The sequence below is a fragment of the Rhopalosiphum maidis genome, chromosome 1, assembly GCF_003676215.2.
Source record: "Rhopalosiphum maidis isolate BTI-1 chromosome 1, ASM367621v3, whole genome shotgun sequence".
Taxonomy (NCBI): Eukaryota; Metazoa; Arthropoda; class Insecta; order Hemiptera; family Aphididae; genus Rhopalosiphum; species Rhopalosiphum maidis.
In genome coordinates, this window is record NC_040877.1 from 74,371,672 (window position 1) to 74,506,365 (window position 134,694).

The 134,694-nt window shown below is 28.7% G+C and overlaps 4 protein-coding genes across 10 annotated transcripts; 1 reads left to right on the forward strand and 3 right to left on the reverse strand.

The window, feature by feature from the left end:
- Positions 1-1,164: 1,164 nt before the first annotated feature.
- LOC113559730 (transcriptional enhancer factor TEF-1) lies at positions 1,165-77,291 on the forward strand. Of its 5 annotated transcripts, none has more exons than XM_026965474.1 (12): positions 1,343-1,476; positions 14,357-14,411; positions 35,363-35,495; positions 59,004-59,309; positions 74,754-74,884; positions 75,123-75,281; positions 75,424-75,461; positions 75,532-75,718; positions 75,779-75,841; positions 75,911-76,077; positions 76,154-76,388; positions 76,477-76,616. In XM_026965474.1, the coding sequence occupies exons 3-12, from the start codon at positions 35,456-35,458 to the stop codon at positions 76,588-76,590; spliced, it is 1,440 nt and encodes a 479-aa protein (XP_026821275.1). In that variant the 5' UTR covers positions 1,343-1,476; positions 14,357-14,411; positions 35,363-35,455; the 3' UTR covers positions 76,591-76,616. The 5 variants fall into 5 exon arrangements, with proteins under 5 accessions (XP_026821292.1, XP_026821275.1, XP_026821281.1 ...); XM_026965480.1 differs by lacking the exon at positions 1,343-1,476 and adding an exon at positions 1,910-2,252 and having other exon boundaries at positions 76,477-77,291; XM_026965491.1 differs by lacking the exon at positions 35,363-35,495 and having other exon boundaries at positions 1,165-1,476.
- A 1,427-nt stretch (positions 77,292-78,718) lies between these two features.
- Positions 78,719-85,072, reverse strand: LOC113548613 (esterase FE4-like). 3 transcript variants are annotated; one of them, XM_026949580.1, is made up of 11 exons: positions 84,886-85,072; positions 82,075-82,215; positions 81,813-81,950; positions 81,569-81,719; positions 81,274-81,459; positions 80,976-81,163; positions 80,073-80,235; positions 79,535-79,689; positions 79,294-79,459; positions 79,066-79,198; positions 78,719-78,978 (listed from the first exon to the last, which is right to left on the reverse strand). In XM_026949580.1, exons 1-11 carry the CDS (start codon positions 84,973-84,975, stop codon positions 78,804-78,806), a joined length of 1,686 nt encoding a protein of 561 aa, XP_026805381.1. In that variant the 5' UTR covers positions 84,976-85,072; the 3' UTR covers positions 78,719-78,803. The 3 variants fall into 3 exon arrangements, with proteins under 3 accessions (XP_026805381.1, XP_026805380.1, XP_026805382.1); XM_026949579.1 differs by lacking the exon at positions 84,886-85,072 and adding an exon at positions 82,829-83,245; XM_026949581.1 differs by lacking the exon at positions 84,886-85,072 and having other exon boundaries at positions 81,813-81,975; positions 82,075-82,207.
- Positions 85,073-88,353: 3,281 nt separating this feature from the next.
- On the reverse strand, positions 88,354-90,877 carry LOC113548615. Its single transcript, XM_026949582.1, has 5 exons — positions 90,697-90,877; positions 89,433-90,037; positions 88,911-89,358; positions 88,647-88,820; positions 88,354-88,513 (listed from the first exon to the last, which is right to left on the reverse strand). Exons 2-5 carry the CDS (start codon positions 90,024-90,026, stop codon positions 88,470-88,472), a joined length of 1,260 nt encoding a protein of 419 aa, XP_026805383.1. The 5' UTR covers positions 90,027-90,037; positions 90,697-90,877; the 3' UTR covers positions 88,354-88,469.
- Positions 90,878-92,579: 1,702 nt separating this feature from the next.
- On the reverse strand, positions 92,580-99,410 carry LOC113548616 (esterase FE4-like). The gene is given in 12 exon segments (XM_026949583.1): positions 92,580-92,847; positions 92,972-93,104; positions 93,451-93,619; positions 93,823-93,983; positions 94,094-94,256; positions 96,162-96,349; positions 96,795-96,980; positions 97,652-97,806; positions 97,883-97,902; positions 97,904-98,032; positions 98,964-99,115; positions 99,179-99,410. Coding segments are annotated over 12 exon segments (1,698 nt in total). The 5' UTR covers positions 99,258-99,410; the 3' UTR covers positions 92,580-92,684.
- Positions 99,411-134,694: the final 35,284 nt, after the last annotated feature.

Here is a 134,694-nt window from a genome sequence, read left to right on the forward strand (position 1 = left end):
TTATTTTAAAAAGTACTGAAAATGTCTTCTGACTCTTCTAAGTACAGTCTAGCTCCAAATTATTACCAGAAACCTCCTCTCTGAGTATTTTTTCTATTAGAAAAAGTACACATAATTGTAAGATCAATAAATTTATCGCGGTTAGGAAGACAAACAAAATTTAACTGTTGATAGTTACGATTCAAATACTTTACGTGATTTTTTAACAATGTGAAGTTTAAATAGTGTATTATTCGATTTATTTAATTAAATGCAGATAATGTTATGTACATTTGAAGTTAAATTTGTATTATTTTATCATTGCACATATTACATATACTTATTATGTACCTAATTGATGTACATAATTAAAATATAAACAGAATAATGTGATAATCATCTTGTACATTCGAATTGCGAACACAATTTTGTAGGGGCACAATCTATATTTTTGTAATTATTAAGATTTAAGACTAGTCTGTTCGTCCAGTTACAGCGTGTATACGAAATTGCCTAGACGTTTGCTCCTTGTAATTGTTTTACTGACGATTGTAATCCAATGAAGGGTATAACAAAAACAATTATTTATGTTAGTTATTTATTATTATTTTGTTTCCGAGTATTTTTTGGTGGATAAAAATAATTTGAACCCTCGAAGGTATAGAGCAAAATATGCTTCCGTGTTCTGTAAACGACGATTTGCCGTCACAAACCAACTATCATTAGATAGATGTTTACACAATATGAGTGAAAAACCTTCGTTGTAGAGATAACTAGGAAAAATTCGTGAAATTGCCGTCGTCTAGCAGACTGTTTGAAAATGTGCATTCGGTCGACGAGATGTGCACCAATAACATTACAGGTATTTTGGCGTTTCGCAGCAGAGTTTGCGGCTCCGCCGCGTTTGTGGCGGGATAAGAACGACGGCGGGAACGCCGCAGTGTTGCCAGTAGTTGGCCGCCAAAATACCGGCGGGCGGCCGTCCGCACTGGCCGATTCCAGGGGCAGGCACACAGTGTCGTCAGCGTGCGGTGGGGGTATATAACACTATAAGCTGCGGTGACCGTTGGACCCGCACTCCCACTGCTGCCACCCCCACCACGGGCTTGATGCGTCACGCGATGCGCGCGCCGCTCCGGTACGTTGTCCGGATTCTTTTCGCCATTCTTGGCATTCCACAAACAGAGCGCGGCTTCGTGTTTACTAGTTGAATACTGTGCGTAAAAATTGGACGTCCGCACACACCAGGTCGGGGCCAACGACACACGCACGCACGCACCAACTTACGCACGCACGCACGCCATACGATCACACTCACGTACGGTTTTTTTTTTTTTTTTTTTTTTGACGCGATTTAACGACGTATTTATTAATATTAATATTATTATAATCGTACAATAATTATTTATTTACAATTATAATATTATATTACAATTAAATACACGAGACGACAACCACCACGACTACTAGTACCATCACCACCATCACCGGTACGGGGTAAGTGTGTTGTTTTTTTATTTTAAATTAATTTTTTTTTTTTTTAAATTTGCCGCCTTTTGGGACTTGTAATGTTGTTTTTAATGAAACACAGCCCCGGGATCATGGCGCACAGCTATAACGGTGATTCGAGTGTAACCAGCCGTGGGTTTCACCCTGAACTAAAGCAGATAGGGATTGCGCTGAAACAGACCGACGACCGTGCCGGGAAATAATTGTTTCGATTGATTACTTATCTTTTAAACGATTAAAGAAGTGCGTGCGCTATTGGTCGGAGTCTCTCAATTTTCGTATTTTTCATAACGGTCGCTCGGAGGACGTGTGCTATATTACAGTATTCATCGCGGCGCGTGTCGTAATAACAATAATAATAATTCTGCCGCCGCCGCCGGCACCCGTCGCCGCCTCCGTAACCGCCACCGCCGCCGCCGTCTCGGGAACAGCCGCGCGGCAGTCTCCGTCCGTTCGCCACCGTCTTATCATCATCGCTGTGCCCGCCTTTTCCGTAGTCGCCGCCGCCGCCTCTTCCGTCTCGTCGACGACAAGTGTGTGTGTGTAGTACGCGTTTTTACGTTGATTGCCGTGTGCGATTTTTTTCGCCGTCTCGTCGTCCGTCCCGACAAACAATATTTTCGCTGTCCGTGTGTGATAAACCGTTGTCGAGGATATCCGTCTGTGGTGGCTTATCGGAAGAGTCGGAAAAAGAAGAAAGAATTCCAATTTTCCCGTGGCTAAGACTCACTTACCCGCAAAGGACACGCATTGCCGTCGTCCAGGTAAGAGCTGGAAAGCGCCCCGTGATTTCATAAAATAACGGTCATCGCGCGCCAAAACAACGCCGCTACCACCCACCCACCCATCCGTGCGCCGACCCTCTAATTTGGTGTCGTGTGTATTCGCGTCGTCGTCAACGGTTTATTATTAATATTATTTTTATTGCTGTTGCAAGTCATGTGATACGACATTTGTGTTTATTCGTTTTTCAAAGGTTTTTCGGAGGCCTTTGACGGGTCCGTCAATTGCCGACGAGTAGTTTTTTATACATTTTTTTTTTCGTAGGAAGAAATAGAGGAACGATAAGCGATTCGCTTTTATTATAACCGTCTCCTGTATGTTCGGTTATTGGACCGCGAGCGTTTACCAGGAAAAAGCATGATCCTTAGCGATAGTGTTTACGCGCCTGAAAAAAAATCTTATGGTTTTATACGTGTAAGACACGTCTCCTGCCTGTAGTATTTTGGTTGTGTAGTTGTGTTTATTCTGTTGTAGATATTCGTGAGGGATATTTCAGCGTAGCATCGCGACCCGTGTCGTTGAATTTTAATAATGTCCTTCCCATTGACTATACGTCAAACGCACAGTGATATTATGAATGTAAATATATTATATATATTATATTATGGCATGGTAATCGCGCGTTCAACAGTTCGATAAATGGTTTAAGTCGTCAGCAAATTTCATTGCGTTAGGAATTTATTTCAGTTTTTTATTCCTATTTTAAGTAGAAAAAAAAACTGCCTATCAATAATATTGGTCAACCATCGTCGAATACACTTTTTAATTTTTATACATCTCATAACTTAATCAAACAGAACATTTTATTTGCTTTTCCCTTTTAAATTTTCTGCATTTTACACTGTAGGATAGTAGGTTGCTGGTACTACCTATTGGAATTAAATTCACATGCTCCATAAAATATATATTATAATAATATAATAGCGAGGATAATATAGTAATTATTGTGCGTTGCGGCGTTGGTAGTAAGTTGCTGTTTGTCACGACAACCGTTCGCCGTTATATATTTTTTTTATTAATTTTTGACAAATTTTTTCTACAGCTGGATAACTTAAGTATCGATTTTATATCTACCTTATTATTATGTAATTCAATTATATACGATCCAGTACTTATATTTTTAATTGATACTATGACGTTTTTATATATAGAGCTAGTAAATGATTGATTATTATTTAAGTTTTAAATACATCGTTGTATAAGTTTGATCAATTTTATTCATTGTATCCATAATTTTTTAAGAATGACGTTTTAAATTTGGTGTTGAATTATCTACTGTTGAATAATGTATTGCCTTATTCTATTCACTTTTAATTATTGTTGTTGCTTGCTTTTCGTTGCAACGTTAATTTTCAAATGCTGTTAAATTAGGTATAAAATATTACTGCAAAACTATTTGATAATTTTACCATTTTAGTATAATATGTATGATATATTTATAATACCTTCAATTTATTATTATTATACAATGAATGTTTTAATTTTAATAAATGTCCATAACCTAAACCATGATATATTGACTTGGCAGTTATAACGCTAGTATCTTTATTTTTTTTATCATAAACTTACCAAAGACGGTTTTATACTTCTATTATACTATAATCTAAGGTTAGAAATTAATACTTTTGTAAAAAATAAGTAAACAACGATAATTATAATAATTGTTGATAGTTATCGAAAACGATTTGTGAATAGTAAATCAGAACTAAGTAGCAATCAATTGAACATTTTTTTTTTTTGGCTGATTAAATAATCTAAGCATTTTATTTTATTTGATAAATAATTTCTGTTTTTCGAATTATCTTGTAATTATTATTATTTTTTTAAATATACTTTCCATGATATGGCATTAGTATTCACTCTGAAGAAGTTTTATTGTGAACAGAAATTTAGTTAATGACTAATAAATTCAACTCTATACTAAACGACTGTTTTGACAGGCGTAGTCATTAGTTGTGTTTGCTACACGCGTGTAAAAAGATTAAATTAAATAAAGTTGATTAATTTCACTAGTTTGTTAATTTCGGATTTGTTGAAAAACATCTGACAGTCACACCGAGTATTGTGATGACTGACTACTAGTTAAGCAACTACAATCTATTTGTTCATTTATTTATATGTTTTAGCTATCCGACAAATTTAAACAAATTCAAAGTACGATATTTAATATTATTAATTTCGAAAAGATTAATTTCTTTACTTTTCATCGTCGAATCATCAGTATATCAAAGATAATATCAATATTCATTCGATTATTCTAATTCTAACTATTGGTTTTATGTTTTTGTTCTTATAACATATTATTATTCAGAGGTATGACTAAATAATTACCTCACTAATTACTACTGTGCACTATCAGGCATAATGAAGTTGACAATTTTCAAAATAAAGTTTATTAAGAAATAATTACTGCTGGTAGGTTGTCTTAAATATTTGACGATTTATCAAATGATTATTATTCAGTGATACGGTTTTAATTATGAAAATTTTAATATTGAACTTTCGTTGATAATTGAATTAATATTTTTAATTTGCTTACAGCCTTAAAATATGATGGATGAATAAAAAAAATGTTTACTCGATTGTTGGATTTATTTGTAATTGTTTTCTTCCAACTTTTCAAGATATTTTAAAATCTGTAGTTTTAGTTACAAAATAAACTTAAAATATCCATATTTTCTCCGGTTTTTAGGCTGACTAATAAATTAATTGTCTTCGAACGTATCTCTTTTAGATTTTAATCATATGATTATAATAAAGATACCATATTATTTTACTATAATTATATTATTAATTTTCTTTTTCCAATAATAAAAATTAAAAGTATATCGACACTTGTATAATAAACCTACAAATTCAATATAATATATCCTGTAAGAGATATTGTATAATGGGTTTAACAGGAAGCAACTTAAAGTATATTGTATTCATGCAATCTCGAGTTCTGGACGCGTATTTTATTTATCTTCACATGATTAATTGTCTTTTTTTTATGTGTTTCGACCAAACCTTACTTTCGCATGACTACCATACGTACTAGACTTTTAAGATGGTTTATTAAGGGTGTGTTTTTATTATCTTGACTATAACTCAGAAAACCTTGAATTAAGTTAACTTTGAATCAAATCGTTGTGGTTTAAAGTGAATTTTGTCATGATTTTTTATATTTAAAGAAATTATACAGGTTACTTACCGGTTTATATTTATCATAATGGTATAACAGTTAGATAAACACGTACCTATATTATAACATATATTTTCGACTGAATAATTATAAAATGTTGGGGGGTTTCAATTGCAAATTTTTTTGTTACTATTTCCATTATTATTCTTATTTTTATTATTTTTCTCGTGACGTATTGTTGTAATATTTTTTTAGATTGTGTATTTTATCGCCACCAACGCATTATGGTTTATGATTATAAAATTGCAAAAAAGCTTTGTACAAATTAATTACATAATAGTTAGTTGTTGTTACTTTGTAAAAGTATGTAGGAAATCAGTTTTTGACATTGATTTTTAATTAAATATTTATATTATATAGTAGGTAAATGTCAAAAATCAATACAATATACATTTTTATGTAGTGTTTAGGGATTTTAGGTTTAAGAAAGACAATATTCCTGTAACATTGTATTTGAAATTTTATACAATATAGTATATTTTAACTTAAGAGTTATAAACGTTTTGACCCAGGGTTTTTTTTGTCAAACAATAGACAATCAACGAATTTAAATATATATATTTTTTTTTGAAATTGTGGTAACTTTTGAGTTTATTTGACGAAAATTGTAGTCGATTTTCAAACTTAATCATTTAAGTTTTTTATTGTAGTGAACAATAATTGAAACATTTAAAAGGAAGATTCAATTTGAAGTTATATTATTATCTTATTTTATAAGTTTTTCGTTTTATCTTCAGTTTTTAACTCCCCCGTCGATTATACATTCTAAGTTTTTGACGAATCGTTTTACTGAGAATATATTTCATAACTTAAATCTGCCTACACACTAAAATCGCGAATCAATTATCACTCGTACCCTGTAGTCGCCGGTAACGTGTCGACCGAATCATGCGGTGTTCGACGACTGCTGGTTCTACTTTTAAAAAAAAAACTTTTTGTTAGGTTTATTATTTCATATTTTGTATAATATATTGTATGTATAACTGTAAGTACAAATAAAACAAAATTGCTTACTGGTAGTATATTATAACATTATTTATAATATTATGTGTATAAAATATATTCCGAACACACACTTAGTTGTAAATATAACATGGTTACGTCACAAAAATTTACGAAAATTCGTTTGTACTCTTATAATAATAATATTATATTTTATATTGTATAATAACGAAGCTAAAACCCTACAGTGTTCACACATGCGTATAGTTTTCGACCGTATATGTACGATGAGAACGCGTTTCGATGTGACGACTGACGAAGGTGCATGTCGGCGTCATCAGGTTTTTTTACTGTTATTATTATTATATTATTTTAATTAAAAACCCTATGGATATTTGTAAATGCGTCGAAATGTACGACAGTGGCATGCAATCTGGGTTATTGTCGCGTTCGTCCTCCGCAAACTTGAGAGTATTTTTCATATAGTTATTTTTTTAGTTAAGAAGATTTATTAACGTACGACATTGCAACTTTGATTTCTGCCGAATCTATTTTATGTTGTTAGTTTAAAAATTTACATATATTATCAGATTTAAAGGGAAGAATGCAATCTTAGTCATCATCTCGTAGAGTTTTATTGATATTATAATCTTAATGTGAGATGATAATTTTAAAGTTTTATTATTTTACTTATTCATAGCTTAAAAATAATAATATCAATAAAAGTCTATGAGATATCCTAGATCGTGTATTTTTATCTTTAAATTTGATAATCGGTTAGATAATAATTATCTTTTTAATATAAAAGTTATCTTAATGAAGCAAAATTGATATATTGTACATTTTTAATACAGATAACACATGTGAGTATAGCATCCTTATTCTGTTAAAAAAAACGAATCTTTATTTGTATCAAATATCTTTACAAGATACACAAATTGTACATTACGATGATACAGATTACAACGCGGCAATAAATGTATTAATAGATTCCTATATACGGATGTATATGGAGGTAGGTTAGGTAGTCTTGAAAATATTTGGGTAGTCGAGATAACACAGAAGTACCAAAAAAAATATCTAAGTACAATTAACGAATTTCAAAAGTTGCAAAATACAAATTACATATTATCTTAGATACAGTTCTTCTCTGTATGTACCTATATTGGCAGGCGTACAATATCCTTTTTTTGCTTTTTTACAGTTTTTTATGCGTGTGCCAAATCTCTCTCAAGTCCGCCTGTTTTTATTTTACATAACCTAATTTATTACTGACATACGGTCTAATTAACATAACACCTAGGACACCCAGTATGAAATTGGCACTCTATTGATATCTATTTAGTTAGTGTTTGGTAAACGTAGTTTTTATGATTTAGTGTTTCCAATTCAATTACTCGCATCGTAATTATCTATAACTATTGTATATAGTATTGTAATTAGATAACTATTATTATAAAGCGACGCCAAATTAATTTGGTAAAAAAATGTATCGATTATAATATTATAGTATTATTGGATATGACTAATAAGCAAACATAAAATTAAAACTCAATATCATGAATTTCTCAGAATACTATGTAAACACCAACCAAGTGTTCTAGACTAGTGTTTCCCAACTTCTTTTACTCGCGGAACCTTTGTAGAAGCTTGAACCTTTTGTGGAACCCCATATAATTTTTGGAGCTATTCTGTGTTAGAATTATAATTAAAATCGAAAATATTATTAATTAATTTAAATTTTTCCAAATTTCTCACGGAACCCTTGGCACCGGCTGACGGAATCCTTAGGTTCCGTGGAACACCAGTTGGGAAACACTGTTCTAGACTAACGATGCGTGTTGATAAAATTAGTTTTACAAAGTACGGTCAATATAATACTATGTAATACGATTGTACGTGTGGTGTGCAAAAATAGCTGTTATTATTGTTGTACATAGATACATACTACTTACCTCTATTCATCTATTATTTTCACCGCAATTTTATTCTTTTATATACTGCTAAGTTCAAGATTCCTAACTGTGGAACGTAATATATAATATGCATTATCAGCACAATATGCTCATATCCAAGATTTAGATAATAATAATTAAACGTGTTTATTCAATATGTGTTATTACTTAATCACAAATATTACGATATCGTTCAGTCGAAGCCTAATACATAGAATATATAGATAAACAGTCACAATTTGGTTATCGTGCTTAAAAAAAAGTTATTTTTCGATAACCACCTATTATTGGTTATTTTACCTTTTTATTAATCTAATTTAGGCATCATATCAACAATAATATTTAATATGTATATATTATCTGTATCTATTTGTAAAAAAAAATATTAATTTGATGATTTAATAAAACTTATCGACTAATCATGGATAACTAAATCATGAGTCATGACCATATTTTGCTATTTTTAAATATTTCATTATTGATTCATTAAATGTTTGTTGATTGTTTATTATTACCGTACATGTAATTTATTTTATTCAGTTCAAAAATGTGTATTCTTCAAGCTCACCTATTTAAATACGTAAATAAATACATAGGTTTATCGGTCGGTTTTTTCACTTGTACATAATTTGAATCGCGTCAATCGAAACATACTTATTATTATACATTTATACTATCCAGTGCGCATTTTTTAAGTTGAACTGTGGTTTATAGAATATATTATTTTGCGTAAAGTTCAGAGTGGAGAAAGAAAATATTTCCCTTTATACACGGAACCTGGATTGTTTTTTCTATTTATTTACATTATTTAATTTAAAAATCGTTTAAAAAAAAGCCAAAGAAAAGCCATTTGGTAGGTATTTTTAATGCAACAGTATGGGCGCCTGGCAGGAAGACGAGGATAAAACTCAAGTCTGTCGTTGTTAAAAGGTTACAAAATACTCGCCGATAAACTTCGAAAATGTGTATAATAATATTGTGTGAATTGTGTATCGGAGTGTGTGCGCACACACTATATATGGGTATACTATTCCCCTGATTTCAAATAACTTCCAATGACCCCGATAACCCAATTATTGCTCAATACGTAGTATTTTACTCGGATTCTACGTGCATTTGAATGTACCGAGTGGTGCTTCTAAACAGAACAATAAAACCTCGCCATTTTTCGTTCGATAGGCATTTTTTTTCGGATCAATTAATCCGTACTACTTAATCTGCTGGCTACGGATTTATATATTTTTTTTATTATAGGCACGTATTTTTTTTATGATATAAAGCCGCAAAATTTTTTGTACCGGAACACGATATCATTATTTTCGACAGCCGGATGTATGCACTTTAAAGCTGTTGCATATGCTTATTATTTATACGCGTTTTTATCTTTTAAATACCTTACTTACCTACTTGTTACTTGTATAATTGAATCGTTCTTATTGCACTCGTTTTATTGACAGAAAAAAAACAAAACTTCACAAACGGAAAACAATATTCAATAATTATATTATTTCATACGCTATTTACAGTGTTTATTATTTTTTTTATCTATACTCTGTCAAGCGCAGGATCTTGTGCATCCCCATGTTTCAACCCTGCCATCGTGATCAATTTTCCTTTATGGGAGGATGGATGCGCAAAAAACCATTTTTTGTCGATCATGATGTTTTCTTTTGCTGGACAAACTCAAAATTTAAGTTTATTAAATTTTAAATATTATTTTAACTATTCGTTTTTTTATAACTACGCTATGTATAAACGTAATATAATAATAGACTCAATATAATTTCAATGGACCCACAACTCACAAGTTGTTTTAAATTTCTCTTCTAGACCTGTTATTATTAATATATAAAAAAGTTTTTCGAATATGCTGAATTCTTAATTTGATCTTAATGTAACTAGGTTTCAGTTGTAATTTTTATATACTTAAACTTAATTATTTGTAACGATGTTTTCTTTTTATTTATATATTATATAGTTGTAATTTGAACCGTTATTAATTTAGATATTGGAAGCTAATAAAATAATAATAATAATAATAATAGACATTAAAAACGCTAACCACAGACGAATATTTTCTTTTTTTATATATTTTTATGTAATTTTACTCTTGAATACGATAGTTTAACCGAACGGTCAAAAATATATTATTTTAAAAATCATGTAAAATAAAATATATTTTATAATGCCAATATTTAAATATTATTCATTAATTGGTTTTTTATCTAAATATAACCAATGATTGTTTGTAACACAGTTGTGTGTACTGTGTTAAGATTTCAGTGTGTTGCAAAAGTAAGTCGATCGTCGTACTGTGGAAGTCGTACAAAGTATAGGTTTTTTTACTTATTACTGTCTATACTTTATAGCATAGATTAGGGGTTGTGTAATTTCGCTATTTAAGAATAACTGTTGTAGGCTTGTGCCAGACGTGGTATGTATCGTATCGATTACAATTAAGTATTAACTTCCTCATAAAAAAATTACATATTATGAACCTTGTACAATTAATATATTTTTTTATGTTTTTTTTTAAAAAAAATTATTCATAAATTATTGGCGCTTCGACTTTGAGCACTGCAGTATTTTAGAACAATAGAACAATGTTTTTATGTCGGGAAAAAAAACTACATGACATGTCTTCGTTTGTCGCAGATGACAAAACGCAAATATTCTTTTTATATTTTTATATATTATACAATACGCGAGTATATCGACGCGAATAATTTGTTCTCACACTAGTATCTTGGCTATGTTGGCAAAGTCTCACGGTGATGATAAAATAAAATGCACCGTGAGTTGTACACGTTGCATGCGTGGCGCATCGTCGTCGTGATCCATTGCGACGTCGGATTTAAAATTAACAACCTCTGCCGGGCGGTGATCATAATACAGTAGACGCCGCTTATAAGACTCACTTTGAGACCAGCACAAAGTAAGTCTTATAACCGAATGAATCTTATAGGCGAAGTGGAAAAAAAAAATTAATGCGTATTTATAAATTTTATTTTTCTACATATTTTGCTTTAATTTTAGTACTTTAACACATATTACATATTACATACTTATTATTGAATAAATTTAATAATCCTGATAAAAAAAAAAACTAAAATTATAATAGGTAAATATTACGTATAAAAATATTATAAAAATTATAAAGAATGTATGTATAATGTATTTATTTATTTTGAAAAATTATTTTTGAAAAAAATTCGTAATTTTAGTTTGTTTTTTATTTTGTTCTAATATTCCAAAAATATAATAACGATAATCGTTGCGATAAATGTGAACTTTTATCTGCGATAAAAATTTTTATACGTTATAAGGTACCAACAGAAACTAGAAATAATCAACACGAATATTATTTAATTTTTCAATACCAATTTATTTCTAAATTATAACCAAAAAAGTTTATTTTCTACTATTTATTTTACGAAATTTGAGTCTTATAAGACAAACCGAAGTGTTGAGTCTTATAACCGATTTTTTTTTAATGTATTTTGATACGTCCTGTCCGTTCCAGACGATTTTGAGTCTAATAAACGACTGAACCTTATATTCGTGAGTCTTATTAGCGGCGTCTACTGTATTATAGTTCTGGTCGTATGTGATCATTTTAACTTATAGGGGGGGACCGCATAATATTAAGTAGGTATATAAAATTATAGTATAATTGTTATTATATACTATTGTGCATATGACGAATGCTGCGAACAGGTGTCGGACGTACCACGCATTCGTATTGTAATAATGAACATAATATAATTATGTTAATAATAATATTATGTTCTGCGATCCGTGATTAAAAAATCCATTTCTTCCGCAACCAAATATTATACATAGCAAATGTATCGTAAACGGAGAACTTAAGGTATGCGATAACGATGATCAGTTTTACTATTTCGTGTATAACTGTAATACTGTTCTTTTCAGTATTCGTCGTACCTTTATTATGTATTATTTTAATGTGAGATAATGTTGTTTTTTGTCCTTTTTCCGCATCGCCAAAAACCCTGATACATCTGTCTGATATTTTTGAATTTTTCTTTTATAATCATTTTGAATCGAATCGCTAATACATTATAATAATAATAAAAATAAAAAACTAGCTAAGACAGCGAGAAATATTTATCACTTTAATTATATTATAAAACAATTTATACAAATACATGTGTTCCGTACGTATTACTGTCACGTCGAAAATGTCAATTATTTTGCGCCAAACGGAATAATAATTAATATCGTGTATACGCGAAATGCAGATCGTCGATTAACATTTCCATTGCGTAGTATGTGCGTTTCCTATGGTCGATTAATTTATTTTAAGTACGTTAACAATATAAAAAAATAGTCAGATTCCTTAAAATTCAAAACCACAATTTACAGTTTATACTTTTAATAAGTCTTAGTTAAGTACCAGTTAATCTAATACTTTATTAGTCACCAGTCATCACTCATAATATGTATCATAATTTGTAATAATACTGCAGCAGATGTTTAAATAAACACGTATCATGCTTTAAAACGCTTTACAGTTATAATAAAAGTATACAACGTATAGGTATAATATGGTAATAATAACTGTGCAAATATTATACGTGTAATCTACATCATAATATGGAAATACAACAAAGAAAAAGATGCCTATATTTCAATTTATTTTTTATTATCACTTAATAATAATAATAATAATATAGTTGCTAGCATAGATATACAATATTTTCTGATATATTTTTTTTTCTAAAGAAGTATGATAGTATATAGTATCTAGTATCTACCTTATTGACAATGGGATGTTTCACAAAAGTGTTGGTTTTTCATCATATAAAATTTAACAATTTAATTTTCATATAGTTGACACGCACCTATTTTTTGAATAATATAAACGTCGTTATACTTGTGATCCTTTATATTTATTATGCAGCTCTATTTTAATATTATAATATTATTTAATAATATGAGAACTTTAAAAATGATCCATGTATTATCTTTATATATTTTTGAAAACGTTAATTTATTTTGTATTTATGGTTTGTGTTGGAAGGTGTAGTCTATACGGTATAATAGCGGAAGCTTTTATACTTACAATTTAATTAAATTCATTCGGTAGTACTATAGGTACGCTATTACTTCTGGATTTCGGATATTGGTAAAGTTTGGTTACTTTATATTGTTAAACATTCGGAAATGAATACGAAAATCAATTTCATATCAGGTTATTTTAATAATACATTTTTTATATACTATTTTTGGTTATTAAAAGTGATAATAACCTTCCATTTGTATTACTGTATATTAATAAATGTAAATTTTAATTTATTATCCTGTATTATAATAAGCTACTTTAAGTCGGCATAAGTAATATTGTTGCCTTGATGGGTAAGAACAATATTTTGATTGTTTTATTTTATTTTATTTTTATTTTATGTTAAAAATCCTGATAACAGTTAAAAATGTATTTAATAATAATACTGATTGGTGTTTTTATTTTCGCCGTCCTTTTAAACGTGTAAAAAGAAACTATAAAACCTATATATATATAATACATGTGTATGTATAAATCAGTTGAAAACGTGTGTGCGACTGAGACAGATCCAAAAAGCCTTCTGATCATTAGCATTGCGTCTGCTAAAATGCGATTCGCTTACTAATAATATCTTTATGGTCGGTTGCCAACAATCGAGGCAACGATGATCCCCTTGCGGTCTAGCAGAACGGTAGTTGAAAACGTTTCGTAAACATTTAATTTCGCGGGGTTTTTTTCATAAAATAATATAATAGAGTTTGTAAAACAAGTTTTACATCGTAAAACATCATTATTTAGAACTGACATCTAAAAATCGAAGTGATTCACTCATTGTCCACCCATTACAACTGTATTATAAATTATTTTCAGTTATACGCTGTGTATAATATATTATATTTTATTGTATGTATTATACTTACCTAATATTGTGATTAATACGTTTGTAATTAATTTTACCATTTTTTATTTTGTTACTAGGTCTGATATTCAACTGTCGAAATTGCTCCTTACCATATGATGGGAGTAACTGAAGGTGAGTCTTTTTTTGAATATCCATTATTATTTATTTACGATTACTACCAGTTAAAACAAAAAAACGAGCGAAACCCGTTACGATGATAGTATAATATGATTTGTCTCATGTGATTAGAAAATAAAAAACTTAAATGTATATTAACAGTATTCAGAATGATATTAAAAATTATTACCTATAACGACTATAAAACATAAATACATATATTATCATATTATGATGGTAATAGCTGTTTATTATGTATATACTGTATACACAAGATCAATAATTAATAAGTTATATATAATTGTATTAAGAACTTTCATCTTGTGATAACTCGAACCTGATTGTTATTATTGCTTTAGTATAAAAAAATGCTTGAACGTCATAAAATATATGTCCGATAATTATTTTTTGTATTAAAGTTCGTCAGTAAACGGTCAGTTGTTTGGTATAATAAATTAATAATTGTTGTAGCATGGTTTCGATATACGCTTATTAGGTGTGTATATAAACGTACTGTATAGAGAAATTCGAAATAAAAATTAATAAAACGAAGGGCCTAATTCACTTTAAAACATTTAGCTCTTCGTCACATGCATTGTTTCCACCCCGTTTGTCGAACAATACATAAAAAAACGTTAAACTTTCCCCACGTCATGCTTATATATATATATATATATATATATCTGATTGTTTTTTACCACCCTCTCAATGCCAAGTATATATTTCTCGCCCGAAATCTCATATCCTACGATCGATTGAGCAAAATATGTGTAGTGTGTGTGATTCGGGTATCCACTATTACAAATAACTCTCTATATCCGTCGACCGTCCCTTCGTTTATGATAAATCGTTAATATATTTTAACAGCAATAGATTGTCTCGTCCCCTTTTCACAATAATGAGATTGGCAATTTGTCGTGGCTAAAAATTTGTTTTTCCACCCGACCTAACCAGAAATAGAAATCTTCCTACGTTCTTCAGTATACACTATATATATAATGCGTTTATACAGTATAATATAATGCTATTATTATGTGTGTATGCATTAAACGTGACGTGTGACGTCATTAACCAAATCAATAACATCGTGAGCACTGCAATCGTAATGACAGCTATTAGCAATGTGTTATGATAATAATTACTATGAGAGTATTGAAAATTTGAAGTGTACGAGAAAATAATAAGGTGAAGGGCAAACAACAAATTGTGTTTAAATATTTATTTAGTCTTTTTATTGGATCAAAATTAAACAAAACGATAGTTTCGAGACTACAATTATTTTTAATCATTCAATACTAGAATTTTTATGATAACTTATATTTTTCAATGTCTGATACAAAATAATTGGTACACGTTTTTAGGTATATTGGAACTATTCAGTAATGATAGTTGGTGTATGTGGTAAAAAAAAATTATTGCGGTTTTAAAAAGTTTTTTTTTTATCTGTTAGTATGATTTTTAAATTGAATTCTAAGCTATCCGTTAAATACAATGATATGATTATGTTTTGTTAAATGATTCGCTTGTACTAATTTTTTTTTCATGTAATAATTGTCTTCAGTAATATATCTTTGCAGCAAGTTGTTGCTATATCGAAACGATTTTATTTTCTATGATGCAAAAACGAAAATGCGTTATAATTTTGACCCTCTGCAAAAATCGCTGACAAGCGTCCGCGCTGTATACGGCGGGTTTCGTTTATAGCCATCTGCCGCTTGGTACTTTGTTATTTTTATTACTGGTAAATTGCAAAACAAAAAATCAGATTTATCATCTTATTAATGGATTGAAATTCTCCAAACGTATAAAATGAAAGCTCTTTTTTTTATAGTCTGCCGGTGTATATGACTATATGAGTATGGTTTTTCATTTTAACAACCGGGTTTTTTTTAGTACTATGCTCGTATATATGTAGTATAATATTATGTACAAATATATATACACATAAAATACTGAAAATAATTATATTCCAAATACCTGTAACGACATTGCGTGGCTATATGATCATTAGGCATATTTTTATAAATATTTTCAATTTTAATTGCAATCTATAATATTGTTTCCAATCGCGGAATTCGCCATTAAAACAGCCAGATTCGAGAACATGCCGAATGCCTTATGATATTATATAAACGCTTTTGAACTCTAGTTCCCACCGAATTATTCAGTTGTATGTACGATCTAGGGATTTCTATGTACATGAATAAATGTCAATTAATAATTAAATTATGAAATAGAATAATAATTGTAGTATTGTGCATTTTCGTATAAGTATTATATAGTGATTAGTACCTAATTATTATAGTAAATAATTAATATTCGAGTTGTATGGATAACATTTCCAACCGGAATCGTCTATATAATTGACAAAAAATAATTTCGAATTTTATGCTTTAGTACACTAATCGTTGTTATTATCCACACATAATAACGGGTTATTCATTGTCGTTAATTAGGGCTTGGTGCTGTCAATTTTTTTTTTTTTAATAGATTATAAATAATGGTCGGTTATATTGATTTTAATTGTTTTCACTACGCCTCTGCCACCGTTTCATATCTTCGTTGTCATGTGACCACATTAAATTAACTTGAGTTTAAAAAGTAAAAAATGATAATTTTTTTACAAACGCACGTAATCAGCTGAACATAAAAAAGAATAAGTTTTTAATATTACCTAAATAAAATGTATATTAAATGCGTTGTGGAAAAGACGAGTTTTGCCCCCGACATTTGATTGTTACTAATTATTACACATACATTTCATTGTGTAAAGTCGATTGATTATTTCTTGTACCAATATGGTAATCTTAAGTGTTGTAATTTTTTATCTTTGTCTCCATACAATAAAATCGCGTTAAACGTCACTGTATAATATGCGTGGATTGAAACTCAATTACAATTTATTATAATTATTATAAATATATGATCAATAATCAGATTGTTGTATTTTTTGACCAGTTCGAATTTTATAACGAATAATAATATGATACATCTGACCACGCTGAGCAAAGCTCACTATACAATTACTGTGAATATAGTAGATTCGTTTATGATAGGTATTATATGTTATTTACGATTTTAAAAAACTCCTTGTATTCATATTATTGTGTCTTGTTCGGGAACATACTTTTGTACTTATATTTCATTACAAATTTTAATTATACAAATATTTTTTCCCACGTTTTGTTGTTGTTTTTCATTCATCGATATTCCTTTAAAGAATTAGTCAAATATGTCGCCGCTGATGCTACTGTGTATCAATAACAAAAACAACTTGCTCTACTGACAAAAATACAGGTTAATGATCACAGGGGGATTTTTTTCAACTTCAAGGCGGGGCATTAATGAAGAAATAACAAAAAATTAAAATAAAATTACAACAAAGACAATAGGAAACGTGAAGACAATGAACTTGGTGATTTGTTTAACAACTTCCGAACAACATCACATGATGTGAGGAGTGTACATAAATCCCATCGGCTTACGTACACGCGCACGATAAATATTGTGTATATTGTATAATATATATATATATATATATTATACTGTCAATAATAATAGTAATAATAATAATAAACAAAACGTACTGGCTGTATACAGCAATAATAATCGTTATAACGTATGATTATACGGAATTTGTCGCGTGGACATGTCGAGAATTAACAAATAATAACAAAGAATGGGTGGGGGACGTCGTGTTGGAGTCCATATTTCTAGTTCTACACATACACACACGCGCGCGCTATTGTAATTTCAAATTATATCTCGTACCATCCGATCGGACGGGAATTTTAAATTTCATATTTCGGTCTGAACACATAGACAAACACACACGCGCACACGTATAGACTCGCGCGTACTCGTCACATTATATAATAGTAATAAATAATAATATGAACGTATACCTACGTACATCATCGCCATCGAGTGAGAAGTACATACTTGTAGCTTTACGGGGTACGATAGTCGTATATACTCGGACCATTCTCATCTAAATACCGTTCGAGTGCTACCCTGAATTTCCAAACTAAAACGAATTTATACCGCCCAAAACACTACGACGAGCGCGAGGGGCTCTTGAGTGTGTTCGAGTAGTACGCATGTATTGTATAATATATACCCGATCTCCTCTCCCGCATGAACAGTCTGCAGTCCTTGTTTCCACCAATGTCCGTCGCTACGTTCTGGCAAATAACAATAAAAATAATCGTGTTATTATATAATACGATTTTGAAAAAAAATGTGTTCAACAAGATGTGATTGTATGTCAAAGAAACATAATCAGATTATATTTTCACTAAATTACCGAAATCTTATTATGGTAATAATTTCCATTATCTATTATTAATGATGTGATAATACGTGTGATATACAGGATGATTCTTTAAAAAGTAAACACTTATATTCTCGAAAAGTTTTAATGTTTTTGAAAATATTTTTATTTGATAACTTGAAACAATTGATGCTATAATAAAATAAAATTTTAGGAAACAAATTATATTTTTACTAATTATAATTGTTATCATTTTTTAAGTATTACTTTGATGAATGACATCATAAATGTTTATTAAAAAGCTTCAAAGAAGACTATTTTGTTGAGAATTTATATTCATTAATCGTATCGATTTTCGAGTACCTAAGACATTTAGTTAATCAATTATTGTACTACTGGAGTGACACAGAGGTACCTCACGTCCCCACAAAATGTTGATCTACCAGTTTATATCTGTATTTACACCTTTTATTTTAAAAGGTAATATTTATAAATATTTACAACAGTTGTAAGTTATAATTATTAACCACTCGTTTAATATTTTAAATTAAAATTCTCAGTTTAATTTAAAATTTTTGTCGTTATTCATCATTCATAATAGCTGAAACTTACAAATTTGTAACGATTTAAAATTATTAAAAAAATTTGTTTGAAATGACTTCTAAGTCAAAATTATCAAAAAATAAAAATTATTAAAGACATTTACATTTTTTGACGTAACGAGTGTTTACATTTACCAAAATCACATTGTAATATACATATACCCAAAAACAGTGATATGTCGGCATCTAAATAAAATTATTTATCGACATAATAATATAGATTTTATGTCTGTATTGTAAAGCCACTACCGTGATAGTGTGTTAAAAATTAATTTTATTCCTAACGATTCACTTGACACCGGTGTAGATATCAACAAGCGGTGAGGGTTTTTATCGTTCTTATTTTCCGTTTAATCGTCGTGTATCATAATAAAATTCTTTATTACTTTGATAAATTACCGATTAGTTTTTTTTTCTAATTTTGTTAAACAGTTTGGACAACCGTTTGTGTAACGTATAGTGTGTAATCAGGTTATTTTAAAATCTTTTTTTTTTTTTAATGGGCTTATTAAGTAGCTGCTATTAATTATTATTTAAGTCTAATCCTGATTACTGATTAGAGAACATTATTATTTATTATTTAGAATTCGTATTATAATCTTTAAACAATAAAAGTATAACAATCATAATATGCCGGGATAAAAATTGAGTGAACTGCTAATAATATTATAGTATGGTTTGTGTGCACCATAATAATCATGTTTTTTTTATTCGTTAATAAAAGATTACAAGCACTTACATTATAGTTTTCGGCTTAACCCGTGACCATTGCATATATATATATATATATATAAGATAAAAGACCGAATATAACGCGCCCGCGCGTATAAAGGAAATCTCTACCGTCTCCACTGAGTCCACCGCGGGTAAAGAGTGACGAGGAACACGTAAAAAGTTTCCGAACTCAATCTCAAGTTTCCACGTATATATAATTCAATGAAAGTTTTAAGCGCAGGGTAGTTCGGCTGTTTAAAATATCGTTTTTTAATGGGCAAAAGTTTTTCCACGCGCGGATGATATCTGTTAGTTTTTTTTTGGATTTCGTATATAACCCATTAAGCGTCCCAGGGTCAACCCGGATGATTGATGCAGCCTACAAACGTAGTCGGTGACTGTCACTAATGTTTAGATACGGCGTGTAAAATAATAAAAATAAAAAAAAATATATATCCAATTTAAATCCGTTAAACTCTCGCCAGTTTGGTGTCGAATGACAAAAGCAGTTTTGATCGCTCTCAATTAGCTTAGGTATACATTCGATTATTATTATTATTATCATCATTATTATCATCTTTAATTCGATACTTTTTTTTCGCGACCGCGTGTGACTGCTGTTTCGTTTCGCGTTTCCATAAAAACGGGTTTCCACGCGGATCAGTGCGAATAACCCGCGACATTTAGTTTTTGTCATTTTTTCCTCCCTTTTATTTATTTTTTATTTACGATCACTCGGGCTTAACGATCTGTAAACTCCGGTTTGTCGGGTACGATAATCTCTTCTCGTTTTTTCTCTCTCTCTTTAAACACACACAGACAATCTAGTTCTCCTACCCGTTTGCCTCTTCCACTCGCTTTATTTTTTTCCCGGGAAATCGATGAACTTACGCGCTTTTATACGTATATAAAAAATAAATAAAATGGGAATTCATCCGACCGCGTTTTCCGGACGACAAAATTGCTTGTAATTGTTTACTATTGTAAACTTATTAGCAATGAATATATATTTATTTTATCCTTCTACGCGCGTTGTGTTTAGGCACTCCTGTTGTTAGGACTTCTAGTCACGATTTATTTTAATTGCATTATAAATCCGAAGACTTCTCGGCTCATGATTATTTATGTATATTTATATATATTTTTTCTTTTTTAAGATTTTGTGGTCTGCCGGCTTTCTCGGTTCCTCGTTACCCGGCGTTTCGGGATTACGGTACCTATTAATAAAATGTTATCAAAGATGGTTTATCCAGATTTAGAGGCGATTTCTCGCGTTATATTCTTTTCCACCATTTATACGTTATACGTATACTAATATATACTAATATGTTATATTATTTAAACACCGAATAAAAACCTTTACCTAGTATACGTGTATAATGTTATATTTATATATAAGTAACAAAAATACAAACATTGAATTTTAAATTTTTAAGCGTTATGTAATGCGATTTTTCTGTCACTGGTCACGAATCTATTTTACTCAATTCGTTAAAACCTCGGTTAAAACTGAAACTTATTTATTATAGCGATGATGATGATGTCCGCATTTATTTTTATATTGTCATTACATTGTTTATTTCGTTATTCGGCGTGATTTTTAATGGTGGTTTAGCTACCCGATTATGATTTAAAAGTTAAATCTTTTTTGTGTACAAAAGAATCACTATATATAATATAATACGCCATATAGATTTATAGCGTAACAAGTTATTATTTTTATAGTGTGTTTGTGTGTGTATGTGTGTGTACAACAGGTGTAATTGACAAAGGGATACAAAGAATCACCAACCATTATTAATCATTTCGATGAAGTCGTTGCTAAAAATGGTTATTTGTTATTTCTTTAACATCATTATGAAAGTGAATATTATTTTTTATGCCTGACTATGACTTTATTTCTTTTTCTGTGAAAACATTTTCATTTTTCATTATCAGATTTCGTGAAATAATAACATTGTTTCAAACGAATAAGCGCAGGAAGAATTATTCGTGTAACAAACATTTACATAAATTAATTACAGAGACTTTTGTTGTGCATACAATAATATTGTAGTAGTGTAGTACATATTATTCCTGACAATATTAATTTTATGATATCATAACATAATATCTTGTATAATACCATATATTTTACCTATGCTATAATAATATAATATTTTCTAAAAGCAACTCACTCGCAATTGAATCATGCACGTAGAAAAGATTTTACCGTAAATTATATATTTACATCTTAAAACTGAATGTTAAAAATTCAAAGACTCAAGAAATAAACAATTAGAAGAGTATTAAAATCATGATATCCGATCAAATATTAATAGCATTAACTTCCTAAATGAAACCGAACTATTTAACGTAACTTAATCTAAGCTAAATTTATTCTGTAAACATTATTTACATATAATTTAAATTAATAGCTTTAGAATCTTAGATTCAGATGTTATAAAAATCAATAATATATATATATTGATGCGTCTAGCCTGAATACGCGTCGGTGGGGAACTTTTTATAAATATTATTGAATCATTAGATAATTTCGGAGCATGTAAAAAAAATGTTATTGTTATTTTCTTTTAATAACAATTAAAAAAACTAACTTGGCCGTCAGCCGTATAATATTATAATCGTATGTGTGATACGCATATGTTTTTTTCTTTTTTCTCGGTCCATCCGACCCGACCGGTTTGTCGTGAAGACTCGTTCCGGACTGGAACCGGCAATTAAATCCAAAGAGAGCACTGTTTGATTTTTTTTCTTCTCTTCGAGATGTAGATGGATGTTTTTGTACGCGTGCATTTATAGTGTGCGTTTAGATCGCGTGACCCGCAGTCTGCCAAAGAAACTGCCGTTGGACTCAAACTATGACTCATGTGGGTTACCATCAAGAGGCTACTATAAGGTCTGGCCCGAATTAACCTCAATTCTCGTTGATTGAATCCCATTATAAAAACGTACAGTAGAAATCGAAATACGTACGCGGGACCGGCTATATCATTTGTAAATTATTATAATATAATCTCCGAACGCGAGCAGCTGTTAATTTTTGGATGCTCGATCGATGTAATTTTTGTTCGCATTCATCGTAAACCATACGTGATTTTAGAAAACAAAATCGTTTTGTCGCAAATGTCAAATATAGTACAGCTCTGAAGAACAATATATGATTGCAATCTAAGAATTAAGCACGTTTTTCCGTCGCACTGGAAATAATTATTACAACACTGATAAAGGAGATTGTTGTTTTATTATAGGTACGAAAAGTGCATGCACAAATATTTTACAATCGACTTTATAAGAAGCTTAACAGTTCTTCGCAAAGTTAAGAACGTTTCATTGTATTTGTATGTATAGATGATATTGGTACTTGCGCAGTCTTCTGGCTCTCAATTACAACACCAACATACCTAATCATACTATCGTATTTTGTTTAGAATTTCTCAAGTATACCATTGTCTGCACCGTTTAAAATATTCTAATATAATGACACGCGAGTGGTGTTTAAAAATTCCAAAATTTTCTAAACGACTTGTCATTGTCGTCGCGTTAATTATATTTTCGGGGAAACGGAAATTAACGAAGTCAGATTAATTCCATCGTCCGACGATGACGAAACGACACTGCAGGTACTGAAATGACAAATGTATAATACACGCGTATATAAAACTACATATACAAAATCTGAGTTTATGTATTTAACATCCTAGTATAATAATCATAATCAATGTGTCACAAAAATAATGGATATTTACGGTCGTATCTTTGCTAGTCAGTAGTCACGAAAGACCAAATCGTCGTAGTCTGAAATTGTATATCATTCATAATTCGTATACTATGCTATAAAGAGGAAACGAATAATTCGACTACCATGACGTGTGTGCACTCGTATAATAATAATTATAATAATAATTAATGTTAATATTATTTACGCACCCTCGCCGACGCCCCGCGCGACAACGAAGATTACGGAGATAATCCTGCGATTCCTGCGCGCAAAGACGCAGCGACAGCGACGACAAGAAAGAGGAGCCACACCATTAATACCGCCGCCGCGTGTGTATTCATATAGAAGCCGTTTAAAGCCCCGTGCGGATCGATAGCGTTTTACAACAAAAGACCTCTTCCGCTCGCCGTCGTCGTCGTCCCGTCTCGTCCCGCCGTCGTCCGCGCTCTGGTGTGCGCGCCGCACCGCTGCTCGCGTGGTGGTCGGTGAGTGAGTCCCACGTACGGCGATCGGGGAGTGCGAAGGAGAGTGGTGTGAGGCGAACGGAATCCCGAGTAAACGGCGGACCCGGTGCCCGCCCGGGGGTAGTTGTTGATGGGCGGTAAGGTGGTCGCCTAAAGGGATTGCCCGTCCGTCCGACGATGCGGAAAAACGGGAACGCATTGGGTACGCAGAGTACTCTCTCGTTCTATCTCTCTTTTTCTCTGCGTGTGCGTGCCCGCCTCTGTATTTCTCCGCCCGATATCCCGTTTTCTCTTTTGCCGCTCTCCATCGTCTCTCTCTTATTCTCTTTCTCTTCGCCGTCTCGTCTCAAAGGGTATTTGCACGTAGTGTGTGCATGTGTCTGTGTGTGTGTGTGTATGTACAGTTTAAGAGTGTAAAGTTGGCTCGTCCCACCACCTGCGCCTCTTCCTCGTCGGCGTGGAAAGACTGTGCAATGTAGAAGGACTGTACGGCGGCGACACTTTTCCGACAGTAAAACCATCGGACCGTGTTTATCAAAGGCCATATAAGCGCTTTAATACCACCGTGCCTCCCGAGTTAAAGCGGACGGTCAGTGACAGCAGACAAAGCATATACGACGGCGGCGCGTTACCATGACGATAAAAGGACCCCGGAAATGTCCAGCGATTATTATTATTATTATTATAGCGAGAGAGAAATTGAGAGAGACAATTGGTGAGAGGGTGCTCTGACAGACGAAGAGGAAAGGACCGTCGTTGTCGTGTCCGAAATAGGACGAAAAAATATATAAATAACGTAAATACACCGTTTATGTGTGTGGGAAGTCGAATGTTTACAGCGGGGAATAACGCCAGCGCTCGCGTCCCTCCCGATGCCATCGTCATACGGTGGGCGGAGAGTCGCGCGTCGTCCGTTCCATTCTTCCTTAGGGGTTACATGCAGTCGACTGTTTGTTCTTATCCAACGAACGATATTATCAATAGTAGTACGACGACATCATTGGTGTCGTCCGTCTCAGCTCACATTTCTGTACGATTAATTATTGTCGCGTCGTTATATTAATTTTCGCCGCGGCTATAACCGGCAGTTTTTCAACGATCATCGCCAATGTTTTTACACGAGAAATAATCATATAATGTCTACCGAGTGGGTGCTCCTTTATATTATATACATTGTACAAACATAATATTATATACAATAATAACGGATTCAACCAGGACTAGTTTCGATTTATAGAATCCTTTTATGGATTTATAAGTATGTTTAGTTGTAGTAATGTGGTATATATACAGTCTACACTTATCTTCAACGACTGTGAACATACTCGCGTGCCGTCGTAATATAATATTATCATGATTTTCGTTCATCAAAGATCGGCGAGAGTCATTCTTTATTGTTACCATTCAAAAATCATTGTATGACAAACAAATTATAACTGTGTAATAACAGAGATCATCAAAAAGTTAACATTTTATTCGCGCGAGTGCTTTCTACCCGATCGTCGATTATCACCCTTTTGAGATCAAAAGACCTTAGTCGTTTTTTTTATAATTTTTATTGCATTGTTGGTCAAATAAAAAGCACCTGTAAGATAGGTAGAGAAGTAATAATCATGTAATACACTTACGTGGTGTCATGCCATTTTTCTTAAGACCGTGGTGTGATCGTTATCAAAATATTGTACACTTATAGCATTGATTTTCAATGTTGGCCACGAGTTATAATTGTGTGTGAAAATTGATCCTATAGCGAAAAAACGAAGACTTATTTATTATATTGGAACTTAAAAATTCGCAAAATGTATTTTTTAAATTATATTAATCTGGATATGATATGGATAATATTGATATATATATATATATATATATATATATATATATATATAGAAATATAGATAATTTCATTGGTATATAGTATTTTACTAGGAAAAGTATTTCGTTTGAAAAGTATTTAGTCCATTATGTATGCATTTGGAAATTAAATCGTTGGCAAATATTATTTTGGAATCGTATTTTATTGAAATGTATTTTGTCGAGATAGTATCTATAAACACATGTGAAATATTTTGAATGAATATAAGTTTCTGAGAAAATACGATTCCAGTAAAATATATTTCAGTATATTACAGTTCCAATAACATAATATATTTACAAACGAACTCATGTTTTCAAAGTAACGAATGATTCAATAAAAATATGGGTATGAACGAGTAATTTTCAAAGTGTATGCGTACCCATCGATAATAGATTAAAATATTCAAACGCAACATAATTAGTAATACATTTTAATAATATCGTGTTCACCATGTCTACTGTATAATATGATTATAATACGTTAGAAAGTTCGATATAGTCAAAATACACACATACGTATGCGCGTGCGTATAACATCAAGAGTAATTTCTGATCGGATCCTATAGCTGGTATAAATATCCTTATGACTTCGACATAATTTAATAATTTTTTTGCTGGTAGAGTTAACTCGAATACGATAATTTGGTCAGTAGTATGCACCATGTGCACAGTATTATCATAATAGATATACAAAATAATGTCACGCGGAAGCGGTGTTAAATGGGTTAAAGCGTTAATATCGTAAATATCTGGAATATTTCCATGTAATATGGGCTATTGGTGGACCATAAAGAAAATATATATGAAAAAAAACAGCATCATAAATATAACTGCTTCTTTGGACCAAGGTCTCGGCGTGAAGCTTTCCTCTATACGGCGTGCAGTCTTCATCAAAACGCCTTCAAGTACACATATACACAATATATTTAAAATACTACAGAAACTTAACTGCGGTTTTATATAGAACGTCCTTGAGTATTTTTTCTAATATATTTTTTATTGGCAAAGCGGTCAATTATTGTGCGCCGGACCGTGTAATTCTTTTCACTGTATGCGAAGGAATCGTGACTTGGCCACTTTGAGTGGCCGTTTTCGCTTTACTGTTGGTTATTTAACGTGGTGTATATATTATGTATAAAACTATAAATACATAAGGAAACCAGCGAACAGATATTGTTTTAATATACACCAATATACATGGGCAGTCAAGCTACCGTTTATGTTCGCAAATAGTATAATATACACTACCGTTAATGTGATACTATAGTATATATACACTAAGTATATAGGTAACTATCTAAAAAAATTCATTAAAGTTGTAGATGTTAAAATAAATGTTGTCTTCTTCTCTCGCGATGTAATAACTGTGTATTTTATACACCATTGTATATCTATTAAAATTTCATTATGATATCCAACGCACTGAATAAAAACGAAAAGTCAAACACTTAATGTAGCCGAATGTCGACGGGCATGTCTTCTCTGGTCCTCGGTATAGTACAATATAATTTATTTTATATATATATAATATAATATATTATCATTTTGTTCACAGCGTCGAGGGAGCGTTGTTTTAGAACTAATGGGACTTAAAATTTCGCACTTGACTACGGTTTTCGTAATTATATAACATAATGCATATGTTTATATATACCAGTAAAAACCCGTACATCCCTTGTATTATATATAATATTGCGTCTTCGCAGTCGAAAAGAATGATGACGTGCCGAATTTATGAATGGGCGTCGCCCGCACCCCAATAACCGTTTTGCTCTTTAAAACCACTCCTCACGTTTCGAGGTGTAAAACCACGATTTCTTCCCTCTTTCTTTCTTTCTTTTTTTCTTTTCTTTGAAAGACCCGTATAATTTTTTAATATTTATGAAATAAAGAGGAGCTCTTTGTGCATTGGTCTTATTTTTCGTATATTTTCGAGGAGGATAAACATAATTTTTATGCTGGAGCACAGTGTAATCAAGTAATTATTATTACGTTGAAAATAACGTTCTGTTTAATGCGGTCCCTAATCAAATTATATAATTTTTTATTTTTACCACACGAAACTTTAATAATATACATCAACATCAGTATTACTTGAAATTCCATTTATTTATTTCTCATTCTTATTATTTATAGGGTTGTCATAACGCCGTATTAAAAATAAAAATGATATACAAAATATAATTGTTTATCAAGGACAAATAAAAAAATAACTTTTAACACGATAGCTACATAATATTATATAATTTAAAAAAAATGTAAAGTAATACAAACAATTTCAAATTATACCTATACACGTTTTTATATTTTCACATAAAAATGTCCTTCGCTCAAATACGCGCGATAAAATCTATTAACTGCATTATTATTATTATTATTATTATTATTAATATTTGTGTGTGTTAGAAATGTTTGTTGCCGGTCGTTATTTGTATAATAAACATTGTTTTAACCTTACATTGATTAAAAGTCAACGCCCAGCGCTATACGCTACCCGCAGCAGTTGCAATACTACCCGCGTGCTTGTGCGGCGGTCGTCGGTAATCGTACATATTATACACTATTATTATGTACACACATTATATTAATCCCAAGAGATCTAATTGTATTATTTTCTACGGCTTTTATTTCGTTTTTGGTGGATTTTCGGTCCTCTTGCGATTTTCCAGCAACATAATATGATAAATACATACATATACAAAATTACGAACATAGTCATCGATATTAGGCACTATATATAGCTATGTACTGCGTGTATATTGTACAACTCTGCACGAATTGTGTTTTAAAATTTAAAATACCTCAAATATATTATGTACGTGTAGTAATAAAAACTCGTACGATATAGTTTAATACCTATATATATATATATATATACGTACGTATGTTATTAGTCTCGTATTATAATATAATGTGTTAGCAACTAATAACGAATGAAAATAAAATGCATTAAATATCACGTCGCTGCGTGTGTCGTATAATCGCAGTAGTAATACCGAAGACGTCATAATTCCTGTGTATAACCTATATATTATATTATTATTATGTGCAGATCGTGTGGGCTCCGCGCTCGGTATCCAATGACTGTTGTTCAGGTATTTGCCTCTTATCGGTGACATGTATTTTCGCGTTGTTTTATTACGTTATATATATATATATATATATACATACAATATATAATATAAAATATCATAGGCCTCTGTGTACCATAGCAGAGTGCTGTTATAACGATCGACACCATTCGTTTTCGTATCGCACTCGCCGCCGCAAGTAAAACTTCGTGTCGTGTTCTGTCGTGCGGCAGCGGGGATTTTCGGGAAGTCCGTCGTCTGTCATTGTAGTTTTTCACGTAAAAGCTCGTTAAAATATAAATTATTCTTTCTATAATTATGGTTATATTATTGTTGTGGTCCGAACAGTTTTTGTATACCTATAATATTATTTATTTTTTATTTTTGTAAATCGACGTCAGCTCGTACTTAATAAGTGTTATTATACACATTTTAAACGTCGATTTTATATAGATATTTTATATCATACATGTTCATATAAAATGCGTCGTGTTCCAACGCTACCACAGAAATAATATTATCTTTATAACGACGTTTTCGTTCCGCTACAATATTCGACTGTTTCTTATTCTATACTTACTATTATACATTGCTATCGAGTGCGGTAAATTGTTTATTGTTAAAAATTATAATGACTTTTTACATTGGAATATGTTGTAAGAACGTTCGTTTTGAAATTAAATTTTAATTTGATCGTCGCCGTCGCCACCTGATTTCATAATTTCCGTATACACTTGTCAAGAACTGTATACAATATTGTAGTATTTACCGTTGTGATATGTGCGAGATCAAAACGACTCCATTGTTTAATCGTTTCAAAGAGTCGACTTATTCGAGGCCGGCCGTTCATTATTGGCGGATAAAATAGTGAAAATTTTTTTTTTTTAATCATGTGCCCGCAAAACCGATTGAAGAGAAATCAATACAGAGGCGGCGACGGTTCATATATGCACTTATAATGGAGACAAGGAGAGACTATTATTACATTTTGTAAATCCCGTTCAAGGTCAAACCGATCCAGTTTTTTCGGCGCCACCATAGTATTATATAGTATTATGGACGTCGATGACGATGACATAGGATACGAATTACTGAGAACATTACAAGTAAAACACGCGTTATTATTATTATTACTATTGCTTAACTGTTAAAACCAAAAGTACTCAAAACCTCAAAATGATATACTTATTATAGTAGTGAATAATAATAGGTATAATATGGGTAATGATAATATTTCACTTAAAATACTGAATATTATATTATTAATATCATCCTTTTCGATGAGAAAACGTCTATCTTATTATTATTAATCGTAAGTCTGCAGTCGGCTGTGCGTACAAATATTTATTTTCCCACCGTGTAATATTACACTTGCGCATAGCAAGTAGAGCCGCAGCTAATATGTATTATAATAATATCACGCGTTCACTCATAATAAATATATAGCCATATAGGTGCGTAATGTATAGTGTATAATATAAGGTATACCCTATTATAATATAAAATATATATTATATTATGGTAATAATAAAATATGTACAATAGTATAATATTACGTTTGGCGCCTACATAATCGCGTGTGTTTTCCACAATCAATCTCTATGTTATAAATAATAATATTGTATATGATTTTGTTCTGTTTTTCAATTTCTTTTTTGCGTATACATAATATAATATAAAACAATATCATTATAATAATATTATTATTATATAGACGGCTTGAACAGATAACGCGGTGTTATTCTTTGTTTTTTTATTTGGTCGAATTACAGCGCTATGCGAAGAGTTTGGTCAAACGGAGGATACGTCTATAAAGTTAATTTATATATTATACACTCGTCTACTTCTATAAAATGTACATTGAGTGTATTTGATTTTAAAAAGCTCTATGATAATCATAGGTATTATTTACATTATATTTGTGCAGCCGTACCGCGATTTTTTTCTGCTCCCCTTCCCACACCAGTGTTTGGAATTTCGTCGTCGGGAAGTAGAAATTATGAGGAGTCATTCATTGATTAATTGATTAATTAATCATTCAAACGTGATAAAACTCCACAGGTAAATCGAACGTATTCCATTTCTGTACCTTTGTATATTATATTATATTATATACATAATACATTTGTGTTACCCCTTTAGGATACTTTTATTTTTTCCAATATGTCGAAACTTCTATAATTCTTTATAGCTACAGGTGACAGGTCGTCTAGACTCTGTAGAGAAATATTTTCACTGAAGTGTACAATTTCGCAATCGTAAACGTTGATGCGGTATTGTAATTTGTTTCCTAAACAAATCGATTATCGTCAAATTACATACAGGTATATATACTCAGATGCGTCTGCCGTATATAATTAAATTTTTGTACGATAAAATTATTTTGGATAGGTTTGCGATTTAAACCATTAAACTACATAATAATATTGTACGATCGACGCTACGGAGTTTCAGTAATATTATATATATACCTATATATATATAATAATATAACTTAAAGACTTGTGGTAAAGCCGTTATTTTTTTTCTTTAGTTGTTTAATGAAATCGTATTATTAAAGTCGAAGAAAAAAATGGATGTCACGTATAATCCTAATTGTTTTAACGAGCTGTATTAATGATCTTTTTTACTCGACTAACCTAGGCCTTGATCACAGTTCGATTACATCGAACGGTAAATCGATGACAGTATTATACACTATTATCCATGATATTGCTACAGGGTCTAATACTTGTAATATATATACATAGCGATATGCTGATATGACAATATGTCTATAATACTGATTATGGATAATCGACAATATGATATTAAGTGCTAATAAAAATATAAGCTTATATGCGAAAATGCTATTACCTCTATAGTAATATTATTATTTACCTATAACCTATATGTTAACAATATCATATAGCCGCGATTGTGCTCTTTGTCACATGAGGCAACGATGATTGCATATCAATTAAACTTCAATAGACTCGTTTGTGTTGTGCAGTGTCTGTGTATAAATCACTATATATATATATATATGGGCTTACATATCAGTCATAATAATATCGCGATAATGTTAATAAATATTTTTTTTTATAGTAAATGTCTTCTATGCTTACATATTATATTGTATGTGTAAAAAAAAGTTAGTGTAAGAAAAAAAATGATGACGTTGACTGTTGAATAAAGAAAATTGTGTTAAAAATATTGTATCATAAATTCGTTTAAAAAATGAAATCTGATCAAATGCAAATGAAGGCTATTAGCTCTTAAAATTTTAAACCATTCATACAGGTAATATAAAATATAAATAGATTAGTCAATTTAGCAAAAAGTTCTAATAAAAAACATTGTAAAAAGTAATATAGTTGGTATAATATACTTTATTACTTTATAGATATACTCAATAGTCTATGAAATTAAAATTAAATCAATTAAATCAATTATTTTTCTTCTATTATGATTAACGGATATTAAAAAATTTAATACACCAAATTTGTCCTAGACTTTTTTTTGCTACTCGATTCTCTTACACCTTTCATAAAGCCAATTTTGCTTAATCCACAAGAATATTTAATTTTTAAATATTTGGATACTTATGGACGAATTCCATAATAAATAATGTTAGTTAGGTATGACAGATTTACTTCACAAAAGTATGGGCTACCAGCATTTTACATTGTAACACTTAACTAGTTTTATCGAATTATAAAAAAAGTAAAATACAAAGTACAACTTAACCATAATGAATATTTTAGTACCTTTTTTCCGTAAATCATATTAGGTCTATGAAGTGTACAACATATATGATATATGTATCATTTATAAACACTATATAAAAAAACAATGGATCAAAATATTTATTTTTTAATTTCAAACCATGATTAAAGCTTAAAAAATCCGGCGATAGTTAAAAATATGTATGATATATATATATATACATATATAATTATAGCTTTTCGCTTTTCGCTTTTCCCCCTTTATAATCACAGTAACTTTTAATAATGCGTGTGGTTGTTTATTATATATTTTTTTATTTTGGCAAGTTTTTAATATTATTTAATAAAGTCGTGTTTTTCTGGATGCTACAGCAATAACGATGAGATTTATTTTTTCTAATTAAAATTTATAACGCATTCACGGGTATATTATAAATTATAATATTATTTATCGATTAGTAAAAGGTAAAAGGGGATAAACGATAATTAAGGGTTAAATGGCAAGGGTAGTAAATGGGATGGCCGACAGCTTAAGCTTCTGTACCCCTACACACATCAAGTATTCCTCTGACCATTGTCCATTATTAAGAATGAAAAGTATTTAATTTTTAATTTTGGGGACAAGCAACGTACACACATTTTGATTTTACTTTCCTAAAAAGGTATAGAGAACTACTGCTTGGTACCTTTTGCCTTTTAACAGTCAATTTTCTATATGGTGGTGATAGCGTCATACAAATTTGTAATCTATTTGGTAAGACAGACAATATATTATATAAATGTGTGTTTATAATATATACCGAATAAACGGCTATAAATTTATAACGATAATTTAATAAAATGTTAAACCGGTTTTATACGAATAATGCGGTAAATACTTGCAGTGTAAGTATATAGTATACAGCTAAAAGTATTCGTAGTATTTTTGCCGTCGCCTCAATGGCGATCGGCAGAATGCAGTTTTTGTTTCATCCGATGACAATAATCTTGTTGTCGTTCCAGGGGAAAAGACTCAGAATGGAGGTTTTTTTCGTTTCATTATTATTATTTTTTTTCTTCATTCGAGTAGGTCGAGAAATGAAAATTATTGCGTCCTTATTATTTAACACACATCTAAGAATAGTTGTGCGTTTGAGCAATAGCAGCGGCAGAGTATAAAAAATATTTTAAAAAAAATGCCGTCTCGTCTGGAAGCTAATCGCCAGCTCGTTTCTATACGAGAACCGTGTGAACCCATAAATTTCACGTTGGCCGACAAATGTAATCCCATTGTTGTTTTGACCAGTTGAATATGTGAATTTGTTAAAAAAAAAATTCAGTGCTATATTATTAATATCAACGATATCGTTTATAGAGCCGCCAACAGTGTTTATTTTACATGAATCGTACAGTTCTTTAATAATTGTACATATCACAAGCGATTTTTTAATAACCCGTGACGACAGTGATAATAGATAAAATTATATTTTACCAAATAAAAATGTTGAATAGTCGTAATACCTGACCTTTCTACATTTGAGTAGGTAGTTGCTTTGTTAGAAAACCAGAGAAAACATTGTTATTATTATTAAACATTAATTGTTAAGTAAATAATTTTTGAAGAAGAAAAAATTACGGTTTAATAAATACAAAATAAACCCTTTGTGTTCAAAGACACAAGAATAACGCACAAAAAAAAAAAATCGTTATATAGAATAATGTTCTTTGTACAATTATTTTAATTTCTTTATAATTTTCGTGTCAGTTAAATCTTTTCTTTTTTTCATTCTACTACTTATAATATAATAAAGTAGTTTTCGTCTAAAAGCCGATTACTTAGTATAATATTATATTTTTAAGGTATTAGGTTTTCTTATAAAGAGTATGGCGGGTAGCTTATTTTACACAGCACAAATATAACATAGCAATAATAATAATACGATTTTCATTTTTCTATAGTTCAATTTTGATATTTCGAGAATCGAGAGCAACATTTTGTTTTTATTAAGTTGCTGCACAGTGCCTCAGTAAAGATATTTCCACGGTTAAACTGTGGTCAAAAAAAAACTATTATATAATACACAGGGTCTATTTTTTTTTTGCATAACCATTTATCGTGTACCTGCACATTTTTTTAGTAAATCTATATTAAAAATTACACATAGCAATAGGTGTATGTAAAATAAATAAATTATAATATTCCTTATCATAATTTTCTGAAACTTATTACTTTACTTATTTATACCTGTTTAACTTAAATACTAAGACATTTAATTACAAAAGGTGGAATTCACGAATATTAATATAACAAACAGACCTTTTTAATTTTTTATGAAGGAGCACTTCATAAAAAACGAGCAGTTGGACTTCATGATGTATACAATATACATAATATGTACCTATTTTAGTTTGGTTTTTTTTAGATAAAACTCGTGCGTTTTAGTTTTTTGATTATTTTTCTCTTCTCTTTGTTTTTATTTGTCATAAAACTTTCGTGTTCTACTTTTATTCACGTTTTTGTTTTATTTTTCATTTTTTTTTTTTTTTTTTTTTTTTATGTTTTCGTTTGGCCTCATCTCAGCCCGTTCGTAGCATCCAGCTAAATCGTCACGCGTTTACCAACGGCGTAATACAAGTACAAAAAGGGTTATATGTACATGAGCCAGCTTCTCAGATGTACCCGTTGTCGGAGGAAGATAGCATGACGTCCCCAGGTATGTTTTGAAATAGAAAAAAAGAATATAGTCTTAGGAGATATAATATTTAGGAACTTGGTTTATACACGCGTTCTCATAACATGTATAATAATAATACATATTTATATATAATATTTTGTGCAGACAGCACATGATTGGACACGTTGTAAGGTCAACACATTCGACTTCTTACGTCCAATGACCTCGTCCGCATCATCATCATCATCATCATTATCATCATTGATATTATTGTTACGAATATGACACAGGCTCGTTTTGCCGTGTAAAATATCGCATACGCGTATTATACGTTATGCAGTCAAATATTATGTCGTGCGTGTGACAATTCTCGTTATTTTCGGTTCGACGACGCAACAATATATTTATATATCTAATCCATATTATCTTAGAGGTATACATTTTGTGATTAGTTATATGTACGTATCTGCGCGGTGTCTTATTGCAATTTTTGCACATTACATAATAATATATAATATATATTATACATTATAATAAGCGCAGTGGAATAATTGTGTTGGTGATTGTATTTTTAACGCGATATGCATCATATTTTAACTTTGATTATTGTATTATATGAGGGACCGCCCCTATGTGTAAAGGTATAATGATTGCACTTACATCCATTCTTTTAGTTTGCATACAACCGCAAAATAGTCAAGTTTAAAATACATAATGATGTACATACTTTGGATCATGGGCCAGACTGCATTCTGCTGCGAACATAAAAACAGTATATACACGTATATCACACAATATTATAATATTGTGTATTTTAATGTTTACGCAAAACGCCAAATAAAAAAGATTAAATACGGTTTAAGATTTATCGAATCCCGCGATGATTCATTGCCCAACCTCCGTATTTGCATATTACACATAAAATACAATTGTAAATTGTTAAATATAATATATTATATTGTACTTATAGTTGGGTATGAACATTATATGTGTAGATACACTATTCGTATGCCGGCACGATGTTTGAATTTTTATTTGCTCTTAAAATTAAAAGTTATTTTTCAAATTTCAAACAATTTCGGATACATACGCATAACACCAACACAAATTTATTATTTTTTTTTTTTAGAAAATAATGTTTAATGAAAAAAACTACTGTTATGTTATAAATATTATCGCGATATATTATTATATTCGTCGTAGGTACAACAAACGAATTCAACTTTTGAATATTCGTTTTTTTATTTGTCTCTGAGCGGAGCAATGAATGTATTTTATTTTGAAGTATGTATGCACATAGCACATACCTTTCTGTAATAAACATTTTCGTACAGTACAAGTACCTATATATTAATAATAAAATACAAAATTATTATTATAATATTCATCATTGGTTCATTTCACTTTTTGTCGAGAACGCGTTGTTTTCATCAAGTAATAATTATTTTATAGCGTTTACTGCGTGCACATTAACGTCGTTACTATATTATGATGAGTATTTAAAATATTAATATTAATAATATACATTATGCCTAAACAGAAAATTTTTTCCGTCGAAATGCGGTCGAATATAATTTTTAAAGACATCACATTTAATATGTTATACATCAACGGGGTGCAGGGTTATATGCGTTTGTCCATGATGCTCTGTAAGGATGAAAACGTGTTATTAATTTTAAATCGAAAAAAACGATTATCGCATCACGGCGGGATAAAATTTTGTGACTAAAAATAATTTTTTTTCTTCATCGCACAAAAATGGAACGTTCACCGTAGTCGTAGCCGATCTGCTGTGCCTTTTAGATTACAACTATATGATATTATTTTTATTATTATATAGTAACCGTGTACATCAGTTAACAATGATCACCCATGTATTTCTTAAATACACGTACCTCCTATGTGGCTATGTACAATATAATGTTATATTATTTATATTATTTTCGCTCTTTTAACAAACGGCGGCCGTCTATAAACACGTACGTGGTCTCGGTTCGGAGGAGCCCCGTCGAACCCGTCATCGTAAGGTTATGAGTTTATAATATATTACACGTATATAATATGATGACGATGGGGCCATGGCACGGCTGGTAGAGGTGCAGGTGCGCACGATGAATCACACCGTATAGAGTCGCCCAGAATTGTATAGGTTATGATTGCGCTTGCAGCACGCACACTCATTTATACACAGAAAGACGTATTTCTTGGAACGGGCCGGGCGTGTTCAATGGGGGACCTTATAATATACTATAACGATACGATAAATGTATAATGCACACATGCATAGACAAACACACATCTCGACACGTTGTTGTCCATTGATATCGGCTTAGCGCCGTCCCTAATTTTATATTAAAAAGGTCTTCGGCACACGGAGAAACGAAAATCGTCTCGAAATCCGAATTTACACTTTATGCAATAAAATAATACCTACAGTATTGTATTCTGCCCATAATCGTTTTCCGTTTCGGCGTGCTCGATAATGCACCGCCACGGGCAACGCTGTGCAGGTCACTATATTATTATTATTATTTATGATAGATTATTATTCTATTCGCGAGAGCAAAATAAGCAGACCCATAAATAATATTTAAGAAACACCTATAATAGGTATAGGTGAGTGGGTAGATGATGATGGTGCGTCTGGTATAGATTAGGTCAGTAAATTGTAACAAAAAATGAGTTCAACATAACCAATATCGTTGTCGTCGAGGACTTCAGATGTGGTGAAACAACGATTCGTTTTGATCACGACATAATAGGTATTATTGGTCAAACGAAAAGAAACATAATATTATACAAGAACGTTTACATTTTTATGCACTGGATAATAAAATATAATGTACAGCGATATAAAAATATTACTTATTCGTGGTTGTGCAGTTCGAAATCTGTATAAAGAATAGTAACTAACTACTCTGAACCATATTGTTTTGGGCAATCGTCGAGTTTTCTGACTATACGTGTAATCGTTACGAGTTAGTTTCTTGTTGGAAATTTGTAGTAATACTTACCAAATTGTCTAAACATATATAGTGAATCATGTAATATTTTCCACGAATTGACCTTTTTTTTTCTAGTTCTTGTTTCATAATTTGAACAGATACTTATTTTTAAGGGGGGTGTCATATCTCTCTGACAACTCCCTGCGTACGCCACTGTGTTCATATTTTTTGAATAGATAATAATATTTGATGTGAACAAATGTATTCAAATTATTGCGGATTGAATAATACGGTCACTGCAGTAGAAGTCTGATTATTGTTTCGCGGAACGCGTCCTTCCTCCGTGTTAAGGGATTTGAAAGGTAACGTAATATAATACAACGTGAAACGCGATCGAATCCTGGTAAATACATTACATCTATTGATCTGTTATACATATATAAACGATGAGAGACGTGCGCCACACGCTTCATTAACCGTATTCGTCATTTCCTGGAAAACGGTAACAAACAACCACCAACCCCGCACCAACAAGTCGATTTCGGTCCAATTTCAGGCATTTTAAAATATACATTATTATCGGAACGTCCTGTACTGCGTATTGCGGTTGTAGCGGAGTGTATAGTGATGTAAATAATAGTGTATTACACATATATAGGTCTGTGTACGGCGTGTGTAGTGTGGTTAACATTTTCGGTGATACGCCGCTGCCACGCCTCGGTGTCCGTCCGATGAATGGATGGAGACGTTTTTACGACCGTGTAAACAAGAGACCGTTTTTCATGCCGTCCATTTGTCGCGCAGTTCTCGGGCAGGTAGGCATACGAAATGACGTGTCAAAACGGATCTCGTATACGACGTGTACTATAACGATCACGATGATGACAATATAATAATAATAATAATAATAATTATAATAATAAAAATAGTTATTATTACCATTCCACTATAGTATGGTTCGTCTGACCAAGGGACGAACCGACGTGGCTGTGGCAACGACTGCGACCGGTACATGTGGCAACGTCGCGAGTTACAAGTTACCTGAAAAAAAAAACACCGCCGATCCATTGTGGACGCCAAACCGGTTTTCGTTCCGGACGACACCTGTACACCGCCTACATTTCGTATTTTACACACACACATACTCGTACTCGTACACACACTCACGCGTGCGACAACAAAACGTAAATTAAAATATATACGTATAGTATCCTTTTGCTTTCTCACGATCTCGGGACAACACACACGACGGTGAAGAGTTGACGACAGTCCGTACGAATACAGTCTCTACGAGTTCGGTACCTGCGGGGTTGTTAACATGCAGTATAATGTCGAGTGCGTCGTTGTGTGATTTTTATTACTCGTTGTCGTTGATCGATCGAAAAATCACGTCGAGGAAATCATAACTAATGTGATAAACGGTCGCGATTAGAGTTATAGCGAGTGAGTTCGGCTATGCCGATGTCGTCAAGAAAGCTCGCGGATTTGTTTAAATTATTTTCCGGTAACATTTCCGCCATTCTCGATTTCTGAACGTTTTTTCCGTGCTCACCTCGCGAAGACGTAGGCGATACGTGCCTTGTTCAATCGTCGACTATATATGCGTGTCGATGTATCGAGACTATATAGGAAGAGAATATATTATTAATATCGTTATATTGTTGTTATTATTATTATTATAATCAATATAATCACTTTAGTCCGTCTCATCGTTGGCGGTTGTCTCTAGCTAGGGCACTACGGGGAATGAATAATAAGCATACAATATTATTATCATCCCGAGAGAATAGTGGACAAACTGGTTTGACGAACAGCATCGTCAGCGGCACTGTAGCTTGTTTATCATTGTTGCCCGACGCATATATCGCGCACGCGCATGTGCGTGTGTGTTCAGACCAGAGGGACGTTATCGAGAGGAAGCAATATTATTATTATTGTTATCATTTTGTTTTTTTTAGCATTTCTAGGATTGGATATCTTGTTTAAGCGTCTTTGCAGCTGGTCGGTTAAAAATACTGAAGGTTTCGCCGCATACGACCGTATTCAAATCTACGATCACCTTCCGTCGCCCCGCGCTTATTATATATATATATATATATATATATATACAATAATAATAATATGAACGAAAGAAAGAATAGACGTACTGCATACAGAATGAATGGCTATTGTGTGTGTGTATATGTATACAAATCATGTAAATGTGCTATTGCCAACGAAGTTAGGTTAATGTATGAGGCGTGGTTGTATTTAAACGTTGTATATACAGAGTGATTCATGACTGCTATTAAGTTTAAGATAATATATGTGTAGTACTTGTAATAAAAAAAATCTTTGCAAGATAAATACTAAAATATTGTTGACAACATTAAATAGATCCATAGTTATAATATGATATTATGAGTTACTTATTTATAAGTATTAATATATATATATTATACAGATCAAAAGTCAATACCATTTAAATTTAGATAGAAAATAGGTGAATTGGTGAAACTTACTATCACCCCGTTAATTATATGATATTAATAATTTATATCGTATTATTTTACTTTATTGCATTTTAATTATTAAAATGCAATACAGTAAAATAAATATAATATATGTGGGTTAATAAGTAGCAAATCATCACGTATAGTGTATTAAACTACATTGCATCGTTAAGTTTTTCTTTCTATTGCGCACGACGTGCTACTTGGACGTATTTCAGTAAACCACTTTATTGCAGATAAAATAGCATAAAATATATATTATATAATAATTATTAGAATATATAATTTTGATTTTAATGTAAACTGTAGGAATTACAGCCAGAGTCTATAAATTCGTCTTAAAACGCGTTCGCTCGTGAATGTTTTGTATTTATATTTTATATAAATTAATAATTATCTTATTATATACCTATGGTCACACTTGATATACTTGTAGATACTGCGGTGTTTTCGACTTTGGCGGGGGCTTTATTTCTCAGTCTAATAATATGATACGATTAACGTGTGTCGTATTACAACAGTATATAGAATAAATAATAATAGACGCGCTTGTAAAAAGATTACGAAATTAAGAATTTAATTCTCGACAACACGATGAACAGTAATTTCACTTCCGAATGCGATGGCAAAATGTCATTGTATATTGTTCCGGAAATTAAACTCAATAATACATATACATACATACAAACATATATATATTATGTATCTCGAGTATTTTCTCTTCGAGTACACATATACATAATATTATAATATTATGTTGAACTTGTTGCGAACGTCGTTTTATGTGTTTGTTTATTAAAACTGTGCCAGCGGTGGTCGGATTGCAGCGACACCGTACGTATAACGGTCTGCGAAGAGGAAGGCGGCCCGCACGAATTCAAGAGACCGTGTAGTAGCTTTGGCTGGTTCTCCGCGGGGCGTAACCGTATATATGTATATTATATTGTAATATATATGTATACAACACACATTATGTAAATTTTACGCATTATATTCCGAAGCCGTGTCTTCGGCGCACGCACTGGTTTTGATAAATTCGAATTGAGGCAGAGCGGAGCGGTAGTAACAGCTATAGGCATATATTATAATATAGTGGTGTTGTAATCGTATGCAAATCGGAATGCCAATTTAGGTATTAATAGCGATTATTATGTAGGTCGCACTAATCGAGAGGGACTTGAGACCCGTGAGTGATTATAATATGTAGACGTTTCTTATTTTTATATAGGTACCTGCAGCTCACACTTTCAGCATCTTCCACACGTGGTGAGATATACTACGGTTAAAAGCTTCCGTCGGCCGCCATCTTATTCTTCGTCGTATACATAATACATTATCATTATTATCATATTGTTACTGTGTTGTTGTTGTTATTTTAGGTCCTTGTTTAAAATGTACGTATACGTACTCTGATGGCGAAAGGTGGTGGTGGTCCATAAGTAGGCATTACACATAATTTTAAGATGCATATAATAATATTAATTTCAACTCGCGTACAATTATGTATATAATATTATATACTTTATAGGTAGTATTACGTTTCTAACCAGTTCCCATTTCCTCTTCGACCCAAACCCTGGTTTCGACAATTTATTTTGATGATTATCGAGGGAACAACCAGTTCACGTATACGGTACTTACCCTTTATAATTTCAGATGTTTATCGCCTATACTATCCTTAACGACGATTTTTTGTTGGAAGGAAAATGCTTCGACCCTTAAATAGTATTATGATATTAATTTGAACCACGTTCGTTATATTTTTAATATTCTTATTTATCAAATTTGAAATAATGTGTCGATCTGTTGAAATTCGATTTTTATTTTTATTATTAACGCGTCATTTTACTAATATAATATATACAAGTGTATATTTTTAGTTAATAAAAATTATGATATTCGCATAACAAATGCAAATCACAATAATATTGTAATGATAATGATTATGTTACTGAAATATACAACAGCTCACACACACACACACGCACATATATATATATAGTATTCAGTTTGATCACTTTGGTATATTGTAAATTTAATATTTGTATTTGTTTTTTACTCAAAACGTTAATATTTTTCTCGTATGATTAATAAATCTTGGACGATTTGTGTTTCATATACATACAAAACATTTTTTCAGCTTCTTGTTTCGTTAATGTAAGCTTTTTCTCGAGTGCCAAAAACAATGATTGTAATATTTTTGGTCTTCCCCTAGCCTCTTGATATGTTTAAATGTTTTAATGTGTGCGTGTGTAATACATTGTGGGTCTGCTGCTCCGTCTTCCCGCTGGTCAAGTTAATTATACGATTTGGCACACGTTCTCCTCGTTGTTGGCTCCGATCCTCCCGGAGTGACGACTTTTTGCCGAAACTATTTTCATTCGCCGCCCTCGCCGTTCATTCATGGCGTCATCACGTATAGTCTCATCGTTTTTTCCCTCGGTCATTTTTGGCTGAAACATTATAATATGTGTAATTTTTAAATTTTTATTATTATTTCGTTCGTGGTTTTTATATTTTTCATTCAAGGCAAAGTACGCACGACACGCCTACTCTTGTATCCGAACGACTTTTATTTTTATACTATTATAATATCAGGCGTTAACATAAGATTTTGTATTCCGTATAATAGTTATTACTTATTATATAAGTACTGTAGCGTACGCTCGAAATATGATAACAATTTAAAAAATTAAAACAAATATTTACGCGCATGCGGCAATCATCTAACATTATTATTTATAATATTAAACATACATTTATCATTTATCAATATCCGTTCGCGATATATTGTTCGTTTATATAGCTCTCGATTATATAGTGCGTCAATTATAAATCATGTTTTTGCGTGCGTGTATATAATATAGATGTACGAAATCGAGCTATACCCTTGTTATTATTCTATGAATCGTAATTGTAATTTTCCAGTAATAATATGTATCTGTATATACCTGTAATATAATATTATTAATCAATACAATTTGTTCTGGTGTGTCTTGAAATAATTATTGCAATGCACGTACGTACACATTTTAGTTATAAACACGATTTAGAAGTGTTACAATTTCAAAGTTTTATAATAGGTAGTAAAAGTTTAAAATTTACATCCAAGCTATCTTCAATAAATTTTAAAATTATATTTAAACTTTATTGAATAAATTTTATAAACATTATCACTCCTATCTACCTTGATATTTTGTTTAAGGTTTGAAATATATTTTGCTCTATATGGTTTCGATATTTTATTTTCAATAAAAAGGTGTATACCTATACTAATTATTAGGTTTTTAAATTTCTAATGAAAAACAATATGGGAAAATAGCTGATTAATTTGTAAAGCCTAATTCTATTATTGACCGTCGATCTGTTGATTTTAATATTATGCATATACAGTATATACATTATACACAGTTATTAATAATAAAAGGTATAATAAATAATAAATATGTACATATTTGTTGTAGTAGGTGAGTCGTTCTAGTACTCCCGTAAATCTTTTTAGATGACTCGCTCGTTTAATAATTTGTTATTGTGTTCTATGTTCATATTTCTTTGTAATATTAACCCCATATACGACACGACCTTATCAATACGAAATTATTTTTATTATGTACCTAAGTAATATGTTGTATATGAGTATTTCGTACATTATATGTATTTACTTAATATATTTTATAATTTTTATTTATTTATTATATGCGGTATACGGTATACCGTGATTTTGGGTTAACAATTTAAGTGTTCTATTAGAAAAAGTTGCCTGGGTATGCACATATAATAATGAGTAGGTCGATATAATATTATATATTATTATTTATTTATGTTTTTTAACGTTAGAACAGTAGGCATAAAGATAATCATTATCTTCATCATAATCGTCATCCATTTAATATTGCTCATACGAGTACGACGGTTGACGCTAGCCGCTCGTCACGAATTTGTTTTGAATTAATTTAATTAAATTTAGCGCGTTTAATAAATTATATAATACTATCATCGTTTCAGACCGACCTCAAAACACGATCTCCTCGCTGGTTTTCGAAACTCGTGTCTAAATACGATATAATAATTAAATAATATTATATAGTATATATTATATACAGAGTGATTTATCTGAAATCATACTTAAAATTTAATGTTTATAATGGTTATACACAAATATAAAATAGATGTAATATTAATTACACAACTTCCAATTTTTAAAAATTATAAAATACCTATTGCTAGATAATTAATTTTAATACCCTAGACCTTGTTATCATGGTACTATCAGTACACAAAAATTATTTAATTAACTCATAAATCTTTCATTTGAATTTCGATTTGGATGCATTACCTTTTTTATACTTTGCTAAAGGTGTTAGAGAAAATTTAGAAAAATTTAGTTAGTGCCATACTGACATAAATGGTATAAAAATGTATACGTTTTTAAAAGCCTAGTTTTTATAAGTATACCTATTTAAAATTTTTAAAAATTATAATTTCAATGATTTTAATGTTAAATAAAATAACGGTAGCGAGCATGCATGATGAATCGCCCTGTATATCATATTTTATTACTATACCCGTTCCTTAAAACTCACACTCGTTTTAAAACTTATTGTCATAATTTCCTTAGGACATTTACGCGTTTCTGTTTATTCGGATTAGTAATAACATCTGCAGGTCGTTAAGGCACACCATATATAGCCGCCTGTTTTATATATTAACGTGTGTTCAATTAAATGGAAATTATCATTAGCACAATTGGTCAGTATAGGTACATAATGTACTAGAGTCTAGAGTACCTAAATTTCCTGAATATAATATGTACAGCCATTTATGCATAGGTAGGTTGCGTACGTGTCGTGCAGTGTGTTTGTCGAAAATCTCTTTTCTTCTCATCGTCTGTACTCTGTAGTTTTCTAGACGCGCGGACAATGGGTGGATAGGTGCGCCCACAAAAAAAAAAGGGTTCGCCTCCCTTAGAGAATATAATAATAATAATAATAATATAAATATAATGACAATAGTGGTTTTTTTTTGTTTGTTTGCCCCGATGTCGTCGTCGTTGTAGGCGTTGGACCTCGCGTGGGCCGCGACTACGGTGACGGACAAAAGAAAACAAAGTTAAATCGTTTGCTATGTATATAAATATAAAATATAAAATAGTAAGTGTGTATATAATATTTTAACCCGTCTCCTCCGGTGCGCGCGCTGTACACTATATTCAAAGTTGCCGCATTTATATAACCGCAGCACGTGCAAATGGGACGCCAGCCAAGTTTTGATCGAGTATTATTTTTAAACCGTTTGCGCTCGCGTCGGTTGGTTTCTCGTTGGGAGGCTGTGTAAGATCCACATGAAATTTCCAACGTACATCGTATTAATATCATACTATGTAATAATATATAGACAATATAGTAATGCAAAATGACTGTGCACCAAGTCGTCATTCTATGTACAGTTATTTTATCATTATTATCAATGAGGAATAATTCATAGTCTAATTCGCAAAGTATATAATATATACTTGGGTATATTTGTTTCGATTCAAAGTGTTCTTAGAATCCTATACGATCACACTTAGTCTTCAAATTTTAAAACAGTGTAATCTGTAATCACCATAATAAAATATGTATCAATATTGAGTAGTTTTATTTACTTTGTTGGTTCCATGTTATTTTTTATATATATTTTATCTTTTTTTAAATATTTTGATACATTTTTTTTGGTTATAATAAGAAGTTTACACAGTTAAACCTAAGTTTTATACATAGGTTACAATAAGTAACGAAAAAAAATATAATTGTATGTATATAATATAAATTATACATAATATTAAATTTATCGGCTATCTTATAGTATTTTAATTATTTTTATTTTTCATAAGTAACTCTTTGTATAATTCTTATTGCAATTAAAATCATTATATATTTTTTGTGTTATGGTTTTATTTTTAAGCCCCGTTCGATAAAAATATAAATTTTTTCAAAATGATAAAACTGTGCTCATAAAAATCTTTATACTTTTTTGAATAAAAGTAGTGTAGGTACTTGTATTTTTTTCATTAAATAAAGTATTACTTTATTTATTTTTTATATTTTGTTATTGGAAAAAATGTATTTTAGTAAAATATATTTATCAATTTCAAATTTTTAATTTTATTATTACTGAGTATTGGTGTATAAAATCAAATGAAAATAATGATATCTTAAAAGAACAGATCTTGTAATTTAACTTAATAAAGGTAAATAATTTAAATGAATGAAAATAATTTTAAATTTACAGATTGCTGTATTCTTATAAGATAATGATAATTCATTTTAATATAATATGCATTGTTAACAATATTGCATAGTTATAACTTAAAGTTTCTGAAATACAACATGATGCCATTCCACGAATTAACTTTTAGTTATAAAATAATTAAATTTGATATTGGTGTTTTCATTATTTGAAAACATACTTCTACGAATTGAACTCGATTTTAGTCTGGAGTTTATCGAAACTCGCGTTTATGTTTTATATTTAATTTTACATCGTGCATAATTCTCTAAAAATAAAAATAAAATATAGTATATCTGTTCCTCTTCCGGGAATTATCTTCTGTTATTATTTTATGATCTAATGGATTTATTTTATGCTTTAAAAATACATTTTACCATTTTTTAGCGGTTAAATAAAATGTATTGTTCCTGTATTTTTTCAATACGTTTTATGTTTAAAATGTAAAAATCTTTTTAGGTATATTTAATATAATATTATTAATATGAAGAAGTGAGCTCTGTTTTATTCAATTCACTTGAATCGGACAGCGACTTTTTGCAAATTAATTTTAATACAACAACTATATTTGTGTATCATATTATTATGTTAATAACAATTATTGCATAATTGTTATAAGTAATAGGTATGTAGTCAGACAGTCAGCGGTATTCTTTGTGACAAATAATAAATAGTATATAGAACATAAGTGTTAGTATTATGTTATAGAATGCGTAATTTAATATTTTAAAATATGTAGTTTAATACATAAATATCATTATCCGAGTGTTATATTGGGTACTGCATAAATTATTGAAAAAAAATTAAAATACCAAGTAGTGCAAATATTGATAAACAAAGTGTATTCCGATTTATTATTTGACGTCAGTGAAATTTTTTTTTTACATAAATAAATACCAGCTAAGTTGTAGTTTAAATTTGAAGGTTATACGTCATTGAATAATAATTTAATGTAATAGTTAAAAAAGCAAAAATTATAATAAAATAGCATCACCTTAAAGGAAAGAACGCATGTACATTTTTTACCAATAATAATATATTCCATTACACAAAACCACAACAAATTTATCCACGGCCGCTGCGGCTCGGCTCACTAAAATATTTTGTATACGACATATTTATATGTGAATATAATAATACGATTGGCTGTTATAAATTTCTTCTATGTGTACATAATTTGAGTATATATATTATCAAGTTAGCCCACCAAGCATGTTCATTCTCTTCTATCCGTTAACAATGCAGTAATTTAATTTTGATTTTGGTACTAGTATACCTAAGCATCATATTTTCAATTATTTAATTATTATAAAAATATTCATGCATTTAAATTAACATTTAACGATTAGTTTTAGCGTTATCTTTGTGTATTAAAAAGAATAGGTCCATGATTATATATGATAATATTTAATAATAATAATTACTAATTAATAATTAATATAAATTATAATAAATTATAATCTATTAACATTTTATGATTTACAATAATTGTCTGAGTATTTTCAAAATATATTAAAATTTGATATTTTTGTTGACTCATTTTTAAGATATACTATTCTTAATATAATACAAATTTTGATCAAAAACTATTCGTTTAAAATTTGATTTCGATACATAAAAAATATTAGTATATGTTGGCATTCGTGCAATATGTGATCTACTGCACTAATAAACATTAAGTATAATTAACTTGTGAATTATGATTTACCATATAATATTATATTTTACTAACTATATATTTATTTTTTTATTTTATAAAGTGTTCCTGACAGAATCATCTATCTTATTGATAATATTAATTAACATTTTAGCAGTTTAACAATTGATAATGCATAATTATACAAAATCTAGACTTATAAAAATAATTTTATTGTACATTATAGACACGAAGTATATTAAATAATATATGACTTAACCAAGTCGTTAATGTAAAATGTTTACGCAGGTAAATTTGACGCAAACAGGCTGTCAAAATAAAGATACCTTTCTTATTTTGGCGCAAATGGGCTGTATCCTATACGATATATATTTTCGAAACAAATAATATACCTACTCACTATGACTATACGTTCGGCGTTGCAGCCTGAGGTAGGTTAGGAGGCGCAACCCCCGCCGACCCGGTATGACGACGAGACAGAATTATGAACGGCGGGGATGGCGTGCTTTACGAAAGGCGTGTGACGACAGCGTCGGATTGGGGGTGGTAAATCCGTCAGAATAAACCACTCACGCACACGCCAATGCGCGCGTATATTAAACGTAGGTATAATATTATTATATAAAAACTGTATTGCGTTAATTAACAGGAGTTTTTGTACGCCGGCGGCGGTCCCTGCGCCCGGAAACAATAACCCGTGTAAATTATGGATTATTCGTATACCTACCCTTCGTCCGCACCCCTCGGCCGTGTATATACCTTTGGAGCGCCCGCGTGTGTGTGTTCGCTCGCGTGTCATTAAACCCCTTTGGAAACTGGCGAATTCCGCGAACCCAAATGCCCATAAATTCCACGGACCGGCGTCGACGGCGGTGGTGCGGTGGCGGCCGTTATGTACACGAGCGTTGCGATATTCAATTCATAACACACCCGTACCCGTACACACGATATCCTTCTCCACCACACCACCACCGCTCATCACTATCGTGTACTTAACCGTTATTGGGCTGTGTGTGTAGTTTATAACGTGATAATAATAATAATAATTATTATTATTATTAGTTATTACCATAGCCGCCGCCGTTCACATTGTTGCTAATAACACGGACGTACTCGTGTGTGTGCGCGTACGGTATAGGGTAGGCGATCGGCGTTGGGTGTATACTGTATAATAGTGCCGTCATCGAAAAGTCTCCTCCTATCACGCCGTGGCTTTAACTGCTTTGCAGCCTCCGCGCTGCGTCGTCGTCGTGTTTTTGTCTCTTCTCTTATTATCATATATATATATATATATGAATATACAGGGGTCTCGACGACCGCCAATTCGCCCCGCTTATGTTATCGTTATTATAAACACATTGTGTTAAATTTGTGGGGATAGGTCCGTGCTGCCGATGTTTGTCTTCTCGTATAATATAATATATAATCATATAATATATTGTGTTAAACGTATACGTACGACAAAATATTAATTATTATCATATTACATAATTGCGTGCCATTTCGATAATTCCAACGTCGGACCGTCCCTCCTGATGTGTTATATTAAATTGTATAGTGCTATTTGTGATATCTCGTCCCTCATTGCTTTGTTGATGGACTGAGGGCAAAAAGTTCGATCGGAGGTGGTTATCGTCGAAAATTGGGGTTTGACCGATCGCCATCGTCATCATCGAGTTTAGGCAACGTGCGTGCGAGAAAAAAACAAATCTCCGTAAAACTATATAATATTGCGTTTAATGGTTTTCTGACTACCAGTGGCGTGTGCAATGTGGTAGCAATGAGAAATTACATTTATAATATTATATACTTAATGTAGTGTATGCACTGGAATTGCGGTACACTAAAGAAGTGGTAGGGTGAATGGCGTCAGCAGTGCAGTACTGCAGTCTACGTTATAGTATTATAATGGTTGTAATAATAATAATAATAATAACAAGTACTTACTACTTATGTATACGTATATAAATATATAAAATATAACCGATGTGGTGGTCGCGGTAATGTACGTTGTACAGTTGCAGTGCTCTCTACGAGGACCTTGAAAACGCGTAGCGTGTAAGTGAAAGCAAAACGGGGCCAACGCCGACCTTGGATCTTTCTAGTCTACTTACGAAACTATCCCCGGTGTGTAATAATAATAATATGATACATTTGCGGCAGTGTATACGTGTATACAAACGAAAACCGATAGCCGTAATTTTAGTGTATTTTCGTATTATTATTGTAATATTTTTGAGTTTGCCATTTGGCGTGAACTAATAAAAAGCTAACTGATCGTGCCCTCGCGATTAAAATAATAGTATATCGCTCCACTGATTTCTCACACGATAGGTATTATAATATACTTAACGCATAATATCATAGTCGTAGTACGGGGACAGCATGCATGCGTATATAGATCAGTGGCAAGACGTTACAACATTTTTTTTCCTATATTATGTTTTATTCAAGCGACAGCAGTATGCCGATGAAGAAAATAATAATATAATAGCAACATATGAGTAATAATACATTGTAATTTGATGGTGGCGCCTGGGCGTGGACTATGACAACGACGACAAATTTAATAATAATAATAAGTGCGATAATAATTATACGTAGGTTATAGATAGACTTGAAACTCTTAAAATGCACTAAAAATATTTATGTTTGTTTGAATTTTATTACAGTAAATTTTGTTTTAAATTCTTTATCTTTAAATTTTATAATATTCCAAATGGGCTATCCCAATAAAAAACTTAAATACTAAAATTGTCTCAAGCATTTAGGCGTAATTGTGGGAGTAGCTGGAGTGTTCTTAGCAATTCTATAGTTTTGGAATTAACATCTTCAAAATGTATTCAATTTGTATGCAAATAAAATGGCAAATACTTGATATTAATATTATAATTTATAATATGACGTTACAAATACAGTACAAACTACAATACTATTAAGTGGTGGCATGGGCATATTGTTTGGTCCTCGATCCTTAGGACTATACAATTAAAAAATGGGCGGCTTTAGCAGCCTCCAGTTATTTTATTAGAATTACGTGCACTCTGTCCAAAAGTCTGTGTATATTCGTGATTTCTGCAAGCAAAACATTTTTTTTCCATATCTACTCGTTGGCTGCTTATCGGGGCCTCATTTGCGTTTAGCGTATGTATGGCATACCTAAGCATCACGTCTTGTTGTTCATTACTATTTATTATTATCTCTTTGCGCGCCGCACGAAAATAATATAATGATATCGTAACGTACCTAAATATTATTATTATTAGCGTTGATGTAACCACTGACTTTACCTATTCACCAATACCATGCGTATCCGACCGTACGTGGCGAGATATAACGCGGGCGTATGCGTGTTTTTTGAGGGTTTCCCTCTGATTCAGTCTACGTTCCTATGTCCCCCAGTTTTTTCTCTAATCTTTATGGTGTATTTCCCAAAGTACGTCATGTGACTCAACAATAATTCCCAGCCACTATCAATATTTGATAACGTTGCATATAAAGCACGCGCTCGCGCCTAATCCGTTATATATTTACATTTCATCGCCGCCGACGACGCATTCTCTGAAGTTTAAACGCTATATTTGTTTACTTAGTTTTATTTTTGGGGTGTAAATGACTTTTGACTACGACTTGCGCACAATTTACCTATTTGAAGACAGTATAAGAAAAGAAACTATCATAATTCATATTATTTCATACACATATTGCACATTACAATTGAATGTATATATTATATTATCGTACGATCTTGCGAATTGTTGTTGAGTGAAATATTAGAATTTAAAAGTCTACGATCGTAGTAGGTATATATGCTTAAATTAGTTAAATTATATATATTAGGCATTTTAAAAGTAATTTATTTATCTTTATGATGTCGGAGCTGTAGTTAAATAAACTGACGAATCAAATTTTTCATATTATTATTATGAAAAACGATTTTTGTTTATTAATTTATTGTCTTATTTCATCGGCATTTAAAAATAATGTTATATATGGTATAGTATATTGTTTTGTTCATTTAGGTTCGATTTGGTAGACGAATATAGCAATGTAAAGCGATCGTTGCTGGTATTTTAGAAAAAAAAAATACAACTGTGAACAAAGAATTTTGTTCACAAACATTTAAACAGTCATTATTATTGAAACTACAGAAAAAATTACTCTGCAGGAATTATATTATCCGTTTGAAGTGTAATATTATATATTATGTTATTTTCATTTTCATAAATTGTCAGGGCTGCATAACAACTATAATATTGTAGTAAGCGAATCCGTCATCAATAATTAGCCTGTTCTTCCTATTTTATGATGATCATTAAACAAAATCGTGTAAACGTTTTACGATAGTACCTATACCTATATATGTATATTAGTAAACATTAAACAATTATTATTAGCTCCTTGAAGCCGTTAAGCGTACAATCGAACTTTCTTTTAATTACTACGGTCGTATGAACAATTAATAATAATTAATGTAAGTTTCTACTGATAAAATTGTATTAAATTATTATTGATTTATGCTTAGTTCTCCTTCTTTAATCAATGATAAATTCGTATTGTTCACGAAAATATTGTTTTTTTTTTTAATCGTTTTACATCACGTTCGAGCCATAAAGCTATATGTATTAACTTTATCTTCGTTATTAGCTGTATGCCGATTTAATTTTACTTATTTTAAATTTCTTCATCATACACAATATGTTACAAATTATTACATTTTTGTTTACGTCACACAAGAACAGAACAAATAATATTAATGCTGTAATATCATTTATACTGTGATTCATCAAATGTGTCACCCTCATTTTCCTTTTAATCATATTATATTTATTCAAATTTTAAATTTATACTAGAAAGCAATATTTTCACATGAAAATAATTTTTTTTTTCTATTAATTGTTAAGCAAATGATTTTAATGCTAACTAATCTAAATCTAAATTTGAATGAGTATAGTATAATTAAACTTTATTTATCAAGAATAATATAATAGCATAATTTACAGTAATATTATTTTATAGACTTATAATATGTACTTATCTATGATAAGTTCTGTTAATTATATAATTAATTATTGTTATGAATTAACATTTTATAGTGTAGGAATAAATATTACAAATCTATTTTATATATTTAATGTAAAATTCATCTGTATTTTGCGTTATAAATACAGTAGAAAAAAAGGGTAGTTCTCATTAAAAAAATAAGTTTGTATATTTAGAAACTACAAAAACCAGAATTTCTAAAAATGCATTATTTAAGGATAAATAAATAACGATAAACACTGAGCACACTAGTGGCAGAAAACACTGTATAGTTTCAGAATAGTACGTTATATTGTAATTAAATCATAGATTCATAGCATATTATTGCATATTAATTATAAGAATTTACTTGAGAAACTGAAACTCAGTGGCGTTTTTAGGGAGGAAGTTTATGGAGATATAACTCCACCCTGACCCCCCTAGATATTTTTATATGATTATATTTTTGTTTTTTTTCATTTATCAGTTAATCAGTAGGTTATAAAATCCTGAGACGTTTAGCATCGACAATTTTAGTCATATCTCTCTTCCTTTAAATAAATCCTAAATGCATCACTGATGAAACTATATGAGGTCGTATAATAAAATAATTACTTGCCAGTTGTGTAGTACTACAGCAAAACTCGCAGACTGCGTATATTTTTGCAAATTACAAGTATTTAATAGAAATCATTGTTTTGACACGGATCGTTAATTAGTTATCTGTACGGTGTATTCAAATGTTTAGACAAGATAAAGTACCTATACCGAAACATCACTTCGATAATGACGATTTTTAACCGGTAATAAATGAATTAACAAATAACAATATGGTATTGCGTGAACTGCAGCGGTATATGACTGTACATTGAATCGAATCGCTGCCGCTGTCCGTTTTTAAGGGATTTTCAGATTCGTTTCAAGTTTGCAGTATGCGGCTATTGTATAGGACAGAAATGGACAATTATAGCAGCCTGCAGGCCGTATCCGACTTGCATACCATTTTTAAGCTTTATTATAATATTTATAAAGCCGACACGATTATTATAAAACTTAGATATGAATTCTCATCTAGTATTGAATTATAAATGCCAATTGTATATTTTATTGGCTTTTTTTTTTTGCTTTCTGTGTTTTCTGTCCCGCTAGATTTTCAACTTAAAAAAATTGACCCGCGAGATCTAGTAGCATTGATGAATTGCCCATCCCTGGTATAGGACAACGAACTAAGTGAATTTTTGCGAAAGTACCAATTAAAATATATCGTCCACCTATGATATGGTATAGGTGATTATATAAACGTTAATATCACTAAAACCAAAATATATTAAAAATATACCAGAAACATTTAAGTATGGAAAAAGCTGTTTAGTGTAAACATTTTAGTAAATCGTTTGCTATATACCTCTGCAAAAATTTTCTTATTATTTTATGTATTTATTTTACCATGGAGCTTTTCCCCCTGCTCGCTTTATGCATCAATCCTCTAGGTCTCAATGGTTGCACCTTTGCATCATGAAATTTAAAATATTTAAAAATTAAATATGTAAAAGATAAAATACAGAAAAAATTTTTAATGATAGTTTTTTAAATACTAATAAACTAATAATACTAATAATTATTTATTTATATTTTGCTCGCGATGGCAATTACTTATATTATGGTTAAAGGTAAAATATATAAACATTTTTTTTATGTAATAAACATAAAGTGTGATTTGAATAAAAAACAGTAACTTAGTATAATTTATATTGTTAGAGTCTTCAATAAATACGTGGTAGGTTCATGCTTTTACGTGTAATTATTGTACACCATCGGATGTTTGATGACTTGTTCTTATTTTTGTCACGACGACAATGATAATGATGTGTTTGTGCTTCATAAATTACATAGCTATTATATTGACGCGCCAATAAACTTAACGAATCATTTCAAAACATTTAATATATTATGTAATATAATATTTACATATGTACGTGTAGTAAGTACCTACCTATACTTTTTCCAGCAAGAGAACGTGCCGCAAACCGACCAAAATCAGTTTTTCTGCGCATTCCCCAATGATACCTGGCTCATTAGCAAACTAGTTTTGATATAGTATGATGACGCGGGGGGATGCGCAGAATCAGCTCGTTCTCTCGCTGGATATTGGACAGACTATACATATAGTATGCATAATATTGTGTTTATATATCGTCGACCAATATTGATTTTAATTTATCAAGTTTGTCGTGTTGCATTAAGATGCGGTCTTTTATATTTAACGTAATCGTTTCATTATTATAATTTTTTTATGACGTTTCAGACTAAATCCAAAATTAGTACATACATTATTTTAATATCTTTGCATTGTAAAATGTATGCAGAGCTTATGCAAGGTGAATCATTAATGATGTGTACACCGTTATTGTTTTATTGCAACTATTCAGATTTTGATTTCAAGAGTTATATATTGAAATACTTGGTTACTACTACGGTGATACAGACTTTTTTCTTTCAGTTATAAAATAGGTGATTTTTCGATCAAAGATTTTTAAGTCATATAACTTTATGCACTAAGGGTAATATAGGATTAGATGATATGTATAGTGTATGATGATTTGAAAGTTATAGTTATATATTTATAAATTTATAAAAACTATATATTTTAAATTTTGTATAAATTGTTCAAGTGTTATAATGCATAATTAAGTAGTTATTATATAGATTTAAACAGTAAACACATAATGTATCTATTTTATATTGTTTATTTTATATTTATAGTTTTATAATTAACTTACTTATTATAAATACATGAAGATTTTCAAAAAAAATAATCTGTTTAATAATAATAAAAGAAAAAAATTATTCTCAATTTGTAACAAATACGTTTGTACTAATACAGGATATACACTCTTAGGGATTGTGAAGAATACAGGTGATAATGATTGGTAATTCATAAAATACATAAAAAACTTATAAAATATATTGTTCGAGTTCATGTACTCGTACAGATTGTAAACGAAAATTACGATAGAAAACGTAATTTTTGGTATCCAATGTATATACAAAGGATTTACTCTTTATTTAGCGTGCTGCAGTTAAGTAACTCGCAATATATGTAATTATATGTACCTATATTATTATCATTTATCATTTATAATGTGCATCGATGCTGACACGCGTAATCGCTTATAAAGTTTGGGCATTATAATATCGTTGTATAACAATTAATAACAATACGTGTCCTAAAATGATATTATTTTCGATTATGAAACTCCGCACAAACGCGTATTAATCGGATTTGCGTTAATTTCACACACGCCGCATTCACGATCACGACACGGTAAATCGTTTGTAAGACATATTATTATATAGGGACAATACCGTTCTGTTACCGTTAGTGGGTTTAAGTACCTACGTGATGTGTTTTACTTTGAAAACGTTATAATATACCTACGCTGGATTAGGTATAGTGTAAGCGGCCGTCATCGCATGTGGGTCAAGTTGTTATTATTGTCATTACTGCGCCACTACCTATATAGTATACAGCAACCATATATTATATACCATTATAGTTATCATCGTGTAAGCCGGAATAGCGCTAACCGCGCGGCGGTGGCACATAACAATTAAAAACAATTGCTAATAACGAGCGAATGTGCGAAAACAAAAAACATTTCGTGCGTTCAATCAACACCATAATATAACTGCTATAGTCCATGAGTACACTCGAAACACTGCTGAAGAGTGAGTGGGTTTTTGTATCGTGTACGTAGTAATGTTATTATGATAGTTTTCAACCCATTATACACCAAATCGGGCAATGGGTTTCAATAAACACAGCCGCGAAATTTACGCTTATAGTTGCACTGAAAAAAAATTATACTATACATAAATCGTTACCTGTTTATAATATATTAAGTATACATATGATGACTACGATGAGTGTATGTCTATTATCTTTATGTATAAAACAACGAAATCGTAGTTCGCATCTCGTTTTAAACCAATAACAGTTGTAGTCAGCAGCTCCATCCAAAATTCTTCCAATTAAACTCCTATTATAAATATTATAATACAAAATATTATAATAATATAATATTATTATTATTTGTAATATAATATTAAAGATTAAGTATTATACTATACAGTGTATCCACCTATATATTATCAATAGAAAAAATATGGATGAGCTTGATTGGCGAATCACTCTGTATATATGTTTAACGGTATTTTTCATTTCATTTTTTTTTTCAAAAACATTTCGTCAATTATTATTTTAATAATTTACTCGCGTACATAGGTATCATGTACCAGTTATGCCTATATGATATAAAATACGCTACGTCAATCGTTCGTTTCAACGCTATATAGCGTTTGTTTAATATGTATATATTTAGTTACACCATTGCTGCTATCGTTAAAACGAGATCTCGTCGTAGTTTTTATAGTGTATTAAAATACAGAAATCCGGATTCAGGCGATTGTAAACGCTTAAAATCGATACACACCGTTTTTCTATCAGCCGTTACGTCGTCGGCTCGTATTATAATATCGCGTATAATAACACATGCTACAGGGACCAAACAAACTATTCCAAGTAGTATAATGTATAGAATAATTTTATGAAAACATTTTAAATTTACACTATGGCGTGTCACGATAGCTCGGCTACTAAATGCACCTTTATAAAATTTAGATTCACAATATAAATGATATCCTTGTATTCCGTTCTACATAAACAGTGGCGCAAATGATCAAAATTCTCGTGGGGAGTGGATATTTTAGTTTAGTTTCGATTTTAAAAATCTAATGCTGCAGGTGACTTTATTTAAAGACGATTTGATAGTTTCCCTAGTTATTAATGCGATTCCACAGTTATTATAGTTTCAGTATTGTTATAGGTATACATCATACAACTATAGTAAGGTTTATATAAGTACAAAGTAATATAGTAAAATATTTACCTCCTAGGAGGATACCTATACAACTCGTCGATTGCGTACTACTGTGAGTTTATCAAGATGTTTTTTTGGTAGATTTTTCGACTTTCGTATCTCCCCTCCTCACATGTATAGATATTACATTAAATACATTATTATACTACAAATATTAAGATAATATTAAAATAATAAGACAATACATTTTATATTTTACCGGTTTCCTTTCAATTTTTTTCCAGGTTTTGCGGTGGTGTCGAGCTGTAGTACGGTGTCGTCTCCTTGGACACCCGGCGGGGGCACGGCTGGTGGTAACCCTGACGGACCGGACGGTGGCGGCAACGGTATGCGAAGCGCGGCAGGCGTGAACGCGGGCAGCAACCTTAGCCTAGACGTAGACGATTGTGATGACGACAAGGAACTGTCAGCGGCTGACGCAGAGGGCGTGTGGAGTCCGGACATTGAACAGAGCTTCCAAGAAGCACTGGCCATATACCCTCCGTGCGGACGCCGGAAGATCATTTTGTCCGACGAGGGTAAAATGTATGGTGAGTGAACGCAATAAGTCTATAATAATTTATTATTATTCGTTTTCATCGTCATCGCTATAAGAGCATAAAGATACATTATATTATCACAGCAGTCATTTAGATAAAAAAAAATATTTTACTTAAGTTTCGTTTTGAAAACTGGAAGGGACTCAGAGGTTAAAATTGTTTAACCTCATTCCTAGCGGCCAAACACAGTAATATAAAAAAAATCATTGCAATAGGTATATCACATAAACAATAAAAATAGTCTTTGATATATTATTTAAAAATTTATAATAATAATTATCAATTATGGGTACTACAAATAACAATATAGGATCCCTATAATCATATTCCCATATATTTGGGTCAAATAAAATACATTTTAATTTATAACTGGTGTAATTTTCTCAAATCAAATGTGAAATGGGCGTATAATTAAAAATATTTTCTTTGTCTTAAACTCACCTGAAATATAGTGCAACTCCCGGGGTACAAGCTGTCTCTGTATCACTCATCATGATTTTATTCTTGTTAATTTTTAATTACTTTATACAAAATAATATTATCTGAGTTTTGTCACAAGCTTTATTTAATATTTTGATTTTTAAGAAAGTTGTTGGGTAGTATTTAATTTTTTTAACTATTTTTAGTTTTTCACAACTTTTATCAACTTTTTTTAAATTTAAAATATTAAAAAGACCTTCCAATAAATCACGGATAATTTTATTCTTAGTAATTTTTATTATATTTTGATTTCAACAATCTTATCACGGCAAGTGAAATATTTTAAACAATAAATGTATTGAAAACGGAGAAAAAATGATAAAATGTTTAACCTTAAAATCGTGTATACCTGTACCCAAAAAAAAGTTCATAGAATCGGTATAACAGCGAAACTTACTTTGCTAGCGAAGCTACTAAAGCGAACGCTTTATCATATGCATATATTTATGTAAAGATATTATCCATTCTATATTTATAATAGTTAAATAGTTTTTTGGGAAATTAATTTTTCACCCCACGTCTTCTTCCGTATTATCTACATAATCAAATATAGGTAATTGTAACAAAACATTCTATACAAAGTTGTATGTTGTTTATGAGTATACAATATATTATGTGATACTGCTTTTAGGATTTCTATCAAACGTTTATATCGAAAAATATACGATAGTATAATAGCATAGTCATGAAATAAAATCAAAAGTTGTTGAAAAGTATATCCTGTTTTGCAATATGATGCGTTGTGCGAAAATCTCACCATTATGATAAAAAAAAAAAAAATAATAAAAAAGATTACGGATTTAATTGTTAATATTTGGATGTGAGTATTTTAGTATTTATAAATGCGTTTAAAAAACATACTTTTTAAAAACACAATAAACCTCTTATCAAATGAGTTTACTTAGCTATATTTCCAGTTAATTGGATCAGCATGTTAATGTCAGTTTTGTCGATTTATCACAATATAGCTGATTTATATGTATGTGCATACCTTTACCTATATATTATTATGCGTTATGTATCGGCGTGGTCAAGAATATTGTAATTTAACGATTTCGCTCGGAGTTTTTCTCAGTCGGTTTACCACTAAACTTTACGCAGATCCACTACAGATAATGTCGCGAAACTTGGAAACATTGCTATTATGAAAAATCATGTTTTTTTTATAACAACAACAGTGTTTAATGTATTTAATATATAACATATACTCTGCCTTATAGTGTTTGTTATTTATATACAAATTACATATTCAATATAGATTTTTATCACGACTTGACATAAATTTATTTTGGAGCGCTATAAAATGAAACTTATATATTATTGTATATATATACATACATATATATATATATATATATATATAGACGATATTTTTTATTTTCCACCAAAATATCTGTGCAGGTAAAATAAGAAAACGTATATATACTATATATATGTTTTACATACAATAAGAATGAACACTTTAGCGTAGAATATATATATATATATGTATATGTAATAGAATTTTAAATGTTTAAAAGACTAAAAGTTGTCAAACATTTTTATAGCCCATGCCATTGTGCAGCAACACACACCTGTTATTATTAATTCTTCTCTCTTTCTTCTTATAACTTTTCCTTGTGTCGGACCCTTATGAATTTATTGCCGTTTCGCGCGCTCTCGCACACGCATTATATATGTTAGTGTGCAGTGTATGTATTTGTGCGATGTATATATTATTTGTCCGCTCTAAACCGACTTTTGAAAGCTTTTGTCTTCCGTCGTCTCGCCACTGAAAGTGACCCTTTTTGTCTTCCGACCACATTTTACTCAAAAACTTATCTCGCCGAAAACTTGGGGTCGTAAATACTTTTGCGATTCAAGGCAACTATAAAAGGCGAAGTTTTTATTGTTTTCCATCCTATCCGCTGCTGTTGCTGTTGACTGCAGCACCCTCATTCTCGTCTACAACAATCTTTACGTGAGTGATATTAGACTGCAGTGTTAGTAGCGTCCGATGAGAGCGATTTGCCTCCAGGGATTGAACGTGGACTCTTACCTATAGCTTTATAGTATAGGTTTATAATGTATGGTTATATTGGATAAAAAACGAATTATAAAAATTATATTAATATAAGTAATATAATAGGTAATGGCATAACACAGTTATAGAAGGGACGAGCAGATGTTTGTATAAAAAATAAAAGGGTCACATATACGATGGGGAGTGAATAAAAGTTTAGCTTAGATATTTATTAAAAATGAATTGTCTCTTACAACAGTGGAAAAGGGGTGGATTTATAATAGTTTTATACTTTTCCAGTGGTGGTAAAATTGTCGTAGAAAGAAATCGCTAAACATTAAATGCGTTGATAGAAAAATCGTTAAAGTAGTAAGGTTGTATATGGTACATTATACATATATAATATATACATAGAAGTATATAATTATTAGATACATAAAAAAAATTGCAATGTATTAAAATTTCGCAAATTGTTGTTAACATTAAAAAGATTGTCGATTATTTTTATTCAATGATTATGTAACTACGAATATAATTGATACATAGTTTGCCTTTTATATACATTTATTTATTGCAGTATTCTTAATTTAAAATTAGATCAGGTTATTTATAGACGTGTTATAATTATGTAACAACTCATTAAATGCAATGGAGATATATACATCAAAAAGTGCAAACATTTACGTTATTTATATCAAAAAAAAAAAATTGTTTTCGTTAATTAAAACTGCATAAAAAATGTTTCAATCACAATTATAAAAATATAAGTAAAATCATTTAAATCTAAAGGCGAATTTATGCACATTAAATTTAAAGTATAATATTTTTATATTTAAGACTATAGTGTATAGTATGTTGTTATATGGGTAATACCTATGTAGATAATTCTCAAAACCGGTCGCATGCGTGATTCATTTCGTAAAAACCAGCAAACGCTGACAGTGAAAGCTTAAAACTACTGTAAAATGCGCTTGGTAAAAAAAAAATTGAACAATTTGATAGCGACATGGTGGTTTAGTGTGTAATAAACACGTATTTCTATAAATTTAATTTTATGATATTATGCCGGTGGCGGCATGAGGTTTCGCAGCGAAAATATAGTATAATATATATAAAGGTCAAACCCGGTTTTCAGTGCAGCGCGTTTAAGTAGTGGCGGGTAGGTGCAGTATATAGTTTTCATCATCCCCGTGCTGCAATAGAGTGGGAGGGTTCCGATTTGTGTGGGCAAATGACCGTAGGGGTGGTAGTGGGGTAGTTTGGATGCGGGTCAAAGGGGTTGTTTTGCGGCAGTCGGCGTAGTGACGAACGGATGAGGTGGTATACGCGTTTCGGCCTCGGAGCTGAGGGTGGTGGTAGTGGCTATGGTTCCATGATAGAGGGTTGTGAAAGGGTGGCGAGAGGATAGTGGACGGATCTATATATATGTGAACTTGCAAGCGCGTGTGTGTAGAGAAAGAGAAAAGGGTACGTAGCAGAGAGTAGGGGATAGTGGGATAGGGAGACGGCGGACAAACTATTCCAAGAATGTGCAATTAGTGTATATACACACTCGTCGGGGGTGCTGCTATAATTCACCCTTGACTCCGGCGGCGCGCGCTGTGCTGCTTGTAGAGTGTAATAAGGGAGGAAAGAAAGACATAAGAGGCCATCTCGGTTGAGACCACCCCACTCTCTTCACCACCACTCCGCCACCGTGCCATTAACACGTAATCTTCCTCCGCCTCTTTTTCCGGCTACCTATATATATGACGTGCTGAGAGAGCACAGCCAGCACAGTTCCAGCGATTTTCTGCTCTCTTTACCGCCGCCACACCCATGCATCTTTAACCCTAAGCACTATATATCGCCTTCAACCACCACCGTCCCTTCACTTCTTTCTCATCCTCTTGACCTTTTATATGTGCCTCCAAATAAAAGCCTATAATAGGTATGTCGACTTATGTGTGTGTGTGACCTGATTGGCGATTGCTGCTATTGCTCTTCTTCCCCACCGCGTTTGTCCGTTGTGTGTGTGTGTGAATAACGAGGGGTTTTCACTATCGATTTGGTCAAACGGCCATAGAGGATCACTTAGTCTACAAAGCTCTCTTATTTTTTTTTCTAAAGGAATTCGTCATCGTCGCCATTGTTGATAGTATGTCCAGTGTATCCTTTATTATTTTTGTACTTTTAAAAAATTAATTTCTACTTATGACTTCACTCAAACTTTTAGTGTATACGCGCTATACATTTTACGTATTATATGTAATGCGTGCTTATATATAGATACCACAGAGAATTACAGTATTTTTGTATTGGTAAATACTATTGAATTTTATCTGACATGTTTAGAGAGAAAGAAAATAGGTAGATACAGTAAACATATATCGGCTGTTCGTTTTCAATCAAACTCGTAAGTGCGTTGCACACAATTTTGTCATCCTAACTTAGTGGCGAAGCTGTAGGTTACGCGACAAGAATAACGCAATTTATGTAGAACGTATTGTATTCAACCAAAAGTCTCTGGGTGCCCGTTTCTAATCGATGACGTTCGCACAATATCGTTACGACAACAATAATGTTATTACATATTATATATCTCTGACGATTCAAAACTTAGCAATACAATTAGAGGAATATATTATTAAATAAATATATATATATATACTATAATATAGGTTCAAGTAAATAATGTTTCTATCGGAATTTTCGGGCGAATTTATAATATAATTTTTGGAATCACTATGAACTGCAGGTACATTAATTTTAATTTTTGAGTGATCGCGTCCTTCTTTACAGATAATAAGAATATGAATTTCTTTTGTCGATATTGTCAAAAAACACACGTCGGTTATTGCTATACAACCTATACCTATATAGATATGATCGAGCTGAATAAATGCGCGTTGAATGCAGTTGAACTGTTGTGTTATTTATTAGACATTAGTGAACATTAATCATTGTTAAAACGTTTTCGTATTTACGGTTAGTGATTAATAACAATATGTTTATTGAGTTTATTGGTTATATTATTCTGTACAATTTCATGTATATTTATTGCATTAATAAACTAATAAATGCGCATCTTCATGTTACTTTTGTTTTATAGAGACAATCGATTATTTAATATTTTACGTAATTAAATTGTTTCGCTGAGTCAATTTCAAAAATTAACCCAAACTATTTTTATATTGTGTATTTCAAAATGTAATCCAATAATTTACCCTTTTTAATCGCGTTATAATGTATAATTTTTAATAGATCGTGGTCCTATTTAGTTGATAAATCCTCATCGCCTCCGGTGCATTTTGCTTACCGACTTTTTAATTATTTAAACTTTTTCTTTTATTGATGACAAGCTTGCAGGACACATTTGCGAAAAATAATTTAAAGGCAAAATATAAAACATAGGCTAAGAATTAAAAATATACAAACCATTTTATTTTTCAAAGGATTAATAATTGTGACACATTTGTCGCGATAACATTTCTTTTTATATAATATTATACCTTCTGTTAATCAAAACATCTCTACCGATTTAGTTGAACAAACGTGATTTCTTATGTACCACATTATATATATATATTAAATAAGATCTTCATATAGCCCCTTTGGCCTTAAGTTTTTCATTTTAAGTTTCTTCGTATTCTACAAATATTTTGCAATATGAACGCTCCGGATGTATTTTAATTTTATATATTATTATATACGGTGCCATTACTTTAATAAATAATATTTCGGCATCTCCAATATACAAACTGTGCTGTGTACAACTCGAATGTAAACAAAAATAACAACCCCCAACGGTGAAGATTTACGTAGATTACACCCTTGGGCGATTGCATTGCCGTTCTGACATCACCGCCGTTATTCGTATTTTCCGGCATGTAAACACGGTACGCGAGTTTTTAATTTATTGAAACGCTTTTAATGAAGTGTCTTTCAAATTCTATTTTTTTTCTCGTTTCTTTTATTCGGTTCAAGTGCGTTTCGAGAACTTTTGATGTTATAAGTACTCTCAGGGAAAAAAAACTTTAAACTCCCATTCCGCACGTACTGTACACAAGGCACATAAAAAAAAATATCGGTTAAATTATCATATTATTTTATCATTTAATCATGGTTACGCGACTAACCGACCCAATATACAAATCATCGGCTTCGGGGTTAATATTAATAACAAGCAATAGCAGTATAGGATTTTCGTTAACCCGAAAACGCGTACAAGTGCGCTAAATGTATATTTTATAGTATTTAGATCTAAACTGCAGTATTAATATTATACCGCGGCGGTTGTTGTAATAAATATATTCGTTCCGTTGTTTGAAATCCTTTAATTAAAAACGTGAATAAAAGTCGACGTTCCAAATAGTTACATGGGTTTCGTCCCAACCCCATCTTCTAGGTATCTCTCTTTCTCTCTCTCTCTCCCTCTCTAAGTCTTTCTCCATGTATATGTTATAAATAGCGAGTGCGCGCACAATCGGCCTTTGAAGTGTATTAAACAATTTCGGCTGAATTATAAAAGTAAAAATTATATTGAATCGTCTAAAGACGAAAATAACCTAACCCTCTGATATAAAATATCGTGATTATGATACGCACAGCACCAGACGATACACATATTGAGCAATAAAAAACTATGATTAACTGATGATCAACGTTTATTATAATTGTAACTATTATTTAAAATTTTATAAATTTAATTTAATATAATCATTGCATTTGTACTACATATGTATGTATTTATAGTATATACATATGGTAAATATAATAATAATCATAAATATATTTATATAAATGTTCTTTTACTAATAAAAATAAAGCTAAACAAAATTAATCATCGAGTTTTTTTAATTTCACTAATTAGTTTTGTCATGATAAAATTATATTTATTTTATCATCAATGTTTCATAATTTTATTCCTTTACTATTAAAATATTCAATCAATATTTAATTATTGATGAATATCAATTTTTAATTATAAACGTCATCATCATTATCAACTTAAATAATCGCTGTTAATAATTTTTTTTATTCAATATTGGCGCCATAACCTTCAGCAATCATTTGAATCCCGGAAACTAATGATTATTTCAATACTTGCAGAGCCCAAAGTAGATAGTTTATTTAAAGTTATTTCTTTTAGATTAGATTTTAAAATATTATCACAGTTTTTTGTACTTCAGTCTTTTTTCAAAACGGAACTACTCGACAATTAGCGGTCTAAACGTTGGAGGTAACCATATGTACTGATAATATTACATTATATAATCTTTTAGCTGCGCATAATATATAAGAAATAGTTCTTAAACGCGTCTTCGTCATTGTCGTCGAGACGAGAAGAAGACTTCTTCAATAAGACGTGATGATTCGGTTCGGTCATCGGCTTGTCTTCGCTATCAAGACAAACCGGCGGAGAGCGATGGAAACGGCGGACAACCGCTGTAATATATTTATATATATATGGAAGTAACGATGTACGCACACACGCCCGGTTTTTACATATAATAATAGGCTTGGTGTTTTATGTAGTATATATACAACACATATACGTCAAAGCATTATATACTATACTTTGTATATTATAAACATTTTGGTGCAGTGCGGTGGCGAGCATGAGTTACGAGTGCGAGATGAAGCGTTAAAAAAAGGGACCAGGTGCGGCTCAGCTAGTCGCGGTCCGTCGAAGGGGGAAAATATTATCGTTATTATTGTCGTGTGTACTGTGTAGTAGTAACAACGTGCTTGTATTATATCGGCTAAAGTGACGGGGGAGAGCCTGCAGTGTGCTGTATATTATATATAGGTATACCTATTAGGTTTATGCACAAAGCGAGTGTAGTGAAAACGAGCGCGCGCGCAGAGAACGTTCACCTCATCCGAACGACGACGATTATTATTATTATTATTACTATTATTATTATTATATATGACTAAGACTACTACTATACGGTGATGCTGTTGATGACGATGATGACGATCGTGTACCACGCGGCCACTCGAATGTGGAGCGCTCTCCTCGCATAATATACGCACTCGCTCACGACCGCGTTTTTTCCATCTAAACTGCCGTTGACGACGTTACACAATAATGCTTATATATACAATATATCGTATGCGTGTGGTGTACGGGTACCTACACAGTGTATCAACTTTTCTATATTACGATATTATGTAGAAGATGGCGACCGTGACTGCATAGTGTGTATAATTTAATATGCGTAACTATAGTAGATACCCGGATAAACACACTTAGATGACGTTTGTATGTATGTGTCCCACGCACACAAGATTATAAGATGATGTTTATATTATTAACACTTTCGATATCACGAAACGTTTTGTCGCTTGAAGGTACTATATTATAACAATATCGCATAAGCTCTTGAGCGATAACTGTATTATACAATATCACGTATAGAGGTGTTGCGAGTAAACGAATTTTTTATCAAATTCGTAAAATTTTTTACATCCCTCTCTTCACGTGCACGCATTATATTATTCTCTTTATATGCATTTATTTCATATACATGTAGTGACTGTCTATTTAATAAGCGAACGTTCATATATCGAGTGTAATCGCCAATTGACTGCGGTGTCTTGAGTGTTGCACCCGTGCACACGCGGCATACGTAATTTTGTTTTTTTTTTTCGTAACCCAGCAACTGCATTTGATATTATATTGAAATCTTGCGCAGTATTTAGTAAAAAACAAAAACTCAAACGAAATTGGGTTATAACCACATCGTCGCCATATGTGTGTGTGAGCGCTCAATTTTTATTAGCGCTGCACGGATGAAGATGACACGTGGTCGATCTTAAAAATGCCGGGATAAAAGATCTTCATCACGTTCATCTCCTACGAGACAATGTTCTTTCGATACATCTATTATTGTTTCGGACACACCGATTTAACATTTTTGCGCTCGATAAAATATCGTCGCTCGTACCCATACACATTATTATATTATTAAATAAGCGATTTGAAACAAAGTTTTCTTTCCGCTAATGTTCCAGATAGGGATGGGTAAAATTAATTTGAAATAAAATATCAAAATACATCAATGTTCGTGTACTTTTAAATACGAGAACGAGATTTTTTAAATGATTGGTATTTATTTATTTATACCTACTTAAAATCGTATATCATTTTAGACACTTTGTCAATCTGCAGCTAAGAGTAATATGAAGCTAATTTAAAAATGTACTTGAATAAACCATTAATTTATTCTTGTTTAATTTCTAAAAAAAAGTTATCTTAATTTGTATCATTATCTTTACGCTACAAAAAAATAAAAATACAATTTACAGAATTTATTTTACATACTATACCATTCCTTAACTGTAGGTACCTTAAAAATAATAGTATCTAATCGTTTGTTGTTTCAACTCTCGTCCCAATCCAAACCCTGTTTTGACGTTATATGATAGATTTAATGTCATACTCGAGAGCTCATAATTTTTGTATGATATAATTTTATATGAATTTCGATAGTTATCCGTTCTGTATAATTAATAAAAAATTGTACGAATTTTAAAACGCATAAAGTCGTTAGTGATATACAGATGAAATTATATTACTTAATATTATTAGTTATTAGTCGTACAATAATAGTGATCATTCATCGTTTAGGTCACCTTTCCGCTAGAGTAGATTTTAGAGTAGTTGTGAAAAGAATACCGTATATATACATATAAATCATTAAATATTCACAATGTTTGTTGTTTGTAAGCAAGAGACTCAGGGAAGGACAAGACATAAATTTTCCCTCGGCATTGATAAACGAACAAGTATATGTTCATGTATGTGTACGCGCTGCTGCCTGCAACCCCTATATATACGTATGCACCACTGCAGCTCTCCTATTTTCGCTCCCACCGACCATCTAGTCGCCAAATCTATCACATAAATTATTATGGCTGACCATTTCAGTCGATGTATATAATGGTATCTCTGACTTTATATAATGTAATATGTGTAGAAGGCTATCAATAATGCATACCTACTTCTATATATATAAATGCCTTGTATAAGTCACCTATACTGCAGCTAAATAATAGTTTCTTTTTGGACATGGATTTTATTTATTTTTCTACGACCTTATTTATACATGTGTGTGTGTGTAGGCATGTGCTTGTGTGAGATTTTTTTATCGCAATATTGTTTTTGCCATAGCTTGCCAAGACGGTGAAGTGTGCTGATATATAGGAACCGAGTAGAAGAGTTTTTGCGGCGGAAATTCCCCGTGAGATATTATTTTTATCCCTCTTGTCGGGGCGTTACGGCGTTCGTTGTAATACTTTTATGGTGTTTTTCTCAAACAGTAATAATAATAATAAAAACAATGTACCTTCGACTGTTGTTTTAGTTTCCGTTTATTTTACTTATTTAATTTTCTGCATGTAACACGCACGCACATCACATTTACAATATGTACGGAGTATATTTCAGATTAAAATTAAGTACATACCATAGCAACCACACTTTATTATTATGGTTTCCTATTTACCGCGAGTGGAGAGTGCCTCGATCATATATTTATTTTAATATTTTATACTATATAGTTAATTTTGTTATCTATCGGTTCACTATTGTATAAATGTATGCATATTACGTATATAGAATTATATGTATATATTCGTCGATGACGATGGGTAAGACGAAAAATATTCAACGTCGTCGTCGGTAATTGGAAAATTATACAAAATCCTATGCCTACTATTTGGTAATACCATAGGTGTGGTCAGTGGTGTATCCAATGAAAGTTAATAAAGAGTTATAATCCTTCCCGCAAGCTGCTTAATGATAAAAAAAAAAAATGCTATCAATATCTTACAAATCCCAGTTGTAATGTCAGTTGTAGTTTTGTGATTTGAATTAACATTTTATTATTTATTTAATACCTTCAGTAAAATGTATATATACATTTATTTTATGGTTTAAAAAAAACAAATAGTGTTCAGAATTATTTTGCTATTCACTAAAAACTCAAATTTAATTGTAATGGTATTGATTGATTTCACTATACACCGAATTCACAACTGCATTGTCTATCGTTCCATCACGTGCCTTTTATCATATTCTAATAGTAATCATGGTATAATATAATTCACAAACCACGATTTTCCGGAAATTTTCCAGAATTGGACAAAGTTTAACATTAGGACACGATACGATTGATGACGCAATTGTGAACTCGGCTTTTTAGTTATTTAAACCACACAGTGAGGTAGTTGAATATTCTTGTCTACTATTTGATATATTATGGTAATGTATTAGTTTACAAGGAACACTGTGGTAATAGTTAGTAACTTAGAGACCTTTGTGTAGGTATTGCATTAATAATAAGATAACTGAGGTCTGAGGAGAATATAATTGAATAATTATTAACTAAACTATTCTATGGTCACCATATGCCATGATAAATGATTATTCGCCTCGTTTTCTAATGTCCTATAGTCTATACCATTCCTTTATTATCTTTATCTATATTTAGGTATGTGAAGTCATCGTTTGGTTCTAATTTAAATATTATTTTCTAGTCTGGTTTAAGTAAGGCTGGGTTTAAGGTTAAAATCTAGGCTAAGGTTTAATTAGTCTGGTTAGTAACGAAAGGTATAATGTGTATGTTGCCAATAATTTGTTACTACAACGTGAAACTACCTTCCTTTAGGAGGTACCTACCGTCTTGATATAATATATTGCGCATTCCCGCGGTATAATGTTATTGTTTCTCATTTCTTGGTATTAATTAGGCCAGCTATTAAATGTTCGTTTACGCTTATTATTCTTTTTCACACGCTACATCAATGCAACCTTGCGGACTTGACACATTAGCGAAAAAAATGCGATTAAAAACCACATAAGTGACAATTGGATTGAATACCTATTATTATGGATTTCGGACGTTTGCCTTAAAGGAGTTCGATCGTCAATAATTAGTTTTTTATATTATTTTCTTAACGATCGATTTCCATCAGCAAACGATTTCAGCCATTCAACGCTCGTATATAATACTTCTATACCAACTTGCAACCATGAAAATTAAATAAAAGTTTAATAAAATGTAGATGGAAATGTTATTATTGTATTACTGCTAAGAAAACGAGACACGTGTATGTGATTTGTTAATTTTATTCTGTCTATTTAGACGGTATGGAGGTCAGACGTATAATATAATATGTTGGACATTACTCACGCATACACGATTATATTATTATTATTATTATTATTTTACGTACGCGACACATCGGTATATAATACACCGTGATGATTTAATTATACTAATAATGATAACATATTATATAATCAACGATATTGTCATTTGAATACCGTCGATGACGATTGTCGATATATAATATATGGACACGGTACGTCTCGTAACACCTCCCCCCCGGCATGCACAGTCGAGCACCTGCTCGATTAGCGCTATTAAAATTTGGGTAATTAATCATTGTAGTTTGTAATTTATATTATTATGAACGACCATGTTCTTTTCGTCGCTAAAACGCTGATGTTCAAAATGTTAAATATTATTTTGGAGCAACACAGCCAAAATCGGCTGTGTTTGTTCCTTAATAATGAACCTATGATCCACGGTGTTCGTTTTCTTTGATCTTTTAACATAAAAATATTAATTTTTACGGTATTGATATGGACATTTTCTCCCGTAAAATGATAAATTAATATTAGAAAAATATATGAACATTTTAATGCTGAAAAATATTAGTATAGAACTTTCTTTTAACTAAAAATAGATATACAAAATAATAATTATAATGTATATGACAATTTTCAAAATGTAGGAAGAATATTTTCCAATATTCAAGTAGAAAATGCAAAAATTACGATAGTATAATAACGCAAAAATATCGTATGGCCGTTTGACTGTATATTGTGTATAAACAATAAAATAAACATTACGATTAATTATTATAAATTATAAAGCATATCATAATAAATTAATGAGTCACTTTGTGTCAGAATAACTTCTATCGCTTCCAAAATGCGCTGCTGGAAAATAATTATACCGCATGCCATCTAGAAACTATATACAGAGGTTTTTTGATATTTTTTTTTTTGCATTTGAAACATATATTTTGCAATATCATTTTATCAAGTGCGTAAAGTTGACATTACATATGTGAACAATCTTATTTAAACCGTTTAATAATGTGCATATGGAGTCGTTGAAAAGTTTTATAAGGATTCAAATTCCAGTGCTATTGAAATCGCTAGTTATAAACATGACATTTGACTTTGAACATACAAATTTCTATGTTTAATATATAAAAAGTGAGGCTCTAAAAATCGCTAACATGTATCAAACAATGTTGAACAATTCAATGCGCACAAATATTATGTTATATGGCTTTTTGTAAGATTTTACTACTTATTAGTTATTATAAACCACACATATGTAATGCCAACTTTACGTATTTACCTAATTTTATAGGTATCTTAATGTATGGTAAAACTATATAAAAGTTTAATTTGATCGTATATATTGTACCATTAGTTATATATAATTTTCCATTAAATATAAAATCTCGTTTTTCTTATTTCCTTGAGATATGATGGTTATGTTTTGTATATAATTTAATAGATTTTATGTATACTGCGGGTACCCTAAAGTCTATACGTATAATAATAATATTTACTATCGCTTCAATACTTGCCCTCTACCCAAAGTATATAAAATAACGTATTGAATATCGGATATGTATATGTCGTGGGTATCAGGTAATAATAATAAAAACATGCGATGTGGACTGCCAGAGTAGTATATATACAGTTACAATTTTATAGGTAGGTGTCGAGATGATAAATATTATATATTATAACGTCCGGGGATTATTAAAGTCTAAAATCGGATGAGGTCTGCGACAAAAAAAAATATGTTCTAAAAGAAAATAATAACAACAATTATTATTGTTAACTTATAATACCTATAACTGTAAAACAGCGCGGCCCATCCGTACTCTATACAAATATAAACTGTTCCCGAAGAGACTCGTATGATTGCGTACCTTTATTTTTTATTTATTTTTTTTTTTTTTGCTCTGACAATCGCAAACCCATTACCAATGACGCGTTACCTATCTACCCTACCACTATACCTATGATATTGAATGGATATATTTGGTTAAAAGGGACGTAAGTCACGTATTCAAGCAAAATTATTTCTTAAGTTAGGAATATTAGGATATTCCAGAATAATATGACTATCTCACTCTCGTATGTTGTTTGTATTTTATAAAAAAAAGCCATATTTTTATTAATTTTTGTTTGCGTACAATTATTATTTATTTTGAAATATTCATGATATGGCGTATCATTTAAATGTGTAAGAATGTAAGATACCCATTTGTGTCATGTCAATTTTAAATGAATACTTGTTAAAATGGAGCTATGGACCTTTTTAAATTTTCAGGAGAAATACTATCTTGAATTTTTGAATTTATATTTTATTTATTTAATTGGATATAATACATGTAAAATATTGGAATTCGTTAATAGACCCTTGTATATATATATATCATTAATGGTTTTTGGCGATTTTATCGAAATTAAAACGACAAGTCTTTAAAAACAAATTAATAAAAACACTGTTTTATTTCTCGTAAAAAAATGTTTTAAAAATATTCCCGTTGTTTTTCTGTGGATATAAACCTAGTGGTTTAATTTTAAAACTCGAACACATATAAATAAACTAATTTACTGATTACACAAAATATAACTAATTATATTGAATGAGAAAACGGAGGATAACTTGCGATGGCGGTAGTCTCGAAGTGCTTCTTATCAATATTAGCCACTGTTATCAGTAGAAATTAATGCAAAACTGCTGTTGCTGTTATGTTTTTGCCATTTTATTTGCGTCCTAACGTTTCGTGCTTGTGTTTGTTCTGAGTGTTATGACAATATTATTCACCACCAAATAATGGCATTATTTACGTGTTTACAGGACGTAATGAATTGATTGCCAGGTATATAAAACTGCGTACCGGCAAGACACGGACGCGGAAACAAGTCAGTTCTCACATCCAAGTGTTAGCGCGCCGCAAACTGCGTGAAATCCAAGCCAAACTCAAAGTGGTGAGTACCAAAATCTTACCATGGTGTACGATGCACCTCTACTTCAGATTTTACATATTTCTTGTCATTCGCCAAATAGTCGAGTAATATTTTTTAATTATTATCATCATCGTCGTCGTTGGTAAATTTTTGTGTAGACACCTATGGTGGATTTTTTTTTTAATTTTTCTCATTAGAGGATTAGTCATGTAATTAAGTGTGTTAGAGGTAGAGTGTAACGTGTGTTGTGGGGCTATAGGTGGTACCCACAGAGCATGCGGCCAAGGAGAAGGCGTTACAGACCATGTCGGCAATGTCCAGTGCGCAGATTGTGTCAGCGTCAGCAACGGTCGCAGCTATACACTCCAAGGGATTGGCCAGCCTGGCATCTTTTCCACCTGGCGCACCGCCCCCGCCGGTGAGTACACAATGCTCCCAACGCACGCTACCTCTTGTATACGTTTGCTTCTCTCGTAGCTTATATTGCCATCCGTAGCTTGTTTTTTTACTTGTGATTTACTGATAGCATTAACTAATATTTATTTTGTTATTTGTTACAGTTTTGGCAACCAGGATTACAGCCAGGCACATCCCAAGAGTAAGTATATTCTAGTAGTCGAGTTTGGTTTATTGAAAAATGTAATCTAATTTTTATATAATTGTTATAGTGTTAAACCATTTGCCCAAGGGTATCCTAGTGGTGGATCAACAGGCCTTAAACCTCCATCAACTGCTGTATCGTCTGAAATCCAACCACCAAGTGTCCCACCTTGGGATGGCAGAGCAATTGCCACACACAAACTGCGTTTAGTTGAGTTCTCAGCATTTATGGAACACCAACGAGAACCAGAAATAGTGAGTTTCTTATACAACTAAGCATAATGTACAGTGGTTAAAATTAATTTTTGTCAATAGTATCAAAAACATCTTTTTGTACATATTGGAGGACCAGTGAGTTATTCGGATCCTTTATTAGAAGTGAGTGTGCTTGATATTATATTATATACTTTAAAAATATTTTATATAATTTATTTTTTTTCTCTGTAGTCTGTGGATGTGCGACAGATTTATGATAAGTTCCCAGAGAAAAAAGGAGGCCTCAAAGAATTATATGACAAAGGTCCTCAAAATGCATTTTTCCTTGTCAAGTTCTGGGCTGATCTCAATTCTAACATTCATGATGAAGCTGGTGCTTTCTATGGCGTCACTAGCCAGTAAGTATCTACACAACTAAGCATACTTGAGATTGATTTGGTTTTCAATAAGTGTTTTTTTTCTCTTTCTTTAAAGATATGAAAGCTCTGAAAACATGAGTATAACGTGTTCAACTAAAGTTTGCTCATTTGGCAAACAAGTGGTAGAAAAAGTAGAGACAGAATATGCCCGATTCGAGAACGGTCGGTTTATCTACCGCATACATAGGTCACCTATGTGTGAATACATGATCAATTTCATTCACAAGCTCAAACATTTGCCCGAAAAATACATGATGAACTCTGTGCTGGAAAATTTTACTATACTACAGGTAATATTGTGTTAATATTTGGTTCAAGGTAATACTTGACACAATGTCTTGATAATTTTTTTTATTCAACTTTCCTCTGTCCTACTAGGTGGTTACCAACCGAGAGACCCAAGAGACTTTACTTTGTACCGCTTACGTCTTCGAAGTATCTACATCTGAACATGGCGCACAACACCATATGTACAGGCTGGTCAAAGACTAAGAGTTATACATTTATAATGAACTATCAAAAGAAAGTCGATTGGTGCTGTTTGGTTTCAGTCGTATCTTTATTTATTTGAGAGACCTTCCAAATGATTAACATATCCCAATCGATAATTTTATTTTGTTTGTAACTACCCATACCAAAATACTCTCTTTATGAAGGTAATATTTACCTAATCAGATTATTATTATTAATTTTTAATATTATTATTGTTCTTAATGACTTGTATAACCAAGGGGGTTTGTCTTTTTGACATTATTCTGAAATTATTGTGTACTTTTTTTTTATCCCTTTGATTTTTACCAATTTTTTTCCCCACTAATTTATTATTAGGATTTGTGTTATTATTGTAAAATGGAAACACCATATAATTTATTGATGTACAGATAATCATCTTATAGCTCGCTACCTAAAATTGGTGACTGTTATCATTGAGTACGAAATTATGACCGAGGTTTTAAGGGTTTAAAATAAATTTGAAATTATTACGTTTTTGTACTTAAAAGTTAGGTCGACTGAATCCTGTTGCAATTCTTATTGGATGTTGTAAAAACGATGTAATTTTGTAGATTAATTTGTATATACATAGAAATATATTATAATATATTATATTATTTTTAAAAATAAACAAAACAAACTTGACAAAAAAAAAAAATTAAAAAATGAAACGTTTTTAACATTTAAATACTTAGGGAATAATGTGTTTTATATTATTATTATTATTATTATTTTTGTTCCCAAGATTTATTAGTTTTTACATTGTAAAATTATACTTAGAAATGATTTCATTTGATCTCTGGGTTTTTCCTCAAACAGTGTTTGAAAATTAAGAAACAATAATAATATATATAATATTACACGTTTTATTTATATTTTATTGAAATTTTATTTGGAAAAAATGTTCAAGATATTTTTATTATTTTATTTTATTTTATACTTTTATTTTTTTTTCACACACACACACATATATATATACTATTATTGTAAAACATACTCTTGGACATTGTAAAGTGAATTAAACGTTTTTCATCAATATATTTATTAAAATAAATAATAACAATAATTATTAATCAAATGTTACCAAAACTAAAAACATTGAGCTGTGTTTTGATAAAAAGAAAACACGATTCATTGAGTCCAGTGAGTTGAAAAACCGAAATGAAATTCTACTTAAGGAAAGTGTATATGATAATTATGTGAAATCAATGATAGATATTTGATAAATATATTAATATATATATTTATGTATTGTGTATTATGAAATTATTATACTGGTTAACTGTTGACAGCTATTATCAGTATTTTTTGATGATGTATGTAAGCATATTATTTTATATTAATGTGCAATGTTATAAAAGTTTAATAATTATTTTGTATATTTTATATTTTATTTATACATATTTTAACATTTAAGTTGAACTCTATTTTTTTTTTAATTATAATTTCTTTTTCTTTTTGAAAAAAAAAAAATTAAAAACTAATAATTTTTTTTTGTGTCTATTAGTCCAAAATGTGTGCAGGTGTACAAATGCTTTCTGAAATTGCCTTTGTACACTTTTTTTTGAAATGAATAAAAAAAATTATTTATTTTTTTGATAAAAATTTTATTTGTCTGAATCATTCCACATTGAACATAATTTGTAGTTATCTATTTCAACTTGCAGGTACATCCATGGACTTGTACATAAAAAAATATATTTAAGAGCCAACAACAACTGTGTTATCTGGGGGCTGCTATTTAAAAAATATGAGCATTAACGATGAAATATACCTATTGACTATTGTAATAGATATCACCATCATGTAATAAAATTAATTGTCAACATTTTAGGAGAATGCTAACTATAATTTTATTGTCTATCTTAAACATGGAAACTTTTTGAAATTAAATTTAACCAAAAGAGAAAATTATCTATTTAGCTATCGATAAAAAATTGACTGGGCATAGAAGAACAAGAAACAGCATTGTTCATTTGACAGATTTTTGAATAATCAAAAATAAAATGGAAAAATTTTTTTTCCAATTAATACTTAACATATTGTTAGGTTATTACTTACACATAAATAAAGCCAATCAATCAATTGATTGTTTCATTAAATTTTTATTTCATAATATTGTCAATTTGATACATTAAAATTATGTGGATGTTAGTTAATTTTAAACTTATTTATCTTTATCATAATTATTAACAATTATAGAAAACAAATAACTATAATTTTTGTTGCGATTTAACAGTTTCCGATATTTTTTCCCAAAAATGCACCCTAGAACTATTTAATAATTCATTGACCATGCATGTATTGTCTCCATCTAATGACAAGTATTTTGGTTCTTCTGCACTTGTATTGCTCCATTCGAAACTTAAATCTTGCGAATTAGGATTTCTAAAATTTAAATAATAATTAATTCTTAACTTAATGATAAATGGAGAAAAAATATAAATCAATATTTTGATCATTTTAAAAACACACCCAGTTTTGGCAAAATTGGTCCACAGTTTACTTAATATTCTACACATTTTTAACTCCGGTGAATTGGCTTTAGGTGCAAATCCAAATAGTCGTCCATAAAACAGATAACTCAATTCGTCTGCATGACATGCGCCTATGAAATGTATTTTCACATTAATTCAGTATTCCGTAGAATAAATGATAATATTATATTTAATTTTTTCAATAGCACTTCACATGAGTTGTTACCTTTTAACAATTGAAAAGTTGGCCTCAGAGAAAAGAGAATATTTTTGCAAGCATTGATTTCTCCATCAAATTTAAACTCATAACAGAAAACTGGAGAGATGTTTTGTATGATAGAATGATTATAACTACGGTGAAAATCTTTAGAAAAATATAAATCACTGTACAACTGAAAAAAAAATTCAATAATTGGTAAAGAAAAAAAAACAGAATAAAAGTTAGTTTAGGATTTTGGTTCACTTACATGACATATATTTTCCAATCTAGTAGTTCCGCATTCAAGGTTACACTCATTAAAGTAAAAATTCTTTACTTCGTTTATAATCTCTTTAGTATAGTGACTTTTTAATAGTTCATTAATTTCTTCAGTGTCATTTATAATTTTTCTCATTCTATATTCTAAAAATTAAAACATATTAATCAAACACGTTTTTTTTTTTTTTAATAGTCACATATATAGTAATTAATAGAAAATAATACTTTATAATTACTTTACCACAGACCTGGGATGGGCAACTTAAATTTACTCAACTCCTAATTTATCATAGAATTAGTTGCCCATCCCTGCTATAGAAGAAAATGTATAAATACCTATAACAGTTATCTCAAAATAATAAAAGATAATTTTCCTTTTCTTACTATACATAAACTCATAAAATGGATTGGTTTTTCAAATACTTATGACATAAGTACCATTTATAAAAGATTCAATTTAAATAAATTCAGAATTTTTTAAGAAAAATGTGCTAATTAAAAATTATTAAGTTAGTAAAATAATTTGCCTCCAAAAGCTATCAATCCTTCCATGTTGTTGATTCCAGTTATCACAGGTACTGTTGGTGCAATTTTCACTAAAATTTCTGGATGAGCGGGTAAAAATTTGTCACTAACCGCTTCACTTTCAACAGATGGAATAAACTCATAGTTAGTAAAATCCGTTTTGCCCTTTTAAAATAAAAGAATTTTTTGTTCATCAAAATAAACTTTTAGTAGTTTGTTTAATAGTAAAATATTTTTAAATTGATCGTGTAAATATATTTTACAAACATTTTACTTAAATCAACATTTTCTCCCAAGTTTAATATATGAATAAATAAATAAATAAATATACATTCACTCTAATACCAGGAATTAAAAATGTCTTGAATTATAAATTTTGACACAACAACATAATTTTAGTTAAGGTTAATTTTTTAATTAATATTAAGTCATTGCTTGAAAATAATAAAATTACTTACAACATTAATATTTTAATTTTAGATTAAAAAAGTATTTCAGTTTTTAATGTGTTTAAGTTATAAATAGTAGATACTTGTATATATGTACTTTGAAGTACATGCTTATAATAATAATGGATGTTAAATTAAATTAATTTATATATTGGAGGAGACAAAAAAATAAAATGTTACAAACTAATAGTTAATAAATAGAAAGCTTTTTTATAAATAGTTACTCTTTAATGTCTTTATAGACACATTAGTAAAATATATTTAAAAATAAAGATACTTATTTATGATGAAAAAATTGAAAAATGTTCATTCAAGGTTTCAAATTCTGATTTTTTTTTTTAATAGATTTAAGTTTATAATTTTATCTTAAAGTTTATCAAATTGTTTATTGTACTTCAAAATCATTTTTATTTCCTATTTTATACATCATAAATAATGGTTCATTACTAATATTACCTTGATTTTAGTAAAATTGACAATGTCAATAGCTGGGATATTAAGCAAGTATTGCACAACTTCTTTAGGGTTATCCTTTTCACATCCCAAATGTTTTGCCAACTTAAAAGCTGATTCTCTGTGGTTTTCATTGAAAGCCCACGGATTAAATATACATCCACTTTGCATGATAGCCTTTTGGAATAATCCTAGTTAAAAAATAAAAAATAAATATTTTTAAATAATTTAAATTATATTTAGTATTATAAATGTATGAAAAAATGTAAAAATACATATAAAAAATAATATAAACATCAACCTGTGGATTGTGGAGACAGAGTGTGACAATGAACAGATGCTGATCCTGCGCTTTCTCCAAAAATAGTAATGTTTTGATTATCCCCTCCAAATGAAGAAATATTAGCTTTTACCCATTTGATTGCAAACAGTTGATCTTTTAAGCCCATATTGCCAGGACATTCATCAATATCAAAATTCAAAAATCCTAAAAAAAATATACAGGTTATTTATTTTATTATAAATTAATGAAATTTTATAGATAATTAAGTCATAAAAAAAAAATTATATTAATTTTTGAATATTTTTAAAATTACCAAGAGCATTCAATCGATAGTTAATCGTTACTATGATTACATTTTCATCAATCAAATAATCAGGAGAATAAAAATCTGACGAAGCAGATCCATTATTAAATGCTCCACCGTGTATAAACACCATAACAGCCTTTTTTTCTTCTAGTTCTTCCTAGTAAGACAGTAAGTCGCAATAAAAAAAAAATGCAATTGTTAACATTATAGTACAACAGCATTATTAAGGTAATAGTTTTCTAATTGGTACTTGAGGCACAAATATGTTTAAATATAAACAATCTTCACTTCCAGCAATTTTGTTACTTAAAAATGAATATTGCATGCACATGTTTCCCACTGAAAATGCTTTTAATATACCAGACCACCCTGGATGTTTGACAGGAGGCTGTAAAATACCAAATATCAACAACCTAAATCAAGTAAATAATTTATTATAATTTTAAAATATAATCTTAATGTTATTTTATTGCTTTAAATTGTATTATATAAATAACCAAAAAACGTCTGACCTTGAATCTCAAGTCTCCAACAGGTGGTTTAGCATAGGGTATACCTAGAAAACTGACATAAGGCTTATTTGATACTAGTGTTTTGTAGTGAATTCCTTGTAAGGTACCTTGCTCTATAATAACAGTCATTTTCTTTCGTGGCTAGAAAAAAAAATTATTTTTATACATATTAATATATTTTATTATTGTACATTTTCTTATAACAGTAAAAACACTATAAAAAGTCGATGTGTATAAGCTATTTATTTTATTATTTAAAATTTAAATAACATTTCTTAACTTCTCAAATTGCCTACTACTAAAAAATACAATAAATGTTATACTTAAAGGTATTTGTAAAATATTTCGCATGGTACTTAAAAACCTCAAGTTTAATACAAAGATTAGATAAAGCGAGTCAAAAATTTTTTATTTAGGACTTAGGTAAATGCTGTAATATACAATGCTGATGAAATTTTTGAGTCCATTCTAGTTTGCATCTTTAAAAGCAGCCATACCAACCTGAGTGTGTGCGTTCAAAAAAACTCAAATTCAAAATAAATCACATTAACTTAAAAATTTGTATATAATTATTATGTATCAAAAACATTAGATTAAAAAAAATTCAATGTTTGAGAGTAGTTGCACGCACTTAGCAAGAAAAAAGTAGAGTATTTCTGCTGTAGAATATTACAACTAGTGAATTTTAAATGTTTGACATGGTCATCAGAAGATGATCTATACTAAACCGTGCCATAACTGTCAGGTATCTTACGATAGTGCTGAATAAAAATCCTTTGAACTTGTTGAACATGACTTTGGCAAGGAAGTGCCATTTGATGAATGACCGCCACAAGTTCGACATAATTGAACAAAGTTGTTAGAAATGAGTTCTTGTTCGTAGTAGAATAGTATCCGGTCAAATATTTAATACTTAGTTTATGTGAACAGAACGACATCCAACATGGACGTACATCAAAATTATCAAGAATACATTATACCCAAAGGTAACACAATTATCACATATAACTCTTAATCATAATATAATCGGAATTTTAGCTTAAAACTCAAAAGTTAAGACTCGGCAATCACGACCCGACAAAATCACACTAAGAAATATTTTACAGTTAAAACTTAAATTTAAAATTTAAATATTTTATTTGTTAAGAGGATTGGAAACGGTGATTTTCTGTCTTTGTCTAACATACCGATTGATATTATAATGAAGCGATAAGAATACTGAATACGGGTTTGAATTAGTCATCTTTTAAATTTATCGACTTTCCTACATTTTTTATCTTATCCCCCTAAAATCCTAAAAAAGTTATATTAAAAAAGAGTACCTAATTTAAAAAAAACATGTTTCAATTTTTTATATTAATTAATTTTAAAATATTAATTTTTTTTATATTAATTATGCCTATTTTTTGTAACACACGTTTACACGTTAGCCATGACGCCTATCTATATGACTATACCTAATTATGATGGCCAATACTATGATTTACATAAACGATTATAGTACCTATCATACTGATTTTATATTTTTTATTTTGTTATACCTTACACATTCAGAATGTAACGTTCTGTGTTCTGATAACTGATATTCTAATTTTTTTTTAAGAAATAAGAGTTATTATTTTTTTATTATACCTACCTATACAAACCTACTTGAAAGTTCAAAGTCGAAACATTTGATCAAATTATTAGTTGTTCGATATAATTTTTCTAGACATTGAGTTACCGAGTAATTAATTTATGTAATGCTTTGAACATTTTGAACAAACGGGTTTTTATACATTTATATTATAAACTATAAAAACAATTACTTTTAACTACTATTGTAACGTAAGTTATACTATTTTCACCAAACTATCTTCTAAGTTAGATACTTGGAAAATTTCGGAAACTTACTTATATTCTAATATAGTCAGTTTTTGTATTAAAGTAACTTAACTTTAACTAGTTGAAAAAATGATTAACTTGCCCAGCTTTGGAATATTGTAGAGTCATCATCATATCCAGTTCTGGAATTAGAAATATGAAGTCTCTTGGCTCTATATTTTGGCTGATATTGAATTGAGTCCCACAAATACTTTTGGGTTATCGGAGTTGAGTCCTACCAATATTGTTAGGTTGTTCGAGTTTAGTCCCTTCAGCCTATTATTGATATATATTGTTTTTAATAATAATAATTATGTTTTTAAAATAATAATAATTAATAACAGTTATGTGTAATATAATAATGTTAATAATTAAATAATGGCTGGTGAAAAATTAAATGATACAAATTTTAAAAAGTTAAATCTCCAAATTTGCTTATTTATATATTTGTTTGTCTGCTCTCGTAAACATTTTTCTTTTTCTAATGTTTCTTTACGTGGTCTTTTTGCTTTGCTTCTTAATTTTATTTATGTACCAAAGTGTATTCCCAGAAAAGTGTCCACAAAAATAAAAATATTTGGATGTCCCGAATGAAAAAAAGCATTTAATTTTAAGTGAATTTTATTGTGTAGCTAGTTATGACATTTTATCTAAAGGGAGTAGGGACTCAATTCAATATTACCGAATATTTTAACTACCTACTTTACTTATGTACCTATATCGACTGTTCATTTAATAAATTAAGTAGGTAATATGTTGTATGTTTAAAGTGCTTGGACCTTTACTCAAATATCCAACCCCGAATTAAGCAATATGCGTATTTACATGCAATAATCTGAATAATCATTTGGAGCGGTCGTCGGATAGTGATAAAAATCATCACTGATTAATAATGATCTATATATTCTATACGAAACCGTGCTATTACTGCTATTAGGTATATCTTACAATACAGCTGGACAAGAATCCCTTGAATTTGTTGAATACGATATTGGCGATGAAACGCCATTTGATGAACGTCCGCCACAATTTAAACATAATCGAACGAAATTTTCAACAATTTCTCGTTTACAGATATTAATAACAAAATCGGTCGAGTTTAATTAATGTAGCAGTAGAGAAGACAAAACAAACGTCCAACCCGACACCGACAATATCACTAACACAAATCGTACTTACCGGCTGTTACCACTCCTATAAATGTATAATCTGAATTAACTCTTTAATCTTTTAAGCTCAAAAGTCCACAACCATGAACCGGCAATATATTACCATTTGTATGTTCTTAAAATTATGTAAAAATTTCAAGTTTAGACAGTCATCAAGTGTCCAGACATAAACACAAAAATAATTATTTATAATAACCGACAAGAGAATGCACGATGACGGCAAAGATTAAATGCGCTTATAGAATTAAATATTTCGTATTTTAATTTGCGATCGCGATTAGTACTTGTATTGTTGCACCTATAGGTACATCGTCGGTTGTCGACACGTCGCTGTCGTGAAACTTGACATACCTAAATACAATATTAATATGTTTGTATTCGTCGTTGGACACAACAGTCAGCTTTTACTGCTATACGCAGACCGGGATCAGTGATGTACGCAGGGGGGGGGGTGTTAGGAGATATGACACCCCCCTCAAAAATAAGTGTCTGTTCAAATAATGAAACGATGACAAAAAAAAAAAATTCATGTGAATTCATGCATATAATTATGATTTATGACACCCCCCTAAAAAAAATCCTGGCTACGCCACTGGCCGGGATTAAGGAACCCGCGTGGTTAAATTTTAGGGATGCATTTTTTTTCGATTGATGGTTCCATATTTTAAATGTATGTTATTGTGGTATGGAGTTAACAGCGAATATATATAATAGTGTATTAATGTATTATATAATATATATATATATATAGTCGTATTGTGTACTGTAGGCGGCAGACCCGGCAGCACTCATGGACACGCGCATTAATGTTCGAGTCCACTTTGGTAATTTAAAAAATTGAATCAAATTTAACCAATAAATATAATTATATCAATTATGATCACATTATATGAAGTAATCAATATATTTATTAATAAAAAAGATCGACGTAATAAACTTTCATTCAAGAATATACCTATTTATATTTAGGCGCAACTAGACCAATATTTTTGAGGGTAAAAAAAAAGTAAAGACCTCATAGATAGCTGCTAGGTGTAGGAACATAATAGATAGGTACTTGTTTTTCTTAAGAATAGCATATAGTATAAAATATTTTAATTAATAATAATGTTTACTACAGAATAGTCAAATTTTAATAGAAAAATATTTTTATTTTAGGAGTATACAGTGTCCAGTAGGAATATGACGTCAATGATTACCTATAGAAGGTACCTTTTTATTTTATGAATTTGCTGTTATTGCTTGTTTTTTTCTAATTACAGAAGGTAACTATAACTTCATTTTCAAATAGAGGGGTGGAATGGTTAAAATTATTATGATATAGGACGCCAAATTTCTAAATATGTTTATAGAAAGAGGTGTGGGGATGTGGGGGTACGTTCCAGGGTGCCAGGAATAGCGTAGCATGAATCTAGCCCCTTTAAGAAATTAAATATTAACTCTAGAAACCAATAAAAAAATTAACCATGATAATAAATATCTTATAGCCTAATAATATAATCATTTTACTAATTATTCTATTTTATTTATTAAAATCAATTACATTGTATATTTAAAAACAAACTTTTTAAGTCTTTGATTAAAAAAAAAAATTTCAGGTTTTTTTTTATAATTTTAAGATATTTTTAAGTATTGTCGTTCACCATCACCAATTTAAGCGTAACCAGGGCTAAATATATGCTTCTGATGTCTCCATGTATTATGTATGTAATATGTAAGCGACCATTGTATAGTTTATGTGAGCAGTTGTCTTAAAAGTTAAAATAATATTGGCTGATAATTTGTACTTTTTATAACATAAAAATATTACACTTTAAGATAAACTTAATAAAAATAAAATTATATGAAACATTAATACCATGTTATATTCGTGTATCGACGTATCGTGTGAAAATAGTAGCGAACGTATAGTTCGTATACATACGAATAAAAAAGAAAATTAAAAGATGTTATTTCTTACGTCAAATGTTCAAAAATATTTTCTTACTAAAAATTAGAAAAATTATAAAATGTTGATACTAACACAATATATTTTCTTTCCTACTTAGGTACCAATTCACAATGGAATACGATAATAATATAGTATATAATAAATAATATATATATATATTATGTATTGATGTATAATTGTTATTATAATAAGAAATATTTAATCATATTTCAGCTGGTACTTGTATTATTAAAAATCAGCATACTATAAAAAATAATATAAGTTATCAAAATATTACAATTGGAATTTAGTCCTGGGAAATACAAAAATATGTGTATGACGCAATTGCACGGGTGGCTTTTCAGGCCAAGAAAGGTTGATAAGGGCACAAATCTAGTCACTAGCTTGGTTAGTATAAAAAAAAACATTTTGCTGAGCGGCGGCCTATTAAATCGATATTTTTATCTATGATTTGTTCATTTTTAAACATAACGAAAATCTGATTAATTTTTCAAATGACACTAAAAATAATTTAAATTTTGTTATTTTTAAATGAAGTCTACAATCTACACCACTTGGGTACAATAAGTAAATGAGGTACAAGTATAATTACATACAAAATATTAGAAATATATATTAGTATATTACTACCCCAAATAACAGTACATAATATGTGACTTTTTTAAGGAAAGCAGCCACCCATTAGTGACACTCAATTTAAATAATTTTTAGGTTGATACTTATTATAGTTATTAATTAATATTTTTAATACCTAATTAAATTAATAATAATAATTGATTTTCAATCAGTATTTACTATTAGTAATTAGTATTTATTTTATATTAGTTTTGTAATTATTATGCCCTAGTTATGTTGTTACCTATACTGTAAAATTTCTATTTGAAATTTTTAAATTAATAAAAGCAAGATGCAATTAAGTTTCTAATCCACTTGTTTAGGTAAGAATTATAGATAATAATATATTCTATATTGAAAATGTTAAACTACTCATTGTGTAAACTAATTAATATTTAAGTAATATTAGTATTTATCATTTAATTATATTCATATTTAATTACTATCGATGTTATTTTGAAGCAAATGACGATCCTTATAAATGTTAATATTATAATTTAAGATCATCTAAATAATAAATATTTTATTTGTTATATAAAAATACTTTCATTTCCAAGAGATATAAATAAATAGGCAGGAACGCTGGAAGATAACTCTAAATAGAATTGAGGAATCATAGCTGATATATATTATTATAGACTATATAATGATTATAATGCATAAATAAAATATCACAGTTTTATTTTCATCTATCTTTAATTACATACGTTTAAATGTCTTAAAAATAATAAATAATTAACAAATAGTTTAAATATACAATTAAATCATTATTTATAATAAATAAAATAAATTTACATTTAGATGTCTTCCTCTTGATTGATAATCGAATGATCAGCAACTTCTAAACAAAAATAAAAATATATCTGTGAAAATTATACTTTTATGTTATAAAAATTATGAGTTATTGTTGAATTACATGATTAATACAGTATTAATTTAACCAAAAAAAAGTTTAAGTTGGTCATGTTACTCACCCTCGACTTCTTGTCCTTCGAGAATACCCAAGATAATTTCATCATATGTGTTTCCATAATAATCATCTTCATCACTATTGATACTGGGACAGGACGAATCTGAATCTAGGATAGTGCTTAGTTTTGGCAATGGTGAAGAGGTATCCTGTACTTCTTCTTTTTTGATATGCTTTTCTATATTTAAAAACATTGTAATTTATTATTAATAATGCATTTATATACCATTATTTAACAAAACAAAAAAAAAATTTTAAATATTATTACTCATTTGCTTTCTGGACAGCTTTAATTTCTTTTTATGATGACAGTTATTGGTATTTTTTTCAGGGATTGGTGGTTCTGAAAATTCAACCATATCCTCTAAAATATCTTCATTTTTACCTGGAAATGCCCTGAAATTAGTATTCTTATAACGGGGTTTTTTCTGACAATCGATGTCATCGTTTTGTTGATTGGCTTTAGGAATAGTTTTAGCAGCATTTATCTCTACAATTACTCTAGAGAGTTCTGGCTTATAATCTGGAGCAGCATCACGATTCAAAGACAAATTACTCAATTTGTTTATGTATGCTAATTCATTACGCATCTGATACTCCATAAGTTCTAGTTTATTGAATAGATCTAAATTTGTTCGTTCCTCGTATTGAGTTTTAAAACACTTGTCAGCGACACGACCCATAAATTTGCGGACCTCGATTCTTGGATAGTTAGCCTAAAAAAAAATTGAATTAGATAAATTGAGATTTTGTCAATCCAAATACAGCCGAGGGTAATCAATAAACTTACTTCTAAGCAAGGGTTGATAGCAGTAGCTGTAATTGTGATTTTTCTTTTAATATCCAGTTGGTAAAAACAATATGATGGGTCTGTTAGACCTTCATTAAGATAATTGTTCACCAATTCTTTAGTATTAAAATAGTCTTTGGGTACCATTTTAATATTGATCAGATACTGTTTAAATGGCTGAGTCTTATGGATGGTATACAATAAGTAAACGGCACCGATTCGTGCTTCTTTCGATTTAGATCTCAAAAACTTGCTGGCTACTGCAAGACAATCCTGTGTGGTTGTGATGTAATGGTGTGGGGATACATATGTGTGCTTTCCTTCTCTATTGGGCTTAGCATAGATTTCGTGAAATCTTGTAGAACTAAAACTTTCTAAAAACGAACTATACTTTAATGTTTTACTTTTGATAAACAAATCAATTAAACTAAAAGAATCGATGAATAAATTTGAATAATGGGTACGCAGTTCTTTCGTAACTTTGATATTATTCAAGGTACTTTTCTTCTGTCTGGATGAAATTGGGAAAACAAACTCTTCTTCATCACTGTACTCTTCATTACTACTTGTACTGGTGTACTCAAATTCTGACATTTTTTAATTACCTAGAAATTAGTAAAATTAATTGCTTTTGAGTAATGAGTATCAATACAAATGTTGTTTAAATTTAATTTATTTTCAACTTTACAAAATGTGTGTAATGACTACCTTATTTAATAATATTGTAATACTATAGTTATCTAGCAGACAACAGTGTATAATAGCAGTAATATTATATTTGTAATAAATTGATGTATCTATTTGGTATTATAATAATTTTTTTTTTTTTAATAATTTCATCATCTAATTATTTGTGAATTAGGAAATACTATTATTACTTATGTATCAGCGTATTTAGACAAAAGTAAATGTTTAGAAGACGTATTCACATGCTTTGTCTTTATCTTACTAAAACATACTTTATCAAAATTTATGTTCAAAAATTTAAATTTTGTATTTGTGCGTGTTATTAATTTTAATTTTTTAGTGAATTATAAGTATTTTTAAAAATGAATACACATAATGTTCTTACTTTTAAGTTTGATTATAATTATTTAACCCTAATATTAAGCCAAACACACACAATTGAAACTACTAAATGTTTAATTTGGTAGGATACGCGTTAGTGAGACCTACATACGGGGTCCTCTTTAATAATGTTTTGTGTTCCAGCAAGATTTAGACCTATAACGCGATGTTACAGTATTTTTGTCGTTGTACTTACTTTGTACTTTACAATTCTGATGAGTGATGACCCAAACGTGTTCGGAGATTGATCAAATTTTTAATTTAAGGAGTCTTAACTGTTCCAGGAATAGTTAGATAAATTAATATTAATATAGATTTTATATTTAAGCACAGAACCGCTGAGAGAACCGTTTAAATTTTAATTTCGAGTTCCAACACTTTCGTCTACCTTAATTGATAAGAATTGATAAGAATGTTATCAAAAGAACGCGTATCAGTTGTGTGGTCCACTCGGACAACTTTAAGGGGCAATTAGGAAACGTGAAACAGCGTCGCGAAAAACGGACACGCAGACTTGCCTGGTGTAAGACCTATGCCCCTGAGACCAAGCAACGACCACTGTCGTCTGAGGGCTGAGAGTAGAGTAGTGACGGTAGTGTGCGTTCCGAACGCGTAAGCGACCAGCGCTGCTAAGCGGGGTGCACCGAATTTGGTATTCCATTTATATTCTATTAGGTATTTGTCGATAATGAGGTAATGTTTTTATTTAAATAATTATATGGTATAATTGCATTTTAGCAGTTTAGCTACCACGTATCAAAAGACGAATTTTCACAAATCATTATTTTGGAAGCTTATAATTTTACGTTTTTACGTATATGTGTAAGAGTGCAAGACGCTGTACTTTAGTGCCGCGCGCCGCGTCTATAACTAATTTTTCAATTTATTTTACATTTATTATTTTAATAGATTATGAATGATGATGAAATCATAACACTATTAACTGACCAGGTTTATAACTGTGACCGGAGCTAGTGGTCGTAGGGGCTGATTATTTTTTTTATTTCACTGGTAGGTTAGGATTGTCTGTTAGGTTACTGCGGCTGCCCGAAGCGAAAGTATGCTCGTCCCCTAAGACGTCATTACCCCCTTCCCATGATTGTTTATTTTAGAGTTTCGGAGGACCGAATTTGGCAACTGGAGCCGGTAGTCGAAGGAAGCCACTATACTTGTCATTTAATTGTTAGTAAGTTTTTTTACTTTGAAACCTAATAAGTAAAATCATTTGAACGCGAGAGTACTGGAGATATACATATAATTACAGAATGTTGAGAATTATGATAATTACGAATTAATTTATAATTTCTCTATCCAATATTTACGGTTCGATAATAACCTATTTTAACCTAATTTAATATAATATTATAAGTTTAATGTTATTACTCATTATTCATAGAATACGTTATTTAGTGTTTATACTTACCTGTATATATATATATATATATATAATGTAAAATTTTAGTTGAATTTCGATTTATTTCAAAAAAAAAAAAAAAGAATTGAAAAATTCGTTATAGAGCGACGTGTGACATTTAAGTACAACGTTGTGCACAAACGTAATAACGTAAACTTTGGAAGGATATAGGTAACTTCCAAAATAATGATTTGGATAAATTCGTTTTTGCACCATTGTTCGTAACTCGTTGAAATACATACGAAAATTGAAAAAATCGCGTGGTAGTTAAACTGCAGTTGCTCCAAATATATATTGTATAGAGAATCCGATTGTTGACTTATTTCGTCAAAAAAGTTAACATAAATATACCTGTGTATAAACAAAAATACTGAATAATTCTAAGTTTTCAAAAAATGATGATGATGATCAAAGTAGTGATAAATTTGCAAATTCTTTGGAAATTGATATATCATTGTGCAGTTGTATACAAAGTGAAGTCAAAGTTAAAGTTATACATCCATTGAATCTTTATATCCATATAATATTATAAAAAAATAATAAATTTATCTGAAATTGGTAAGATACAAGATTTATTAAGATAAATATTTTTTAAAATACAAAAATAAACTAATAACGTTATTTTTCGTTTAAATATAAAAATTATAAACGTATATGTACTACTATGTAAACTTCAAAAGGTCTAAAAAAATTGTTTTCAATCAATGTTATGTGGGTTTATATATTATATAACAATAATTAAATACGAATAATACGATTGAGGGTTTTAATTAAACAATGAATTCTTTTATTAAGTCTTTCCAAAAACGTGATCTATTGTTGTTTATCATCCCTTGGGTCATTTGTGTTCTGTCTCCATCTATTGACAGATAATTAATATCACTTGCACTTGCATAATTCCATTTGAAACTTAAATTCAGCGAATTGGGATCACTAAAATTAAACAAAATTGAACGTAACAAATCACTATTTGCTATACACATCCAGTCGGCAGTCGCATAGTGACGGAATCATAATATTAATATACTATACAAATTGAAATGATTTATCAACACACCCTGTTTTTGCGAAGTTAGACCACATCTTACTCATCGTTTTACACATTTCGAGTTCTGGAGAGTTGGGTTTTGGTACGACTCCAGACAGATTATTATGGAACAAATAATAAATTTCGTCCGCGTGGCATGCACCTATATGAAAAATCGAAAATATTTTTATTTATTATTTCAGACAATATTGTTTTGTTTCAATAAAATCAAACAAGTATCGATATAATATTTTAATATAGATATATAAATGGTATTTAAAATAATACATTGTCAGTGGTGGTCCTACAAGTGGGGCGATAGGTGGATCGCCCCTCCCCCTTGGCCTATATTATATTATAACAAAAACCTGATAATGTATTTATGTTTTACATTATTTTTTTTATGACTTCTATTTAATGTTAAAAATATTCCCCCCCCTAGAATTTGTCAAGGACTGCCACAGTCTTTTAATCACAAGTCACAACATAATTAATAATATTAGAAAAACCTTTTAAAGCATGTCGAAGAACTGTTCTCGTAGCAAATATCCAGTTTTTTATAGCATTAAGTTCTCCATCGAATTTAAATTCGTATATGTAAACCGGCGTGACGTTTTGTTTCAGAAAATAATCAAGGCCACGATTAAAGTCTTTGACGAAAAATACATCACTGTGCAACTGTGTAAAATATAAAGTCAAAACTAAAGTTATGTTTATACGATTCTATAGAATTATAGATTTCTTGACAAATATCAAAATAAATTTAAATATCAATTTCTTCAATAACCTATTATTTATACGTTATACATAGGTACGTGGCTATATATGATCATCAACGCTTATTAATGATTATAATATTATTACCAATAAACTGTGCTTACGTGACATATATTTTCCAACTTTGCTGTTTCACAATTATTATTACATTTATTGAAATAAAAATCTTTTATTTTACTTATGACTTCAGTGCTGTACTGATTGTTAAATAGTTTTGAGATTTCATCTGTTATTTGAAGATCAGAAAATTTACTTAACCTGTACTCTACAAGTAAAAACATAAGAGTTGTATTACTTTAAAATATAACTAAAAATGTTCACATAAATAAATTAGTTTTATTATAATTGAAATAATTAAATTAAAAATGTAGTCACCACTTAATGCTATGATTCCTTCCATATTGTTAAGTCCAACGATTACGGGTACTGGAGATGCAATGGTGGCTAAAGTTTCAGGATGAGCCGATAAAAATCGATTACTGACCATATCACTTTCAATAGATGGGACGAACTTGTAATCCAGAAAACCATTGTCGTCCTTTATAAATAAATCGTAATTAATATTTATAATTATCTCACATATACAATGCAGTATTTATCTTCCAATACGAATAAGTATAAAATTATTTATTTTACCAACAAGATCAAACCGTTTTAAAAATATACATAATATAACAGGGGTGGCCAACATGATTATGTACGCGAGCCACATATATTAATGCAATAATATAAAGAGCCAAATTATCTAATCTGTAATTTTATACCACAAAATTAATAAAGATAGCTAACATCCGATAAATATATCAAATTACGAAATATGAAATTATAAAATAATAATAATAAAAACATTTTTTTTTTATAAATGTTCGCAAAAAAAAAATTAAAATTTTGGTTTTTGTAAATAAGACCACGAGCCGCATATGTCGACAAAGAGAGCCACAATTTGGCCACCCCTGTAATATAATATATTAATGACCACGTGTAAGATTGCGCAATATTTTTCTTACTTTTGGCAGAACAGTAATATTAGTGTTAGTTTTAATTTGATTAAAATTCCGAGTTTTTTTTAACTATGGTGTAAAAAGTTTCTATTTCTTTAATTTAATCTTTTAGTCTCAATTTCGGTTATCTATAAATTATAATTTTATTGTATTTGTTATATTTATCAAACTCTCATGATAACTAATAAACGTAAACTTTCTCGATCGACAAATAAAGCGTGAGTTTACCATGCGGCATGGACACTATTAGTTGTTAATTTATTGTCTAGTCAAGTTGAGATAGTCAACATGCACGCATATATTATTTATATAATATATACATGTAAACGGTAATGTATATTGTAATATGTTATTTTATTAAATAACTAGTTATTCTTTACAATTTCTGAATATAAATAACACTGTTTTACTAGTTATTATATAAAATACCGATCGGGTTTTCGCAAATGTATGAAATTTATATAATTAGGTAGATGACCGGGACTGGATTAGATAACATACAAGATTTCTTATGTCTAATAAAACGATTATTAATAAAAATAATAAGATAATATTGAATCACACCATTCGACATAGACTAGACTTCAAGGGTTTTTCAAATGCACATACCAACAAAAGTGCACCACAAAACGGTGTATATGTTTAAAAAATAATTTACTTTGTAATTCTAAATGCCATCCAAAAAGTTTCTGTACTGATAAATAAATTGTAAATTGTAAAAAAAATAGTAATTTAATAATAATAACTATAATAATAGATTTTTTATTTTATTTTGTAATTTGTTTAAGATTTTAATAAATTGACGTGAAATAAATTAATATTAATATTTTATATAATAATGAAGGCGTTTGAATTAATACTAAAATTTGTTTTTTATTTTTGTAATTTGTAATTTGATTAAAATGTTTATTCAATAATAGTTTTAAATACATTAACTAAACCCTTATTGTTAGTTTATAAAATATCTAGTTAGTATGTAGAATAATTATAGTTGAAGTATGTATTTATGGGTTTATTCAATACATTAATAGAAAGTACCCGTAATTCTATAGAATAACTAGTTATTTTATAGAATAATTACAGAATTTCATATGTTAACGCTAACATACACACACATAAATAAAAGTTATTCTATAATTGTCCCCATTATCAAATATTTCAGAATGAAAAACTACAGAATAGCAAAAATTCGTCAAAGTTTGAAAATTAATAATTTTCAAATGATTAAACAAAGCCACTGTGTTGTCTATAAATGTCATACATATCAATTTACTCAACACCAAAATTTAGGTTGTAAATACTAATTAAGTATTAAGTACATATTATCATTGTTTTCGTGTATTGCTAATGTGCTTCACTCGAACGCACCTATACAAAGATACGTTACGTTACTTACAAGGCGTAATTCTTATAATAACTCCCTTCGTGCTTTTGTTACAAACCTTGAATTTAGTTTCTTTCACTAAATCAATAGCTGATACGTTTCTTAAGTATCTTACTATTTCGTTTGGATCACTACTTAGACACCCTAAATTATTGGCCAATTTAAAGGCTGAGACTCTGTGGTTTTCATTTAACGCCCACGGATTAAAAGCACATCCACTTTGCATGATTGCCTTTTGGAATAAACCTAAAATCAAATTTTATTAAATATTGATGATTATAATTGTTTACTGTAGTCTAATGACGATAACAATAATATTAGGTCAATCACGATTTGCTCGAGTTATTTGTAATAATTGACAATCGATATAATTTTTTATATAGATATTAACTCGAAAATACTATCGTCGTTATCTTTTGGAACGAGTTTGTTTTAAAATACATACAGCTATAAAGGTGAATATTTTTGTTCGATATTCCGATATTCGACTAACGAAACACTCACATATAATGATATTATGTTTTATTTTGTATTAAGTTGCAGAAGGTAAGTACAACATTTAAATATTAAAATTTAATCTGTGATTTATAAAATTTAACGACATTAACAACATCATAATTTTCTCTGTATTTTTATCGTAGTTATCTAACAACCAATAAAATAGCATAAGCAAAAACGTTTGATATTTAACCTGTGGATTGTGGTGACATCGTGTGATAATGAACCGACGCCGATCCTGCACTTTCACCGAAAATAGTGATATTGTTTACATCACCCCCAAACGCAGCTATATTCGCTTTTATCCATTTGATTGCAAATAGTTGATCTTTCAAGCCCATGTTACCAGGACACTCGTCAATATCCAAGTTTAAAAATCCTGAACACAAAACGAATTTCATTTGTAATGTTTTTATATTGCAATCATTGGCGTGCTCAGGGTGTATGCAAGATATGCAGCTGCAATCCTGAAGCTCTTTAAGGGGGAGGGGGGAAATCGGTTCTGGAAAAAAAACCTTTTTTACGTAACAAAAATAATTAGAAGGGGAGGGGCGACAGTGGCCTTCTGAATACCCTGAAAAAGAGGCCTGCGTATGCCTATGATTGTAATGCTGTAACTATAGAGCAACCTCGGACGCAGTTCTGAAATAAAAAATTAATTTATAAATTTTATTTTAAATTATGTATTGTAATTAAAAATATTTATTTGATTGGTGAAAAGAATAATTCTTCTTTAGATATCTTTAATGTACTTATATAAATTATATTTAATTATCTATATCAATGTAATAATAAAAAATAATATGAAAAATTCATACACTAGTCCAAACCCTATCTAGCGTGCATTATTTAAAATGTTTTAATATTATTAATAAAAATACATTTATTTTAGATAATATTATGTAAAAAAAATATTTTTGTAATATTTATGACTTTTTAAGTAAACGCGTTAAATGACTGTTAAAAAAAACCCTCTGTTTATTTTATACATGAATTATAATATACCTAACAATAATAGTATTTATTAATTGTATATCTATAAATGATCACCTAGGGCGTTCAAACGATAATTCAACGTGATGACAATCACGTTTTCGTCGAGCAAGTAATCGGGGGATTGTTCATTTACTGACCCACAGCCATAGTTGAAGGCGCCTCCGTGTATGAATATCATAACAGCAAGTTTTTCATTCAGTCCATTCTGATAAAAACAGTGTGTTACGACGATATTATTCACGAATAAGTCAACAAATTATACGTTTGCATTAGAATTTACAAAATGTCTTTACGACCTGTGGCACCTAATACGTTCAAGTACAAACAATCTTCGCTTCCAATGATGTCATTCGTACCGAATGCGTATTGCATGCATCTGTCCATTTCCGAAATAGCTTTTAAAATGCCTGACCATCCGGGATGTTTGACGGGAGGCTATAAAAACAAATCTTCAAGTATGGTTTTAAATACTTTCCGCAATATAATGGCATTCTATAACCATAATAAAAGCATTTATAGAATATAATTAAGGACACATTCTTTTTATATAATCGTATTATTCATATTTTACTAGAGCATTTAAGCCACGAGTACACAATATTCCATTATAATTGAATATAGAATCTTGCCAAGGGACAAAATATGATAGCGAGACGGTCGGAGGTTTCACCGATTCCGCCAACTAACCAAACAAGGGAATAATTAGTCTTTCGGTCCAACATTAATAGTGTAGATAGTTTATAGATTTAATTATAAATTATGCTAAACATACTAGTTTCACTTGAAATGTCTGTATAAAAATATTGTTACATGGCGTTATTTTTTCTAAAATATTGGTTTGTTGTTGTCAAGCGCCAATTGATGATAATTTAACGTAAACAACGACGCGTAGGACGACAAATATTAGTTACATATAATTAAGTAAAATTTTAATTTATTTTTTAATACATATTAGAAGGTAATATAGAATGTCTATGGATACAAATCGATTGATGATAGAATCATAACCAATGGGTAAACTAATTTATGCGCATGAATGAATTTTTAATTTTTATAGTTTATTGATTGCGCTGTTAGTAGGTAAAAGTATGGGGCATACACTTGAGTGCAGTTTTATTTTTTATAATGTAATATACTATGAAATATTATTATTAATACCTTTGTAATACGGAGGAGGCCTTTGTCTCGCATAATATTACATTAAAAAAACGGCATTAACATATTTATATTACGTAATAGTGTATTACCAGTACAAACTACCCAGTTATAACGTAAATATTTTACTGTATAAAATATTGTGTAGTGTTGTATTCGGAGTAAGTAATAATTATACACACAAATGTATTATAGGTACGAAACTGTTCACCTTGAATCTTAAGTCGTTAACGGGTGGTTTAGCGTAGGGTATGCCGAGAAAACTGACGTAAGGTTTGTTTGACAATAGCGTTTTGTTTTGAACTCCTTTTAGAACACCTTGTTCGATGACCACTTCCATTTTCTCCGTCGAGTTGTTATGATCTGAAAAATAGATGTATTTTTGTACAGTTTGATGAACTTTTAATTCTACGCCCGTTGACCAACCATAGGCAGAACTTTGAAGCCGCATTTGCGTATAAAAAAAAACACTAATGATTTGTAGGAATATTTTTGTGAAAAGCATCTTATATTAATTTTAATTTTTTTTAATTTTTGTGCACAATATTACATAGATATCTATAATAAAAAAAATGGTTGAACGGTTTATGTAGTCATATTCTAAGCTCGTAACGACGGTATATAGTCATCGATTGAGCGAGACGACTGTTCGACTGCAGTTTCAATCGTTACATTATTGTTGTAGCTGGGTTTGTTGTAATAAGCTGGCTGGTACCTACTAATCACCAACGTATAAATAAACACCTTATTCTTACCTTTAGGTTTGATGATATCACACTTTATTTTATTCTAATTCTATAAAATCTAACACCATATGTATATAGTTTTGCTGATACGACAATACTTTTTCAGATGGCTTGCACGCGTAAAAATTGTTGCAGAGGACTACGGCCCAGGACGCACTGACATACAATATTTATTTACTCTATTATAGCTTATATTATTATATAACACGTACAACTACACTGGACCGCGGTGGCACGTGTATGGTACTGCGACTGCTGATGCAGTGGTGCCGCGTCACGTTATACTTTATGTATTATTATAACAGCTATATAATACATGTACATAGCGCGTAACCTTACACCTTATTCGTGCGTTACGTATATATTATTATACTGGGTGATTGTTTTATTTGGGTGCGCGTAATACATTCATATTGTGTTCAAATCGCCGGTTGTCGTTTGCGCATCATTATACTATTGTTAATTTTGACCTTTTTTGTAAGACGGTTGTGCATCGTTCGATTTTTGGGTTATACGCACCAATTGCGTATCGGCCGTTTAAAATGTTTTATATCATTTGCGCATCAACATTATTATACAAAAGAACTAAAAAAAAGGTGTATACACAAAAATGCTAGTTATTTTCTAACCTTGATCTTAAAATTAACATACCTCCGAATTCACTCTCGTAACATCCCATTTTCAAATATCGTACAGATATTTCGGTTTTAAAATGTATAATAATATCAGGATAAATAATATTGTGAAAACTTTGTGTAGGTAATTAGTTAGTAATAGTTGTGTACGTTTGACTAATCGATTTGTATCGCATAATAAGTATATCAAACGAGATAGTATAGATTAATGGATAGTAAAATGCGTGAGATACTGTCCAGATGTACGGCTTTACGAGACACACGAGACGTGAACATTATATATTATTATACTGTAATTTTGACTTTTGAGTACATTTAAGAATGAGTTAACTAAAATTTGTTAATTCTAATCGCGGAAAAGTCGGAATCATTTATTACATAATATGATTTATGAAAATCATTAAATTTTCAATCGAAAATTATTTTTATACAATTCTATTGTTCAGCATGTTGATGTATGATAATTTGGCACAGGTAAAACGGACAATGCGCAAATGATTGACGACATTTTGGCACAGGTAAACAGACGATGCGAAAGTGATAAACGGCCGTTTCAATAAAAGGTAACGTGCGTGAAAATATTTTATTTTTTAAATAATTTCGTGTATTTTAAGTGACAGATGACAGATAGTTTTTGAAGTAAACATCGTACTTCAATAACAAAAAAACCAACCGGCATAATATCCAGTGTTGATGTATGATATTTTATTATGTATATTATAATTTATAGATTGCAGACAATTGATATGTGATGTATGATAAATACGATTGTATTATCATAGAAGCATATTATATAGATAACTAATATTTGTTATCGTCACAGATATATAAAATAATTTAGTTTATCTTATATATCTGTGGTTATCGTCCACCGCATAATGTTGACATAACTCAATTAGTATAATATAGGTACATTAAAACAACTCGAGAATCAATTCATCCTAAAAAGTTTTATTGGGACGTAGTACTTGATACTTAGACTTGGCAGCCTTCTCAACAATCCACTGTGAAGACTATTAAAAATTTAGAAAACGGTTTTTTTGATTAGTTTTAAGTTAGTTTTGATAAAATACACTTTATTTTTGAAAAATGTATTCGTGCGTATGGGTTGTTAAAAAGGTATTTTTTTTGAGCTCATGGGCTATAGCCAAATATGAATATTGAATATATGTTTATATTTTTTTTTGTAAATTCATAAAAGCTATTGTATCTATTATACATTTAATATATTAATACATTAAGTTTATTTGGTAATTTAAATATTGTATGTTTGAATGAAATAAATAAATAATCAATAATCAACGATTTAGTTATATGTATAATGAACTTAATAATTAGTATATACCAAAAGGGAGTTATATAGGTACCCTGGTTTCTTTTTATTATATAGATATGTATTTAAAATATAACGAAAGTTATAAATAATATTATAATAAAACTAATATTTATTTTGATATCTCCATGCTGTTTAAATCGTTTTTGGTATTATTAAATTTACTCTTGCACCACTGTATTGTTGTCAAGTATTTTTTTCATCTATAAACAATAATAATTTCGATTAAACATTTTTTTGTTTTAATTTTAATTTTAACAATTTAAAATTATCAAATTATTTATAAATAAACCGCTTGTAAGGTTTTATGTATAAAAATTGTAAACTGCACTCAAGGAGCAAGACACAGGTAAACAAAATCCTACAGATAAACTGCGCCCGAGTTTTTATCCAGTGTAAAAAGGTAACTTTTCATGGTTTTTTTTTTTTTGGTTTTAGAATTTTGTAGATATTTAATGAGTTCATTTATACTATTTAATTCTATATATGTTTCAATTTGAATTTATTTCATCTTTTCTATTAGCATAAAAATATTTGAATGAGTTCGATAAAAGCTAAAATTAAAATAAGAATCTAATGACTGGAGCGCATTAATATTGCTGATGCTTGAGCCCATATTTCATGTAGACACTGAGCTTCTTCATTCATATATCATATATACATCTAATAATTAATCCACAAATCACGCCACTCTTTTGTCGTCAGAATATTATTTCAAAATACTTAACAAAATACTCAGATACACATTTTAGGTTTAGAAATGATCCTATACCGTAGCATAGAACTTTCTACGAGTAATATCGCTGTTTTTTTCTTTGTAGTCAATATTCGAACCATTTTGTTCGATATTCCTATTCTACAACTGTTTTAGACGAAAGCGACATACATGTATCTTCATCTGAGGTAGTTTTACATACAAAATGACTAGTTTTCTCGAAATCTAATACAAAATCGGGTGGTGAATGGTGATGTAGTAATAGTGTTTTGGAAACTATTTTGAATATGGTAAGAATAAAAGATATAATATTGTAAATTTTCTAACATATAAATGGGTTGTGGATAATTGGCAGTTTTTAATTTTCACAGATAATAATATTTGCAATTTAAAATATAATGTATTCTTTATAATTGATTATTTTATTTTATGCAAGTACAGGACAAGCCGATATAACAATGGAATAATTTTTAATAGATTATTAAGTATAAAATTTGTTTTGTTAATTTTTTAATTGAATAGCTTTATTTGTAGGGAGGAGCACTTCAATATTAAATATCTAGTTATTATAATACACTATAGGTATAATGATTTTTGGTGTAAATTACACATGTTTTCCATTATATTTTAAATTAATTTTGTTACTAATTTACTCTAATCGGGTGCTTAGTTCAACGCAATTTCGAATAATATTGTATCGCAGGCGCATAGCTAGGAATTTCAAAGAGGGGGGGGGGTGGTTTTTATTCAAAATTAATTGAAAAAATTATACACATAAAATTAATAACTTTACGTATACTTTATTGTATAAACGAATTACAAGTTAATAAATAATGGTTTATGAGAAAAAATTTAAATATTATTATTATAAGGTAATAAAAAAAAAAAATGTAAATCCATGTGTCTATCACGGCTGAGGGGGGTGTACTACACCTTTAACATCCCCCCCCTGGCTCCGCGCCTGTTTATCGTTATTTTATTATTTAACTAAAAATATAATTATTAATAATTTTGCACAAGTATACGTACGTTCCTCGATTTTAAAATGTTTTATCAGAGATGTATGGTATTCTTGTACAGAACCTAAAACAAAAAATTATCTAATTTCAAATATTTTGATAATATGAATAAGACTGATATTAGGGAAAGTTAACTACCTTAAAATCACAATAAATAATTATAGGTAGATTATCTTGATTTCGTACAAAATATTTTGATTATAATGTAAAGTAAATGTTAATTTTTCACAGATAATGATTTAAAAATAATTTATGTTGGTTGATAATTTCATCGACTTGCTATTTGGTTGGGACATGATGAAAATTCAATAAGAAAATAGTGAATAACTATTTTTGTTGAATATTAACATTTTATAAATTTCCCTTTTGAAATAACTCTTTTTTATATGATAAATATTAACACAATATTATATTATTTTTACCTTTTGAGAATTTTAATTGCGTTATTTTTAAAGACCTCCATATTTAAATTGTAATACAATAAATGATAAATAATAGCACATATGTTATAAATTTATAATATAACAATTTTAGTTGAAAATAAAAATTCATAGTAATTTTCTAAATAATCGGCAAAACGAAAAAAAATAAAATTAAGGAGAAACGGGAATTCTTATGTTAAACCAAATTTTTTTGTTTCTTTATCAAAATATAATTACAAGCTATACATAAGTAATTGTTATTTGATATATAGTGACGAGAATAAGTGAGTTATGGGATACTCAGTATAGGGACACTTAACAGATTACTTTAAGAGATTTCTTGGTCAATTTAGTTTTAAACGTCTCTGGAGGGTTTCAGGGTTTGTGCGAGAAGAAATTCGGTTTATTAACGGATTTGTAAGATTGATTAATTTTGAATGAAAAGCGATGTATTTGGTTAATTGAGTGAGTTGATTTTTAAGTCATTGAAATGTTAATAACTAAATATGTTTCTACTTTGTATAATAAATTATATGTACTTATATAATAGCATAGTGACTTTTTTAGTTTTTTTTTATCTATATGTATGCCTACTTATATTTATCAAAATATCTTATAAAAAATTTTAAATTATATTTTATTATAAAGGGTCAAAGTTTTGACTTAATTAAGATAAATTTAAGTTCAGTATCTCGAATTGATTTTTAACCTCTTTCACTTTTGAGTTAATAGGACTCGAACTTTTTTTATCATACATAACATGAATTAATTTTTATTTTAAGCTTTATAAAAAAAATAAATTACTTGGCCATGTTTTTAAGGTCTCTATATAACAACGGAAAAATATATTATTAAAGCATTATGCTATTAAATCTAACACTATTTAATCATCATAGAACTATAAATATTGTACTATATTAATGTATAATTTCAATAAAATTATTTTCATTTTAGTTTTATTTTTATGTTTACTTTTTCCATCGTCGCCATTCAATTCTATAAAATATAATAAGAACATTATAAGAATTAATTTGTACAAATCTGTGTCGTATTATCTCTTAGTTCAGATGATTGTATACATTTTTTTCTGGCAAGGGACAATTAAAATTGGCATTGTAACTTAATACCCGACGGGACAAGAAAGATTTGCTAACTCATCAATTATCATTCCTTTAGGTACATATAAAGAAATATTTTAAACTAGGAGTGTGGTCGTGGTACCTTAGGTGTTTAAAACATAATTGTCTAATATAAATATAATAATTTTAATCTCTGTGTACTTATTATAGATAAAAAAAAGTGATAATTATTTTATATTTTAAACAGTTTTCTTGTATTAAATTAGTAGTTTATAGTACAAGATGTTCTATTCTACTGATGCAAATATGAATTTCTATTTGCGAAATATTCTTAGTTATAAAAAAGTTATCATGTTAATATGTAATACTGTATGAGATAATATATACAGAAACAGTTTCTTATTACTCGTAGTTAAAGTCTCCATGTATATTATTGTATTTTTGCATATTTTAAAGTATACATATAAGTACATATAACCTTTGTAACGAATTTTATCTGCATTCTTATTTAATTTAATAATTTTCATATTCACAGTCGGCATAATGATCAATATAGTATATTTTTATTTTACATGAATACATTGTAAATATATTATATTTTGTGATAATACTAATTCTTTATTATATTATCATTTTGATTTTTTTCCGTATACCATGTACAATACTTCATAATTCTTTTACATTTTTTCATTTTTGACGTGTGATGATTAGATTATTTAAAGTAAAATAATTAAAAATATGTAAAAAAATGATTCTTTTTGTGTTGTTTAAATTTAAAATACTTTTTTTAACTATTTGTTTTCTAGAAAATCCAAACTTAATTTATGTTTTTTTAACACTTTAGGGGCTAGGTGTACACCAGATGCGTATTTACGGTTAGGGGTTTCACCCCCCCCCCCCACCCCTTCACCAGGGATTGAATATTTAGCAAATAAGAACAAAAAAATCGATTTCATTTTACAATTTGACTATATTAATACGAATAATTATATTTAAAGCTCAATATGATCATAATATAAAAAACAAAGAATATAATTTAGAGATATAATTTTCTTAGTATAAAGGTTAAAGAATTGAAAAATAAATCAAAATCAGACAAATTATTAATGTAGCACATAGCACGGTTAATACTCAAGAAGATTTATGAATCAAATATATTAGTTGAGTGAAATTTAATATTAAACGTAGATTTTTGCCTTAAATTAAAAGAAAGGATGAAAAATAACGTAAAGATTCATACTATGTATTTATGTATTCATGCAAGAAGTGCGTGAGAATTAATTTTTATTAAACAATTAAAATAAAAAAATTTAATAGTTATAATGTTCTTACCTAATGTATATGACTTAACGACATTTTTATATTCATTCGTACCTAATAAATACATAATACTCATATTATTCTTTAATAATTTATTACATTTATTTTGTATGTTATTTAATGGTCACTATTCCACATTAACATATGATGATAATATTTGTTGATTTACCCAATAACGACAAAATTTTAATTAGGCTGTTGTAATTTACTCAGTGAGTAGTTTGTATAAAAGGTGAAACTATTTTTCTCGAGAAATAAGAAACCATTCTCCTCTGCAGTTCATTTTTAATGTCAAGATAAAGTTACTTTGCTCCGAATAAATGAATAAATAAATAAATAATTATAAAAAATAAATTTTAACTTTATTATTTTTTTCAAAATATTAAATAATAACTAGATAATAATTACCGATATTTTCATATATTTTAACTGCCTACAGTAGAATAAACAGTAATATACTATAGCTGTATTATAAAGTACTTAAAATTCAAATTCATCTGAATTCTATCCCTAGTTTTTTAGTAGTCGACGATATGTAAGACGTAACAATATATGTACATATTTTTATTCGAAACTGTCTAAATTTCACTAATAATTTAAAGATGTATTACAATAAATATATAAGCCGTTTATTAAAATAATATTTATGTTTAATTGATTTTTAATTACTAGTAAAGACATTTTGTGTCATTTTGAGTCTTAAGTAAATGTAAATTATATAGTACTAGTAATTAAAAATGTATTAGAAAATCCAACAAAATTTAGTTTACGAGGAACAATGTTCGTGAGGTACTTCTTTATAAACTATTTCAATGTTCATTTTTTTATTTGTATAAAAATTATATCTATAACATTTATAATAATAAACTTGCTTTTATATATTTCCCATATCTCTTCTGTTTAAAAATTAATATTTAAAACATTTAATATTGATATAATTCCAATGATTAAACAATAATAATTTAAACAATAAAAAATTGTGTTTTACGGGCTAAAGTCGAAATAGGACAAACCTCAGAATTAGCCAGTCAAAACGCGAACTGTCCACAATCCTTGGAAAAAATTTCATGTTTTGGCTTTTGCGCATTTGGCTCATTTGGATAAAAACCGTATAGTAATTTTTTATCGTGAGATCAAAACCGTAGCGTCTTAAATATTTATACTAATATTAAATATAAATTTTATCGTAGGATTTTATTACGGTTATTAATGACCAAACGTACTGTGTTAATTAATCGTTGTTATCGTATTTTATCAACTCGTTATATAGGTACAACAACCCCTACATTATGAAGCCGTGTTTGGAAAAAAAGTTAACCTTGGATTAAAAATTGTCATTATTATCTAATAATGTTTTAAACAATATAGATAATGAAAATGATTTACAATAATTTGTATAAAACGAAAATAAAAATGAAATGGGGGTCTTAATTAAAAATGAAAAAAAATTAGTATGTCAATCTGAATTAAAACAACATTTTAAAAGATCACGAAAAAAAGCTTCTGATGGATTAGTTGCACAAGTTTAGTAAAATAGAGTAGTAGTAGTAGTAGTAGTAGTATTTAGTAGTTTAGAGGAATAGTATATTCAAATAACGTGTTAGGTGTTATACTAAGAATGACCGGTTAGAGGTCATAGGTGGTAGAGAAAATAGGAACCAAAAATAAAATTTTATCATTACTATATATGCCAAAAACCAGATATTTCAGTGCAGCAACAATTTATTAATTACTAGAAATGATGTAAAAATACCGAATACCATTGGGAATGCGAGTATTCAAAATCCATTAACTGGAAGACAATGATTTATTTTTCGTTCTTTCAAAATTAAGTGCACTACGGGGAAACATCAAAATATTTCGTATATATAGTTCCAAATGCCATAGTTCTAAATTTATAGTACGTGTAACTAGTTACTAACTACAAATAAATAAAAAATATTTTTTATCTTATTTTTATAATTAAATGTACTAATTTTTTAATTTTTTAAATTAACATTATAGTTACGAGTACCGACTATCATTATATATTTATTATTATTTAAGCATACCTATTCTAGTATATTTTGTATAATAATATTTATTTAATAATTATTTATGTTTAATATTAATGTAGGTAAGCGTCTCAACGCTGTAGTTTAGCCCTTACGATAAAAGTCACTATACGGTTTTGATCAATTGAGGTTGGTCATATTATTTAGGTTTGCACGGTAAAAATTCGAAATACGATATTTTGTCCAACGATTGTAGCAGTTTACGTTTTGTCCGGGTAGTTCTGAGATTTTCCCGATTTAGACTTTTGTCCGTAACGGCCGTAACATAATATCCATTAGAATTTTATATAAAATGTATTCAATATTATGTTTTCTTTTGACTCACAATACTTTAGCACATTTTACACTTATCTAATCAGACTCAAACATTTTTGAATCGGTTTGAATTTCACATAATTCAAATACTTTTTTTATTATATCATTCAATTATGTCTTAATTAAAATAGACTAATGTTCATAATGTTGAACGCTAAAAAAAAATTATTAATCAGACACTTCTAACTAAGTAAACAATAGTAAAAAATAAAAATCTATAAAAGGTTTTAAAAAAGACCACATAATAATAATATATAATGAGTCATGTATCACAACTTAAAATTATAGCAGTTTTAGATTTAAATTTCACTTTATCATCACACAATTAATACACAGCTAAATATGCACAAATAGCATGTTGATAAAAAGACGGAATCTCTTGTTTGACACTAATATGTAATTTCAAGATACATCTATTTGAAGTGTAGAAGAAATAATACGTTTAATAAGAGTAGGTAATTATTAATTAATTTAATCTACTCAAGTTTGAAATAATCTATTTTGAAAATCAATAAATAGAACGTATGCTGTATAATTTTTAAAAATAACTTTTATTTCACTATTGATAGGATTAAAAAATATTTAATAAAACATCAGTTATCTTACTTTGACACGCTAGAAGTAATAGACAAATGTAAATTAAACATATATTTGCAGAAAAGTATTTCATTTCTTCGTAATTGCCTCTGACAAAGACCTGGTTAAGAAATTCAATTATGGGGCATTGGAAACGTCTCTCCGTGTAATTTGATTGAGTATACAGGGTGATTATTTTTATCATGAACTAGTCAATATCTTGGAAAGTATTAGCATTGATTATAAATACTTATATATACTTATAATCAATGGTATTATAGGAATATTAAAATATTTTTTTTTTTAACTTTCTAGGTTTTACTACTTTTACTGCTTTACACGGTGATATAATTTTGATCATTTTAATGGCTCCCCTAATAGATAAAACACAATTAATTTTTGATATTCAAATGACAATACCTATTTTCGATAGCAAAAATCTATAAACATTTTGAAAAAAATTATTTTAACGTTTGAGACATAAACGTTTAAATATTCGTTCAATTTACTGCAAAAAGTAAAAATCAGAAGTCAAAACAAAATGTTATGTCGATTTAACGATATCCATAACGGCCATAACCGATAATAGTTCTAAATCAGAATATGATTATTTAAATAGCAGTAATTTTAAGTGTAATTCGAACCAAGTTAGTTACGTTACTATCAAAGCTAATGAGCTAATTCGAATCAGGCTTATTTAAACTAAAAGAGGAGTAACAATTTTATAACTTTGATACTGAGATTCCGAGATATTTCAAACATAAAATCCAAAATTTTGGAATATTTAAAAATTACTCAGTATGTTACCTATGAAGTCAAACCAAAACATTTGAAATTCAGCTTATTGTTGAGTGAGTGAGAAAATATGATACCAGTGTATCATATTGATAATAATAATGTCATCGATGCTTTTGTGTACATAAATCTTTTATTAACTAATCTGTCAACCACCTCTTATCTCTTCTTCGGTCCTCTCTATGGATTTCTTTTCTATATCAAATCACCATTCTTCTCTACTATTAATCTTAAGTCCTCGATTCACCCATATTCATTATAAATTATACCACAACAGTCTAACGATTGCATGTCTCCTTCCTGTACAGTTCTCCTTTCTTCAATTTACTCATTCAATTCTTCAGTGTTTTTTCCCACAAATATGACACATAATTTAAAGACATAATTTATGTCAAGTCAACCTATTTCATAAATTCGTAATCTCGTTCATTACTAAAAAGAATTTATTATTGACCATAAGCCACTTATTATAACATAAATCAAATAATATAACAATTATTATAAGCTTAGGTACTATTAAATCCTGCGAATATATGGACATCAATAATTAATTAGTGTTATAAATCAAAATTCATAGAATAACTACTAAAATGATTTTACTTATGTTAAATTTCATAAATAATAGAATTCACAAATTTAATTTATAAAATGTTCAACAAAAATATATGTTAAAACTTTAAAGTGCTAATAAGTAATAAATATCTCATATTTGAAATGCTTAAAAACCTTTATTTATTATATTTTGCAAATTTTAACAATAAAGTATAAATAATATGGATTTTAAAAATTAATACGGTTCAATCTTTAAATTTGCTAGAAAAATGGTGATGCTATTTTGTATAGTATAAAAATCTATAAATTCATCACGGGGAGATAGTACTTCATTCAACAATTAAATATTGTTTAGGGAATATTAATTATTTATTTATTAATAAAGAGGTGTCTAGTTTTAGTATGTATATAACATAACTGTGTAATATTAATGGACTTACTTCCAATGTCTATACATTTATAAATATAAAAATTTGATTAGTATGTTTTGATGTACGATATAAATAAGTAAGTTTTATAATGTTTTATGGAAATAGTTCGTTTTGGTATAATTAATGATTGTGGTAATCATTTAATATAGAAAATGATATATATATATATTGGCGTAAAAATGGAATAAGTACATTTTAATTATTTAAATATTATATTCATCAACAAGTCGTTGTTACGGATTTGGCTAGGAAATAGTTCCTACGTGTTTACCTATTTTGACGACATAATAATTTTTTTGACGTATTTTCTTTAAGAATTGACGTTTCACTCAGTTTTGTAAATTTTGATTATAGTGAGTTTATGATTTTATCCACTAATATTTTCGACATACCACTTTATCTACATATATTCTACGTAATTGCATTGAACTAATAATACTTAATAAATGCTCCTAATAATAGAATGATACACAGGTCGATTTATTTGATTTTAACTCTATCGAGTCTTTTTATAATTATATTATTAATTATTACATGTGAATTATTTATCAATATTATAAACCTTATTTTTGTTTATTATTGTTATTATTTAATCTTAATTAATTATTCGGTATTTTGTATATTTAATATCTATTAATCTCACTCTGTTTACTTTTTCTTTCTATATGTTTAAATTATTTTGTTATGTTTTGATTTAGAACTGTTACAAGGCTTTGCCCGTTTGAATTAATAAAATAAATCAAATATATTTGATATATCTTACCAGTAAATAAACTGACTAAATAAATATAATCAAACATTAAATAATTATAAATTATAAATTATTAGATATTTATAAATTTATTATAATATTGAATTTTAATAGCAACAAACTAGAAAAAAAAAAAGGTAAATTTAATTATAAATTTATTTTAATTAATTATATGTTATTTAATTAAGGGGATCTGATTTTAGTAACATATACAGTGGAACCTCGATTATCCGGGGTTAATGGTGGGGAGGGGTCACACGGATAAATAAAAACCACGGTTAATCCAAACTTTTTATAATAATGTAATTTTTTTTATTTAATTATAATTAGTTATATATACAATAATGTTATACATCTACAGCCCATACTTATTTTTAATTTTTTGGAAGAGTGATCACGGTTAATCGCGAACACGGATAATAGAGGTTCTACTGTATTACAATTATGTAATATTAATTAACTTACACATAATGGCTATACATTAATAAACATAATAATTTGATTAGTACGTTTTGATTTAACAAAAAAATAAGTAATTTTTAGAATTTTTTTATGGAAACAATTAGTATTTGGTATATTTAATGATTGCGAGAATTTATTTAACAATCTATTTGTGGTCTTACCTTTTAACATAAAGGCTATATAAATGTAATCAAATAATTATAAATTATAAATTGTTATAATATTGGATCTTAACGGCAACAAAGTGATAAACATAAATATTTCAATCAATAATTTTTTGAAAAAAAAGAATATTAAAGATGTTAAATTCATACTGTATTGTTAGTAAAAATAATGTTAATATTATGTATGAAATAGAAATAATGAAAATGTGTCTTAAGTTTTAAACGTATGTAAATATGTTTGTTAGCGTTAAGCAGTCATATAGCATAATATTTATATATAAAAAAAAATTAAATTCATTAATCTATATAAATATAGGAGACTACCTCTATTCACCAACGCCCAAGACCGAACCGCTGGGTCTAGAGACTTGAAATTTTGTACATAGGTTCATTAACCAATGTAGGGGCGCACTGAGAAAGAATTTTTCAAAATTCGACCTCTAAGGGGGTAAAAGGTTTTTTTTATATATATGTATTTTTCTATTGTTTAATGATTGTTTGTTATTTCTTCTAAGTGGTTTCTAAGATACTAAAAAAATAAAAAGAAACACATCTAAAGTAATTAGACATATTTTATCGATAATAGAGTCAACTGAAATTTTTTATTTAACTAATCTTTATATAAATAATTTTACTTTACATGTGTATGTCACTGAACTCCTACTAAACGAATCCTAATTATTCGATTCCCTGCTTTTTTCTATGTATAAATCAATATATAACTAAATTTTTTCAATTTTGGAAATAGTATGTTTTGGATTGTCGCTCCTCAAATACGTATTTATTCGAATACACTTTGAAAACCGTTTGATCGACGTGAGCTTCCCACATTATTAACGCATCTAATACACGGGCAACGCCACGCCGTAACGGTACAACTAGTTATATATAATTATTTAAATCTTTATATTTTTTAAATAAATGTAGTAAAAATTATAATAATACCTGAAGGAGAAGTCGCTTCAAGACCTGTACATTTTTAAGCATAAATATATGTTATTATATAATTGTAAATTCATGATTATTGATTTGTAATAACTATTAATTAATTTTCTAAAAAAATGAAGCCTACTTATTTAATTTTAAAATATATTATTATAATCCACACTACACATTCCCGATAAAAAAATAATTACAATGCTTAGTAATACTATATTTAATAAATCCTTATTTTTTTATATAAAAGATTAAGAAGGAATTTTGTGTACACAACTCTTATCTTAACGTATATTCCACATATTTAATAAGATGATTTTAATTATTTTTCTATCTTCTATATAAATATAGGAGACCACCCCTATTCATCAATGCCCAAGACCGAACCACTGGGTTTAGAGTCTTGAAATTTTGTACAGAGGATCCTTAAGCAATATAGGGGCGCACTGAGAAAGGATTTTTCAATATTCGACCTCTAAGGGGGTGAAAAGGATTTATATATATATATATGTTTTAGTTGTTTAATAATTGTTTATTATTTCTTCTAAGCGGTTGCTAGGATACTAAAAATATATCTAATTACTTTAGATATGTTTTTTTTTGTTATTTTTAGTATCCTAGTAATCGCTTAGAAGAAATAACAAACAATTATAAAACAATTAAAAAATATATATAAAACTATATAAAAAACCCCTTTTACCCCCTTAGAGGTTGAATTTTAAAAAATCCTTTCTAAGTGCGCCCATTGCTTAAGGAAGCTTTGTACAAAATTTCAAGTCTCTAGACCCAACGGTTTGATCTGGCCGTTGATGAGTATATTACTAAATAGATAAAAAATAAGAAAATAAATAAATAGATAACTATTATGCTGAGAAATGAGATTATGTTTTTCTTTTGTGGAATCATAAAAATACATGAAACTTTTGGATAGGGTCGACTGGAAATTTTTTTTAAACTAATATATACATAATAATACATTCTAAATAATATGCCACTGCCGTCTGATGTATTTCACTTCCATTGCATCTTGCGACTGTTAAACACGTATTTATTCGAATATACTTTGAAAACCCTTTGATCGACGCGAGTTTCACACATTATTAACGCATCTAATACACGGGCAACGCCGTGACGGAACAGCTAGTATATTATATAATATAAAGTTACATTTTATAATATATATTCTACGCCTAAACAGGACCGACGTGACGTAAAAGTTTCAACATTTCAATTTAATATATGCATATACTAATTTACCAAGTACAGTTAATAATATTACTACTATAATAATAATTTTTAATTATCTATATGGCATGCACTATAACATCAGTTCCTAAACTATTTTTCTTTAGATAGGCATATACGATTTAAGTTTTTGGATATTATTAAAAATATAATTTTAAACCGACGTTTTTGTGCCCCTTGACGATTAGCGCCTCTTAAACGGTAGTCTGGGACCTAGGTCACATTAATAACCTCATCTACCAGTGCTTGGAATAATAAATATATATTATATTTAAACCTTTATTGATCGAATCAATGTTTTGTGTAAATTTAAACAAATAATATATACCAATTCTCAATAGTTTCGTCTTACGTTGACTAACTAACAACAATTTCAGATAATCTCAGTTTTTGATGTTATAACCATATTTTGTCATGAAAAAAATATATTATTGTTCCGTCGTACATAAATATCAGCTCATTCAGCTCTCAGTCTCCATATTTTAATAGTTTACAATGGATTACAATGAATTACTATCAATGTATATAGTGTTATATTAAACAAATTAATTGCACGTCAATCAATTATTTAAAAAGCATATAGCTAGCTCAACATTTAAATTCCTTTTTGTATTTTAATAATTGTAAAATTATATTGGGGCTTACATCTCTTCCCTGAAATTACAGTTAAATTCTCATTAATATATTTTATTTTAAATTATTAAATCTAAAATACATTTTTGCAATAAGGTTTGCTACTTTTTATATGTAAGTTTTAAGATTATTATAGAATTAATAAAAATATATTTTACTGTGAATTAAAACGTTGTAATATAAATAATTAGATAAAATTTAAAAAAATTAAGGTGGTTCAATTGGTTCAAAAAGCTCGATTATTTAATGTGAGATTTGTCAAAATATTTTTATACAGAAATTTGAAAATATTAAAATGTAAGTTACGATTACTTTAAATTTTAAGCTATTTACATATATCTCATAAATAATACAAAATAATTTTAAAGATATTTTTGGTATACACATAGTTGTTTATCGGAGTTAAACTATTTTATAAAATTTGATCTTTATTAGTTAGTATGATACTACTTACGACGATCTTTACAAAATTGTATTGGCTTCTTTAGTGGGCCTTATATAAACAAATTTTTTTTTTATTTAAAAAAAATAATGTACAATTTGTATCAGTTGACATAATAAACATACAGGCTAAGAGTAAAAAAAAAAAAAAAATAATTAAATTCAGTTTAATGAAAAAAGTCTCTCAGTGGTGATATTTTCAATTATATATAAACAAATTAAAAATGATATAATATCTAATCAGGTTACAATTTTAAATTTTCACATAATTATACACAAAAAATTTAATACAATTACTTAGATTAATTCTATAAACTAATTATGTAAACAACATATAATTATAAAAACATTGACATTGTACTTACTGGAAGATGTTATTTCATTGTTTGCTTTTATAAAATTAATTATATTTTCTAGAAAGTATAATATTTTATAATTTGTATCGTTCTATAATTATAAAAATAACGTTTGTAATACCCACATATTAATATATATAATTAGAACGGATTACAATGGGTATCCAGTTAAAATGCTAAATAAACAATAGTTTATTAGTCCTTTCAGACCCGACTATTTTGTGTAATATTATAACATTTTTTTTTTTATTATTAATTGTTTATAGTCATGTATTCACGAATAATTTAATCCTGGTTTGAAAAAAATCGGACAAATATTGAAAGACTTACGGATGGGTACACCATAGTGTACCTTGGGATTTAGTGGAAAGAAAATTTTTTTTTAATTTTCACATAACAAAAAAAAAACCTCGTTTATTCAAGTAAATTCACTTTAAAATTGCTTAGCTAGACATATTAATCTAGACATATGTCTAGATTACAAATATCCGGTACAAACATACATAGTACATATTAATGTCATCTTACTTGGTCTCTAAATTATTATCATTCTTAGAAATTACTCTTATTTCTTACACCTTAACTCTCTTTCCTTTTCCATGTATTATTCTAACGTTCATCTACCGTTCATCTTAATCTTTCACCTGTAACCATTTTATTCAATACAGTTATGTTAGAGTTAACCTTTAAAAATATATTCATTTTTGTATATTTTTTCTCACTTTTTCCTGAATTCACGAATGTATACACTATACAGTCATAATCACTCACACACACACACAAAAAAAAAAGATAAAATATTGTTATAATGTTTACGGTCGTGTAGGGGTAGGTTTTTAAAACGAGTTAGGTACAGTTGTTATCTGATCATACTGTAATCTTTAGCTAAAAGTCTTACCCTAAATGTTTAGGAAATATGGTATTATAGCAGCTGATATTATGTCATTTTGTCTATAAACAAATTAACATTTTTTTTTATTTTAGCACATTTTTTTGTTTTCGTCATGTAACGTTGTAATATTTGCGGCCGCAGAAAACCTATTATACATCTTTCCAGTGAATAATTGTAATTAATTATATTTAGATTTATAATTAAACAATATATGTGATAAAACCGTCCAATAAAATGGGGTATCTATATTAATAACAACATATTATATTATAATATACATCAAACTTTTTTAATTAAATAGAGGAAAGAATTGATTAATCTTCAGTTCATTTTTGTAATTATACCTGTTTTATCTGGGCGGGACTCTTTTCGCCCAAATATTTTAAAACTACTTTTCCTTTTCGCCCAAGAATATTATAGCATTTTTTGACCATATTTTTATAATACAAGCTTTGGGAATCACTTTTGTATTTATTTATGTATATTAGTTTTACAAAGCCAATTAGCATTACTCAGAAGGCAAAGAGTACCACGAGGAGGCGGCTTTTATTACTCTTCAAACATACATTGTATATTTGTACATATTATAAATTTTAAAAAAATATTACCAATGTCATTTAATTATTATAAATTATAAATTTAATAACTATAATTTGACGATTTATATTTTTTATATTAGCATTTTTTTTTTGAGTTTATAATATCTACAAATACACAGTATATTTTTGGAGAGTAATAAAAGCTGCCTCCTCGTGGTACTCTCTAGATAATGCTAAATGGTTTTATCAAACTAATCTATACAAATAAATAATAAAGTGATTCCCAAAGTGTGTATTATAAAAATGTGGTCAAAAAGTGCTATAATATACTTAGGCGAAAAGGGAAAGTAGTTTTAAAATATTTGGCCGAAAAGCAGAGTTATTTTTGGGCGAACAAAGTCTTAACCATTTTATGTAACTATTCTGCTAAAATGAGGAAAAATTCAATTTAAAAATGATAGTATTAACAAAAAAATGGTCATTAATTAATGAAAAGTATCATATTTGTCCTTAAAACGAAATTTTTTTATACCTATTCCACCCCTCCCCTCACAACTAACTAGAACAAAATACACTAGTTTCTCTCACATATTATTATATAGATACATGATTCTAATACCAATCAATAAAATAGGGAGGTTAATATGCATATAATAATAATATTATATAATATTTATAATAAAAGGATTAAAGCGATGTACAATGTTATTTGTCAAAAAGGCAAAATAGTAAAAAAAATTAATATTTGTAATTATTTAAAATATAAAAATATATAAATAAGTATTGTGATTTGTATCAAATACTCTGTTTGTGTGAGCTATCATTATTAATACAATTTACTTATTCACCTCCTCTATTTTACCGATTGGTATTATAATCATATTATATATAATAATATGTGAGGGTAACTGGTACATTTTTAAAATGCCAATAATAGCCATTGAGAGCAGCTGGTCAATATCCACTGGCATTTGGATAACACGTTCAAGAATGACTCATTCCATTAAAACTATGTTTTAGTTTAATATTTTAAAGGATAGAAACAAGTTTCTCTTAAGTTCTCCATTTTACCAAACTTCTCTCATACTAAAATACATTACTGGCATTATAGCCTAATTTGAAATGCTAAAAAGTTTAGGTAACCTAATCCAACCAAACCTTTGAAATTTTTATCACATCATAAGCCATACTAAATACTATGTTATTCCCCATAATAATATTGTAAAACTTACGGCTTAGTTTTGCAATTTTAGGAATCTTATTTTTCAGATCGTCTTCTAGATTTGAATTATGGTCTGAAATAATCAATTTTTCATGATAACAATCCACACGCGTACATTAAAGTAAAACTCATGAAATAACAATGAATTGTATTACATAATTTTGTCCTCGATACGCACATAAATATGATATCTTTATGATTCTATAACGAGTTACCTACTCCTGCTATAATGGACTCGGGCATTTTAAACATTATAAATCTTGAACCAGAGATATATTTACCATATACATTTTCGTAGACTATACATTAGATCGGTTTATATTAAAATATAAACTAGACAACTACGAAAACGGATGATTCTAATGATGGGAGTTTCCTAGAGAAAACAATTGATGGAGAATTTGGCATGATATGAGTTATAAAAGACAACAAAATAAAATAAACCAGAAATATAATTATATGGTGATAAACTTAGATACCTTCTGGTGTAAATAATACAATTTCATTCAACCACCAATAGTGGCAATACGGTATTGACATGACGTGAATTTTACTTTTTAAATGTATTTATACAAGCTTGTAATAAATAATTACATAAAATATTCAGTTTCCTTAAATAATATATTTAAATATATCGTTCTTTAGAGAAAGCTATAAACTATATTAAAGATACTGTATATGCTTTTAATAGATAATAATTATCAATCTAAGTTACTTACTAAATGACTTTATAATGCAAAAGTTATAAAATCCATTACTATCTATATAAATAAAATATATCATACGTCTATTAACACTTTATAATGTACGATTTTACGTCTAATGCTAAAATGTATTCCTAATCGGTTGATTAAATACAATCGTTATAGAATAGTTTTACATATTTTATCCTGATTATATAAAAAAAAAGTTATAACAACCTTGAACTAAAAATATACTATTAATTATTATAACAAATAGCTATAACTAACGTTTTTGTTATCATAAACTTATACATACCCGAAAACCCAACACTCTTTAAATCAGCTGTTAGACATTTATGAAATGAAAATATTATATCAACAACGTTAATATTTTTTTATTGAAATAATTTACAAAATTATGATGTAGATAATTGATTAATAATGTAAAATTAATTAAAGTTAGTTCCAACTATCATAATTCACAATGCTAAATGTATAATACCATTGATAATAATTAGTTATAATTTTATAATATATTTTCGTTTATTTGTTATAAAAAAATGACAAACATCAAATTTGTCAAAAACTGATAAATTAGTTAAAAAAATAATTTCCCGTTTCTTCAATTATTATAAAAAGAAAATACTTAGAAATTTAGATTCTGAGAGGAGCGATTGACGTATTCATTTAATAATGACTTGTTTATGTTTTTTTTTATGGCACTCGTGACTCATTACTTTTTGGGATAGAAAAAAATCCTTCAATTTGAATTTTTGGTAGTGATTTCGGTAATATCGTAAGAAAAAATTTAAAAAAAAAATACTTTACCACAGCATTCTAGATAATAAAAATGATTAAATAAAGTAAATATAATTACATTGAAATTTCCCTCAGAGGAAACATATAATGTCATTTGTGTTACGGGTTTGGTAAAGCCAGAGCCCCGAGCCCCTTTCCCTCCCATGGTATGGAGGGTTGAGTAGGGCTAGCAGTGGCGTAGCCAGGGGAAAGGCGGAGGGGGATGCATCCCCTCTTCCCAAAATATCAAGAAAATTGTATTTTACTTCACTGATTTAAAATCCGTTAACTTACTTTTATAATCTTCTAAAAAAAAAAATGTATTTGATTTATTTCTTCTCATTTAACAGTATGTGTTATATTAAGTTCAATTAATATTTATTATACTTCAACATTTATTTTATTTTGTAGTTAAAGATTTATATGTTAAATCGTATATTTTAATTGAATATTTTTTGTAAACTAATTAGCAAAACAATGCTTAAAGGTAAAGTAACCTAAATATTTTGGTTAAATTATAGAAATTATGTTTAAAATAATCTAATCGTATAAATATTAAAAAATAATATCCACCTATTTTAAAATTGTCAATAACCCCGTTATTATTATATTAAGTATCTAACAAGCAAATAGTCAGGATCAATTTTCTACGGAGGGGGGACTTAACATTTTTATAATAAATTAATAAAAAGTACATTATTTTATTATTATTTTAATGATATAAAATGTTTCTGCTTAAAAAAATGCTAGAGGTCTTTGAACCCCTAACCCCCTCCATATATACGGGCTTTGTATCTAAATAAAACAGTAAATAGATTAACTTAGCAAATACAAAAAATAGAGATTATAATCATGTGTAATTAATTCATTTCTAATACATTTAATAAATGATTTGTAAACAAGATTTTTAAACGTAATATAACTATTACATGACATTGATGAAATTAAATTCATCCATTATATGAAAAGTTTAAATATTATCAATATCGTGCAGTGAAACATTATTTTCATGCAATAGAAAAATCAATTTTTCAAGTCGAAATGAATACCTATATAGGATATATTATATTGTCAATTTTAAAGTTCACTTCAAGAAATTTTTGAATTTATACAAAAATATTTATTATAGTCATATTATAAATAATGAAATTTAGTATTCACATTTATTTTACATTATATATTCATATAGATACATACATACTACGATGGTCAATAGGTTGATTACTAGTTTTTACTTTTACAATGAAGTATGTTACGCTGTGTTTTTTATTTTATTTTAATTTAATTATATTATTATTGATTGTTATTACCTTCTTTACTGGCAGAACAACAATAGCTTATAACAAAAGACACAGATAATGTTATTAAAACTTTATAAGTAATCATAGTTATTACTTAATGATTATCTGAACTAAAAAGAACGAGCATCAATTTTGCTTTCTTATGAATATAGTTATTGATTATTTTCTGAATTGATACAATAAGTAGAATACATGGTTGTTGAGCAATTAACAACTAAACAAACATTTAAAATATGAATGTTATAAAAATAATATTGTAATAAAATTTTAAAGTCAGTTTTATATTTTTTTTATATGTATTAAAAAATAATGTACACTCTAAACATTTGGCGAAGTAGAATCAATAAAGAATTTAGGCTAGCAAAAATACCATATTTTTAAGTTATTTTGAATTTTGTGCATACCGATATATTGGTTTTTCACTGATATATGTAAGTGTGTATTATGTGTGTATCGTAGCAAATTTTTGTATACCGAAAAAATTCTCAATTTCAAAAATTATTATTACTAATTTATGATAAATGTTAAAAAATTCTGAGTACATATATACATGGATTCATTTTAAAATTATTTGTTATTTTCTAACTAAAGTCTTTTAAATTTATGGAACAGTAAAAAAGATTAAGTTTTAGTATGGTTTCTAATATGAAATTGAGTTTATTTGTTAACTTGTTCCATATGGTTTTTTTGTATTTTTTTTTATTTTTATTAATTTAGTTGTTTATATCCGAATTAACAAAAAAAAAATACTAACTTACTAATCATATTACATGGATATAAATATATTTTTAGTAACTTCATAAAAGCTATTATATATATTAAACATTTAATATATTGATACATTAAGTAACATCTAAAAATTGTGTGTTTGAATGAAATGAATAAATAATCGATAATAATAATAATAATAGCAATAATTAATAATCATCGATTTGGTTACATGTATAATAGACTTAATAATTAATATATATCAAAAGGATGTTAGGTACCCTGTTTCATTTATATTATATAGATGTGTATTTAAAATACAACTAAAGTTATAAATAACATTACGATAAAACTTATATTTATTCTAATATCTTCGTGCTTTTTAAATCGTTTTCGGTAATATTAAATTTCTTCATGCACCATTTTATTGTAGTCCAGAAATTTTCATCATCTATAAACATTAATGATTTCGATCAAACATTTTTTTTGTTTTAATTTTAATTTTAGCAATTTAAAATTTTCATATTATTTATGAATAAACCGTTTGTAAAGTTTTATGTACACAAATTGTAAACCTCTCTCAATGAGTAAGACACAGGTAAACACAAAATCCTACAAAAAAACTGTGACCGAGTTTTTATCAGTTATAAAATGGTGATATATACACTGCACCCGGATAAAATTTAAAAAAATGAATACGCTCATCCAAATTTAAAGATGTAAGTTAAAATAAAAAAAAAATAACACGTTTAAGAATCACTAAATATTTTTGGAATAAAAGCCAGTCCACCTTCTTGAGGTGTACCTTGGGTAATTTTAAATAAGTTTCGACTTATTCGGACTACGTCAAAAATATTATCTTTTTTTTTTGAGACTCAGATTTGGGGGATATCTTATTCTGAACGCTTTCAGAACATTAAAAAAGGGTCATTTCGGTACGCACTCGGGAAAACCCTTAAATGAATAGCTATAGTTTTACTAATCAAACCAATTACCAATCTTAAGTTTAAATCTTTAATTTATACTGAATTGGTTACAGCCATATAATATGAATAATTAATAGAATAAATTAAAAAAATATGTTTAATTTTAAAAAGTCAATATCAAAATGAATAATAATATATTGTTAATACATTATTGTCAATTGGAGTTTCACCGCTATAATATTTATTAATTAAACTTGAAAACTTTTCTCGGTTTTTTCGTTTGTTTTAGAATTTCGATATTTAATGTATTAATTTATACCATTTAACTTTATATTTATGTTTCTATTTGAATTTATTTAACATAAAAATATTTGGATGTGTAGTATATAAGCTAATATTAAAATGAGAATGGAATAACTCGCACGCATTGGCATTAGTTTTTAAAGTTGGTTCTACTGATGCTTGAGCTCAAATTGCAGGTAGACAATGAGCTTCTTAATTTATTAATACATATAGTTTTCTCTAATTCAATCAAACATCGGGTGGTGATTCATGACATTGTATTTTTATCGGAAATTTAACATATTACGACTTTACGAGTGATGTATAATAAAACCATGAATTGTAAACATTTATGTAAAGTACTTGGGTCTTAGGGCAGTATGAAAACATACCGTTCGTGTAAATTGATTATGATAACATAAGATATATTTAATAATGGCAAGGCAAGAACTTTGAATTATATATGCGACTGAAAACTACACATTTAAACTGTTAGTAATTTTTTAATGAAAATAATTCATCTATATTTCTTTGAACACCGCGTTAGTCAAGAACTAATTGAATATAATGCTCTACAAGTTATGACTGCTCATTGACACCGAACTTAATTTCTGATCAGTTTTAGGAAAAATAATTTTTGTGGTATTATGAAAATAGTACATTACCTCAATTTATTATATTTTACAAGCGGGACACAGCTTACATTATATCTTTTTGGCACAAATAAAAATTCGCAGTTTACCAAAAAAGTTCGTTTGGATACAGTATACACGGGCGATTGTAAACACTAAACTCTCCCGATGATTAACTCTTCAGTCTACTCCAGTACTACCTGACGGAAAAATGTAAACTCTCCTGGGTCTATTTTAGTATTAATAATTTAATTTTAAAAATGTCTTCACGGGCTATAATTATAGTTAAAATAAAACATAAAATGAAATAAATTTAAAATATACTATAAAATGAAATAATTTAAGATATTTTTGTGTACGATAGATTGGTTTGAGCCGATATGGTACGTTAGTCAGACAACTCTGGTTAAATCCTGGATTAAGTTATTTTTAAGTTCGAACTTAAGGAATATACAACATAAAACAAATTGATTTAAAAAGCTTACTTATTAACTTAATTATTTAAAACAGCGTTATAAAATAAAAGAGAATTACATCGGATCTAATGGAATTGCTGGTTCTTCACGACTATCTAACAAATTGCATACACCAACTAGCGATTGTGTTGTAATAAGAGTAATCAAGAAAATGCATAAGACCCCACCCCATTTTCGAATGCTTAATACATTAAATAAAAAGAAAAAAAGAATTTACAATAAACCTCGGACTATTCTAAGTATTGTAAGATTACTATTGGAAATATAAAAAAAAAAAATTAATGGGCTTTGGATATTTGATGGTAGTTTATTAATTTCCCATATAATTAAAATATTTGCAATTAACATTATAATTTATTATATTTTTATTTTACTTTACGCAAGTAATGACCCCAAATAACAATGGAATAATTGTTCATAGATTATCAAGTCTATAATATTTTTTAACAATTTTTTAATTGAATAACTTAGTATAGTGATTTTTGGTGCAAATTACACATGTTATCCTATATATTTTGAGTTAATTTTGTTACAAATTTACTATAATTTGGTGCTAAGTACAACGCAATTTCGAATTATATTATGTCGTTATTTTATTATTTAACTAAAAATATAATTATTAATTATTTCGCGCAAATATACGTACGGTTTTTCATTTCATTAAAAGCTTTTATCAAAAATGTATGGTATACTTGTGCATAACCTAAAACAAAAAATTGTCTAATTTCAAATATTTTGTTAATGTGAAGACTGATGTTAAGGAAAGTTAAGTATCTTAAAACTTCAATAAATAACTAGATAGACACTTAATTTTTTACACAAAGTTTTCTTTTTCCTTTCGTTCAGCTATAAATTCTTGTGTACATTATTATTATTATTATTTTATACTACATATATTACTATATGCTGAGTGGTAGCTCGTAGCGTGCCACAGTCGCAAGAAGTGACATAAATGCATAATATATTATATATCACGAAAATATTATGAATTTATGAATTCACTTATTTTCCTTATTATTGTGTCATGGACCATGGTTGGACGCTCGTGGTATGGCCAGAAACATAATATTATAGTTTTCTTGAATGTATCGGGAAAAATATAATGAATAATCCATTTCTAATGGTTCTTCGTCTTTACCGATGAGGTTTTTCATCGAACTAATGTAATTTTTTTTCAATTTAATTTAATATTTAATTCTCAATTCTCACATCACATTTTTGTTTGTATTTCTAACTGTATTTTCTTTAACAATTCAGATATTCTAATATTTAAACTAAATATAATAATTAAATTTAGAACACTTCGACCTTGATTACGACCCTGCCATAAAATCTTCGTTAAATAAAACTCAACTAAACTTGGTCATAAAAAATGTAAGATATCACATCATTGTGGAGATTATTATTTTTTAGGAAAAACAGTACAGAAACAACTTACCATCACATGATTTTTTAAATACTTATTTAGCAATTTATAGACAATTGGTGTTTTCAATTTTTTTAGTTTTTTTTATGAATTTTAAGAAATTCATTGAATCTGTCGATGGCGATGATCCTTCTTTATTCGAAGCAGTAGGTGAACTTTTTTTATTATTCATAATATAGAATTTAATTTAAATTGTTATTTTAAACTTTAAATTCTAGAATAGTTATATAAAAATCAATTACCTAGCCATGTTTCTATGATTTCTATAACAATGGAAAAAAGTTAATACAGCATTATTCTAGCCATTAGCTTAATGTTTAATTAGGTTAGGTTCTGTTAAATCTAGCACTATTCATCAATGTACTATAAATATTATACAATCTCATGAAAAAAATTTTCATTTTAATTTCATCTTTATGTTTACTTTTTCCCTTGTCATCTTTCGATTCTACAAAATATAATAAGAACATTATAATTAAAATTACGTCTTGTACATGTCTATTTCGTATTGTCCCTAGTTCAGATGATTGTAACACGTATTTTTTCTGACAAGTGATCATTAAAATTGGCATTGTAACTTATTAATCCCTAACGGGACAAGAACGATTAATAAGAATTATACATGTTTTTTTTTCAATGCCTCAAGGGCTAGAAGTGCACAGTAAAGAAATAATTAATTGCAACATAACCCTAATATAAAAATAAAAGAATATAGTTTTCTTAATATAAAAGGTAAAGGATTATAAAATAAATCAACATTAGACCATTTATTAAAACAGTAGATTCCTAGCACGGTCAACACTCAAGAGGGTTTACGAATTTAATATAAGGTGAATGGAATTTAAAATTAAAAATAGATTTTTGCCTTAAATTAAAAGAAAGGATGGATAAAGTTAGTCGTGAAGAGTCCACTAACCCCTACAGCAATTTCTATACAAACAAAATATCCAATTCTCTCTGTATATCTACAAACGATTAAAAAGCCACAGTACCTACCACTACATCGAAATGAAGATATTCTCATGTGTGCTTATCGTGGATGGGTATAAAATTAGTTTTTTTTTAACAATTAAAATTACAAAAAAAAATTAACGGTTATAACGTTCTTACCTAAATCATATGATTTCAATACATTTTTATATTTATTCTTGCCTAATAAAAAATATTAAATTCTCTTATGATTCTGTAATACTTTATTACATCTATTTTATATGTTATTTAATATTCCTCATTAACTTATGATAATAATATTTGATGATCCACGTTGACAGAATTTTCGTTAGGATTTTGAAATTTTCTCAATGAATAATTTGTATAAAGGGTGAAACTATATTTTTTTCGAAAAATAATATAACATTTTTTTTTTTTTGAAGTCCATTTTTAAATTCAATATACAGTTAATTATTTCCGAATAAAAAAAATAATCTTAAAGTATATTTAGTTTTCTCAAAATATTAAATAATTATTAGATAACAATTACCGATGATTTTATATATTTTAACTGCCCACAATAAAATTAACAGTCATATATTTGGTGTATCTTGTGTCTGTGGAACAATCTTGATGGCCAACTTTTTTATTAACTATTTTATTGTTAATATTTTTATTTGTTTAAAAGTTATGTTTATAACAGTAATAATAATATACTTGCTTATATATATATTTTTTATTTTTTCTGTTTAAAAATTCAAACATTTAATATTGACATTATTCTAATTAGCCATTTTTATAATGATTAAATATAAGTAATTTAAGCAATAAAAATGTATGTACTACGAGAAAAAGTTAAAATCAGGCAAACTTTAGAACTGCCCACAAGCCTTAGAAAAAATGATATTTTTTAGCTTTTGCCCAAGTTAACCTAGTTGTGACCAATCTCATTTGGCAGAACCGTAGTCTTAAATGCCTACACTAATATTAAATATAAATAATGACCATACGATTTTATTATGATATACTTTAGTATATCATTGTTAATTAATCGTTGTATAATATTTTATGAACTCGTTATATTTTATAGGTACAACAACCCCCACATTTTGAAGCCATTTTTGGAAAAAAAGTTAACCTTGGATTAAAAATTGTCATTATCATCTAATGATGTAATAAACAATGTAGATAACGAAAATTACTTACAATAATTTGTAGAAAACAAAAATAAAAACCAAATGGGGATCTTAATCAAAAATGAGAAAAAAAATTGGAAAACCCATCTGAATTAAAACAACATTTTAAAAGATCACGGTAAAAGGCTTCTGATGGATTAGTGGCACAAGTGTAAAAAAGGAAAAGTCGATGCAATTAATGTGTTAAGTATTCTATTAAGAATGACCGGTGATGGATTTTATAAAATAGGAACCAAACACTGAATTTTGTCATCACTATTATCCATAAGCCAAATATTTCAGTGCAGCAATAATTTATTAATTACAAGTAATGATTTACCGAACACCATTGAGGACTGCGATTATTTAAAATTTAATAAACTGGGGACAAGGATTTATTTTTTGTTTTTTCAAAACCAAGTGCACTACGTCATTACGGGAAGATGCAAATTTAAACAAATAAACATTAATATTTTTTAATAGTTAAATTTACAAACATTTTTAATTCTTTAAATTAACACCATACGAGTACCTAATAGCAATATATTGATAGTGTAGATATTTAAGATTCTACGGTTTTGCTCTTACGATAAACGTTACTATACTGTTTTAGGTTGACCGAGAATTGTGGGCTGTTCCCATTTTGCTAGGCGATTCTAAGATTTTCTCGATTTTGACTTTTGCCGTAACATACGTAATATTCATTAGTATTTTTATAGTAAAATTTGTTCAATATGGTGTTATTTTTTAATTCACAGTAATTTAGCAAATATCAAACCAAATACAAAAATCTCTGAACTGGTTTGAATTTTACATAGATTATAGTTATATCATCATTAAAATAGGCTAGTGTTCATAATACTATAATATAATTATGTTATGAATCATGAATCATAACTACTTAAACTTTAAAATTATAGCAGAATTTAGACTTTAATTTCACCTTATCATCATACGTAAAATGAATACACAAGTAAATATGTATAAATAGGATATCAATAAAAATACGGTTTCTTTTGTTTGACATAAGTAGGTAATTGCAGGTTACACCGCTTTGGAGAGTAGAAGAAATAATATGTTTATCAAAAGTAATTATTAGTTTATTAAATCTGCTTAATATATTTTAAAAATCAATAACTAGAACTTAAGCTGTATAATATGTTTGAAAAATAAGTTTTATATCACTATTGATAGGATTAAAAAATATTTAATAAAATAACGGTTATCTTACTTTCACACTCTAGAAGTAATATACAAATGTAAATTAAACTAATATTTTCAGAAAAGTATTTAATTTATTTGTAATTGCCCTTCACAAAGACCTGGTTAAGAAATCCATTTATGGAGCATTGGAAAATTCTCTTGGTGTAATTTGGTTGAGTATAAACATATCTTAATTTAAATGCAATTCAAAATGGTTTATATACGATCGCGGGAAAGTTAAAACTAGTGATTAATCCAGGTAATTGTTTATATGAGATACACAGGTGTACGTATAAAGTTAAATTGTAAGTAAAAAAGTGTAGATCCAAAGCAGAATATAAAATTATTTTTGAAAATTAATAATAGCTATAATGTATACATTATACATTTAATATATTGATACATTAAGTTTATTTGGACATCTAAATATTGTGTGTTTGAAATAAATAAATAAATTATTATTAATAATAATAATAATAATGATACTAATGATAAAAGTATTATAGTATTAATCAATAATCAACAATTTGGTTACAGGTATAATAAACTTAATAATTAATACATATCAGAAGGTACCATGTTTTATTTGTATTATTTAGATATGTGTTTAAAATACAACAAAAGTTATAAATAACATTACAATAACACTAATATTTATTCTAATATCTTTATGCTGCTTAAATAATTTTCAGTAATATTACATTTTTTCATGCACCATTTTTTTGAAGTCCAAAATTCTTTATCAACTAGAAACAATAATAAATTTAATCAAACATTTATTTGTTTTAATTCTTATTTTAGCTACTTAAAATTCTCAAATAATTTATATAAAAACCGTTTGTAGTCCTACATATTTTGAGCCAATTTTGTTAAAAATTCACTATAATTACTATAATACGACTGCTTATTTAAACGCACGTTTAAATAATGTTATGCCACTTTTTTTATTATTTAACTAAAATATAATTATTATATTATTATTTTGCACAAGAATACGTACATATTTCATGAATTAAATTAAATTGTTCTATTAAAGATTCATGGTAATCTTGTACAGGTTCTAAAACAAATAATGATTTACTTCAAATATTTTGGTAATATGAAGATTGTTATTTAACTAAGAAATAATAAATAACTACTATTGTTAAATAATATATTTATATTAAAAATTTAGTTTTTAACGTCTCTGGGGAGTTTTGGGGAATGTGCGTGAAAACAGTCATATACTCTCGTAGCACCTCGATTATGACCATAGTGTAAAACCGTCGTCAAAGAACACTCCACTGAGTTTGGCCTTTAAAAATGTGAGATTTCACATCAATGTGGAGATTTTTAATTTTTAAAAACCACGGTAGAGAAACTACTTACCAATATATGATTTTCTAAGTATTATTTTAGTAATTTCTAGACAATTGAAGATTTCAATTTTTGCAGTTTTTTTTACAAATTTTAAGACAATTGTCGAATCGGCCAACGCCGGGAATACTTTTTTATTCGAAGCAATAAGTGAACTTTTTTTATAATACATGATATAAAATAAAATAAAATTTTTATTTTAAACTTTAAATTCTAGAATAGTTATATAAATTTAAATTACTTGGCCATGTTTTTATGATTTCTAAAATAATGGAAAAAAAAGTTGATACAGCTTTATTCTAGCCATTAGCTTAATGTTTAATTAGTTTAGGTTCTGTTAAATTTAGCACTATTCATCAATTTTCTATAAATATTATAAAATTTTAAGAAATACATTTTCATTTGAATTTTATCTTTATGTTTACCTTTTCCTACGTCGCCTTTCAATTCTACAAAATATAATATGAACATTTTAATTAGAATTATGTCTTGTACATGACTATTTCGTATTAGCTTGTAGATAGTCTACTAAACCATACAGCAATTTGCTGACACGTGAAATAAAAGATTGTCATGCCCATTTATCGAGGAAGTGTATGATAATTAATTTTTATTTAACAATTAAAATTACAAAAATATTGATTGTTATAAAGTTCTTACCTAAGTCGTATGATTTCATTACATTTTTATATGGTCTCTTGCCTATTAAAAAAAAATATAATTTTCAGATTATTCTTTAATATCCAATTTATTTCATTTATTTTGTATGTTATTTAATGATTAATATTCCTCATTAAATTGTGATACTAATATTTTATGATCCACGTTGAAACTATTATATTGGTTATATTTTTTTTGTATAAAAGTTATATTTATAACAGTAGTAATAATATACTTGCTTTGATATATTTTTAATATCTTTTCTGTTTAAAAATTAATATTTCAAAAAATAATATTGATATTAGCTTCATTAAGTATTATCATAATAATTAAAGAATAATAATTTAATCAATAAAAAATGTATTTGTTAAGGGCAAAAGTTAAAATTGTTTTAATTTATTGACTTATCGTTGCTTTAATGCTATCGTATTTTATCAACTTGATATATTATATGGGTACAAAACCCCCAATATTTAAACATAATTAAACCGTGTTTTGACAATATGTCATTATTAACCAATGATATAATAAACAATGAAAATGACGAAAATAATTTAGTACAATTTGTAGTACCTAATTGAAAATAAAAATGCAAAAATAATTAGAAAACCAATTTTAAATCAAACATTTTAAAAGAACAGTGGAAAAAGCTTTTGATGGATTAGTGACATGAGTTAAAAAAGAGGAATGTCGATGCAAATAACGTGTTAGGTATAATATTAAGAATGACTAGCGATTGATTTTATAAAATAGGGAACAATCATTGAATTTTGTCATCACTATAAGCAAAAACCAGATATTTCGTAGCAAAGAACAATTTATTGGTTACTAAGAATGATGTACCGAGGAATCTGAGTAATCAAAATTAATTAACTGGAGAACGAGAATGTATATTTTGTTTTTTCAAAACCAAGTTCACTATGACTGCGAGGAGATGATGCAAATGTAAACAATTAAACAAAAATATATTTTTATCATATTTTAATAGTTAAAAGTAAAAAAATTTTTAATGTTTTTTATTAACATGGCACGAGTACCATATAACATTATACTTTTATTATTATTCAATAAGTGTATTTGATTATATTTGTAAAATAATATTTAATTTACAATTATTTATATTTAATATTGGTTTAGGTATTTAAGACGTTACTATTTCGCCATTAAGATAAAAGTCTCTTTACTACGGTTTTGCCCAAATGAGGTTCGAACAAAAACCGAGATAAATCATTTTTCCTAAGGCTTGTGGGCAATTCTTAGATGTTTTTTATCGTAACATATGCCTTAGGATCATTATAATAAAATTTGTTCGTTATAATGTTCTTTATGATCTCACACTATTTTAGAAATTTTTTAATTTTAATTTCACCTTCTCATCATAAAAATAATACACAGGTAAATAGGGTAGAGAATATTTTATGATTATCAATAGTTCTTAATAGATTATTTTTTAATCTACTTTAATTTGAACTGATCTATTTTAAAATTCAATAACTAGAACTTAAGCTGTAAAATATGTTTGAAAAATAACTTTTATATCACTATTGATAGGATTAAAAATTATTGAATAAAATAACGGTTATCTTACTTTTACAATCTACAAGTAATTGACATATGTAAATTAAACAAATATTTTTCAGAAAAGTATTTAATTTATTTGTAATTATCCCTGACAAAGACCTGGTTAAGAAATCCATTTACGGAAAAGTCCCTCGGTGTAATTTAGTTAAGTACATGCATATCTTTTTTTAAATAAAATTCATAATGAGTGATATATGATCGCGGGAAAGTTTAAACTAGTGATTAATCGATGTAATTGATTATATGAGATACACAGGTGTACGTGTATTATAGTTCTATAGTTATATTGTAAGTAAAAAAGTGTAGGTCCAAAGCAGAATACCTATAAATTGTTAATTCAGTAGTAATTGTAGGTGTAATCTGAATCTAATTAACTTTGTTATAGTACTAAAACTAATGACCGAATTCAAATCAGGCTTAATTAAACTCCAATTAGAGTAACAATAACTTTGATTCCGAGATATTCCAATTATTAAATCCAAAATTTTGGAGTACATAAAAATTTGATAAAATCTAACAAAATGTCCAACTTCATGAGGTCTTTCAACTACCATTTCTCTTATTAGGTCCTCTTCTAGATTTTTTTTCTTAAGCAAATCACTGTTTACTGTACCATTAATCTATAGTCCTTGATTCTTCCATCTGTAATATTCGTCGTGCCACAACAATTTCATGATTACATTCGACAAATTATACACAATTGATACTATTCTTTCTGTTCTTTGTACAGTTATTCTTTCCTTTCACTTCTCATTCACATCATCAGTTCTTTTATCCAATAATATGACACATTATTTGAAAACAAAATTTATCACAACCCCGCCCCCTTATATTTCATCAATTCATAATATTGTTCATAACCAATAATTTATTATAATAATCTAATTTGTATTCTTACTGAAATAGTTTATTTTCTCTACATAAATTAAATCAAATATTAAAAAATTATAATTTATAAATTATTAGATGTTTACAAAATTGTCATAATATTGAATTTTAATGGCAAAAAAATGTTAATTATAATTATTCCAATTAATAATGAAGGATCTAGTTTTAGAATGTAGATAACATAATTGTGGAATATTTATGAACTTACCTTTAATGTCTATATATTTTTAAACAAAATAATTTGATTAATACGTTTTGATAAACTATAAAAATAAGGAAGATTTTGAATTTTTCATGGATATAGTTTGATTTGGTATATTTAATGATTGGGTTATTCATTGAACATAGACAATGAGATATATTGGTGTTAATATGGAATAAGTAAATTTTTGTTATTTAAATATTATATTATTTAATAGAAAATGTTCGTTTTTTATTAAACAGTCATTGTTGAGGATTTAGCTAGGAAATAGTACCTACACGATTAACTATTCTGACGACATTAATCAATTATTTGGCTTATATTTCCTTTTTTCTATAAGAATGGATGTTGATGACCGCTTTCTCTCTAATATTTTTTAATAAACTCCATAATGCCACCACAAAATGTACAAAATAGTAATAATCTAATTTATCGTCTTACCGTGATATATAAAGACTATACAAATGTAATCAAAAATTAAATAATTATAAATTATAAATTATTAAGATGTTTATAAATTTGTTATAATATTGGATTTTAGTGGCAACAAACTGGTTATTAGCTAATTATTTAAATCTTATACTTTTAAAATAAATCTAGTAAAAATTATAATAATACCTAGTAACGAAACATAAAAATCTGTAAATTCTAGCGTATAAACATAATTTGATATTAATTAAATGTAAATTTTTGATTATTGATTTGTTATAAAATATATTAATTAATATTCTTAATATAAAGTCTACTTACCGTATACTTTATAATTATACAGTTTTTTATTTTTGGTTTATTTTATTATTATACTAAAGCCGTCTAAAATTGAAATTTGTCAGTACCATGGTATATTTGTATGCTCACACGTGTATTTTAATAGGTGAGCGAAACGCTACGCGACACTAACGGTGTAAAAATATTAGCGACACCAACGACGGGTTAATTACTTTAATTGCATATCAATCAATTATTTACAAAGCGTATGATTTATCAAAACTTCTTTTGACAAATGTAGGAAGATCAACATTTAAATTATTTTTTATATTGTAATAATTGTAAAATTATATTGGACTTACCTTCATTCCCTT

Bases quoted from the DNA above. Each gene is read 5' to 3' on its own strand.
- LOC113559730 (XM_026965474.1), top strand. From the start codon at position 35,456: ATGTACCCGTTGTCGGAGGAAGATAGCATGACGTCCCCAG. The intron at 59,310-74,753 runs GTGAGTGAACGC...ACGTGTTTACAG, and splicing joins CGACGAGGGTAAAATGTATG to GACGTAATGAATTGATTGCC. The intron at 75,282-75,423 runs GTGAGTACACAA...TATTTGTTACAG, and splicing joins CTGGCGCACCGCCCCCGCCG to TTTTGGCAACCAGGATTACA.
- LOC113548615 (XM_026949582.1), bottom strand. From the start codon at position 90,026: ATGTCAGAATTTGAGTACACCAGTACAAGTAGTAATGAAGAGTACAGT. The intron at 88,821-88,910 runs GTAATAATATTT...TTTTAAATATAG, and splicing joins GCTGTCCAGAAAGCAAATGA to AAAAGCATATCAAAAAAGAA. The intron at 88,514-88,646 runs GTGAGTAACATG...ATTTTTGTTTAG, and splicing joins CGAAGGACAAGAAGTCGAGG to AAGTTGCTGATCATTCGATT.
- LOC113548613 (XM_026949580.1), bottom strand. From the start codon at position 84,975: ATGTTTAAATTGTGGCGGACGTTCATCAAATGGCGTTTCATCGCCAAT. The intron at 81,951-82,074 runs GTCAGACGTTTT...GGTATTTTACAG, and splicing joins TTGGAGACTTGAGATTCAAG to CCTCCTGTCAAACATCCAGG. The intron at 78,979-79,065 runs GTGTGTTTTTAA...TTTAAATTTTAG, and splicing joins ACCAATTTTGCCAAAACTGG to AAATCCTAATTCGCAAGATT.